At 45.1% G+C, this 144,179-nt stretch overlaps 1 protein-coding gene across 5 annotated transcripts; it reads left to right on the forward strand.

Moving 5' to 3' along the window:
- The first annotated feature begins 4,707 nt into the window (after positions 1 to 4,707).
- On the forward strand, positions 4,708 to 66,922 carry TSC22D3 (TSC22 domain family member 3). Of its 5 annotated transcripts, none has more exons than XM_036304516.1 (4): positions 4,708 to 4,839; positions 5,445 to 5,861; positions 64,207 to 64,258; positions 65,396 to 66,922. In XM_036304516.1, exons 2-4 carry the CDS (start codon positions 5,551 to 5,553, stop codon positions 65,624 to 65,626), a joined length of 594 nt encoding a protein of 197 aa, XP_036160409.1. In that variant the 5' UTR covers positions 4,708 to 4,839; positions 5,445 to 5,550; the 3' UTR covers positions 65,627 to 66,922. The 5 variants fall into 5 exon arrangements, with proteins under 5 accessions (XP_036160409.1, XP_036160407.1, XP_036160408.1 ...); XM_036304514.1 differs by lacking the exon at positions 4,708 to 4,839 and adding an exon at positions 4,951 to 5,092; XM_036304515.1 differs by lacking the exon at positions 4,708 to 4,839 and adding an exon at positions 4,952 to 5,092 and having other exon boundaries at positions 5,442 to 5,861.
- The last annotated feature ends 77,257 nt before the right edge of the window (positions 66,923 to 144,179 follow it).

Genomic DNA, 144,179 nt, shown 5'->3' on the forward strand with positions numbered 1-144,179 from the left:
CTACCATCAGCTCTTCTATTTTCTATATACTTTTGGAGACTACAACTTGAGCACACCACATGGTCAGTGACAGTGGTAGTGATGGTTGGGCCAATGGTTGTTATAAGGAAAAGCTCCAAACATAAGCATGCTTGGAGACATCATATCTGAAATAATGTAACAGGGCAAACTGCAGAGTCAGACAACCCAGAAAATCAGAGACAAAATATTCCATCTTAGTGCAGTAGAACCTAAAAATAATAAAACCACCACCAACACTATCAACTGCCCCATTTACTGCACACTTATTATGTGCCAGACACTAGCTTAAGTACTTTACATACATTATCACATTTATTCCTCATAGCACACACAAGATGTCATTCAAATTTGTTTGAAAGTGGCAGGTAATATCTATCATTTATTGAGTCCCTATTATCTGTTAGGCACTAAGTGTCTTATGCCCACTATCTCATTAGATTAATGCCTACTAGGCAGTAGAAAATAGGCTCAGCCTTCCCAATTCATTTTTCAAGGCTCAGTTTAAGCATCACCTCTTCCAGGAAGCCTTCCTAGACCCTTATAATCTGGGGTAGGTATGCCCACTCTGCATTCCTCCCATCACCACCCTGTGCTTCTTTCTACCACAACTTGTATCTCATAATACACATATACACATACTCTAATACCAGACTATGAGCTCCAGAAGAAAACATTATAGAAGTTAGGATGCAATAATATAGTACTTCTATGGAACAGTTATATAAAGAGAGGCTAAAATAAAAGTTTCTCTTGAATGGCAGAATTGTTTGTGAATTTTGAGACTTCTTTAATATCTATCTATAAAACAAGCTGTAAAATAAGGTCAACTCATAGGCTTACTATGAGGAATAAATGGTAAACAGTTGTAAAGCCTCTTAGCATAGTGTCTTGCATATAGTAAAGGTTCACTCATGTTAACTATTGTTATCAATATTATAAGTTGTTTGGTCTAGAATAAAGACTTAAAAATTCAGAGGATAATAATAACATCCTGCATTAGCAATTTTATAAAATAATCTTGTATTACTTTTATAATAAAAATATTTAGTTTATGCAAGCAAAACATACTAATTTTTGGCAAATAATAAAACTATAAAGTCCCACCCTGGCTGATGTGGCTCAGTTGGTTGGGCACCATCCTGTGCACTGAAAGGTTGCTAGTTAGATTCTTGGTCAGGGCACATGCTGGGTTGCAGGCTCAATCCTGGTGTAAGGCATGTAGGAGACAGTTGATAGATGTTTCACTATCATATCAATGTTTCTCTCTCACACTCTCTCTTTCCTTCTCCCATCCTCTCTCTCTAAAAATAAAAAATATATATATTTTTACAAAACCTAGAAAATATCCCCCTTCACTTCTTTCCTCCCACACCTAATCCCACCCCCTTCTTAGAAGTAACCATTGTCAACACTTTTAGTTGAGATCCTCCCACAGGGGAATGTATTTGAATTTAAGCAAGAGAAAAATGTGTCAATTTTGAATACAGTAAATCCAAGTTGTAATAGGAGGATGGGAACCCAAATGATAGTAAGATAAATCAGTTCTTAAAGATCTAAACATTAGAGATTCTTGAGTACCAGGGCCTTATTCTATTACCACTACTGTTTTTTTTTTTAATTATCAAATGGTAATCATTTATTAATCTTTATGGGGGAAAAGTAAAGTGGCCCTCACCTAAGATTAAGAAAATGGCACTGATAAAAGTGCCATTTCAGGCCTTAGCCGGCTTGGCTCAGTGGATAGAGCGTCAGCCTGCGGACTGAAGGGTCCCAGGTTCGATTTCGGCCAAGGGCACATGCCTGGGTTGCGGGGTTGATCCCCAGTGGGGGGGCGTGCAGGAGGCAGCCGATCAATGATTCTCTCTCATCATGGATGTCTCTCTCTCTCTCTCCCTTCCTCTCTGAAATCAATAAATATATAAATTTTTTAAAAAGTGCCATTTCACACACCTTTATATACAAATAACTGGATATAGTATGCAAAGTTGTACTGAATTATTAACAATATTATTTGAGAGCAAGGACTACAAGAGAAATGTCAAGGGGACAAAATCTTGAGTTTAATGGTGCCAAATACCAAGAAGAAAACCAGGGCCTCGTCCCAAGGTTATTCATTAAGATAAGATAGCTAAGGCAAATATAAAAACAAAAAGTCCCTCCAGTTCTTCAACACAACTTAAATAAACATTTATGGAGCTAATATATTTTGTTATAAGTTTAACATTAAATAATTATAAACAAGAGGGAAATTCATAAAAACTGTAATTAAAAAACAATTCAGTAGGCTATAAGCCTACACAATGCATATGAAATTTCATATTCAACTATGTCCTCTGGCTTTTACCCAAGAACATTAAAAAAAAGATAACAAAGAAGAAAAGGAAAAATTAATGTATAATTTAAAAAGAAAATACATTGAAAAAGGAGAAAGGGGAAAATTAACATACATAAAGGATTGGCTTTTGAGAGATCAAACCAAAGAATCCTCAGCAGTCTATGAGAACACAGGTACTATATTCTTAGCTCTGATGGTCTGGACAGTGAACTCCAAATGCCTCTTTCATCTCTGATCTTGAGATCCTGTCAAGAGCCAGAGGTAAAGCTTGTTTCTGATTTTCTGGTCACTACAGCAGAGAGAGAACTACCCTCCTTCCATTTCTGGAAACTGTGGGGATATATAACATCCATAGGACCTTATAGACCCCACATAAGACCAGTTGGAAACAGGAGTTATTGGCTGCCCTTTGATTTTGATCACAGGGCTGATGCTTGTGGCACATGGAGGGAATTTCAAATTATGGAAGTCCAATCTAAAGGGACTCAGGCAAGGGTATCTCCACTAGAAAGAAGATGGCTTTACCCGGATTGGTGTCCAGGTGTACCACTTGGCCATGGGCCCTCTTAATGTAAAGCAGTGGTTCCCAATGTGGGGCACATGCCCCACGGGGGGGGGGCAATTTGATTTTTAATGGGGGCAATTCTAGAATGAGTTATTAACAGTCATTATTTTGCATTTCTTATGGTTCTAGGGGCCTCATATACAGTATATAAATATATATTGTGACATATCTATTATATGTTCTGAAACTTTATTTGCTATTTTTTTCATATCACTTCATATTATTGTTATTGTTTAAACAATTTCATAGTGATTTCTTCCTCAGTACTTCAACTGTCCTTTTGTTCTTTTATTTTTCTCTTTCATGGATGCCATGTTCTTTGGAAACTTGTTTAGACCAAGTTAATAGACTTTTAGGTTTCCTCCGTGTGAATAGGAGTTCATTTTTTGAATAATAAGAATTATATGTCACAGAGAGGGCATCAGGATTTTAAATGTGCTTAGGTGGGGCATGGCCAAAAAAAGGTTGGGAACCACCGGTATAATGTATCTGTCTTCCCTTTTCTCCTATTCTCAGAACCGATGCAGTGTGGATTCCACTAGGAGGCACCTCTGGCTTCTCCCAAAGAGCTCTGTGTCCCAGGCAGAAAATGTTCAATGTTTAAACACAAGATGGCAGTATATACTGCTCTATTGCAAGGGCCGGGGACTTGTGAAGGGAGCTGAAGGGGGGTGGGGAGTGCTGACTGAAGCTGAAATCCATTTGAATTTTATGTGAAAACTGGACATCATAAATATTTTGAATTGTTTTAGGAACCAATAATTATTTAATGCTATATAGTCAAAGTATTCCAAGTCTCCAAGTCTTGGAAATCTACCACAGCACACATCCCTACATCTCACAAAGCTGGGGTGCCAATCTGCCTTGCTCTCCACAAATCTCCCCTTTCACCTTACGTCAGACGTTCTGGAGTAACCTTCTCTTCAGAGCCGAGGACCCCTCAGCTGGCAGTTTCAGGACACCCCTGTGCTCCGGAATAACCAATCACCACAGGTCTTAATAGGGTAAGGGTAAGGGCAGAGGTCAACTACCGTGGCAGATGAGGAAAAAGACGCGGGAGAGCAAGTTCGAAAGGTAGGGAAAGAAAAGTGAAGAAAAGAGAAAGGGACAAAATTGAGGTAAAAGAGGGGGTGCGCTGAAGTGAGGAAAGGAAAGGTAAAATAAAATGAGGGAAAAGAAGGGGAAGAAAGAAGTCCATGACAGAAAAAGAAAAACCGGGACGGAAAGGGGTAAATGAGGAAATACAGAAAAGGAGAAAAAGAAATGAGTAAAGAAAGGGGGCAAAAGAGAAAGTAAGAAAGCGGAAATGGATAAAGAAAGAGAAAAAAGAAAGAATTGGGAGAAAAAGCGCAGAAAGACCGAAGGGGCTGAGGGGAGAGGGGCAAACTGGGAAGAGAGAAAAAAAAAAAAGAGGGAGAAGAGCCTGCCGGGGAGCTTGCATTCCCGGAAGCCAGGACAGAGGTCTCCTCCGGCGGGGCTTAGGGAAGAGAGGAGACAGCTAGTGGGGGGGAGAGAAGGAAAGATAAGTGAAGTGAGAAGAAAGGGACAAAACCGAGGGAAGTTTGATCGTGCTTCTGTGAGTTTTGTTTAAGGCATTTATTGGGTAGTCCTGAAGTGTGTCCCGCACGCTCAGACTTTCTGTGGGAGCAAACGTTTCTCTTTGTACCACCCCCGCCCCCAAAGAGGTTTGTGGAGCGCCGCGGTGTACGGCTCTAACTAGTAGGGCTCTCGAGGGCCGCGTCTCTCCTGTAGGGGGACCCGTCCGCGGTGGGATCAGGAATATTCGCCCTCCCACTGAGCTGGAGAACAGGGTGCAGCGGCACCCCAGCCCGGCTACTCATAGATTTCTGGCGGAGGATGCGGCGTGAGGGGCGAGAGAGCCTGAGCTGAAGCGCTGGGCACAACTGAGCGGGCAAGGGTGCGAGCCGCCGTGTGGTGTGAGGGCGCGTGGGTGCGGCGGGGCGGGGCGGGGGTTTGGGGGCAGGACTGAGCGGGCTTAGGGCCGGCGCCCGCCCAGGGAAGCTGGAGCGGTCTCCGTCGGCCCCCGGGGGGTAATTTACTTGCTGCCACGGCCCGTGCAGACTCCTGGGCGTGCAGCTCGCTAGTTCACTCACTCGCGCTGGGCTCCTGCCACCATTCAGCCGGCACAGCCCAGGGGAGCCTGAGAGCGGGTGAGCCAGCGAGTCGAGGAGGGAGGGAGCAAAGAGGGGAAAACGAGGGCGCGCCCCGGCTCTCCTTCTGCCCTGCTGCCCGCCCTTCCTGCTGCCACAGGTCCACCCCGAGTCTGGCTCACACTTGGGAAACTTGGGACGGCGCTGGGGCAGCGTGTGGCACCTCGGGGGCGGCCCGGGCCTCCTAGCGGAGGGGGAGGAGGAGGAGGAAGAAAAGGAAGTGAGCCCCAAGGATCCGCTCCGAGCTGTTTGTCCAGCTGTTTCTATTCGAACCCAGAGCGGCACAGCCAGAAGGGGGCCAATTCGAGGGTGGTTAGCTGGAGGCACTAATTTCCAACTTTCCTCTTAGCAGCTTGCCTTTTCCAGACACCCTGGAGTCTCCTCAGGCCAACGCGGCGGACGCGCACCTGCCAGCCGCCCCAGACCTGGCAGGCCAGGCGGCCCCTGAGCCTGAGAAGATGGCCCAGCCCAAGACCGACTGCCGCTCACCTGTTGGTCTCGACTGCTGCAACTGCTGCCTGGACCTGGCCCACCGAAGTGGAGACAGCAGCGGGCAGAACAAGAGCCCAGGCAGCCCCACCGTGAGCAACTTTCGGCAGTTTCAGGAGAAGCTGATCTTTGAGAACCTCAACACCGACAAGCTCAACAACATAATGCGGCAGGATTCGCTAGAACCCGTGCTGCGAGACCCCTGCTACTTGCTCAACGAGGGTATCTGCAACCGCAACATCGACCAGACCATGCTCTCCATCCTGCTCTTCTTCCACAGGTGAGTGTCTGAGCAGACGGGTGGGCATGCGTCCTGGCTCGCACCAGCTGCTGCTGTACCCTCACCTCGGACAAAAGGGGCTCCCAGGAAGTTCATGAGGGGCACTAAGTAGGCTGGGCTCTCAGGCTGCTGTGACCAACCCAGAGGCTACCTGGAGTCCTGTGGGGTGGAGGGGACTTCTGGCAGGGGGGGACTCTATTTGGAAGTGTGCCTGCAGAGGTTTTCCTAAGAAGGTGTTGGAGCCTAGAAAGTGGCTAGATCCCTAGATGGTTTGGAAGTAGCTGGGGGCACCCCCTCCTCCAATGCATAATTTCCGCTGCCACTTTGGAAATTCTGCTGTGAGCTGCTCTTAAGACAGTGATGGCAAACCTTTTGAGCTCGGCGTGTCAGCATTTTGAAAAACCCTAACTTAACTCTGGTGCTGTGTCACATATAGAATTTTTTTGATATTTGCAACCATAGTAAAACAAAGACATATATTTTTGATATTTATTTTATATATTTAAATGCCATTTAACAAAGAAAAATCAACCAAAAAATGAGTTCGCGTGTCACCTCTGACACGCGTGTCATAGGTTCGCCATCACTGTCTTAGGATCTGAGTTCCACTCTTCACAAAAGCCCATTTCTAAATATGCAAACTCAGATTGAAACTTCGAGGGCTTTGAAATTACTGAATGGCACTGACTGACAGTGAGGCCAGGGAAAATGTCAAGACAAACTAAGAGGCTGCTGATGTGCAGCAGGTGGGGAATAAGAAAAATTATGGAGCCTTGAGAATTTCTTGAGACTCTGGGTGGGATACTTCCACCTCCTCCATGTCACATCCTTCAATTTCCAATGATGGCTAAACGCAGCCCCAGAGAAAGTCTTAGGACGGGAGGGTGGATGAATCCATGTCATTGCAGATGTTTGTTGGAGTGTGGAGAGTGAGGGTCAGACTTTCTAGAAATCCTGCTGAAGGGCAAAAGGAAGAGAATGGGAGGAGAGAAACACATTGGGAAGCCCCAAGGTGTCTATAGTCCTCTAGTCTGAGACAGTCTGGTCAGAGCCAGTCTTGGTACAACGGAGGCGATTTCGAGCCAGGGGAGGCAACTTCAGAAGACACAACTGCAGTGGGTTTGATGTTTTGGGAACCATCATAACAGGGCACAGGTGTGTGTGTGTGTGTGTGTGTGTGTGTGTGTGTGTGTATGTACGGTGTGCATTTTATTTTTTTTTTCTCAATGATGGAAGTTAAATGCATGAAAGACAACTACATGGTGGGAGACCTGGGTTATATGTAGTACAAGTTATAGCCCTGCCTCACTGTGTGAGCCTGAGCAAGTCACCTGACTTCTCTCATCTCTAATGTACCTTCTGGTTCTGGGAGCCCAGGTCATGGGCAGGTGGTGTGCTCAGACAAGGTAATAAGCAATTGTGAGCACCACAGAATATTTGAATAACTGGGTGGTTTTCCAGTGAGGCACAAAGAGGGAATTTTAAAAGCAATCAAAATAGGCAGGAACTACCCTCACTTAGTGTTCAGACCAGGTTTACCGCTGCAACCCCAGAAGTTCCAGGAGGGAACAAGCAGGGCTGCTGACTTCGCTAGCATTATCATAACAAGTTGTATTTCTCAGGCATTTTCCACCCCCATCAAAGCTCTTCCTCATCTATTATTTCACATTAGGTATAAATTTATTTCATTGTTTTAAAAAAACAACAACAAAACCAGGCCCTGTTCAGTGGGTTTTTAGGGAGTCTTCATTTCTTTTTTTTTTTTTTAACATATTTTATTGATTTTTTACAGAGAGGAAGGGAGAGAGATAGAGAGTTAGAAACATCGATGAGAGAGAAACATCGATCAGCTGCCTCCTGCACATCTCCTACTGGGGATGTGCCCGCAACCCAGGTACATGCCCTTGACCGGAATCGAACCCGGGACCTTTCAGTCCGCAGGCCGACGCTCTATCCACTGAGCCAAACCGGTTTCAGCAGGGAGTCTTCATTTCTGATGAAAGATTAGTATAAGTGTATTCAGACCACAGATGCTGCAACACGACCGAGCAAAAGCCCTAACAGGCTCCTAACAATCCAGCTCAACTTGGTAGGAGAGTGGCAGTGGGGGCGGGGTGACTGAGATACCTAGAAAGAGCTTCTGCCACATTTGCACTCTTTCAACTAGGAGAGAAACTGCCCCAGAATGGCCTTATTGATGTGTAAGAGGGGACACATCCTCAGTTGGGTTACTAGGCTTGGGACCTAGGAGGGCTGGATCTAGGTGAGTGAGGTGTGAGACTGAGAGCCTGAGATCAAAGTGTTCACTTGTGCCACACCTTGGGAGGCTTTCTGGTTGTCTGGGTTTCTCCAATGGAAAGACCTCCTTTGTCACCTAGTCCATTGACACCTGTCAATTGGGGTTTGGTTATTGGCAAAGCATAGAAATGATATCAGGTAGGGGTGTAGGGGCACTGAGGGCATTGGTGGAGGGAGCCGAGCGAATTGTTGGAACTGTGGATCTGAGCACCTTGCCTCCGGGGATCAAAGCAATTCAGTGTCCAAAACAGATAAGCCGTTCTTTCTGTAAGGCTGGGGAATGTGACAGGGTCCTGTGGTAACAGCCTTCTAGTTCTAGCAGGACAAAATGTTCTTACATTTTTCTTGATAACTGAGACATTTGAGGTTAGGAATTCTGAATTTGCTTTAGGTTTTACCTAGAATGACATGCTCATTAGTAGAAGTAGGAGACCATTATTGCTGGTCATGGGGCTTTTCCAATATCTGAGCTGGAAAGACTTCTTCTGAGTGAAAATTTTCTCTTTCTTACTTCATTTATTCCCTGGAATACATTTATACTTAAGTCATCAGTTTTACTTCTATTCCATTTAATGCTTTGATATTTCAAATTCCTGTTGGGGTGTATTTTCCCCTTTTAATTTGTTTACTTTCAAGGCTACCTCTCCTGGAGAAGAGACTCTCCCTGCCCCTCCTCCTGCAGCACATTTTCCTCCTGGAAGGGTTCCTCTATTCTTGGGAGGGGTGGGGCACATTCTTGATTTCTGTCTGGTTATTTGCCTTGACCCTTCCCTTGTTCCCAGCTTAGTTCCCGGTGTCCTTGGAACACAAGAAAATAAGCAGTTTGAGGGTATGCGGTGTGTTTTACACTCATTTGGTTTTCCCTGGGTTTCTTAGTTATATAGCCCGTGTGCAATAAAGGTTTTTTTGTTTAGATGACTGCTTAAGTGTTGGTGTAACAATTGTAAAAGGTAAAAAAGCAACTTTAGCCTAGTCTTGGAAAATCCTTATTAAGGTTTAAATGTGATTTTTGTGTTTGTTTTATGTTTGAACCACGTGTGTAACTCTAATAGTCTGGGAGAAGTCCTGATGGACAGTGCTGTATGTATACTCATAACTCAGTGGTAATGGGCATGTGGCTTGTTGGTATGTAAATGGTTACTCTAAACTATTGAGAAGTGTGTTTTAAACACCATCCCTTTAATCTTGTGTTAGGTAACTAATAACTATAATAGATTAATAGCTAACATTTATTAAGCATTTACAGTTTGCACTAAACATTATATCTGCCTAATCTCATTTAATATTTATACCAACCCATGAAATGGGTACTATCAACCTTCTTCATTTTATAACAAAGAAAATTGAGGCTTGGGAAAATTAAGTAACTTGTCCGATGCCTCACAATGAAAAGCAGAGGAAAACTCCACCTAAGATCAGACACTAAATAATTGTCTATTAAGAGAAAATTGTTAAGCAGAGGTAAATATTAGCTTAGAAACTAACCAAATGTTTAAAATATCCTTATTAGGTAGGGTGACCAACCATACCTTTCTGGGACATGGGACTTTCAATGTTTAAACTGGGACAGTCCCAGGGAAACTGGAATGGTTGGTCACCCTATTATGAGGGGACTCAACCTTATCATTTGAATATGCTTCTAAAACTAGAAAATTTAGGAGGCAGGTAGAATATGCTGGGAAAACAGCTAAAATTTCCAATTTAAATGTAGCCTATGAAAAAACTGGTAAAGTTGAAGTTTGAGGGGACTTAATTCTTTGATCAATAAGGGGTAGCAACCTGAAATAGAAACTTTTGCCATATTCTGTTGTTGTCATTGTTGTTGCTGTAATTCAGATTTACTTCTAAGACTTTATCCAAAACTTCTTAATCAGCTCTATTTTGCTGCCTTTGGCTCCTGAGCACACATACCTGCCCGGGGTAGTCTGACATATTCTGAATTGGAGTTCCCTTGTGGCTTTAAAAGCCTTAGGAGCCTGCCTTTAAGCTTCTGAGCTGGCACCAGCTGGTTTCCACACTTAGATGCTCAGAAAAATGACAATAGCGAAGATTTCTAATTGCTTTACATGTGCTAATTCATTCACCTTCCCCTACTGAGTTCATATATAGTAGTAAAGGGAGAGATCAGATTTCCAAGAAAAAAATGCAAAAAATTATTTGTGCTTCTCTGAGTCTCAGAGTTCATGATTTCATAAGTGTATATTCCCGGATCTGACTTCTAAGGATGTAGCTACTTACACCGTGTGATTTGAGGGGCCAAACTATTCTCCGGGCCTGCCTGCTGTAGTGCCTAAGATACAGTTTTCTGTCTAGGAACCATCTAAAACTCCTCTCCCATAGCACAGTGGTATGCTGATCACACCATGAGAAACTCTGAATTAGAGATCACAACCTTTGTCAACTAATTTGCCATTTGATTTCGAAGATGGAGTTTTTTGCTGTAGAGAGGTTTCTATGTGGTTAAACCTGCCATTCTTTGCCTTTGTGATTTTTGCTTTTGGTATCAAGCTTGGATAGTTCTTCCTTAGCCCAAAGTAATGTAAGCGCCTACTGGTCTGACAAAGAATAGGCACTCTGATTAAGGCATTTTCTATTAAAAACACAATGCATTTGCAACTTAACATTCATGGTTTGAATACTTCAAGAGAAAGTTGATAGGAGATAAACTGTCTTCTTGCTGAGGCACACATGCTAAGAGGCTTTTGCCTATGAGTGACCCTAGTGCTCTACCAGCATACCTAATATATATGTATGTGTGTATGTGTATGTGTATATACATATATGTATATATATGTAATATATATAATATATATGATATATATAATATATATAATATATATATATATATATATATATATATATATATATATATTCCCTACATATATATATACTAGTGGCCTGGTGCAAGGGGGAGGGGGCAGTTTCCCTCAGCCCAGCCTGCACCCTCTCTAATCGGGGACCCCTGTGGGATCAGACCTAAACTGGCAGTCGGACATCCCTCTCACAATCTGGGACTGCTGGCTCCTAACCACTCACCTGCCTGATTGCCCCTGACTGCCTCTGCCTGCCAGCCTGATTGCCCCTAACCCCCTGTCGGCCTGATCTCACACCAACTGCTCTCCTCTGTCAGCCTGATCGCCCCTAACTGCCTCTGCCTTGGCCCCCACCACCCTGGCTTTGTCCGGAAAGAAGATGGAAGATGAAAGATGGCAGTCGACCTGGTCTAATTAGCACATTACCCTTTTATTAGTATAGATAGATTATATAGGATAGGATTGCTTAAATGGGGGGGGGGCCTTTTTCAGCAGGAGAAGATGCTCTTGGCGGACAAAAGTACATAATCCTTATATCTGGACTGATAGCCAGCCATATGCACTATACTGCCAAACCGGTCATTAAAAAATTGAACCACTTTCTTACACCTTACACCAAACAGCTATTGCCCTTAAAACCCCTCCTCAGCCCCCACCTTAGGTTCTGCCTTCCTAGTTCACCCAGATTAGGCTCTGATTGGTTGGTTTCTATGCCATTCAGTGTCTTGGGCTTATCTCTGGGCCTGATCAGAGAGGCGGAGCTGATCAACAGCCCCTGCAGCTGCTGGCAAGGCCTGAAGAGAGAGAGAGGCAAGGGCTGATCAACAGCTGCGGATCAGACCCTGCTTCTCTCTCCAGGCCTCTCTCCGGGGTTGATCTGCAACCCCCTTGGCAGTCAGTGCTGGGTCGCCACGGCAACCCAGCACTGACTGCAGGACTGACTTCTGGTGTTTGGTTGTCCGTTTGGTCGTTTTGGATGTTATGGACCCTGGCTCTTTTTATATCTATATCTATATCTATATCTATATCTATATCTATATCTATATCTATATCTATATCTATATCTATCTAGATATATATCTATATCTATATCATGCTACATATATAGCAGTAAATTGTATATAACAAAATTTGCCACTTTAACCATTTTAAGTGTACAATTCAGTGGCATAAGGTACATTCATAATGCTGTGTACAGCCATCACCATTATCCATTTCCAGAACTTTGTCATCACCCCAGACAGAAACTCTGTACCTCTTAAAGAGTAACTCCCCATTCTCCTCCCCCGCCCCATCCCCTGGTAATCTCTATTCTACTTTCTGTCTCTGAATTTGCCTATTCTAGAGTTTTCATATAAATAGAATCATATAACATGTGGTCTTTTGTGTCTGACTTGTTTCACTTAGCATGATGTTTTCAGGGTTCATCCATGTCATAGCATATATCAGTATTTTATTTCTTTTTATGACTGAATTATATATATATATATATATATATATATATATATATATATATCACATTTTGTTTATCCATGGACACTTGGGTTATTTCCACCTTTTGGCTTTAGTGAAGACTGATGCTATGAACATTGATGTACCATTATCTTTTTGAGTTCCTTCTTTCAAACCTTTTGAGTCTCTACCTAGGAGTGCAGTTGCTCAGTCCCTCCTTTTCAACCCAATTTTGTGGTCCTCTAATCAGAGTTCATATAAATGAAGTAACTCTCATGAAATAAACAAATGTTTGTTTCTTTGGGGAGAATGCCCCCCTCCCTGATAAGCTCCTAGTGCTAGTGATTATAATGAAAAGAAAGCTAAGAAGTTTAACAAAGTGATGGAAATGCAAGTTTTATGGGGGAAATGATATTCTTTCTGGGCTCTCATGAATAAGGGACTAGCAAAAGTTTTATTGTCTCATGAATGGCCAGGGTCTACCCTGGTTTACTTCTCAGGGTTTACTTTTTAAAAGACTAACATGTGACATCTTTACTCGTCATTGACTACTTTGTGAGCGTTTGTTTATTAGAACTTTGTTCAGGATGACAGCTCACAGGGAATAGGGTTCTCTGGGAATAGATGTGGGAAAGCCAAGTTTAGAGAAGAAAGGTAGGAAGACAAGGCCTGCTACAGTATGGGGCTGTGAATAGCATGAGAGCTAAAGAGGACTGGATGGAAGATTCATGATCTTAAAGAAAGGTGGCAAGAACAGAGCATGAATTTACCTATTTCTCCAGGTTGCCAGGAGTGGATGCATTTGAGTCCACATCTCAGAAAATACCTCTTCTCAGGGTGACTTTATTTTCCTGCCTAAAGAGGAGGTTAACATTCCTTCTTATATTTGCACTTCCTCATGAACTAACAAGCTCTCAGTTCCAGGTAGAGTATCGGCTCCTTTCCAGAAAGTCCTGAAGGCCAGAGAGTCTGGGTAAACGGAGATGGATGTGTTTGGCCAGGGCTGCCAGGGATTCCGGGTCCCCTGAGCAATGGAGCCCGGCATAACACTTCTCCCCACCTTGTGGGCTGTTTGAAAGGAATGAGGTTGGTAGTATCTGCACCTGGTGGTGGCCGTTGCACTGTGTTTGCTCATCGCAATTCTGCTCCTACCTGAACTTTCTCCTCTTATGTAAGACATCCCTCAAGATAACTACAAAGCCATAATCTGCCAGGGCTGGCTGGGTTTACATAACAAAGTATTGGTGTCATGAAATATCGCTTTTTGAGCCCCAGAGAAGTCAACATGCTGAGTGGGATGAAGTTTGGGCCCATTTGGTGGGGCACTCTGTGTGCCTCAGTGCACTCAAGGGAGAGCTTTCCATGACCACAGGGGTCAAAAAGACAAAATTTCCCTTTTAGATGAAGAGAACAATAATAGCCCAGGAAGGACATGTTGTGCTGTCCCAAAGCTTGCAATAATGGGACAGTGTTAGGGCTTCCCTGAGGGGCCATTGCTTTGGTACAGCAAGCCCTCCTTAGAGGGCTTCTAATGGGAACCTCATGAAGGCCAGAAGGTTAGATCCCAGCTTCGAAGCAGGTTAGATAAGAAGTGGGGCAGGAAAAAAATGGCTTATAGAGGTCATAGTCAATCATGCCACAATCTAGTTTAGCTAAGGAGTCAGAGTGGGGATGAGATGGGGGTCTGTGAGAGTAGAAAGTAAGCTTTTCCAAATGTTAATCCATGCAGAAGAGAATCTTATCAGCTGGCAAAGCAGATTCACTTTTATCTTCTAGCTGTAAATCCCTGCCCCAAAGTAGCTATTGCTCTTTTGGTAACAGTGTAAGAGGTGTGAAATCACAGCCAGCACGGAGACTGAATGGGAGCTTCCCATTGTACAGACACCAGCCCAAGGGGAAACAAGAGCTGGAAGCCTGTTTGGTCAGTCATGCCCTAGGCAGGCTATCAGCCTTCCTCCCCTGGGAGCCACTTTCCTTAAATAGGCCCATCCTGAAATCAGGCCCTTGCCTGTGGACAGAGCCCTACAGGGACCTTCCCTATCCTTCCTCGAAAGAATTTACTCATGAAATAGCCTTGGGTATTCAACCCGCTTCCTCTTGTCTCCTCTTCAGGGGAGATGGAGAACAGCTGTCACAGTTTAAGGTTCTGGTTCGGATTCTTGCCAAGCTCTCTAGGCCAGTGATTGGCTACAGCTATCCCTGAGTAAGAAGGGTGTGAGAAGTGAGAGGAAGGGAAATGGTTCCAGCGGCTCCTACCTGGTTTACATCCCCCCCCACTCCACCCCCCCCACACACTTCCCATTTAGTCTCACTCACAGACTAGGTTGGGCCTAGGCCAGCCAGAGGGCCCTGGCTCATATCTTGCATGTTCTTGCCTAGTGCCTTATGTAACAGAGATAAGTTACTGAGGCATCAAGCTTCTGCTTGCTCAATGGCAGGCCTTCCTGGGGCCAGGCATTCAGAAGCCTGCTGGGGATCTAAGTCCAGCTCATCATACTCCCAAAGGAAAAGCCCTAGGTCAGGCCAGCAGTCTGCTCAGACTGGGCTAGTAACAGGCTGCAAAAGTGATCCCTCCAGAACTTCCACACTTAGCATCAGGCAGGTGAGTTCCTGTGAGCTTAATGAGGTTTCAGGTGTGGTGGTGGTGGTGGGGGCGGGGATAGGTTTCTGCTATCACCTGACAGTATACTGCTGAGGGTACATCTAGAGGGGCCCCAGAACAGATCTCAGAAGTTCCTCTTCTTTTTGTATCTGCTTGTTGGTTCAGGGATTGTTCTGGGGACTCCAGGCAGAAGGGTTTACTGGAGCTGGAGGAGCTATTTAAAGGATGGCCCTAAAAGAGCCCATTCCCAGTCCATTCTCCACAAAGTCTCAAAGTCTATAGGCTGGCCCGAATTCACAATGATTCTTAGTTCTCTTCTTAGCCCATTCAGTAAGTTATATTACTAGCATAGTGCAATTGAGGGCCCTATGAAATCAAACTGGCTAGATTATATGAAATGTTTTTCTAATAAGCTAACTTGACTATCTGCAACACAGAATAGCACCATCAATCTAATATTCCATTGGCTCAAAGTTTGTGACTAAACCAGTAGGTCCTCTTCTTCTCTTCCCTTGTCTTTACTAGCCTGTCCCATTGTGTTACCAGTGGGTAAATGGCTCACCAGCTGAGGGTAGTTTGGGACACTTCTCTCCAGTAAGAAAAAAATAATAATGTTTTTTATAAAAAAATAATGTTTTTTATAAAGGTGGTATGAGAATAACTAGCAAGCATGATTGCATCCAAAGTTCAGATACATAAATCCTCAGACAAATTCAAGACCACCCTCTCAGGTCCTAGAAGAGCTGAGCACCCCAAGTCCCCCACATCACAGCCAGAATCCAGTCAGTATTGGCTAGCCTGAGGTGGAGGTGCAGAATTTCCCGTTCTTGAGACCCCCCTCAGGCTTCCAGCTTCTTTCTGCTCCCAATCTGCCCTTTACTGAGCGCCTACCACAGATTTATCTACATGGGAGGTGGTAGAGGCTAGGACTGGGATTTAGGGAGCTGAGAGTTTAGCTAGGGGATTGAAGCAGTTCTATCCAAGACTGGTGTGGAACAAAGCAGTCCCACTGGATCTCCTGCTTCTTGAGAGAATGGCCTCAGCTTATGGTGCCCTAGGTCTGCAGGTCCAGAGCTTGGGAAGTGGCAAAACAAACTAGGAAGAGGGAGTTTCTTTATGGTGGCAGGTTCCAGGAGGGCCTTAAAGAATGTGTTGTTTATGGCATTGTGGGAAGAAGCAGCTATGGGCTTTCTGGTTGGGAAAGGGGAAGGGAACCTTGCCAGGCCAGCAGTGCTCATGGGTAGGAAGGTGCTGGCCTGGGTGGGGGTGGGGCAGTGGTGAGGAAAACTTTGGATTCTTCTTGGGACAGAATCTAGAATCACCAAGTTTCAGGAATGAGTAAAAGGCCCACAGTGGCCCACTTCTCATTGTCCCTCTCTGACTCAGGGCAAGCTGGCTCCTAGAATGCTCTCCTCAGGGACCTGGGTTAGCCCTTGATGAATTGAGGCCTTTGGGGCCTTGGAGCAAGAAGGGACTTCCTTTGATGCCTGGAGAAATCCCACTGGAACCAGGATGGTTGAGCTTGGTAGTGCAGTTGAGGGTGGGCACCAGAGGAGCCTGTGGAGTGTGGCTTCATATCTGCACACCTGTAGTCTTGGTGTCTACCAGAACCTTCTGAAGGTTCATCTCCTTCTAACAGAACCAAGGAGATGTCAAGGCGCTCTCATGAGAATATATATATTCTCATTCACCCAAGTCTCTCTGGGAAAAAAATTTTGGTGGACTCATAGGGTATCATTTTAGCCCTGTTTTCACATTGGTCAAACCCTTTTTCCCAGATATCCTATAAATGAAGGCCCTGGGGTAGGACTGAGCAAGGAGGGAAGCATCAGTAGATAGAAAAGGAGAGGAGGCTGGAATAGCAAAAGGAACCAGCCTCAGGTCACTTGGTGAAGGAGGGTGCTGCTTATGGTCAGCACTCCACCCTGGTTTTCTGGAGCCTTCTACCCCAGGTAGTGTCTTGAGCATCCATGCCCACACTCTTTCCCACCAATGCTCTGGATAATTCACACTTCTTAAGTTCATGAACAGATTTAATCAGCAACAAATATTTCTTGCACACCTTCCATGTGCCAGGCTGAGTGTTAGGCACTGGGAATAGAATAGGAAAGTCACAAAAGGCATGGTCACAGCCATCATGGAATAGCCAGTGGAGTGTGAGAGAGGGACATTAACCAAATAATCACACTAATGAATTTCAAACTAAGTGCCAAGAGAGAAAAAGAATAAGCTTTTGTCAGAGAGTATAACAAAGGATCAAACAAGACTTCCTGTGGAAGTGATACTTGAGCTAACGAAATGAATCTCTAATGCTGAAATTCTAATCATCCAGACCAAATGAGACATTTTTTAGGCATAGGATTCTCAAAGGAATCCCTGAAGTCATACCATGTAGGTAGCTGCTCACACCCCTGGAAATATTGTTATGCCAGCAGGTCCAAAAGGAGAGGACTGACAACATTCTGACACGAGGAAGAAATGAATTTGAAGTCCACAGGGCAACTAGTACTTAATGTCATCCTTTGCTAAAAATAGTCCATGACAGTATAGAAATGTATAAAGGCTGACCCTGGGGACTGGTGATAAAGTGGTTATTGCCTGTGAGGAGAATTTTTTTTGTAAATTATTTACTGTAAAGAAAAAAGAAATGGGAGGGTCTTCTAGGTTTTCTTTTCCCTTTGTAGGCCTCCTTCTAAGTTATGAATGCTTCTCATTGTACAGACGCAGTGGGGCACAGAGCTTCAGACTGCACTTATTGCTGCACTTATTTTCTGGGCTCCAAATGTCAGATAGTTGTTTGGAAAAAAACAGCCTGAATGCAGAAGGGTAGGGGGGCTACACCTCTAAGAATGGCAAAGAAATTGATGAAGGAGCTCCAAAGAGCTTTCATTTGAGAGGGATGGCCCTACCACAATGACAAGGCAGGTGACAGCTGAGAGCCCAGTATGATCCAAGGGAGTCTTACTGTAGAGGGTCCAGATAAGGCTGACAAGAATTCCTTAGACAACAGGAGGTAAACCTGAGACTTCAGGGGGCTATGAGGTTAGGCTATAGGAATTAAGTAATTGATCCAAGAGGTGGGGTGGAGGGTGGTAGAAAGAAAAAAGAGGTTAATCTTCATATACAAGAAAAGTCACAACTCAGAGATGGTGACTAGCTGTTTCCAAACCACAATAGGAACAGAACAAGAGGAAACAGGCCTCTACTGTAGCATGAAGAATTGAGATTAGATAGCAGAAAGCTCTTCCTGACTACAAGCATTGGAAGAAGTTAGATGAAATTACCATGGGATGTTATATTATTTTATAAATATGGGGATGGTGGTGACAGTAACGATAAAGAACTGGATAAAAGTGTGAGGGCTGGTTATAAGTACCATGGACAGAAGGGGACAGATGGGGAAAGCAAGGAAGCCAGAAGCAGGTGCTTCCAAGGAAAAAGAAAGTGAATGTGTGATAGATTAAATAAAAATGTTTATTTAAAAAATTCCATTAGATATCAGTTATTAAAAGAGCATATACTCTACTGGGATTGAAATGGTATGGGGGAATAGATTAAGGAGCTAGTAGAATCCACTCCCACATCCTCAGCCTTCTATTTCCTGGCTAAATTAGCCTCAGTAGGGGCACCCATCCTCCATAGTCTAACAATTTTGGGGAGCACCCATAAGGGCAATGGAGTAAGACTGTCCACCCCAGGTATTTGAGGAGGAGGAGGATTTCTTCTTCCACGTGCACAACAAAGATTAGACACAGGCTAGCTACAGTGACAACCAAAAATCTAGGCAGGATCCTGTGGCAGGAAACTTACAAACTAGTGGTAGAGACAAACATCAAATAATAATTACACAAATAACCATATCATTACAATTGAACATAACGAGGGGAAAGTGCAGGAAGCTGCAAGAACACAAGCTAACAGGGCTTCCTTCAGGGTTAGAAAATCCACAAAAAGAAAATTCACCTTGGAAAACCTTGGCACTTCATGTGCCCCTCTGTGAGGAATTCCTGCCCCAAATTAGTGTCCAGAAAAGGCAAAATAAACCCAGTCACTGCTAATGCCCAAAATGTGGATTTTGAAGCTCTTTTGGATCACCGAGGACCTCAGTTAGTAGCAGACCCCCAAGGAAATTTTCTCATTGCCAAGATCAAGCAGCCTTGAGTTAGGCAGAGTGATTCTCTAAGAGCCATAATGGCCTATCAGCTGAAAATCAGGACCAGGGAGACTTTGAAGAGCTCATCACTTGCCAGATGAACAGTTGAAAGTCAGTGAAGAGAATAAAGAACTAATGCTTGAAAATTATTCTTGAAACTGGACCCCAGAAATGGCCATGTCTCCAAAATGCCGAGTCTTCAGTCTCCTATTCAAATGTGGGAGGTTGCCTGGCTAGCATGACACGGTAGTTGAGCATTGACCTATGAACCACAAGGCCGTGGTTCGATTTCCAGTCAGGGCATATGCCTGGGTTGAGGGCTCGATCCCCCATGTGAGGTGTGCAGGGGGGCAGCCAATCAATCATTCTCTCTCCTCATTGATGTTTCTATCTCTCTCTCCCTCTCCCTTCCTTTCTGAAATCAATAAAAAAATATTTTTTTTATATGTGAGAGGCTTTGCTAGTATATTCTAATATTAGCTGCACGGTGTGCCTAGGGCTGTTGAGTCCCGGGGAGCCAGGATCCTATAGTAGAATGGGAGGTGCTGGTCCTTGTGGGAGAGCTAGGATGGACTCCTCTTCCCTTCAAAGGCCTTGGAGGGGCCACTGAGTAGCAGAAGACATTAGCCACTATGCACTCATGAAGGACAGGGCCTTCCCATTTGATAGACTGCCAATGACAGACTCTGATTTGGTTAGTCAACTTCTCTGGACCTCAGCTTCTTCATCTAGAAAATGGGGGAAGTGTGGTTGAGAAGGTTAAATGAGAGGATGCTCCCAGGAAGCACTCAGTCAAGCAAAGCTTTCTTATCATTAAGCAAGTCATATGTGGAACCAGAATAAAACCTTCCCTGACTTGCCTTGCCTCACTTTGTCACCAGTCCGCTCACTCACCCCTCCCATTGCTCTGTCAATCACATACCCTCTCCTGCTTAGAGCCAGCTAACACCTGCAACCCAGTCTAGCAAGCTCTATCCCTGTCAAGGCTTGCTCTCTGAACTTTCTTCATTCACAATCAGGTATAAATGACTGAGAAGGTTTTCCTCCAGCATGGGGAAGGGAAAGCTGCCAGGAGCTTTGAAATTTTTACCAGAGATCAAAACTTACAGAAGCATACGGTCACCCTACTGGCATAGCTAGCAAATGGAGGATTCCAGAACATAGTGGAGCTAGCAGGGAATGCTTCTTCAAGACCATGAGCTTCTCCTTTCCCAGGTTTGGCCGCAGGCACCTTCTGCATCCCCATGCATCTTAGGCAGAGACACAGATACTCAGAACTCATAGGGCTTTTGCAGAATTTGGTCTGACCCTCTCCAATTACAGATGAGGAAACTGAGGCCCAGAGTGAGGGATGTACCTGCCCCAAACCAAATAGCCAATAAGTGACCAGCTGAAAAGAGAAACCATATCTCCTGATTTTCTGATCCAATGGTCTTCCGACTTCTCGTCTCTACACGACTGTGCACATCCCATCCCAGTAGGTACACAAGCTCTCCATGTCAGGAGACCAGCTTTGGATACACCTGATGCCAAAAACTGTGTTTTTAAATTTGATTCTATTTAATGGAATTGACCAGTGGTTTGGGTGTTATGGAGCCCCAGCCTTGGAATCTTGCTTCTGCACAGGCTGGGGCTGCATGCCACAGCCACAGTCATGCAAGGGGGACAGAAAGGCCTGCTGTTCGGGTTGGAAAAGAAATCAGTTGCTGAAACATTGGTCTTTTTGAAAGTTCCAACCACAGGGGCTGGCTGGCAGAGCCGCTGTCTGGGCTCTCCCCTCCCCGCCCCCCCCCCCCCCCCCCCCCCCCCCGCTTCCCCAGGATCCGGCCCTCCCCTTCAGTCTGGGAGTTAGTTTAGGAAGCTGGCCCAGCCTTGACAGAAGATCTGTAGGGCAGCACTCACCCCAGGAGCTTCAGCCTTTCCTCAGACCCTGGGAGCCCCCAAGGCATTCAGATCAGGGAACTTCCTCCTGCCTCCACCAGCCAAGGCAGCCTAGGCTGGCCCTGAGGCTCCCTGAGCACTTTTTCTCCTGAGTCTGGGAGTGTTTTCAGTTGCTCCTGCACTAACCTGAAAGCTATAGAGAGGAGAGAGGAGAGAGGAGAGGAGAGGGAAGAATCAACCCCAGCCAGGCAATCAATGCTTCCCTAGGCAGTGGTGAGATGAAGGGGGAAAGGCTGGAGGAGCCCCAGCTTGTGGAGAAGCCCCAGCTTGGGGAGGACTCTGAACTTGAGGAGGCACAGTTCCTGGAGGAGCTACAGCTCGAGGTGGTGGAAAGTGGGTCAGATTTAGATCCAGAAGACCTGGGTTCGAGTCCTGACTTTGCCACCAACCTGATGCTTGAGCTTGAGTAAGTAACTCCCTGCCCTTCTGAGGGCTGCTTTCCCTACTTACAAAATGAGGGAGGGGAGAGACAAGATGGTCTCTAGGGTCTCTTCCAACTCAGATATTATGGAAGACCATGCCTCTAAAATCTTGATGTGTGGATGGGATGCATGGACGCTTGAAAAAGTCATTGAACTTCTGAATGTTAGAATTAGGGGGTGGTGGAGATGGGATTCACATGAATAAGGAAAGGGGAGGAGAACATGGTAAATGTGTTAAAAGTCATGACACTAAGAGGGAATCCAGGCTGAATAGAACATTAGAGACAATTTTCAAAACTCAAGGATGATGGACTTAAAATGTGTTAGTAATGAGAACCAGGGTGTTGGGGATGCGGTCAATGTGCAATTGCTTATGAGTCCCTCAACCAAATGTCTCCCATTGGCCCCTTCAGCTCCAAAACTCAAGTATTCAATCCAGAATGCATTTATTGAGTTCTTCATGTGTGTCTTTGCAAAAATTCTCAATTTAATTAGGGGTATTTTCAGGTCTTGCATGTTTATATCCAGATCTAAAACGGAGCCTAAGAACAGGGATAAGACTGGCACCTTGTCTTAGAAACCTATTTTCTTGGTTAAAGCCCCTCATCAGACCCACTGCAGCATGACTCAATTGGGGACCCTTTGAGAATTTGATGGCTGCTATATATAGCTACTCTACCCCCACTAATGCACGGAAGAGCTACTAAAAACCAACCTGTTTGGTGAGTGTTGGTGTTTAATATTGTTGGTGTTTCACTGTATTCTGAGTTATTCAAAGTTAGTTATCCCTCTCTGGTTTATATGCTAAGAGTCTATAAGCCATAGTAGGTGACACTTCACTAACCAGAAAGTTCCTTACTGGCCCAAGCATAAGAGCTCAGAGCTTCCTACATAGAAGATCATCTCAATGTCCTCTGCCAACCATGTACCCACCAGCATCTCCACTGTGGTGGAGACTGCAGTGAGGAGAATGAATAAATAGGAACCCCCCACCTATCTAGACACTTGCCCAGTGCCCTAGCACCCTTACTTTCACCACTACACACTCTGTTCCCTACCTGCTAGCCCTCCTTCATTCTTGGCTCAGTTTGTTCTATAATCATTTCTTACTCAGTTAATCAATCATAGGTTCCCAAGGTTGAAAGTGATCTTAGAATTCCCCCAGGGAATAAGGCTGTATTATATAGAATCCTTGTGGTCCTCTTTGGCTCTGTAGGGGCTGCCAGAGGGAAGAAGAAGGGAAAAAGGAGGGAGAGAGTTTAGAGAAGGACAGAGAAGTAGAGGAGATAGATTATGCCACTGCTCTCACTAAATAGAGGTTTACACCTCTAAACAAACAAGTTCACAAATAAGAATCTACATGTGTCCTTTAAAGTTTGCAGGGTTTGTGTCCGCACCTGGCATGTTTTTCCTCACCAGAAGGTTTTCAAGCTGGGCAACCTGAACTAGAAAGTGTCTCCCCATGGGTGGTGGAAATTAGGGGGCTCTGGGAGCCCTGGGAACTGGGTTGATAGAGATCCCAGCCTCATCCCCACTTCCCTCAGAGTAGTTCTGCTCCTCTAAGGACTTTGTATCCAGAAACCCTGAGAGTGTCCAGGTTAGATTGGGGAAGGAAAGATGGAGATGTTTAACAACAATAAAAAAAGTTGTAAGCCACTAATGACCTTAATTCTCCAGAGGAAACAGGAATCTCTTGGAAAGCATCCCCGGGCGGGGGGGGGGGGGGCATCCCCACTTGGCTTGAAGGCAGCTACACTGAAGCTGGCTCCCTTGTTGGTCAGCCCTGATAGTCTTTGTGTTTAGCATTTATCGAACATACATCTTTGAATTCAGCAGAATGCTTTGCCCCCACCCTCGTGTTCTAGCTGTGGGCCTCCTTTGTCTCCTGACCACCCAGGAAGCAGGCTCGGGGAGAGGTGGGGTCACTGGCTTCCCAGGGAAGACCGTGTCACAGCTAGGGGGACCCATATGCTCCCAGCTCCCCCAGCCATAAGTTGCTGGGACTTGTGTGAGCTCTGGGCTACTGATGTGGGCTTGGGGCACTCCACCCAAAGCAACCCCTGGGGCCAAAGTGGAGGAAGTCCATGCCACAGAGGGCACTCTCTGAGTTAAGTGAGGTCTAGTGTGGAATTTTCAGCAGGGGAAATAGCTCTAGGGAAGGAACACTTGACTTACAATAAAGGCCCTGTGTTCTGTTACAAACTCCAGCCTTGGCTCGAGCTGGCACCTGAAAGGAGGAAAATAATAAGGGCCAGGGCCCTAGCCCTCAGAGGAAGGCGAGGGAGGCAGGCTCAGGATGGTATCCTGGCCATTCGGGCAGTCTAAAGCCCTGCTGGCTTTACATTGGAGAAAGAAATAAAGCCGTGCTTGTTGGCTGTGGGGACCATCTGCGTGCACTATACAGAGACCACTGTTTCCCCAGTCCCGGTAAGCATTCACTGGTGGTGTGCAAGATGATTTTGTGTGGTAGGTGGACCAACTTTGTTTTTCTACTTTTATAGCTATTTATTTATTTAACATGTATTGAGGGGTAATGTATCTAATATATACGCCTTATGATTTAAAAATATTTATAAGATGGACGCATTTTTAAGAAGTGAATCTGCTTAAAGTTATTTTAGAGAAAATATGAAAGAAATAACAGCACATACTTAAATATGGCTAAAATCTTGACAGTGGTAGGCAAATCACTGGATTTGGGGTTGCGTACCACCCTGTCAGCAGAGGTGGGAAAGAGAAGCCAAAGGGTCATAAAAGCCATACAGTATGGTTTGAGATTGTCTTGTCCATGTACACCTAGCTTGAAGGCTCTCTCTGACAGCCCTATTTCAAGTGTAAGAACACCCTGCTATTTTTATATCCACTATGTCCTGCTCTGGCCCGTGACACTCAACACTCCAGATTAGCAGCAGGCCTTTTCTTTGCTCCAGACCACTGTCTCTATCACATACGGGCACACACAAGGAAGCAGCCACTGGAAGGTTGTTGGGGTTGTCCTCATCAGTTTCTACAGATTTCTTTTCAGCATTGTTCACGGGCATATTCAACTCAAATGTAAGGAGGTATTTCCAGGAAACAAGTCAAAGAGGTTGCAATCTTTTTTCTGAATGCACAAAGCCACAGTAAAAGGAAAGGAAATATGTCATTGCAGCAATTTTGCATGAACTTGGGCCAATTTCTAGACAGATTTGGAAAAGATTTGGTGGGAAATTTGTATAAAATCACACTGGACAAGAGGGTTCCCATTTCTAATGGGAGTTTGTGATGGGCTCTTTGGTCCACTTTCTTCTTCTATTGCCCTGAGATAGGAACATGATTATTAGTCCTGCTTCTTCCCAGGGCTCACCTTGCGGATTATAAGGGTGAGCCCTGAAAAGAATCGGAAGTGATTAAGGTCTGGTCTCCTGCTTTCCGGTTTGGTTGTGCCTCGGGAGCCTTGCGTGACTTTCCTATGTTATCTGGTCCCTGCAACTGTCTTTAGCAAAAGGATCCAGTGGAGCTTCAAACTCCTCTAAGAAGGGAAATACATCAACGTCCTTTGATTGTATAGTCCAGTGTTTAACAACTTTTGCTTTCTGAGACTATTCCTCATAAATTCTGTCTTCCAGCCTTCTTGTACACCACTTAATATGCTTAAATGATAGTTATTATGTCTCTTGTCAGCCCTCTCTCCCAAATTAGCTAAATCTATTTTTTTAAATAAAAAAGATTTTGAACTAGCTTGTATTTTTTCTCCATCCTTTACATAATTTTCAAATTCTCCACTAGAGATTTCATTCTGTCCTCTATAACAACTGAGAGTGTAGCAGGCACACCATTGCCTTTAGCCAACCACCCCAGTCTCTCCTCTGACCAGTAACACACATTTGCAAGATGGCAGGTTAAGAAAGGAGCAAAAGTAACTGAACCTTGGAGGACTCAATTGCCTACCCTAATCCCCTGAGCTAGTTGTCCCATAGGAGACTAGAGCAGTGTAGTGTTTCATTGGTGGCCAATGGCCATGAAATAGAGAAGGAAGATGACCTCATAGCTCCTGCATGCCTTTTTCCTATTTAGAGCACCCAGGATCATGCTTGTTCCTTAATGATACCAAATTGTGTGCTAAAGTTTTGTTGCAGCCTCTCTCTTTAGCCACCCTACCCACCCACATAGCCCATTCTTGTATCTAGGTAGAATCACATTTTGATTATTCCTATATTCATTACTCACTTTGTGGATTATTCATAGCAGTCACTAAATCCCAGGTTCCCCTTCTTTCTAGCTAGTCTCTGGGTACTCAAGCATGCAGGGTCACTTTGACAACAGTCCAAGTCAAGCATAAAGAAAGAAGTTTTTTGCAAAAATAAATTATTCACTCACACACAATTTCCAAATACAATGATAATTGAATTTCTCATGGCTGGGGTAACATCAGACATGTTGCATGGATAATCCAAAATAGAAGATAATATGAAAAAAATCATGTATAGCTCTTTGAAATTGCAACTATGGTTCCAATTTTTTCAAGTAGTTTTATCTTCTTAATTTTGGCTGATATAAAAATGGGCTTGCATTCCTCATGTATACAGAAACTAGAAGGGAAAACTGGATGCAAGGAGAAGCTAAGTTGAGGACAAGCATTGCCAGGAACATTTCACAAGTGGAAAAACCATCCAGAAATACCTGGGAGTTGGTTTTCAATTATACAGAAGCCTTTTCTGTATGTCTATGAAGTGTGTCATATGCTTGTTTACTAGGTATGCCATGGATTTGTCCAGGAAGGTATAAGGCAGTGATGGTGAACCTTTTGAGCTCGGCGTGTCAGCATTTTGAAAAGCCCTAACTTAACTCTGGTGCCGTGTCACATATAGAAATTTTTTGATATTTGGAACCATAGTAAAACAAAGATTTATATTTTTGATATTTATTTTATATATTTAAATGCCATTTAACAACGAAAAATCAACCAAAAAAATGAGTTCGTGTGTCACCTCTGACACGCGTGTCATAGGTTCGCCATCACTGGTCTAAGGGGCCTGTCCACCAGTACCTACTTTGACTTGCGAAGACACAGGGCCAGGGAGTTGACAGGAAATCATAGTTCCCTTCTCCTTCACCATCATAGCCTGATGGCTGTGTCACTGGGCCTGGTCTGGTCATCTGACCTATGCAAGTCTGAAGGAGGTGGTGCAATTCATTTAAGGAAAATCACGTCTGAGACAGGAAGGGGCATGGCAGCCTCTTCAGCCAAGGATTTATGTATCTGTCACAGGAGGGAAATGTGAGCTGAGAAATGACTCCCAGAAGTGCTAGAATTGGAAGAGGCAGCCCTGCCACCTTTCACAGTCAGTAGTGTATTCATTGGAATCTGTGCTACCTCAGGAGGCCGGCATGTCCCTTCCTCGAGTCCATTATCCCTCTTCACTCTCTTCCTCCCTCACTGGCTCCTTTCTGGCTCAGTGAACACTTAAGAAAACAGAGCAGAGCTGGCCAGATGCACCCTGCCGGGGACCAAGCTGTAGGTGAAGGAAGGAGGGCAGAGGCTTGCTTTTTGCTTGGCAGTTAGAGGCCAAGGGGACAGGTCCCAGACTCTTGAGTTAGCCACAGCAGCTTGCAGCTGATGCCATGTCTCCACTGTGGTACTGGGACAGCCTGGGTGGATGGGGTTCCTCCAGTGCCTATAGCCAACAAAGGCCAGGGAACTCACTCAGACTCTATCTAGACTTCAGTGTTTCTGTCTTTGTGAATTGATTTTTGCCTGCCGTGCATATTTTGGCTCTGAGCCCTCTGCTGAGCCTGGGACTGTATTTGTTCCATATCCCTTCCCCTGCTGTGAGGCTTCCAGACCCACTCCCTTGGCAACCTCATCAGGCTTTCGGGTGGTGGTGTCTCTGGGGACTCTAAGCTGGGCAGCAGTACTCCATATTCAGGGCTCTAGTTGTCCAGATGGCTTCAAACCTCCATCAGTGCAAAGGGACTCCAGCTGCAAAGTCTAACCTAGCTGTCTTTGGGAGCACCCACTCCACTCAGGTCTGTTCCTGGCATCAGTGGAGATACAGTCCTCACCTCCAGATGCAGCTCTTTGTACATTCCTTTCCCATTGTTTGTTCCCAGGCAGGGGCTTGGCCAAGGGAGCAAATTCCACCCCAACCCCCATGACAAAGAACTAAGAACTGTTTTCATGCTCTTCTTTTCAGGAAGCAAGGAGTGAGCCATGCTAGGCTTTGCAGCCCAGTAGGGAAGGTGAAAGGCACTCTCACTCCAGACCTCATCCCTCTTCAACCTGAACTAAAGGGACCATCTTGGTCCTTGCACTGAGTAGAAGAGAATGAATTATGAGGAAATGGCCTCAGTCTGTAGAGGAGATGGGATATCCTTTTTTGTAAATCTACTTGCCAAATCTAAAGCATTGTCAGTTGGAGTAGAGGAAGCAAGGTCATCTCTCAGAAACTGGTGAAATAGTGAGGATTTGTTTTTGACACTCTTTTCTCCCCTATTCTACCTTCTAGTACAAGCTCCCTCAAACTATCCCCAGCTGCTCAGGGCTCTCAACTACAAGGTGATAGGTCATGTTCCAGAACTTTCCTGATCTCCTGGAACCTTAACCATCTCCCGACGGGGGGGGGGGGGGTTGCTTTCTGCCACTACTAATGTGATAGAATTAATCCAGCTAAGGTGTAAACAGCTGGTAGTAACTGAATGTCCTGCCCCTCCCAAGTCACAATTCTACCGAAAGGGATAAGCAAGGTGAGAACTACAGGCTCAGCTGTGTTCTACTAGTGGAGTTGACCTTTTTGGGCAAGGTTCCCCTGACCTTTAGCCCCTCAAATCATACCAAGCAGGCAGCCACCCTCTCCACATATGTGTAAGCCCATCCTGAGGAATGTTGTTGACTTTAGCAAAGGGCATCTTAGATGCCCAGGCACAAGGGGGTGAGTGTCATGGTGAAGGTTCCAGCCTTAGCCTGCAGATCAGGTAGCTGAAGTCGGCCTAGGCCTCTGTGCCCCGCCCCCCCCCCGACCCCCCCACCAGTCAGGCAAGCACTTTGGAAGATGTAGGGAGAAACTGGAAATTCCCCTTCATGTGTACCTGACTCAGTTGACTTCTAAAAAAAAAAAAATCTGAGAAAGCAAGAATGAGGGAATTACTTGTAATAGCAAAACCATTCTCCCTTAAAAGGAGGAGCTCTTACCACTTACAAAACAAGGGTTACAGTCCTTCTGAAGGTTCTGTTGCAAAGCTATTTTTGGCTCATCTGCTCTTCTTTCCTCCTTGAATTCTGTTCCTCTCCAGGCCCCTCAGGAGCCCCCCTTCCACCTCCTTCCCAATGTCTGTGCTCACAGGCTTATGCAGAGGAAGTAACCCCTAGCCAAGTAATTCTCTCATCCAGCACATTTTCCGAGATGGTCCCACTGCTCCCTTCCAGAAGAGCAGGGACAAAGACTGTCTGAGCCCATGTAACGACCACTTCCCCTCCGCCCAAGCACACCGGAATTTCGAATGCTCTCGTTTCCTTCTAGCAGAAATGGCTTTTGCTGCTGATCCTCTGTTCTGGGTTACCCATTTCCTGCTCAGCCCTGGCACAGCAAACGTGTCTCTGTAGCAGCTCCCTCAGGGTAATTTGAGAAGGAGCTCTGGGCCACCACATGTGGAAAAGGAATCAGGGAAAGACACATGTGGAATAAGAATCTCCTAGAGAAATATGCTGGGCTTTTTGCAAAGGGCCTGAATAATATAGAATTACCAGGACTGGATGTTTCTAGGATGCCAGCATTATTTACTCCTAGGTGATTGTTGTTGTTGTTGTTGTTGTTGTTATTATTATTATTATTATTATTATTATTATTCTAGAGGCCCAGTGCACGAAATTCATGCACGGTGGGCGGGGGGCGGGGGGGGTCCCTTCAGCCCAGCCTGCACCCTCTCCAATCTGGGACCCCTCAGGGGATGTCCGACTGCCGGTTTAGGCCCAATCCCAGGGATCGGGCCTAAATCAGCAGTTGGACATCCTCTCACAATCCAGGACCACTAGCTTCTAACTGCTCACCTGCCTGCCTGCCAGATCGCCCCTAACTGCCCCCCTGCCAGCCTGATCACCACTAACTGCCCCCACTGCCAGCCTGGTTGCCCCCAACTGCCAACTCCTGCCAGTCTGGTCACCCCCAACTGCTCCCCACTGCCGGCCTGGTCATCCATAACTGCCCTCCACCAGCCTGGTTGCCCCTTACTGCCCCCCTGCCGGCCTGGTCGCCCCCAACTGCTCCCCCTGCCGGCCTGGTCACCCATAACTGCTCCCCACCAGCCTGGTTGCTGCCAACTTTCCCCCCTGCCAGCCTGGTTGCCCCTTACTGCCCCCCTGCCAGCCTGGTCACCCCCAACTGCTCCCTCATGCCAGCCTGGTTGCCCCCAACTGCCCCCCTCTGCTGGCCTGGTCGTCCCACACAGCCTGCTGTTCAGTCGTTTGGTCGTCCCTCACTAACCCCCCTGCCGGCCTGGTCACCCCACGCAGCCTGCTGTTTGGTCGTCTGTCCGGTTGTTTCGGTTGTGACAGCCCCTGGCTTTTTATATATTAGGATCCTTCCTATTGCAACAACTCTAACAAAATCTTAGACACTGTTCCATCTGCCTTAGGGAGTTAGCAACCACCAATGTCCTGCCTGTGAAAGTCTTGGACACACATAGCCCTATCCAACCTGGAACATTAAGCTTGTACCTGCAGTATCTGATCAGTTTCTGCCTAGTCAGTCAGCAGTACCCTGTGGCTGAGCCTGTTTGGGTGGGGAGGGGAGAGATGTTGTTGACTTTAGCAAGTGCTCCAGGAGAGAGCTGTTCTCTGTTTCTCCACCCCCAACTGCCTAGCTCTCTCTCTCCTTGTTTAAGTGTCTAGCTTCTAGGCACCAATCATGACCCCGATCTATACCCCCTATGTGGAATGCAGGGTTTGCTGTTGTGCGCAACTAGCACTTCCAGCTCTACTCCTCTGCTCAAACGCTGGGCTGGTGGTAGGTTTATACCTGCCTGACCACTGAGCTCAAGTAAAGCTCCCTGACCAATTCCTTTTGGTCTTTTCTCCATGGCCATATCAGGGATGCTCATTCATGGTGAGTCCACAAACTGGAAGGAGCTGCTTCAGCAGATTCACCCTGAGGAACAATTCCCTTCTCCTCAAAGCTGAGAAAGCAGGAGCACTGCTCACATTGATTTGGTCCAGACCTTTGTTTTATGCATGTCTAGATCCACATTTTTCATAGACCTTCCAGTACTGATTCACAAAGCTGAAACACCATCCTAGGGTAACCCGAAAATACAAGCCTGGGATCTTAGATAAAGCTGCTGAGTAGACAAAAGATGTTGCATCCAACCCTGTCTGTCTTTCTATAGCATTCTCTCATCTCCCCTTTCTCTGTGCCCTGTACCCCCATCCCTCCAATGCCCAGGCTGTGGCTGCCTCCTGGATGCATGGAGTACCAGGTGCCAAGCAAGAGCTCCTGCTCTACTGATTTTTTTTCAGCGTACTCCTTTGGAATCTTAGGGATTAACCAAACTAATCTCAAGGGCAAGTGGAGGGCCCAGCCAGTGGGGCTCTATGCCCCTTACCCCAACTTTAGAGTAGCTCTGCTTCATCTGTTTCATAAATTGGATTCACCATGTGAGACTGTTTGAAAGAAAGGGTCCACTTTTATTTTAATCACTATGCCTTTCTCTCTCCATACCCAAACTGACCTACTCCTTTCTTATCCTCTTTCCTCTGAACTCTGCTAGGGGACACTGCTAGTGGGTAACACTAATCAAATAACCATTTCAACTGATGTGTTAGCTGGCTAGAGGCTGGCTAGCAATGCCAGTGACTTCACTTGGGGAAGATTGGGAGGAGAGCAGGCAAGTTGGCACTCTACTCCTCACATCACATGGCTGCCTCCCCACCCATCATTAATAATAATCCCTTGAATTTGCATAGCACTTGACAATTCCCAAAGCACTTTCACAGACTTTATCTTATTTGATCCTTTGGAAAGCCCGTGAAGGCCGCCAGGGCTGGGACTGTTATTTACATTTTACAGACTCAGGAGACTCTTGAGACCATTTACTCACTGGCTTCTCTGTAGAGCCTGCTAAAAAGGAACTAGTCAGTTTGAGCTGAAGGGTGGTTAAAAAAAAACCAAGAGTTGGATGGAACGAGGGCTATAAAAGCAGTGACAGGTGAAGGAGATGAGGCAGAAGGGAATAACAGATCCACAGTGCCACCAGATCCACCAGCCTGGTTTGTGAAACTCTTCAGAAGTAGTATGAACTTTGGGAAGGGCTGACACAAGGAGGCAGAGAGATTTTCCATTGTCCATGATGGTCATTGCTTGGGCTCCTGAGCCAGTCACTGCCCCCACCTTGTCTCACCTCCATTTTATAAACCTGACCTGGTCACACAACTCTCTTGAGGCTCACGAAGCAGAATTTAAGTCCTAGAACTGGAAAGGCCGTAGAGAGCTGTGTAACCATTTTATAAAAGGAAACAGATGCCTAAAGACAGAAAAAGTCTTGCCCAAAGTTACACAAAGAAGCTGAGGCAGAGGTGGGTTGATGTGATACCCAGATCCCTCGACTTGAAGTACAGAGTGCTTTCTGTTATAACACTGCTCTCTCTCTCTCTCTCTCTCTCTCTCTCTCTCTCTCTCTCTCTCTCTCTCTCTTTCTCTCTCTCGGGGAGTGTGTATAGAGGTGTGAAGAAGGGCTGTGTGTAGTGTCCGAATGCCTGTCTAGTAAACTGCTGTGGCCTGGACTTTGTATCCATGTGCAATGGCTGAGGCTTAAAACCATTTATGGGGCCTGGGGTATGATAGGGTGTGAGAAAGACAGGGTTCAGGGTTTCTCTCCCAAGGGGATTCACCCACATAAACTGCTCCAGGTAATTAAGATCCCAGGAGAATTGGCAGCTGCTTGCTGAACAAATTAGACTCTGCCTTTATGGGCATGTTCTTTGCTGGAGATCAGAGGGCCCTCCCTGATGTTTGGTTCATTAGTCATTGTTCCCTGTCAGAGCAAGCACTCAGAAAATTGGATGTCTGGCAACAGCCTGTATTCAGAAATTCAATAGCAGTGGCAGCAACGGCAAGAGCCGAGTGTCTGGGACAGTGTTTTGTGCACAGTAGGTGCTTGGAAAAATGCTTGTTAGCTAACTAATGAACTAAGTAAAGAAAGCCTTTAGTTCTCCACACTATTCAGAATGAAACAGTGTCAATAACAGATCTGATTGCTTTTCACCAAGCCACATTTGAACTTTTTAATGTGCAGGCTGGCAGGATTTGGGTAAAAACTCAATGGACCCTGGATTTCCTATGCAGATGACACTGTAGAGATCACAGTGCCTGCCACTTGGATCTTAGATTTAATGGACTCACTGCTCCTTCTAAGCTTGCCCATGACTTCCTTCTAGTCAAATCCAAAAGCCTTTTCCCAATTTTAGTCTTCTTTGGCCAACACAGAGTCAGCCCAGCAGGAGGGGACAAGATGAGGTTCCAGGACATGTGTGGTAATGGGGGAAGGGAGCAGATGCCAAGAGAACATTTAGGTCTGGTGGACTTTAAAATTAACCTGTCCTTCTTCACCATGGCCACAGGCCAAGCCTGCCAGGTAAATTTGGGTAGACACATTAGTATTGTTCTTAAATGTCAGGGAAGGGATTTGTTTTTGTTTTGTTATTTTGTTTCTTATACTAAATGTTCTTAGTTCAAAATACCCAAGATTCCTTGCAAAGGTCAGCTAGCATAGCAGGACTAAGAGAGTCTTAGCAGCTTTTGGCAGTCACTAAAGGTTACCGCTGGTGTCTTGTCTATAGGCCAAGGGAGTGAACTCTGTGAGGGATTTCAAATGTCCTTCATGAACTTTTCCACTATGCTAAGAACCATTAAAAAAAGTACTTCTCTTATTCACCTAGTTATCCAGTCACTCCTTTAAATCCTGTCCACCAAGGAAGAAACACTAGAATTTAGGAGCAGATTCCTTTTGCCTTTGTTGGGAAGAAGTATGTACATGAGTATGTTTAGCTGTGTACATATGTCAGGACTTGAGTGTGTGGAGGGGCTTTGGGTTGTAATGTGGATGTACATAAACATGTTTAGATCATGTCTACAAATGTATGGCAAAATGTATGGTAAATATATTTATTTGTATGTGGGGGAGAGTGATACCTGTGTTTGTGAAGGGGTAACTGGAAAGATGGCATCTGGGAGCGTTGGTGGTCTTGTGTGTGAGAGACATATTGTGGAACTCCATCTAAGTCTATTCCTGTATTTTTTACTTGAGAGTCAGGGTGAAGGAAGGTATATATGAAGGAGGTATGTGGACACGTGTGCGAGCATGTCATTTGTGTGTGTGTGTGTGTGTGTTTTGAGGGTTTGTTTGGTGTATATGTATATACTATCTTCAAGTCTTGGGCTTGCCTGGCCACATTCCTTTTTCTCCACTCCCAGACCTCCTTAAATCCTCTGTCCCTGCTTCCTTCTCCTTAAGGAAATGTTTTCTAGCATGTATCCCCCCTTTCTCTATTTCATGATCTCTATCATCCCTCACCCCACTGTCCCTTCTCCCAGGCCACCTGCAGTCTCTAGCAACAAAGTGAGGGTGACTCCACTATTGAAAAGAACAATACTAAGTGATTGGGAAACAATCTCTGAGCCAGTGAAATGTCTGCCTAAAGATTATTCTTGGAGCAATGGGAATCCTGTGGGTCACCCTTGGACAGATTAACATCATTAAGAAATGTAATATAGATATTCAATCCTAGAATTTTGGTGAATTAATTAAAGCCTTGTTTTTAGTTCTATTGAAAAGGAAAAATCATTTATTATCTTTAGTCTGACCTTGTCTCTTCAAGAGAACTCTTATTCTGTGAAAATAAGGGCTGAGGTAGGCAATTCACACATGCTTGTGAAATCTAAGCAGATTATCTCACCAGTGGCTATAACTGTAATAAACGAAAGTGACCTCGTTTAAACAAACAGATGTTTGGGGCTGACAATTGAAGTGAAAACACAACCTTAATTAATGACTTAGTTAATAGTAAGTAGTTCACTTTTTAGAGCTATTAGCTAAATTCTCAGTCTTAGTAATAACATAGGTCTCCAGGTTACCTTTGTATTCTTCCTGTTAGTAATGAAAGATTTCTAACTACTGGGTCTGTAAGGCCACTTGTAAAACAGGAGAGGAGGACAAGCTAGAGACAGTTCTGATTGGAATGAGTATTTAAGAAAAGTGTTCCTAAATACTCAGGGTTCCCATCCATATATGTGTGTCCACCATCAAAACCAGTCCTCTTATATCTTCCACTAGGTAAACTCACAAACAAGGTATATTTAATACCCATTAATGAATAAACATGATCTCTAATTTCAAATAACATCCTATCAATAACTCACTCTGGATCTAATGTAGACACGCAGCTGAATTCAGGGAGATTGCCACTTCTCAAACGAACCTAGAAAGCAGCCAAACACCCTGTTGCCAAAGAGATCGGTGAAACAGAGTAGAGGATGCTGGGAAATAGAATGTTCAGCTCCCTGGTTTAACTGCCACTTGGTGTAAGGCACCCCACCCTTGTCCCAACTGCTTATTTGTTATTTCATCAAGATGTGACAGGGAGGGGGTGGTTAAGTCAACTGACATGCTGGCTTTGGGTGGCCCTCCCTTCAAGAATAGCTCTTTCTTTGCTGCAACAGATACATCCAGCTGCAGATTTCAGTCATCACTAGATACACTTGCAGATGAATTCAGAAATTATACTGGCTTGTCCAATTGTTGTCACTGGGTTGAACAGGCACTATTGAGACTATCTTTTTGGCCACACCACTGTCCTGAGTGCCACAGGAGAAGGGAAGAGGGGAGAAAAAACCACTAAAAGCCTGATTTCCACCCTTCAGGAGTTTGGGGTCAAGATAAGAATATAGAATACATACATAGAAATCGCTCAAGAATGATTATAAAGATTTATGTCCACAGATGCAAAATAACGCGTACCAAAATGTCCTATAAAATAATGGGCTCTGTAAAATGATATGTGAAATTAAATGACAATTGTGACTCTCTGGAATTTTGATATTCTTGATACCACAAGAACAAGGGGAATAGAAATGTTTGGAGCAGGCTTCAAAACATGTGTTTAAGTATTGAAAGTAGTGGGAATGATTGTCTTCCATGCTGAACTCTTTATTTTAATAGAGCTTCTCCCACATATCCAGGTTACCCTGTCTTAGAAAACTGCATGTGCTATTTCTACGCTGGCCATAGTGAAAGATTGGTGGCTTTTAGTAGTGTAGGGTTGGGCATATCAGAGATGGCAGAGTCAACTCAGCTTCATACCCAGCTCATGGCTTGATCACAGACCCAGTTGATTTAATTTTGGCTTGAGCATGCCAGGGTCAGCCTTGTGAACCTTCCCATCTGTCTACAGTCTGGCCCCAGAGCTTGCTCAAGGTTAAGAAAACTATCCATGGCTTATCACCTTTTCAAAGCTGGTAGGCACTCTCATCCACATTCATTTCCTCTTCCTGTTCACAACTGGAGTATTATATCTGGGCTAGAAAGGAGCAAGGTGGTATTTAAATCCAAAAGGAGTACAATGGTTACATACCTGGGTTTGCTCTCCACATTCCCCACCCCCTTACCAGTGGAGAAACTAGGGCTGAATTTATACCCCCTTTCAGAGCTTGAGCCCTCAGTAGGAAGAATACTCTAGAAAGGGTCAAGATAGGGAAGAGCAAAGGTCCCCAACCCAACTCAGGCTTGACATTGAGCCACAGGTGTGATGCCCAACTGGTACAGTAGTGTCAACAGGCATATCTATTGACAGGTGAAATGGGTTTAAAATGCTCACAGCCCACACACCCCTTGTAGCCATCCTTAGCTCAGCTTACCAGACTACACTGCCCACTTCAACTTAGAGCTGAGTCTATAGCTTCTGGGTCCCAACATCCCTGCTTGGGCCTCAGGTTGGTATATCTTCTTCCATCCTTGGCCAAGACCCAGAAATCTTTATCTGCCTCACTCTGGGCCTCAGTTTCCCCACATATAAGATGAAATGGTTGGACTAGATGATCCTTGAGGTGCTTTCTGGCTCTGTCATCCTGGAGACTAAGTGTCCTCCCTTTTTTCTTGAGTAAACGCTTTTAGGACAGGGGCGGGGGGGGGGGGGGGCGGGGACAAAAGGCTTTCAGTTTGGAAGCTGGTCCAAAGTTCCCAAGCTGTGTTTGTTTTGTTTCTTTCCAATTGCTTTTTCCCATCACTAAGGGCCAGTGGTCACTCTGGTTTGGGCTGTGAATATGGCAGGGTGGCAGGTCAGTGGTTCATGGCCATCCTGAGTTGTTCCAGACAGTACAGCCACCTCCCCCTCAGCTTCAGAGGAAGTTCGTCACTCCTGCTGGAGCCGCTGTCTCCTGCCTGACTGGGCAGGGACCCTCCCCTCAGTGGCAGCCTGATGAACCGACCCTGGGAGGGCTGATCTGAGTGCCCCATCTGCTATGTGCTTTGGGATTGGTTGGGGTGGGACTGGGCACTGTGCTTAGGGCTCCTGAGGGGGAACTTCTGGGAATGATGTGAAGAGCCTGTGACCGCCCCTGGGATGGATCAAGTTCCCCTCCGGAATCTGGGAAACTGGGACTGATGGAGGCTCTTGCGGGCTGGTCAAACTGTGTACCTAGGGGTGGTTTGCTATTAGGCTGTAAATGAGCCTGGGGCAAAGGAGGGGGGAGGGGACTCTGTGACACATCATGCTCTGATTCCTCCAAGGGACCTTGGAGGCTTTCAAGCCAGGCTCTTCATTTCATGAGGGTGGGAGGAAGCAGTCTTCCACAAGACCAGGAGTTGGAGGGAGGGCTTGTTGTTCTGTGTGATCATGTGATCCTGGGACTACCCCTATTTCCTAGTCCCTTCCAGGGAAACAGTAAGCTGGAAGAAACCTAGGCAGGGAGAAGAGTGATGACGTGCCACACAGAAGGCAGTGTCAGCCACAACAAGCACAGCCTCTCAGACAAACACATATCTCTCTCTTCTCTCTCTCTCTCTCTCTCTCTCTCTCTCTCTCTCTCTCTCACACACACACACACATACACAGACAGACAGACACACACACACACACACACACACACACACACACACACACACACACACATATGTGCCGAGGCCTCACTGCATACCCAGATCCTCAAGTGTGGCTTTGTGGCACTGAATTTCTGTGACAACACCCCAGTGGCCCAGCCCATATCACCTGTTGGTACAACTTTGCCCAAGTGTGGGGGAGGAACAAGGTTCCTTGGAAGGGGAGAGGCATTTTCTAAAGCTTAAAAAAAGGAAAGAAAGAAAGAAAACAAAGCAAGGCTGAAGTCCTCCCACAGGCAGGCTCGTGCTCCGGGTGTGCTTTCGTAGGCCAGAAACTACAGAACTGGGAGTACTGCCAAGTGCTTTATCAAAGGAAACAGCCCGCCCAACAGCTGGAGATGGGCTCCTGCCAGCTGTGTGTGCCTCTCGGTCTCTCCTTCTCCTTTTCTCTCCCCTCCCTTCTCCTATCTTCATCTATCCATCTCCTGCAGTTTTGCGCTTTGCATTGGGAGAACCCACAGACAGACTTCCTTGGAACAGAGAGAATACCCTTGACGCTGAGGAACCAAACAGATCACAGCCCCAGCTAGAGTAGGGGAGGCTGTCTTTGTGAAGGGATGTGCTGTCCAGACTCAGGTCTCCTGGCATTGGGAAACAGGCTGCTGGGTGGCAGCTTCTGCTGCAGCTGGAGCCTTGGGGAGGCAGTTGAGTAGTCCCTCTGTCGCCTTCTTTATTGCCCATGGTGGGAGGCGGTGCCTGGCTGGGCTATGTGTCTTGGCGGCAACAGGGTGTTTTCCAGCAACCTCAGCAACTTTGCCGTCCAAATTCATTAATTAGTTAATTACTTAGACTCATTTCTCTAAGCCTTGGGCTTCCCAGGAAAGAAAGAGTTGATGTACAGGTGGGAGAGAGCTCTGAAGAAGGGGGTTCTCCCTTTCCTGGGGGTGAGGGCCCATTGGCAGATGGTGAGGAGAGAAATTAAGGGTAAGATCCTATGGCTTCACCCCTTCTCCCAGCCCTCACCATTTCAGGCTCCTGATTTGCCGTCAAAATGGCCAACAAAGCCCTAAAAGGCAGCTTCGAGGTGCATTTGTAGAAGCAACCCAATGAAGACTGGTGGCGGCCGGGCTGCCTAGCTCTGTGAGTGGAACTAAAGGCAGCAGCCCTGTCCCTGTGGAGGCCCAGGGGCTTTCTCCTATTCCCCAACTGTGCACAGCCTGCACCCCTTGCCCCAGTGGACACCTGGGGATGGCTCAAGGCAAATCCAACATTTCCCCTTCCAGCCTGGCCACATCTCAAGGGCAGGATTCCTATTGGGTTTGTCTCTATACCCCCAACGCCTGCCACATGCTGGGACTTAACTAATGTCTGGTGACCTGACCTCTGAGGAAACCACTTTAAAGCTTGTGTCTTATCAAGTGGGAGGCAGCAACTTGGTCTATGTATATTCCCTAAGGATACCATGTTAGTCTTATTACTTCTTTACTAGTGAGCAGGCACAATGCTGAGGGCTATGGGGGTGCGGGGGGAGTGGTTACCAACAGGAATGAGGCCACAAACTTAAGTAATCTTGGCTTCTGGCACTGGTGGGCATTCTGCTGTTCATCCTTCCTCTTGCACAACCTCTCCCACCATTGTGGTTCTCACAAGGCCAAGCTTTTGAATCTTCTGTCGTACCCCCTCTTCCTTCTTTCCCTGAAGCTTTTTTTATAGATCAGGGGTCCTCAAACTACGGCCCGTGGGCCACATGCAAATACAAATATTGTATTTGTTCCCGTTTTGTTTTTTTACTTCAAAATAAGATATGTGCAGTGTGCATAGGAATTTGTTCATAGGTTTTTTTTGTTAAACTATAGTCCGGCCCTCCAACGGTCTGAGGGACAGTGAACTGGCCCCCTGTTTAAAAAGTTTGAGGACCCCTGGTATAGATGGTCACATTATATGCTTAGTCACATGAGCCCTGTAGGACAGTGAGCACGTTGGGGAAGGTCAATTGAGATAATATATATCTTATTCTTTGAACTATGCTTGGTGCAAAATAGGCACTCAATGAAAGTAAACTGCTGGTGTTCAATACTGCTGCAGTGTGTGTGTGTGTGTGTATGTGTGTGTGTGTGTGTGTGTGTGAAGATGGCTATTACATGCAGCTGGGCTGATAGGACTGACTTCATGCTAAATCATAGACAAATCAGAGGCCCTGACTAGGATACTCAGAAGACACTTCAGTTCTGACTGCCAGCCCTGGCAGCCACAGTCCTGGGTGGAACAAGGTATGGGAATCAAGAGCCTGAAGCAGAGTTCAATTCTTTATTTCTTTATTTCTAATTCAGTCCCTTCTAAGTAACTTAGGCCATACGGCTGACTAGACTAGCCCCTAGGCGTGGATGGGGACAAAAGTCTTCTGGGAAACTCTACCTTCCCTATAATTTCTCTGAACTCTGGCTTCCTGGCTTCCTTAATTTGGGATCATTTTGTCTCACCTGTCCACCCCACTCTAAGCTCTAACACATATGCCTTTCTCACATTTTTCCCAGAATGTTGTCAACCCTGAGTATATCTGAAAGGACCAGCCCAGGACTCGAAAGGACCATATTTATAATGGCCTGTTGATGACCATATTTCTGAGTTTGTGTCTGTGTGTGTCTTGAGCAGTGATGGCGAACCTATGACACGCGTGTCAGAGGTGACACGCGAACTCATTTTTTGGTTGATTTTCCTTTGTTAAATGGCATTTAAATATATAAAATAAATATAAAAAATATAAATCTTTGTTTTACTATGTTTGCAAATATCAAAAAATTTCTATATGTGACACGGCACCAGAGTTAAGTTAGGGTTTTTCAAAATGCTGACACACTGAGCTCAAAAGGTTCGCCATCACTGGTTTATAGCCTACAGCTTTGGGGTACCAATTTCTCTGCATGTTTAAGCCTTGTGACAGTAATATCTCTCACTCTTAGTCCAAATACCAACTGCTCGACCATCCTTCAGCAGCAGCCTCTGAGAGCTGGACAGTCAAAAGGATGCTGATGTGGACATGTACATAATTTGTGATCTAGGACCATGGTCGGCAACCGTGGCTTGCAAGCCGCATGCGGCTCTTTGGCCCCTTGAGTGTGGCTCTTCCACAAAAAACCACGTGCAGGCGCGCACGTACAGTGCGATTGAAACTTTGTGGCTCATGCGCAGAAGTCAGTATTTTGTGGAAGAGCCGGTATTTTGTGGAAGAGCCGCATGTGGCTCGCTAGCCGCAGTTTGCCAACCACTGATCTAGGACTTCACAAATGGAGGTTTGTGGGGCTTTTCCCTTCCAGTTTCCTCATGGGGGCACTTCCGATAGTTGGCACCAGCAGCATGTCAGCTGCAGGGAGCAAATGGTGTGAGAGAAGAGATTCCAGGTCTTCTTTGGCTACGGTTGATTCCTTATTTCCTCTCCTTTCCCATTTGTTGCTGTCTGGAGGGCCGGGCAGTGCCAAGACCACAATAAACAGCTTGTCCAGTACACACAAGCTCTTTGGACCCTGAAATGTCAGCTGGCCAACTGGCTCACAGCTAGACCCTGCTGTGTGCCTTTTGCATCCGGCCCTGACAATGCCACTCAACACTTGTAGAACCATATGTCATAGCAACAAGCCTGGGAGTAGGAGCCCCACAGTGACCTGGACTTAGCTCTGGGATGCCAAGCTTAGGGGCTTCACTTAGGGCCCCTGGCAAAAAAAAATGCCTTAGGGAACCAGTTCTGCAGGTCTCTGACCAACAAAGTGGCCTTCCCTCCCCCTTGCCCACCCAGGCCAGATAGCCAGATTCCCTATGCCCCATATAGCTGAACTACCGACTGGTGTTGGACAGAAACATCTTGCCCAGTGAAACCTAGTGGGGTGCAGGGCACATGCCTCCAGAGGGTACAGACAGAGCACAAAGGGCAAAGGAAGAGGGGGAGAAGCGGTGGGGTTTGGTGACAAGAGTGCCAGGCCAGGATCCAGGAAACCTGGGCTCCATTCCCAGGCCCTGCCACCAACTCCCTTGGCGTCCTTGAGCAAGATCACCCAGAGGGCAGGGTTGGGGGAGCAGGCATAGTGCCAAGACCTTGCCTAGGAAAAGAAGAGCTGCAAAATCTAGTTCATGCCTTCAGGAGGTGGGGATGTAGTGTTTAACCACAAACACTTTCTACTGAAGAGCAACCTTGTTGCTTTTAAATACCTGCTGTGAGGGCTGAGGGCAGAGGTCACAGTTGTACCTTAGCTGGGGAAGGCCCTGTGATTGTCTTCACTTCAGCCTCTTATGGCCACCCAGGACAACTTCTCTGGGGTGTGATGTTTGTCCCTATTCATAAAAGGTTGTATGGAGGAAGCATCTCTCAGCTCACCACCATAGGCAGCCATACCTCAGTATCCCTAATGTTCAGATACCCACACCAAAACCCTCATTTACTCTCAGGACCTGCCTTCATATCTCATCCCTGAGTGTCCTCTCTCTGGTAGCAACAAATCAGCTGTTTCTGCCCTACATGCTCGATGAGGACTCATGAGGTTCAACAGTCCTTAGTAGCACAAAACACAGTTGATAGAAGCTACCAGTGTCTGACACAGAGTAACTGCTCAATAGATATCTGTTCAAATAAATCCAGACTGGAATAAATTCACAATACTTGCATATAAAAGACTGCATTTAATGGTAGAAACATTAGCGCCTACAGTAGGACCAGTTCAGGGGCAGGAGGAAGGAGCCTCTTTGTGATCCTGCAAAAAACAGCATAGGAGCCACCACCTTCTGTATGCATGGAGGGAAGGTAGGATACACCCACTGAGGGTGGGGGAAGGATGTCTGGGAAAAGGGCCAACATACACTTCAGTCTGAAGGCCTCAGACACTTCCCAGCACAGGAAGGCCCCATGGTGGTGTCTAATTGGCTTTCTAGTTTTTCTATTAGGTAGTGAAGGCCCTGTGACAAAGCTAGGGTAGGGCTGAGCTTCCAGAATCTCTCCTGGAGTTTTTGGATGGCTTCTGGTTATTCCCAACCAGGTGCCAGTTGAGAGCGAGGACCTTGAATGTGATTAGCTTTGCCTGAGGGAGCCAAGAGGACCTTGGCCCGGGTCTTCCTAAATCACGCATATCTCAATGTGCCCTCTCTCCCCCTTTGGTTCAGGGTGTCTGGGAGCCGCGGTCTAGCCTTTGCAGCATCACTTGCCAGATTCCTGTGCTGTCTATGCCTTCACAGCAGGGTGGGTGAGAAAGAGTGGCCCAGGAGGACAAAACAAACAGAGGAAAGGTCTTTGGGTCTGTTGACGGTATAAGTGCTATTGATTTTACATGATTTTTCCATTGGGAGGACAGTGAGCTGACCTGGTTTTACAGCTGGCTCGGGCTTTGATGCTACTAGGCCATGAACTGAGAATCCAAGAGGCTATGGCTTTATCTCAACACATACTTGATAGTCACCACTCCCAGCAAGGCCAGGCAGGGGCCTCCCAGGGTAGAACATGGGAGGATGTGGGTGGTACAGGCCTCTGTTCTTTCCACATTTTCCTAGGGATACTATATGACCCCTGACCCAAGTACTCTCAGATCTTGCTGAACCTGGATGGTGCCGGGGGGAGTGGGGGTTGGGGGCTTTTCAAGCAAGAAGGCTCTAGACATCAAGCTCAGACAAGAAGAAGATGGTTGAAAGAGCACTGAACTATGAGTTGGTGACTTGGGCTTGTATCCCAGCTGGGCCACTAATTAGCTGTCTGATTTCAAGCAAATGACTTCCCTTCTTCTTGTCTCAGTTTTCTCATCTGTTAAGTGATCGGTAGAACTAAATAATCTCTGAGGTCCCTTCCAGCAGATTTGTAAAAAATGCGGAAGTTAGGAAGTTGGCGAAGGATATAAAGAATAGAGGAAGAAGCAAGAATGTAACATTCCAGTTCAGTGCAGAAGTGGGAAAATGGGAGAGAAAGAGGTGTGCTGCATCATGGTGGAGTGGAAGTGCCCGGAGGCCTAGATCATATTCCCAATTCTCCCATTAATGAGCTACCTGACCTTAGGCAGGTAATTTCCCCTTTTTGTACCTCATTCAAGTGGGAAGAATGAGTTAGCTTTTTGCCCCACCCCCACCTCCCGACTATTTTCTTGTTGGGAAACCTTGGTACATACACACATGGGAATAGATTTCAGTGCTCAGTGGTGTGACACCAACAATAGGTGCATTTGGAGAAGGGGCAGGTGATGGTGGCTGCTAGGTAAGACCTTACCTAAAGGTCAAGGGAGGATAGTAAAGAGGAGAAGCAGTCCCAGAATTAGACAGACCTGGATGGAATTATTAGCTCTGGCCCTGCCTGGTTATGTAACCCAGGGAAAGTCATTTGTTCTATCCAACTTATAGTTTCCTTACTCACAATTAAAAAGTAGAGAATTGAACTAGTTGATCCTCAAGGTTCCTACCATCTCCGTGATTATGTGGGAAACGAAATGCAACAAAAAAGAGGCCAGAAGATGCCAAGTAGGCTAAAGGGAAGAATTTCGCATTCAAGGAGGAAGCCAGCCAGTGTGGATCAGACAAGTTTGCCAGGAGAAAAGAAGGGTGGTGTTCCCAGAGTAACAGTGGGCTGAGGGTGGGTGGCGCAGTAGTAGTGAAGGAGAGGAAGGAGAAGGGGAAAGACAAGGCAAGGTCATTTCAGAGAATTGATTGAAAGGGACACAAAAGCATGTTTGATGTAAGAGATCTTGGTTGGAGGGCCTGCCGATAGGAGCCACTGCCTCTTCAGTGGGTCTCAGACAAGATGCTGAGGGTGGTAGTGAGTGCTACAGCAGCCTCACCAAAAGCTAAGCTGGGAGTGGAGGGTGGGGAGCTGGAACACTTTTCAATTGTCAGGCATTCCACAGAGGAGAGGGTGGTCAGGAGCCCATCCTTAAGTATTTGATACTCTTGGATTTTATACATCACTGATCCCTGCCCATACCCTAAGATTGAGTTTGGGAAGATGTGGAAACTGAGGCCCTGAGAGAGGGGATTCAACCTGCCTGGAGTCACATAACAATTTCATGGCAGGACCAGGAGTGAGAGTTGGTCTCTCTCCTGATTCAGAGCCCAGTTCTTTTGGTTACCACTTCCCCCTCCATTGTATGCTCTTAAGCAAATCCCTGGTTGGAATTGTTGGCCTCTTGAGGAAAAAAAATAGAGAGAAGAGAAATCAATTCCAGGTAACTGAGGATCTCAGGGTCTCGGGAGGCTGAACCATGCTAGAAGGTGCTGTGAGCCATTTGGCCACAGAGCCCATGTTTGGGGAGAGAGCAGTGAGGACTGGGTAGGGTGAAGAGTGTGGGTTCTGGAGTCAACTTATCCTCGAATCTCAGCTCCAGCTGTGTGACCCTGGGTTGGTCACCAACTCCCTGAGCTTCTATTTTCTCATCTGTCATCTTTAAAGAAAAAGTTACATAGAGTTGTGAGAAATAAATGAAATAATGCATGAAAAGTGCTTGGCCCAGTGCCTGGTGCATGATAAACTTTCAATAAGTAGTAGCTGTTATCATTACCATTACCTTTAATGGTTTAACAAATGTGAGAGTTTGTGATCTTTCTTACCAACCTCCCATCCCCACCAAAGACCTACATTCTGCACTGTGAACTTCCCTCTTCCCTTACTTGCCTCAGAATCCTGCCACCACTTCAGTTGCTGAGCCTTGGGTCTCTGAGACCACCTTTGTCACCTCCATTATGGGACCAACTTTCTCAGGTGGCTTCTCCAAAGAGTCCCACTTCCTCTCAACCTGCCTGCTGACATAGGGCCCCAGCAACGGGCAGAGGGAGGGAGACGGATGCCAGAGGCCAACAAAATGAGGCCATGCATTGCCGCCTTGTCACTAGTTCCCTGGCAGGGCCTAGCAAGGTCATCTTTTTCCTCTAATCTCCTTTAGGGAGAGGAGGATTGAAGCCTTGAGGGAGCTCAGATGAAAGCAAGGGCTTTGCCCCCACAAATTAGGAAAAAGCTTCCCTGCAGTATTTGCCAGGCCAAAAGACATTACAGCCAAGAGGACTGCCGTTCCCTAGTATAGGAACAGATCTGTTAGAACCATGCTTCCCCAAGGTAGGTGTCATTATTATCCCCTAGGTAAAGCTCAGGGGCCCCTAATTCTGGTGAGGAAATCCTCAGTGAAAATACTCCTGGTTATAGACCTTCGGAAGGAGCTGATTGCTTATGCTGGGAAATTCAGAGTGTCCCAAACTGATCTCAGCCTCATCTCTGGGGGTAAGGTGGGGTCATCAGAGAAATTTGGTGGCACTAGGCCAGAGAGGCCCAAAAAACCTTCTAGCATTCAGGTCATGGAGATGAAAGCCCATCCCATTCTCTGGGTTGAGAGGTGAATGACGAGATGGGTGGGAAGAACAGGCAGGTGGATTTGGTGAATCTAGAGGTGGAGCAGGCAACTGCCTATCTGGCAGGATTTCACAGGCTCCAAAGCAGACTCCATCCCCAAATTTCTCCCAGCACAAGTAACCAAACAATGATATGTTTCTTGAGCACATGCTGGTTATTCCACATTGTGTTCAGCTTCTGTAGCAAATCATTAAGTTCAGTCATTACCACCCTTCCACCCCAAGAGTCCTTCCTCTTAAAAGCTTCCATGGGGAGTGGCTAAGGTCAGAGCTGGGAAATCAGGGCCATTTGGCACACCAATGGCCCTGGAGAGTGTATGTGGCAAAAGGCCCTTGGATGGTGAAGGAAGGCCTGAGGGTGATAGGATGGGTGAGAGGGGTAGGGTGGGAGATGTTCTTTAAGCAGAGTGGAGGTACACAGGAGACCAAATCTGGCTAAGGGCCAAGCCTTGGAAAGACACAGAGGATCAGAAAAAGGAAGGAGGCAGGCCAAAGGCACATTGGCATTATTTTTGTAAAGAGGACTCTACCGTGTAACCTGAATGAGTCCTTCAAGCACAGCAGGGTGGGGAACATAATAATCCCTGATATTTGTCCCAGACCTTGCCATTTAGATCTCTCTCTCTCTCTCTCTCTCTCACACACACACACACACAGTCTTTTAATTTTCATAACAGCCCTGTCAAGGTAGATAGGGCATATGGTAATTACTCCCATTTGACAAATGAAAAAACTGAGACTCAGAGAGATTGACTTGCCTAATGTCACACAGACAGTTTTAATGGTAGAGATGGAACCAGAACTTTGGTCTCTCAACTCTCAGGGCAATGAGGCCAGAATTGGCCTCAAAATACCGACTCTTCCACAAAATACCAACTTCTGCGCATGGGCCACAAAGTTTCAATCGCACTGTACGTGCGCGCCCGCACATGGCATTTTGTGGAAGAGCCACACTCAAGGGGCCAAAGAGCCGCATGTGGCTCGTGAGCCGCGGTTTGATGACCACGGGCCTAGGGGAGCATCCAGAGTATGGAGATAACCAACTCCATAGTGTTTTCTCAGGAATTCTGGGAAGGACCCCTGCCCCAGATATATATCAATCTCTCCTCTCTGGTCACTAATACCTGAAATTGCACTCTTAGAGATTAATTCTTTTGGATAGAAACTGTGGCCACTGTTAAGATGTGGAGGAAAGAGTGGGGACACAGGGGAATATCTCACCACCTGGGAGTGTACCTAGGAGAGGGCCCTGGCTGGAGTAGGATGGAAGCAGTGCTGGCAAACTTTCCCCTTTTGCGTAAGAAGGGGAGGCATTGCGTCAGAGTGAATGCTGGTGACACTGAGAAGGGGGGGGGGGGTGGAAATCTGGCCTGAGGCAGGCCTAGGAGTGCTCTGATGGGTGACTGCACCAGGAGTCCTTGGAGGAAGGCTGAGGGAGGACTTCCAGGTAGTGTGGGGGAGGGCGGCTGCGGCTGGTAGACAAGGAAGCAGGTTGGCCTAAGAAGCTGGAATTGTGCAGGGGTGGGCGGGGGTGTGGGAGCTATTCAGGGAGCTGGCCTGGAGCCAGGGGCCAGTCCCAAGGGGGTGAGCTGAGGCTTGAGAGTTCTGGGCCCGATTCCAGCCCCTGACCTTGAGTTACCATGCAACTCGGCACTTTTTCTACCTCAGCCCAGACACCCATCAGGTCTCTTATCTCGACTTCCCCGTTTTATAAAAAACTGTGTAAAAAATTACTCTCTGGACTCCTCCTGATGGACCCTGCCCCCCTACAGCCCTTACCACCACCCATACAGCATCCTTCAAGCCTCTTGGGCCTGGTGGAAACTCTTGCCTGCTGCCTTTAATCCCAGGGGCTGTCCCTCCACAGTGCAGGCTGCCCCTGCATGTGATGGTCCTAAGGGTAAGGGCCTGAAGGCCTCACCGAGCTCAAAGGCACAGCTGTAAATAGGTGCATCTGAGAATATCAAGGCTGGGGTTGTTAGGACTAGCAGCAACCATAGAAGTCACTTTTGCCACTCATTCATTCAATTATTACATTTATTGATAGTCCAAGGTTGTTCAAAGTAGCCAGGGGCAAAATCAGGCTAGAACCCAGGTCTCCTGACTATTATTCTAATGCTCTTTCCACCATGTTCTGGAAAGCATACAGCATGAGTATAAGGGCATAGTATTTATCCTCTATGTAGAGCCAGACTTTCCTACAGTCAGAGTAGTACCTGGCCTAATTGGCAAGATTTGAAGATCGTTGATAAACAACCTCCCCCCTCAGCTTGTTCCCTTCCCACCACCCATACCTAAAATTATACCACTGACTGAAATCTTTGGATTAAAACCCCTGTGGTTTGACAGCAAAACCTGTTAAGCCATTACCTGCCATTTACACAAAAACATTTCTCTGATTTGTCCTTTAGGCCAGGTGTGGTTGACTTGGGGGAGGTACACTGTGAGTCACCTCAAAGGGGGCATGGCTGGGAAGGTCAGGGAGCCCTCCAGATAGTAGTGAGGGGCCCATGTTACTCCAGGCAGCAAGAGGGCAGAGGTTCCCTGAGGGGACAGGCAGGAGGAAGGTACCTGAAAAGGAAGCAGGAAGGTTCTGAAGACAGATTCCTACTTCACAGTGTAGTCTTCTGGCCAGCCCTGCACCTACACAGTGATGCTCAGTGACATTTTGTTTCAAAATAGGTGTTTACATTTGGTCTTTCCTTATGCTGGATTATACTGAGTCTTTTGTCTCTTCCACAGCCTGATGACTGAATAGTTTGTACTTAGATTTCTGAGGGCCTTCCCGGAGCCTGGTCAATAGTTGCCCTTAAATAGTCTGCCAGTCCCTGAATTGAAATGCAGTTCTGTCCCATCTTGGCATGCTAGAAGGCGCTCCCCCCTCTCTAGGAAATTGCAATGGAAATCCTTTAGTCAATGGAAAGAATAGCCCCCATTGCAGGGCTTCCCTGCCTGACCCTGATAAGGGCCTGTTTCCAATTCCCCTGCAGGTATGACGAAGGGAGTTCAGTGGGAAGAGACATTCGTGCCTAGAATGCAGTCCTACCTGGAAATCTCAAAACCAAGTGAAATGAAAAAAATAGATATATAAGTGCAATGCCCAGCTAGAAACTGCCAGGAACTTTGGAATCAGACACCAAGGGGTCACATCTGGCCTCTGCCTCTTACTAACGGGGTGACCCTAGATAACTCACTTAACTTCTCTGAGCCTCAGTTTCTCCATCTTAAAAATGGACCTAATGATAACATGATACCCAACTCCTACTCTCAGCTATGCAACTGTTGATGAGGTTCAAAATGCTAATGGATATAATGCTCTTGGCACAGTGCCTGCTCAGTAATCAGTACATGGGAGCTACTGATAGTATTATTATTATTGGGACCAGATGTGGCTTTGAGTTCTCTCAGTGATAGGTCAAGACCAAACAGCAGTCCATCCCAGCACTCTTGTTGCATCGAGGTTTTCATTATGTCAGGTTTGCTTAAAGCAAGGCCCACCTGCAGGGCATTCCCTGCGCTGGTGATTCATGGGAGGGGTGCATGCCACCCACCTATTTTAAGCTGTTCTACATTTTCTTCTCTCTGACATGGACGTGTTTACACAGTGGAGGGCAGTCCCAGTCAAAACAAGATGAAAATACACTGCTGGCTGGGAGCCCTAGGCTAACTGGTTTCAAGTCCTCTCCCAGCTGTCAGTGCCTTACAACAGGGCCATGGGGATGGTGGGGGACTGCCCAGCCCTACTCTCCAGGCTTTCTTCATTGGCCCAGCTCTGCCTTGTGGCAGGCAATTTGCCATCACTTGGTCAAGCTACAGTCAGGTTCCAGGGCACCAAAGTTTTACAAGAGTAAGAAGGAGGAGTGCTGAGAAGCAAGGGCTGTCCTGGCCAGCTCTTGTGTGACTATTGTGCCTGACACCAGGGCTGCCTGATGCACAGGCAGAGGAGAACTGCCATCAGAGAGTGACGGAAAATGGCCAAAGAAAGCTCCCCCAGCAACAACTCCCCTCTTCTGCCTGGCATTCCCCCTACTCAAACTCATTCCTGTGAGTTAATAGGAGGCTCTTGGTTAAAAAAACAAACAAAACAAACAAACAAACAAACAAACAAACAAAAAAAACCCTAACATCCACTTATCAGAATCGTCCTGGGGGTCAAATTCTCACCTATGCCAACTTATAAATGAGTAAGTAGAACTTGAGGAGGATCTGCCCATTTGATGAAGGAGCAAATTAGAAACCCTGGACACTCAGGCAGTTTGGTTTCTTGACAGAGAGTCCAGGAATATTTTGGAACATTTGCCTGTTCCCTAAAACATAAGACTGCTGGTTAGCTAAGATCCATTGTGAGGCCCCGCCCCAGACAGCACTCCACCAGTCTCTATTTAGTGAGCCTGGGTTACTTCTCCCAGAAGCCCCCCACTATTTAGGCCACACTGAACAGATCATCATGTTTCTTCCCTGAGGAAAAATGAAACAGTTCCCCTTTCAAGAAAGACTTTTCACTTTAACAGGGGTCCTCAAGACTTCAAACCCAAGGGTGGCATTAAAGGTGAAACTGTTCTTTATCTTGGTTAGCATCAGTATTTTTAGTCAGAACAGTTTTTTTGTCCCCACGTCCCCCTTCGTTCCAGTTATATGGCTGTCACTTGCTTAGAATCAGGCCTGCTGGCCTGAAATCCCTCTTTGATGTTGCTGCCAGCTGAGACTGGACTGCCCTGCCCCTGGGCTTCATCACCCTCCACTGCTCCTCGTGGGTGTCCTGTTCTCAAGTGACCCAGCCCCTCCAGCTAAAGATGGAAACTAAACCAAAGTCTTAATGTTAGTGGAGAACCAGGAGCATGCGTGCGTGTGGACACACACACACACACACACACACACACACACAGATGAATTATCTCTTTTATTGAAGAAGCTGTGCCTTGATTCCAAGTCATTGGTGGCCACTTATTCAATTAAATTGTGTTTGAGTCAGATTTCACAAGTGTGTTTGATTTTCACTGGTCTTTTGTGTTTTTAAATGCAGAGGTGCTCTTAGACAATAACCATCCCCAAATTAAAGTGTTAACACAAGGCCAAATCATGCATTTGCCTATAGTTCTTCCCCAAAATGACTATTAGCAAAGTTCTAACACATCAAAAATCTTTATTTATTTATTAAGCACGTATTTACCACATTGGGACTGTATGCCAAGCACTGGTCTAAACCCTAAAGGTAAAGTGGTGAAGAAGTTAAGCCCCTGCCCTCACAGAGCTTATATTCTAGTCTAGGAAGCCCATCGATGCTCACTTAAGAGCTTGTGTGCTGCCCCCTTTCAGTTGTGGTCTTATCTGGCTGTGCCTCTGGTACTACTTGAAAGATTAGAGGTCCTGCTGATTACTGACTGCTTGTGCTATTGAAAAGGCTCTCCACCCTGACCAGTTTGGCTCAGTGGATAGAGCGTCGGCCTGCGGACTGAAAGGTTCCAGGTTCCATTCCAGTCAAGGGCATGTACCTTGGTTGCGGGCACATCCCCAGTAGGGAGTGTTCAGGTGGCAGCTGATCGATGTTTCTCTCTCATCGATGTTTCTAACTCTCTATTCCTCTCCCTTCCTCTCTGTAAAAAAATCAATAAAATACATTTAAAAAAAAAAAAAAAACTCCTTAAAAAAGAAAAGAAAAGAAAAGAAAAGAAAAGAAAAGAAAAGAAAGAAAGGCTCTCCAGACCAAAACCTAATGTATGTCATGGGTCCTAAGTTCAGAGAAGGATTGCTAAGACCTTCAAAAAACTAAATTTAAATGATGATTCCATTTTAACATTAATCCTTCAGAGCATCCCTCCCCGTAAGCAGTATCAATAACTTGTGAAACCATGGAAATTACAAATGAAACTGGACAGAAAGTTAGCAATGCTAGACTTTGAAATAGCACTGATAGGGCTGATAATTTTTTGAACCATTTTGCAAGCAGTGTTTGGGGACCAAGGGACCCTTATTAATCATGAAGCATATAATGTTCATTCAGCCCTCTTGTTCTCCAAAAACTCAGCTATGCTGTCTACACGATGTCTACCAAGTGTGGAAACATAAGCAAATATATATATCATTGTCAAGGATGTTATCAGCCTGCAAAAATATAATATCTCTATTTCTAGACTTGTGAGTGTCCATAAACATATACACCTTGTATGATGCATATGTTGGGAAGGGAAGCATCATTCCCATTTCATAAATGAGGAGTTGGCAGCTTAGGAGGTTTACAAACCTAAGCATCCCCAAGTTGGTCAATGTGGAAAAAGAACATATTTTCTTTCCACTTGACCAAGTTCATTTATTTATTTGGGGGGGGGTTGTGTGTGTTTTAAAATAGATTTTATTGATTTCAGAGAGGAAGGAGAGAGAGAGAGAGAGAGAGAGAGAGAGAGAGAGAGAGAGAGAGAGAGAGAAACATTAATGGTGAGAGAGAATCATTGATTGGCTGCTTCCTGCACAACCCCCACTGGGGATCAAGCCTGCCACCTGAACATGTGCCCTTGACCAGAATCAAACCTGGGACTCTTCATTCCACAGGATGCTGCTCTGTCCACTGAGCCAAATCAGCTAGTGCTTGACCAAGTCCATCTAGAAAGGGTGCTAGAACTGAGTTTCTCAGTGAGTACATCACCCTGATATATGCACTAAGGGAGTCCCTCTCAATTCTTATCTTTACAGGTATACCTCAGAAATATTGTAATATTGTGGGTTCAGTGCCAGACCACCGCAATAAAGCGAATATCACAATAAAGCGAGTCACAAATTTTTTGGTTCTCAGTGCATACAAAAGTTATGTTTATACTATACTGTAGTCATTATGTGTAGAAGAGCATTATATCTAAAACAATAATGTATGTACCTTAGTTAAAAATACTTTATTTCTAAAAAATACTAATCATCATCTGAGCCTGTTGGTAAATGGTGCCAATAGACTTGCTCGATGCAGGGTTGCCATAATCCTCTGGTTTGTAAAAATGCAATATCTGTGAAGTGCAATAAAACCAGGTATACCTGTACTTTCTATCTAAAGGCTCAGGACCAGCCCCATGGGCCAAGCCCATTACTGCAGCAGTGTATTGTTGGAGAGAGATCACCTAGTGACATAGCAGATGCCTCTGAATTATCTCCCCAGTGTGCTCAGGCCCCAATACTCTAAGATGTCCAAGGATTATCTGTGAAACTCACTTCTTCTCAACTGTTGAGCTAGTAACTGCCTATACTTGGCCATTCCTTAGTTTCCATATTTACTTTAGCTCTTCTGCAATTCTGTCAATAAACTTCACGGTATAATTAGTTTTAGCAAATAACAGGATGTCAGAACTGTTGACCAGGGTTCATTACTTTGCTGTTAGAGCTCTATCCCAGGACATAGGGGCCAGTGTTCCTCTTATTTTTTAAGGTGTATGTCAGGAAGCCTTTCTCAGGCAGGCTCACCACGCTCTGTTCAGTCTATATACCTTTAAGGCTGCTGTGTCGCCACAGCTCTGCCCATGAAGACCTGGGACCTTCTGTCTTTGCTTGGTGGTACAAAGATTTTCGTAAGTATAATTTTTAAAAAATCAGTGCAAATACTTTGAATTTTCCATTTTTGTGTTTTACCCTTATAGTCCTGCTGTGGCCTTCAAAAGAAGTCTACTTGGTAAAGTGGCTTCAGGACTTAACATTCATTTTGTAAAGAGCGGGGGTGGGGCTATATTTTAGGTTGGGACTAAGAATTTTCATGCTTTTGACCCAAAATGTCTTCTCCTTCCAAACCCCACCCCCAACACGGCTTGTCTCAAGGAGCAAGAGAAGAGGTTAAAAGGGTCAATCTGTTCCTGACAAGCAATCAGGAAGTCCAGGCCTTGAGGGAACCTTAGACTTTGTTTATTTAGCCCAAACCTAGCAGACAGTATAAATTAAACATAAAAATAAAATAAAATAACAAAACATAGGCTGGATGCGTACCACAGAGCAGTGAATTTCTCTTCTGCTTTCCCCCCTGGGAGAGGGGAGTCTGTGAGCAGTGGGCTTCCTGGCCAGGGAGGCGCTCATGAGTCATAGGATGGGGTGAGGATGGTAAGGGAGAGGAACACAAGGCATGGATCCGGGTGGGGATGGGCATGTTGGCAAGTCTCTGTAGTCAGCTCCAACAGGCTTCTGAGGGGGAATGAATCACACCCCTCCAGTCAGTCTCTGAATGGACCAATATTTGGTGGGATGCTGACAGCCAAGGGCTACAGGAGAGCTGGCGTTTGTAGAAGGTAGACAAGGCTGGTTAATTGACCAAACTGTGCAGTTGGAGAAAAATCAAATCCATCCCTGTTCTCTCCCTGTACCCGGATTCTTCTTTCTACCCTCCCTGTGATGTCTGCCCCCATGTCCCCAACCTCTCAGGCCAAGAGTTCCAATCAACAGCTGTGAAACATCTTAGAAGCAATCTGGTCTTCATAACAGAGAGGCAAATATTGCCAAAGACTGATTTATAAATCAGAGCAGGTTTGGATTTTCCTACTAAAAGCAATTCTCATTCATGTTCTGATCAAGTTTCCAGGAGTGATAGGAAAAGAGATGGCTGAACAGATAGTAGGCCTGGGATATGCTGAACCCCATCATGGGGCGTTATCCAAAGTGGGTCTTGGTGATTTAGACCAGTGGTTCCCAAAAGCAGTTCCATGGACTGAGACCAGAAAAGCTGCATCTATATCATCTGAAAATACCCTTCCCTAGCCACAGACCTATTCCACCAAAATTTCTTGGGCTGGAGCCCAGGACATCTGTATTTTCCACCAGCTCCACTAGTAGGTTTTAATGTTAAGAAACTCATTTCTTTTCCTCCATAGTCCAGTATTTTTGTAATCCTGATCACTCTTGAAAGTAATATGATAATTTAGTTCATATTTAAGTGTTTGTAAATAATAGTGACAGAATGTGGCACTTTCCCAGGGCTTTTTGCATTGGAAAAAACTTTTCTAATTTTTCAAAGTGTAAAGAACTCCATTAGAATCTTGGATGGTGATGTTTGTAGGCACTGTCATAGTCAGGTCGGGCAAAGAGCTTGGACTAAGAAGAATTTATCACGGTGCCCTTCAAATAATACTTCTCAGGTAGCCAGTCACATGGCATCAATGGACTGACTCAAGTTAGTAGTCCTCACAAGGAGCCTGTGGGAATCATTTCTTAGGTGTTCACCTGATTCATTGTGCACAAATGGTACTTATTTTTACTTCTCTTTCATTTTAATGTGCAGGAGACATCTTTGAAAATTATGGACCTGGCAGCACCAGGACTTCCTGTTCCTGGTATATAGTTTAAGGCTACAAGTTGGTTCTCCTTATATCCACCTGACTGCCACTCCATGCTTTCCTTAAGACCCTGTCACCTATGACTCCTGCACAGCACACAGGCAGCTCTGGACCTCAGAGAGAGCAGAGGCTATGGCTTTTGATAATCATAGGCTTGTTTAGAGAGTCCTGCTTTGCAATCTTGCCATGCTTGTTGCTTTACTATCCCTTTTGGATCATGGGGAAGCTGGCAACAGGAGAGGGAGAGGCAGAGGCAGAGGCAGAGCGAGAGCAAGAGCAAGAGCGAGAGAGAGAGAGAGAGAGAGAGAGAAAGAATGAATTATGCCCTTCTGCCTGCCTATCTCTGTGAATTAGAATTTGCAAAAGGCTGAGAGGGTGTTTGCATAAATGTGTGTGTGTGCTTCCGTACTTCTCTTTCTTCCTGATAAGGTGTGTGTATTCCTTGTCAGCAATTCTGAAACTGGCTGAGAGGCCTCCCTTAACCCCTCCCAACACTTCTTTGAGTTCCCTGGCTCTGTTCCCATGGCTGGGGGGCCCTGCCCAGAGAGAAGTTTGCCTTGTTTCTCTCCTTTTTGTTCTGGGAGTAGTGTGTCCCCTGCCCTCTCCTGCCATTGCCACCATCTAGACTGCCTTCTCTTCTTCCAGGAAACCCCAGGTGGGGAGGGGTGTGTGTGGCTGAAGAATCAGGGGGCCTTTGCAATTGCAGAGCCTCTCTTCACAAGTCAGAGTCCCACAACAGAGGATCAAGGAGCTACCTTAAATGAGCCCATGGTGAATAGCTCTTCTGTGAGGTAAGTGAGGGCCTCAGGCATACAATGTGAGAGCCCAGTGAGGCTCATAATGCTTACCCATCATGGCCCAGGAGCTGAGTGCCTGAAAAAGCTAGCATTATTACTGTGGTTTTGTTCCCCAAGGAACCTGTATCACTTCAAAGGTCACTCATTCTATAGTGGGGCCCACAGTGGAGCCAGGTGTACCACCTCAGAGTCCCTGGCCTCTTCATAGGCCCCTAGTCTGCTGGCCTCACATCCCCAACAAGATCCTCCTGGTTCTTGTCTTCCAAGTATTGCCAGTGGCCCAGAGTCCTTCACATACCACTGAAAGTAACCTTGGCAACTGCCAGAAAAAAATGGTTTAGAATTTTGACTCTTGGGACTGCTCCAATGAGTAGAAGAGATGTAGAGAGGCTCAGATAAGCTAGTGGAAGGCTGGTGCAGACAAGCATGGTGTGGTCATGTTCTTGCTGCTTTCTTTCCCACCCGCTGGGGAAGATGCAGTGGGTCAGGATTCCCAGCGGGTAGACCATGATGAGGAGGACTATTTGCCTATTTGAAGTTGCTTGCCACTCTGGGAGTGTAAGATGCAACAAGGGTAAGACTGAGAGGAACTGGCAAAAGAAGGAAGGCTAAGAAGGTTGGCAGGTAGAGGTGACCCCCACACTAATCACAGACACCCCCTTCTCAGAAGGAAGGAGCTGGTAACTCAGAGAACAAAGACCTGTACCTTCTTCCCTTCGTTTACAAATTCTACGGGTTAAGAAATGGAATCAAAGTGGCATTGTTGGCCACAATGTCAGAGGAGCCTTAAGTCCCAGAGCAACTCCAAGCTTTGTGGCTGCTGTGTTATCCCCATCTAGGCCAAAAGGCAGGTGGAAAGTAAAAAAAAAAAAAAAAAACACACACACAAAAAAAACCCAAAAAACATAAAACAAAAAAAAAGCATGCCCAATTCTGAGAATGAAGTGATCCCAAGGATGGCAGTGGTGTTGGCCTTCTTATACCCCTTCTTATACTCTCAAGCTCTGGGCTTTGTCCTGAAGCAAACATTTCACCGAGACCTAACAGTAGGGAGACTTTTGAAGTTGCCACAGGCCCAGGGTACTCTGGAAGGAAACACAATTTTTTACTTGTACTACCAGTTTTTTAAAAATTTTGCTGACATGTGCTTGCACTTTAAATAGGCTTTCAAGCAACTTCGACTTGAATTAAATTGAACTGAATTGAATTGAATGGTAAAGGCAACTAGTGTGGGAAGCAGAGAGGAGAAAGATATTCCATTTACCAAGGTTAATTTTACAATCTCTTTTTCGGGAATATCTGTTTCATACTTGTAGATGGGTAATGGTGAGGGTAGAAAATGAGAAAGGAGAGGGCTTGGAAAAATTGTGGAGGTAAATTTTACCAGCTGCAAGACATAAGAGGAAGGGAGACAGGCATAAATATTGACACAAGGTTCATGAAATTTAAGATCCACTGAGCTAAACTGCATTCCTGGATAACACTGTCAATACCTCCAGTCTTGCTGAGACACCAGGACAAACCGTTCCACCCATAGTTAGTTAGCTACCAAAGTTGGGGTGATGAAGGTGATTTGACAAGAGTACTTTTGGATTTCTCTGACTGAGGGTAAGTGGAGTAGAACACCTTGTCAAAATGGACTTTGGTTCTGCTTGTCATCCCTAATGTCACTCAGAGATTGTGAAACTCACTGGGATCCTGTCCAGGAGGGAGCTGAAAGGCACAATTCATTGCTCCTGCCATCATTCAATGCCAGAGTTTGGCCCAAATTGGGTACTAGAGTTGCTTTTCCAAGAGCATGTGTCCATCTCCATGAGGACTCTGCTTGGGCTCCTACCATCGCCTTTAGCATCTGTGTCCGCAACCTCCTCCCCATTTTCTTGTCCCCAAAAGTCGGGATTCTGGGCCATGGCCATGCTGGGATGTTAACATGACCCACAGAGGACAAGGTAATTTCTCTGTCACTTTCTTTTCTTCTTGCTTCCCTCCTTCTGGAGTCTGGGAATTTTCCATGAAGCCAAAGTCACGATGTAAGTGGCAGCGGCTTTCCTGTCTATAGTTTTCCACACTGGAGTGGAAATAGAGGGGAAGAGAGAAGAAAAGAGAGAAGCAAGGACAAATTTAAGGGTGTCATTTCATCCTTCTTATTCCCCCAGCCTCTTCAAAAAAAAAAAAAGGGACAAGTAAGTAATTAGAAGTAGACAGACTTAAAACAGATCCAGAGACAGAGAAGCATCTATCAGACCATCAAACCTCAGAGGGAAGGTAGGGGAGAGTGGGGGGAGGGTGGGGGCAAGGGGGGAGAGATCAGCCAAAGGACTTTGTATGCATGCATGTAAGCCTAACCAATGGACACAGACACCGGGGGGGGGGGCGAGGTGAGGGCATGAGTGGGGGGGTGGGGGGGCAATGGGGGGATAAGGATACATATGTAATACCTTAATCAATAAAGAAAAAAAAAATTTTTTAAAAGAAGTAGACAGACCTTCCTCCGGAATGGGCCCCGGAAGGGAGCCTCTGTGGAAGAGTAAATGGGAGGGCTGTTTTGCAGCGGCCCATGTCCCATTAACTGTTCTAATGCTCCCGTGCTCAATATCTTTTTTTTATTTCATTTTCCAGTTCCTAACCCAGTATTTGCTTTGTGGCTTGTCCTGCACCTCTTGCATCGTGTCTTTTTTTTTTTTTTTTTTAATATATTTTCTTGATTTTTTACAGAGAGGAAGGGAGAGAGATAGAGAGTTAGAAACATCGATCAGCTGCCTCCTGCACATCTCCTACTGGGGATATGCCTGCAACCCAGGTACATGCCCTTGACCGGAATCGAATCTGGGACCTTTCCGTCCGCAGGCCGACGCTCTATCCACTGAGCCAAACCGGTTTCGGCAGCATCGTGTCTTTTTCCACTTCTCCTGACACTAGACCCTGTGTTTTGCTGGCAACATTGCTGAATCTTTGGGTGGAACATTCCCTGTAGAAAATAAGGAAGACTTGCCTATAAATAGTTTCCTTTAGGCTGCGTGGTACACAATGCTTCAAGTGTGACAAAAAGGGAAGTGAGATGTTCCCTCTCATTGCCACCCCCAACCCACCACCCCCACCCTGAGTCTGCTCCCCAACCCTTGGCAGCTTGCTGAGATCCTGCCCACGGGTTCTGCGGTCCAGACTGTCCAGTCTCCATCCCACTGTCCTCTGGGAACCAGAAGTAGGAAGGGCTCTTGTCCTAGAGAGTATGGCTTTTGAAGTGGAACAGATCAGTGGGAATACTGAGACACTTCTTCCAGCTCAAAGGGGACAAGTTGGCGTGCAGGGCCTCCTGAAATGGAGGAAGTTCTCTCCGTCCTCATTATGCCAACTTCCATCTAGAAGGCTGTCCCTGAGAGAGGGACGGTCAGCTATATCTGTTTAATTGCAGAATCTCATGGCTGTAGGGCTATAACTGAGAGCCAGCAGAGGACCTGGCTCATAAGCTGAGTGCTCTTGCTGTGCTGGTTCTGGATCCAGCCTACCTCGTAAATGTAGGGTGGGAGAAAGGGATTTTAGAAACTTTTTACATAAAGTTGTTGGGCTGTTGAATTCATAATCCACTATTTCCTGCCTGGGGCCTACCTCAAAGCCCACAGGACACAAGGACTGCTAAGAGCCTCATGGATCAGCACTTGACTCAGAAAAGTTAGATCAGATAATAGATATCTTTCTTATACAGGGCAAGCTTCCACTTACTGCAAAGTCTGACACAGCTATTCTGGGCAGAGGAATTTTCTGGTGTGCTGAGGGTTCAGCAGAAAACCTTTTGGGTTCTTCCTACTTCTCATCCATCCCCCCGCCTTCCCTTGTTTGAAAATCTTTCTACAGGGACACTTATGTCTGTCTTCCCTTAGCAAGCCCTGGGATCCTGGGATTCAGCCACTGTTTGATAAGGGAGGATTACAAGGAGCCATCTCACTTGGCTGGTGGCTGGCAAACCAAAGGTGTAGAGAGGATGTGAGATTGGCTGAGTGTGGGCTGAACCTGGGACATCCTTTCAAAGTTGATTTTTAAACTAAGTCCCTGACAATAGCTTGTTTTCTTGTCATTGGCTTCGTTCTCTTAAAAGCTGAGCACAGCAGGAATAGAAATAAAGGGACTTAATTAGGATGCCAGTTTATGGGGCCCTGGGAACTGGAAGTTAGACTGAATTGTGAAGATTACTCCAAGACACCACACCTTATTTGGGATATTGTATACCCCAGGACTGCAATATTCCATTCTGCCAGCCACCTGGTTGGATTAATGTTTTCAATTCCATAGACAGAGAGAGCTTTCTTTGATGGCTGTGTGGCTGCCTTTCAAAATTATATGGATAAGCACAGCCCTCGTATTTAAAAAAAAAAATTGGACACTTTTGATATTCTTCCTGTCCCCTGATACTGCTGTCTCCTGCCACGAGTGTCAGAAAAGCCGGCTGTGCTCACAGAGCTCAAAGTCAGCCTCTGGAACTCTCTCTAATACTGCTGCTGGAGTCCCAGGGGCACTTCTCCTGCCCCTCACCCTTTCTTACATCTCACCACTTTCCTTGCACCTCCAAACCAACCCCCAGCTACCTGGCATTACTCATTCAACAAACCTATCCCTGCCCCATAAGACAAGTAAGTGTAGTAGGAACAAAGTCTGTAGGTCAGGGCTCTGAAATTTACTAGCTGTGCCATCTTGGGCAAGGAAGATTCTCGGACCCTCATCGCCATAGTTTCTTTTAATTGTAAAATGGTGACAGTGCCTACTCTGCAGGGTTTGTGGCATATCCAGCATAGTGTCTGGCCCATAGACGATGATGCTCAGTTAATAGTAGCTGTTATTATCAGTGGGTCTCAAACTCAGCATATTTTTAATTGAAGTATAATTAATGTACATTTCAAATACAGCCTAGCTAGCAAACTTAATGTCTTTTCTTTTCTCTCCCCAAACTACCTGGATTTCTCTACCTCCATCTCCATGTAAGGAAGTCCCCACTAAAGGAGCCGTTATTTCTTCTGTCCTATGCCCTGTTCCTGGTGGTGGTTTTTTTTTTTTTCCTGCCAACATAGCTTATTTATCTCTCCCTTTTAATCATCTCCCTTGGAATCTTGGGGTGAGTAGCAACAGTTAGTTTAGGGAAGATTTACAAACTGATGAAAAGTCAACTCAGAGACTCTTTCTGGATTAAGAAAGCTCTATGTAGCACAGAAGACAGGCTAATATATCAGAAAATTAATTCCAATACCAATTAAGCTCCAGATTTAAGAGGGTTTTTTCCCTTAGCTAATGTTCTTAATGACATACAAATATAGCCTGGACTTTGTTCTGCCTACTACACAAGGTTCTTAGTGCAAACACCATGATCAGACAGCTTGTGACCTAAATGTAACATAATATCCTGAGATTGGGATTGTCTCCCACCTAAACTAAGGTGAAGAAAAACAGCACCCCTGGCTAGTGTAGTAGGTTTGCTTGAATAATTCTGTTTATAATCCTTTTGCAAACAGAATGGCCCTTGTACACATACTATACCACCAGTGGGGTCCAATGGGAGCCCCACGTCATAGTAAATTATATTGGCTGTTTAGTGACATAACTGCTCTGGCAGCCTGGAGAAAATAAAGGCCTTCAGACTGGGCTTCCCGGGGGGCCTTGACAAGGATGTCAGTGCCAGGCACCTGTTTAGGAGAAATATCCTGAAGCAAATAATAATTACCTTCTTTGCTGATAAGAGTCTCCCAGTATTTTTCCAACAGCAAGATTGCATTAAGGTATTTCCTTGGACCACAGCCTGAATCACAAACTGATACATGAATATTGGCCCTAACCTCAGTCAAACTATTGTATATGTGGTGGAACCCAATGTTCTCCTTATGGCCCTGAGTTGTTGTAAATAATACTTTCAGTTGCATCACCTGTTCTTGTTGTGGCTGGGTTACTCCTTCTGGCTGCAATTCTATGTGTACCCACAAGGTGGCCTCGCTTAGGAAAGAGCTGTAGAAAAGGACCTCAAGCCTCTGATGTCTTTTTTTTTAAGTTTGAGCCTGAAAAGGTGAAAATATAGTTTGATGGAAACATATATACCTCTTGATAGGCAACAAACCTCATTTAGCTTGTGACTTGGAATTTGTTTGTGCCTGAAGTACCCTCTAATCCTATGTATGGCTGGACCTATCACAGGTGTTTTCCTGGGATGGTTTATACATATAGTCTTGGTTTGTAGTTTTGCTGTCTTTTTCTGTTTATAGGAAAGTAACAGAATATTGTTTTGAGAAATATGAACATGAAATCATGGATAATGTTGAATGTTGAATGCAGAATAGGGTGTGGAAACCAAAGAGAAAACAGCTGGCATCTGTGGTCATTCCAGTGCCCACTCCCCTACCATTTCCTCTCACATCCTCTGTCACCCACCTGGCTGCCAGGTGCTCCCTGTACATGTTTCCCTACTCATCTGAGCTCCTGGACACTCTATCCTCCACACAGGCATATTGGCATGCACAGATTTGCTCAATGCGTGCACACATCCCATGCATGTCACAGATCTGTGCACGTGTTGGTACACAGACAGGCATATCCAGAGGAGGAGCTGAGTGGGTAGGTGCTAGCGTTGGCGCAAGTCAGCAAGCCACTGGTTGGGTGAGGGGACATGAGGGTGACAAACTGCAAGAGAGAGACTGAGAAGGCAGGCAGTGGGAAGAAGGCAAGGCTCCTCGTGGTTAGGTTGGGTGCCTAGGGAGTGTGGTGTGTGATAGCATTGCAAATCCATAGGGATATATTGGCTGACCCCTAAAGAAGGGTTTTTTAAACCAGCACCGCCCTCTACTGCACGCTATCTACTGTTATGGCATTTGTATTAATTTCTCTAAGAAATCAGTTCCAGTTTGGTTTTTACCGATCTCCAGAGCCCTCTTTGGAGACGCCAGTTGGCACAAGAAAGTGCTGAACTGTTTACAGTCCCAGCCTCAGGTTCAGGGAGCGGATGTGGTTTCACTGGGCCACAAAGCCCCGTACACAACTCATTTGCATGACTCCTGACGCCATGTGACGCAGCCGGCTCCTCCTATATAAAGAAGCAGGAGCCGAAATATCTCTGAGTCTGGGTTGGACTAGCGGCCGTGGAGTTTGTGACACACTAGGTGACACCCCTCGAGCCACTTCCCTTCAAGTCCAGAGCGCTTGCCTGGCTTTAGGTCCTCTCGGCAGCGTTTGCCCCCCTCCTAGCCCCAGGGTCGGACGCCCAGAGTCCAGCCCCGAGCAGCGCGCCAGCAGCCCCGGCTGACAGCCCAGCCCGCCCCAGCTCCCCGGCAGCCCAGCCATGAACACCGAAATGTTTCAGACCCCCATGGAGGTGGCTGTCTACCAGCTGCACAATTTCAACATCTCCTTCTTCTCTTCCCTGCTTGGAGGAGATGTGGTTTCCGTTAAGCTGGATAACAGGTAAACTACTGGCCAAAGCTCCCTAGCGGGCACAGGCGGAACCTATGCTGAGAGCGGGACCTCTGGGCTAGCGGCTCGCCGCTGGTCCTGGTTCCCGGCGGTGCAGCATCCTGGGAAGGGGCGGGGGTAGGGTACGCGGAGGGGGGTTGTCACTGCCGCGCCGGGATCCGCCTTTGGAGCGTCCCTGCGGCCCCTGCGCCGTGAGAACAGCTGCTGCAGCCGGAGGCTGAGGCAGCCAGAGGCAGAGGGGCAGCGGGCAGGGCTGGGCGGGGGGCTGGCTGTGCGCTGGGCGCTGCTGGGGAGCAGGCCGGAAGCTTCCAAGCCCAGAAGGAATTCCTAGCTAGCTTCGGAGCTCGGTAGGTTTACTTGGGACCTTCTGGGCCAGAGCCCAAAAGGGCCTGGGGCGGGGAACTCCCGGGGTCGCAAGCCCCATTGTTTGCCCGCTCCCAGGCTAGCGAACAGGCCATGCTGGTCCACGCGCCCCAGGACCGAGCGCCGCTGCACGCCAGCTCTGGGCGGTGGCGGCGGGGAGCCAGCCTGGGTGGGGAGGTGCAGCTTCCTGCAGTGGTCAAGACGGGACCTGGGGACAAAGTGCCTGGAAATTCGGGCCAGGGAGGCGGGACAGAAGAAGAGCTGGGGTAGATGGAGGACTTTGGCCACAGCTACCAGGTACTCAGAGTGGAAGTGAGGTGGTTAACACGGCTGCTCTGCTTTTTGTCTTGACAGTGCCTCTGGAGCCAGCGTGGTGGCCTTAGACAACAAGATTGAGCAGGCCATGGTGAGTGGCATCACTGTGTCATTCCCATCCCCAGACCTAGCTGCTGCTTATGTAACTGAGTATGACTGAGGGGGTGGATGCAAAAGCCATTAGCCAAGAAGCCAACCGCCTGCTTTCTATCCCCTTGCAGGTCTTAAGTAGAGTCCCATTACGAGGCACCTTTGAGGGCATTTCCAGTCTACCCTCCTTGATGGGCCCCCTCCTTTCTTCCTCTCTCACCCATCCTGGCTCTTGGCAGCAGCCTCTGGCTCCCTTCTAGGCCCATTGCAGGGCAATGAGCTGAGACACTTTGCATCTCGCATTTGGCAGCAACCAGAGCTCATTGGATGCTGCAGCCGCACTGCAGTGCCTCTGCAGAGCCTGGGCTGGGGTCAGGAGTCGGGAAGGAACAGGAAACAAAGCACCGGACTCCTAACCCCTCCCTTTACCAGGTAGAGGTCATGCTCCACCTCTCAGGGGGTTAAGGCAGTCAGCAGTTAGCAACCACTTAATTGTGCCCAGGAGCCTAATGACACAGTTCCAGGACCCCAGTACAGTAATCAAATTCAGAGAGGATACAGCAATCAGGTACTTTTCCCCAGGGCAAGTGTCTTGTCACACCAGACTTTTGGACAACTGCAATTCAGTGTGCTGGGTCATGTGGGGAGAGGAGACTCCAAAATTGCCACTTTTATTGTCTTGGAGAAGATGCATAAAGCAAAAAAACAAACAAACAATAACAGTGTGGGGTACATTGAAGGTCCTCCCTGAGATCTAGGCCAGTAGCAGGAACCTATGTGGAAATGGGGATATAGCCAACCACCAGCAACCAGCAGAATTCTCACCCAAAATGCTCCTAAGTGGCCAGCTTTAAAAGTCATTAGAAACTTGCAGGGGGGATCCTTTGTAGCTCAAAACTGGGCTCTCAACTCAGGTGTTGCCTTGACCATGCAGCTCTGCTAAGCAAGGATTTAGGCGCTTTGGAGAAGGGTGCAAGAAGAATAGGGCTGCGGAGCCAGCATGCGGAGGGGTTGCTGAAGGAAGGTTGGAGGTAGGTGGCATAAGAGACAGCATAGGCACCTTGATGGCAAGATGAAAGTGCTGTGGAGGAGCCATGATGGCTAACGAATGGCTTTGTTGTGATTTCCTCTGTGACAGGATCTGGTGAAGAATCATCTGATGTATGCTGTGAGAGAGGAGGTGGAGATCCTGAAGGAGCAGATCCGAGAGCTGGTGGAGAAAAACTCCCAGCTGGAGCGTGAGAACACCCTCTTGAAGACTCTGGCCAGCCCAGAGCAGCTGGAGAAGTTCCAGTCCCGTCTGAGCCCTGAGGAGCCAGCTCCTGAAACCTCACAATCGCCTGAGGCCCCTGATGGTTCTGCAGTGTAAGTGGCTCTGCCCTCAGGGTGGGCAGAGCCACTAAAATTGCTCTACCTAGTTCTTCCCAGTTTGTTTTCGGCTCCCCAAGCGTCATCTCACGTGGAGAACTTTACACCTAGCATAGCTGGTGCCAAGAGATGTCCCAAGGACATGGCCACCTGGGTCCACTCCAGTGACAGACCCCTGACAAAGAGCAGGTCTTTGGAGGCTGAGTTGCATGGGGCCTCATCACCCCAAGCCAGTGAGCCTCTAATGCCACCGTGCCCTTGGGGCTCCCAGGGCCCGGGCACTTTGCTGTGACTGGCAAAGGAGAAAGGTAGTTTGACATGTGATGCCAGTTTGCTCCTGAAAGTATAAGGGGGTCTGCTTTTCATTTCCATGGACATCTTTAACAGCTTCACCTGACAACGACTGTTCCTATGAAGAAGCCACTTTAGTTTGAAGCAGAGGCACCCTCTCTCTTATCCCCTGCCTCACCAAAGCAGGGCCACAGATGGGAGAGATTGAGCCAAGTCAGCCTTCTGTCGGTTAATATGGTATAATGCATGGCTTTGTGCACAGCCCAGTGTGGGATTACGGCTTTGGGATGACTGCCTACAAAGTTCTGTTTGGTTAGTAATGGCATAGTTTTTCTATATAGCCATACATGCGTATATATACCCATAGGGCTAGATCTATATCTTAGTGTAGTGATGTATACATATACACATACACCTACGTTTTGAAGGGCCTAAACAGCTTTGGGAGTATTGACCAGTTCCTTATCTCTTAAGGCTAATTCTTTGACTATGTTCATTTACCAAATTGATCCAGTTTGTCCTTTAGGTTAAGTAAGACTAAAAAGTAAAAGCAGGGAGTAGGCCAGTCTCTGAATGCGGCCACGGATGCCTTGCTGCTGCAATCTTTGCCGCGTCTGTCCTCTGAAGACGTGTGAGGTCCTCTTTTGAATGCCAAACCCACCATTCACTGGTGCTGACTACATAGAATGGGGTTGAGAAAAGATCAGCTGGGACTTCATATTGTTATTCAAAAACTTTTTTAAATGTTTGTGGAAAACTTTCAAGTGAAGAGAACAGTTGGCTTGCTGGTGCCCTTCATGGACAAGGGATGAACAAGGCAATGGCTTTGATGTGATGGTGCCTAGGTGATGTGCTCAGGGAGCTTGTCTCTAGGAGGTTCTGTGGCAGTGAATACTTTCCACTTTCTGACAACTTATCCTGATGTATGTCTCCAGGATTTGGATTTTGATTTCTCAGATGTAGCTTGAAATTTCAATAAACTTTGCTCTTTTTTTCTAAAAATAAACCTGGTGTCTGAGTATAAATGGAGTGGGTGGTAAAGGCCCCTCGTGGTTGGGAGCACTGTTTTCCTGATTCACTAACCATCATGAGTATCCCCTAAATGGCAGGCCTATGATCCTGTGTAACTAGCATGATACCCACATTGTATTGATGAGGAAGCTGAGACTCAGCCAGTTTAAGTGCCTTGCCCAAAGTCACACAGCTGTTATGGAAAATTGGGACTCAACCCCACATCCATCCCTCCCTGCCCCGCTCCTGCTTTCATATAACATGTTCAAAGTGAGTAGCAAGGTGACGACTAACACACAACCTCAGCTAGAGGGGTAACCTGGAGCGAGAATATCTTAAAAAGGCCTAAAAGAAAAGGGAAGGTTATACATGTGAGTAAGAAGAAAGGAACCAAATAAACATTAGTGAGCTTCTTCCCTCTTCTGAAAACATCAGGATCATTTAGTGCATTCACCTTAATACCAATCCACATGAGACCCTTGACATTGGCAGAAGAGCTAACAGGACCTTAGAAAAGGAAACAATGCATGTGGTAGCCAAAACCCCATCCTTTCCCCCAAGGAAAGGTGCTCTCAGTCCCTGCTGCTTCACTTGTCTCTGCTGCTTCACTTGTGACTGCTGAAAGTTTGCTCACAACTCGTGAGTTGCATGTGCAGGATGAAGTCTAAGGATCCTGACTTCAGCTTCCCTCCTCTGACTCTCTTTGAAGTTCATCCTCACCCATCTCCTTTTCCCCGGCCCCATGTCTCTGGCATTCAGAGTCCTGCCATTTATCTGATAGCCTTTCAGTGAGCATTTGGTGTCTACCACATCCTCACCAGGACCCTGCGCTGTGTTCTAGGCCCAACGTGTTTTCAGCAGAGGCTATCACCCCTATTTGATCGACCCATTCTATCTCTGTCCTATAGCATATATACCTATTTCTTTGTCACTTGAAATTGACCACACTCCTTGGTTTTCCTGTACCACAAACCTCAAATACCAAGAGGTCTTGGGCCCCTCCTTTTGTGCCAATCATAGCCTAAATATATTCAAAATGTCATGCTTCCTTTTCTCTAAAGCTCATACATGTTGGCCTGTTCTGTTCTAATCACCAGAACTCTTCTTCAGAACTTTACAAACCCCTGCTTGGTGGCCTCTCAAATCCCGATTTCACCACCTGCTCCTAATCTCTCTGTTCATGATGCTAACTTTGTTGTCTACAGTTCCGTCATGGTTTGCAGATTTCAGGGCTGCTAAAATGGATACAAACTTTGGACCAGTCAGTCACCCCAAACTTTGACTGGACTCTACCCAGCCCCCACTAACTCCCAAACCCGTCCTCCTTTCAAGATGAGCTGAGGGAGCTTTTGACTCTTTAGCTCCTCTGTAGACTTCCCAAATTCGATTCCTAATCACCAAAACTCTTCTTCAGAACTTTACAAACCCCTGCTTGGTGGCCTCTCAAAAACAAAAGCCAAAATAAAAGCCAAAAGATGAAAAAAAACCCAAAAACTCAGGAACTGGCCCAGCAAACACACAGCCATCTCTGGTGATCCTGCCCTTCCCTACAAGAAAGGGGAAAAACTTGCCCACAGTCACATAGTGGGAAAGAGAGAACAACTTTGTTTCCTAGGCAACCCCAACTAAACAGAGACAAACACTGCCACTTAGGAGGCCATAGCAGTTGTTAGACTAGATAAGAGGAACTTTGTGGCTGTTTGTTAGTCACATATAGAATCAGCTCTTTTTTTTTTTTGTCGTCCCACAGAAAAACAAGTAGGGGTGGGGAAAGGCAAAAGAACATAGTGCTCCTGGAAAGAGATTCACGGTTTCTGGGCTTAGCTGGTCCAGCTGGACCCAGAACAAGGAAAAGAACAAGAGCAACAGCAGCAGTAATGTTCCCCTGCCTGGGCATGCCCCCTCTCCCTGTCCCCTCCTATCTATTATCTCATCTGATCCTTACAGCAGCCCTTCTCGCATGTCAACAAGAATCACAAGAGCGCCGCTCCACACCCCTTCTTATGAACAGGAACATTTTGTTTCCTGCCCTTAGAAAAAGAGGCAGTTATGATTTACCTCCATTTGACAGACAAGAAAACTAAGAGCCAGAGAGTTTGGTGCTACTCCCACAGTACCCTTGTAGCCCACAGGACAGTGGTCCCCAGCCTGGGTGACCACAAGGACCCGTTTTAAATGTCCAGTATATCTTCAGATCTCCCCCAACCTGATAGTATTTGAACTTCGTATTCACTAAGAGAAAACACATAATGACAAACAGTAACTTTGAATCCAGTGGGGGCTTTTAAAAGGAATGTATTACATTTGTCACAAAAGCATAGAAGCTGATTTGAAAAGTAAAACAGAAATGTGGGCAATAGATGATTTACAGACAAGGACTGCTGGAGTACAGGGTGCAAGGCTCTCAGGCTTAAAACTACTGTGGAGGAAGGTGATCCCTTGGGGTCTGATAAGGAACCCAGGGAGTGAGCAAATGAGGAAGAAGGGCCACTAGAATCTGGGGTGTAAGGAGGACTCTAGAAAGACCACAGAAAAGAAGGCACACAACCCACTGTCCTTTAGGGTATTTTGAAGTTATCCCAATATCATCCTACTTATCTAGGGAAAATCTTGCTTTCAAATCTCTCCTCATCTCCTCCTAGTTGATAAGAAATTTATGGACATAATTAGAACATTGTAGATAGCCCAGTTCCTCAGGTTGTCTCATGTAGAGAGGCTTGTTGGAACCCAAATAATATGTAACTACCTCTCCTAGATCAGGCAAGGTTTGACAGAGAACTCAATCAGTTAGCTATTCCAAACAGAAGTGGTTTCCAGAGAAGAGCTGACTGGAAGAAGCCATAATAACAATAATTAATAATAATAGCTAACAGTTACATGGCACTTACTTTGTGTCAGGCACTGTTCTAAGCCCTTTTACATCTATTGCCTCTTTTAATGTTCTCCACAAACCTATGAGGATATGCCATTAAGATCCTCATTTTACAGAGGAGAAAATGAGAACACCAAGGCACAGAGAGGTGAAACAATTTGCCCAAAGTCATGCTGCTAGTTAATAGAAGAACTAGGATTTGTGGGAATGGAGAAAATGCATTGAGAAAAAGGGTGGAAAATCTCAATAGTTTTCATAATTCCTCTTGGATTAGGTAAGTGTTCGAGGGGTAGGAAGGAAAGGGTGGAAAAGGAAACCACCCCAAACTAGCAGAGAGGCTGACAAGATTTAAAATGGCCAATGAGCCTAGAGCAGTGGTTCTCAACCTTCCTAATGCCGCGACCCTTTAATACAGTTCCTCATGTTGTGGTGACCACCAATTTAATTGTTACAACTTGAATATAATTAAAGCATAGTGATTAATCACAAAAACAATATGTGATTATATATGTGTTTTCCGATGGTCTTAGGCGACCCCTGTGAAAGGGTCGTTCGACCCCCAAAGGGATCGCGACCCACAGGTTGAGAACCACTGGCCTAGAGGGATGGCAGTGAACAAGGAAGGAAGAAAGAGGGAGAATGGGGGGTGAACCGGGTTGGATCCCTGCCAAATGAATTGAGATAGGATTTAATAAGTCTGAGGGAGTCATGGTAGGCTTCTGAGCAGGAAAGTGATGTGATGCCAAAGAACCCAAAGGCCAGCTTGAGCTGGAGGGGCTGTAGCAGAGAAAGGCTAGCTCAAGGCAGGCCAGCTGTTGCTGTAATCCAGGTGTGAGGTGATGAGAGGCAGCCAGGACAGGGAGAGGGGTGGTGGAAAGGAGACAAAGGGACAAAGTCAAAAGATAGCAAAAGGGTATTTCTCCAAGTGTGGCTGGTCTGCATTAGGTTTCTATAAATGCAAATTCCAGGCCCAACTCCCAGACTAAAGAGTGGAGTGGTGCTCAGAAACTGATAACTCTAACAAGTTTCCCTGGTGATTCTAGAGGACGTGAAAGTTTGAGGAACCTCAACTAAGTAAAAAATCAGCATGACCTGGTAACAAGGTGAGCTGGGGAGGAGAGAGCATAGTAGCCATGGGTCAAAGATAACGTGAGTTTTTGTTTTGTGTTTTTTAAATTGTGGTAAAATATATATAACATACAATTTACCACTTTTACTTTTTAAAGTGGTCTGGTGGCATTAAGTACATTCACATTGTTATGCAACCATAATCATCACCCATCTGCCGAACTTTTTCATCTTCCCAAACTGAAACTCCATACCCATTAAACACCAATTCCCCATTCCTACCTCCCCCAACCCCAGCCTCTGGTGACATGAAAGTTTGACTCTGGAGGATGGGGAGACTACAGAAGTACTGAAGGAATCAGGTGTAGGGAAAAACTTCAGATTTTCAGAAAAGAAAAAAAAAAGATGAATCCCAATTTTGATTTCCGGCTGAGCTAAGCATGTCCACATAAGGAAATATCCCAGAACCAGTTATGGAAAGAAATGTGAAATCCAGGACTAGAGCACCAGATATAGATGTGTCTGTGTGCCACAGGAGCTAAAGTAATGTGAGAAGACACGTGCCCAAGGAAGTGGGTGCAGAGAGGGCTAAGCAGTAGGCCTAGCACTTTGCATGCCCTTTGGAGGCCACCCACAACAAGGCCATGCGAGGGAGGAGGAAAGGCCAGCTTGGGAGGTGTCAAAGACAGAGATAGGAAACACCCCAAGGGAACACTGAGATTTGTAATCTCCCCTCCGTTTTTATCTTTTTGTCTCTTCCTTTTTACTTTTTCTCTTCAGAGTCTTTACCAACCACCCCCGCCCCCCGCCCCCATCTTATAAAATTAAATTAGTCCCTAAAAGTCACTTTGGTGAAGACTGAAGCAGCTGAGATATTCTAGGAAGAAGAGTCAGGAGTCCTGCAATGCAGTCCTAGTCTTTGGCTAACAAGATATATGACCTTGGGCAACTCATTGAAGTCTCCAGAACTCAAATTTCTAAGCCAGTTGCTTAGTAAGTAACTGGGCCCAGAAGACCCCTCTAGCTGTGAAACTTGAATACGTTACCTCTTTGCTTGAGCCCTCACTTTCCCTTCCATCTCCCAGATTCTTTTCATCCTCATTGAGTTCTATCAAGTTTCTGAGGAAAGATCCACTTTTAAAGACCAATTCATGGCTGAGCACCACAATACCCCATGTCATTTTGTAGATGAAGGAATCACCTACAGTCTTATTTCCCAGCCTTGCTCATTTCATGAACCACTTTTGGTTGCCTATATTGTGACAACACAGTTACAAGCTCTGGGTCACCCAACTCAGATGGGAGGGAGGTGGGTGGGTTGCACACAGGCCACCTTGGGTAGGCAGAGGGAACAGGTTCACCTTTGAAAGACTTGTGACTGATGCAGATAAACGGAGAATGCAGGAAAGGAATGAAAAAAAGCTGACTTCAAGGGCGGGCAGAGATAAACAAGAACTAGAAGAGGTGGAATGTGAACAGAAAGGGTGCCCCAGCCCATTGGACTTTCTTCAACTGGCTCCTCTGCTGTTTTGCTGCTGTTTCACTGGTAAACTTCCTGCTGCCACCATCAAAGAGAAAACAGAACATATTGTTCACCACAGACTGGTTCTATGGGTCCTTAACTGTCCCAAACATCTCTTCTTTGCTGCCCATTGTAATACAGAACTTGGTCACTTAAAAAAACTAATCTAACCATAGTGCAGAAGCATCTTGAGACACAAGTGATGTTCCAGTGAGTGTAGTCACAACTGGGATCAGAGAATAGAGTAATATGTCATTAGGGTTGGATGGGGACTCTAGAGATTGATTGCCCCAACTTCCTTACTTTTGAGAGGAGGATATTGAAACCCAGAGAGGAAAACAGGCTTGTCCCAAACTCTCATGCAGTCAGCAGCAGGACCAGGACAAGCCCTCTAATGTTACAGTCCTTTTTCTCTAGGCCTCAGTGTCTTCATCTGTAAAATGAGGAATTGGACCAGAGCAATAGTTCTTTGCATTGGAATCACTTGGTGAGAGTTTAATGCAATATTAATGCCTGAATCCTGTCCCCAGAAATGTTAATAAAATTGGTCTGGAATTGTAACCTGGGCTTAGGCATTTTTAAGCTTCCCAGATGATTCCTGGATGATCTGTGAGGACTGTCCCCATCTTAACATCTGGAACCACTTGTTCAACAAACATTGGCACCTACTTTCTGCTAGGCACAGACCAGGTCAGATGTGGGCTCTGTGCTTCTGGGGCTCATTTCATGTTTCCATAAGTAGAGAGCAGATGAGACAGGCTGCTCATATTAGCAGGCCTTTTCAGAGGCAACTCTTTCTCCAAGCAGCTTTATGATTAATAAAGGTGATATACTTATCTCCTGCCTGACTCATGTGTGTGTCTCTCTCGATTGATTCTGATTTCAGACAGAAGACAAGAGATGCTATTAATCAACCTCCTCAAGTGCTAAAACATTATGTTGGGGATGACAGGCATTATACAAATAATCTTATTTTTCAGTTGCCTTTGCAGGCTTCTCCTCATCTATCTGCTGGATTGCCTCTGGGCTCAGCTCTACCCTCTCTATTCTTTCTCTCTGATTGCTTCCATCTGTTCTTAGGTCTTAAGTAACATCACCATGCTAATGACTCCCAAATTTATATTTCTAGTCCTAAGCATTCCCCTGAGCTCTAGACCCAAATATTCAACTGTCTTCTCCATAGCTCTATTTGTATGTTTCACAAGTACATCAATATCTGCATAGTCAAAATCAAACCCTTGACTTCCGCCTCTCCCTGTGCATCCCACCTCAGTGACCCTTGATTTCTCCCTCCCCTTCAGCTCCCACAACTTGACTCTCTACTTCTTTCCAGCCTCATTGCCACTACCTGGTCTAAGCCACCCTCCCCTCCCAGATGGAGACAAAGCCTCCTCACACCTTGGTCTCCCTGCTTGTACCCTGGACCTTGTCCAATTCCACACAACAGCCAGAGTGACTTTCTTAATGCAAAACCAGATCCTGGTGTTCCTGTACTTTAAGCTTATCAAAGGCATATCTCTGCACTTAGAAAAAAGTCCAAACTCCTTCCACAGTCTACAGATGCCTACATGATGTGACATGACCTCTGATAACCATTCCAGGCCATTTGCACGTCATTCCTCCACTATTACCCAGCTCTCCACACTGTACTTCTTTCATTCCTTAAACACACCTCAAAGCCTTTGTTCATGTGATTCCCTCAATCCAGAATGCTCCCACCAGCACTGCTACCCCACCAAGTGCATGGTTGTTTGTTCCTATCCTTCAGCTAAATCCCTTCCTCTGAGAGGCTTTTACTCATACCCCTGTCTAAATAAGTTTCTCCCATTATTGTTTCTCTCCTTGCATTTATCCCACATTGTAATGACTAGTTCACATATTTTTGTTTACTGTTTCTGCCTCACTGCACCAGAAGAGCCCTGAGGGCAGAACCCCTATCTGTTCTACTCTCCACTAGAGCTTCAGAGCTGAACAGAGTACCTGTCACAGGCTGATCAGTAAATGTATGCGAGTTTCAGATGTTGTGGCAGGTGACAGCAGGTTAACAGAGAAATTTCTGGATGGGGACAAGAGGGCAGCTTTCCCAAAGTCTATCAAATCACAAAAGTAAACTGGCATATTATGTCAGTTATGAAAGCAGCAAACTTTATTCTTTCAATAATTGTTATTTGAGACTGTCCTAAATGTTAAGCACTAGGCTAGGGACTGAGGATACTGTGGCAAAACTGAAAGATGTGACATGAATTCTCATGGGGTTTACTGTGAAGGGAAACTGCATACAGCTTAGTGGTATTCCCATGCCTCTTGCCTGGGGAAATTCCTACTGTTACCCCTTAAAATATTCTAAATGCTCACTTTTTTTCCATATCCATATTTTAATCCATAAAACTTTACCTCATTTTCTGGAGTTACGTGTCTAGCTATAGTCTCATTTTATGGAGGGGTTATAGTATTAATTAGGATTAGCTCTGGTTGCAATAGCAGAAAAAAATTATAACAGTTGCTTTAAAAAGATAAAAGTTTATTTATCTCTCCCATAAGAGAAGTATGAATGTACACAGTACAGAGTTGATAGGGTGACTCTATAAAGTCACCAGACATTCAAACTTCTTCCAAGTTGCCTAATTGTCCATGATGGCTATTTAAGCTCCAGCCACTGCACCCACAATCTAGACAGCAGAAGGAGGAACCGAAAGAAAAATCACTCCTTCTTTTTGAAGAAGCTTCCTGGAAAGACTATACAATACTTCTGCTTACATCCTAAGGGAGGCTTTCTTTAACTGGGTACATTACCATCCCTAAACAAGTTCAAGTTTCTGTTTATAAGGAAGAGAAGAATGGATGTTGGAGTAATCAACCAGCAGTTTCTTCTTTCGGTGTTTGGATATATTGAAGATGAGAAGGATGAAGAAGAAAAAAGGAAGAGAGCATAGAAAAGCCCACCATAAAATAGCCATGACCATTGACTACTCCAGTGGGCCAGAGATGGCTGGCAAGTGTGGTCATAAGCTCTGGAAACAGCAATCAGAGTAGACCCTTGTGGAGAGGGGGTGTCTCTGCTGCTGTAGAACTGTTTTCCCAGAATTGCCCAGCCAACGGGGCCTTGGGAGGTGATCCAAGAGTTCTCTCACCAATAATATTTCAGAAATGGGGAGCCCAAACTATCCTCTTAAATGTTTTTATGGAGGCAAAAGGGAAAGTGGTCCCTAAAATAGTCAGTTCCAGGTCAAAATCTAGGGCTCCAATACCCAAAGTTAAAATTCCATAGAAGACCTTCTTAGTTTTTGGTGGCTGTAAAAGGAACATCAGCACAGAATCTTTAAATCTTGGGGATGCAAGAGGCCTTGCAAATCATCCAGTCCAGTCTAATCCCACCAATCACCAGTGTCGTCCAACCTTCAACCTAACGCTCAAGAGAGACAGGCTGTGTTTCGAAGATATTCATTTGAGGGGATTATTTTCTATGGGAATGTACCTTTGTTGCAGAGTTAAGAGACTTTGGGGGGTAAAATTATCCAATAACACCCAGTTCCCTACCTTTGAAAGTTTATCACCTGACCTTGCCCATCCAGTGAGCAAGAATCCCTCAGGCTGAACAGAACTCCTGCCCCGCCCACGAATTCTGAACATTCTGTTTTTTGCCCTTAGGAAGAAACTGGTAAATAACTGCATTCTCTTCTGTCAGTTGCACACCCCCTTCTTGGAAAAATCAAGGGATTGGGTTACATGACCTAAGTCTATGTGGTTTTGAAGGGCTCAGTGTCAAGCTTTCAATTGTTGTCAGACACATTTGTTGGAACAAAGCCTGCGTTCTGGCTGACATGAAGGGAAACTGTTGAGTTCCAAAGTTCAGCAAGTTGTTTTTCCATACACTTCTGATCATCTTAACCCATGTGACCTATTTGCATTCCTCTCCTAGAGAGACATTAAGCTCTCTTAGGAGCACATATAACTAGCCCAGACAGACACCCCATCAGGGTATGGGAAAGACAAAGTTCCTACCATCACATTACCAAAGCCAAACCCCTCCTTTTGTAAGATTCAGTCATTCAGTCATCTGTTTGATTCAGTCATTTGTTCATTCAACAAATATTAATAGAGAAACTATTATGTGCCAGGCTGTCTGATTGATGAGGTTCCTTTTATCATGGAGCCTACATCCTAGTAAAAGGAGATATACAACAAATAAACAAACAAGAATCACATCAGATAGCGAGGAAGCTGAGACATAGAGAGAGTAAGGGACTTGCCCATTATAACACAATCCAGGTCATCAGACACCCAGTTCCCCCATTTTTTCATTAAATATATATTAAACTAGAAGCCCAGTGCACAAAAATTTGTGCACTCGGTGGGGGGGTGGGTCCCTCAGCCCAGCCTGTGCCCTCTCGCAGTCTGGGACCCCTCGGGGGATGACCACCTGCTGGCTTAGGCCTGCTCCCCGGGGTATTGGGCCTGAGTTGGCAATCAGACATCCCTCTGGCAGCCTGGCAGCCCTCGGGGGATGTCCACTTGCCAGTGGGGAGCAGACCTAAGCTGCAGTCGGACATCCTTAGCACTGCTGAGGAGGCAGGTGAGGCTCACACCACCACTGCTGTACTGGCAGCCATCAGCCTGGCTTGAGGCTGAGCAGAGCTCCCCCATGTGGGAGTGCACTGACCACCAGAGGGCAGCTTCTGCATTAAGCGTCTGCCCCCTGGTGGTCAGTGTGTGTCATAGTGACCAGTCATTCCCAGTCTTTCTGCTCTTAGGGTCAGTTTGCATATTACCCTTTTACTATATAGGATAGAGGCCTGGTGCATGGGTGGGGGCCAGCTGGTTTGCCCTGAAGGGTGTCCTGGATCAGGGTGGGGGTCCTGCTAGGGTGCCTGGCCAGCCTGGGTGAGGGGCTGATGGCTGTTTTCAGCTGGTCACACCCCCTTCAGGGTGGGGGTCCCCACTGGGGTGCCTGGCCAGCCTGGATGAGGGGCTGATGGCTGTTTTCAGGTTGGCCACACCCCCTTTAGGGTGGGGGTCCCCACTGGGGTGCCTGGCCAGTCTGGGTGAGGGACTCAGGGATGTTTTCAGGCTGGCGGGCGACTGAAGCTCCCAGCCTCTCCTTTTTTTCTTTTTTTTTTAATTCTGGGATTTATTTACCTTCTATAATTGAAACTTTGTTGCTGTCACTGGAGCTGAGAGCCGGGTTCCTGCTCGCTCCAGCTCTGTGGCCACGGCCTGCTAAAAGCAGGTATCTGGGGTTTGTTTAGCTTCTATAATTGAAACTTTGTTGCTTTCGGAGCTCAGAGCTGGGCCGCGGCAGGCAGGGAACCTTGGTTTCCTCCATCACTGGAGCAAGCAAGCCTCCTGCTCGCTTCAGCTGCGTGGCTGCCGGCCGCCATCTCGGTTGGGTTAATTTGCATATCTTGCTGATTAGCCAATGGGAGGCGTAGCGAAGGTATGGTCAATTATCATGTTTGTCTATAATTACATAGGACATTGAGCACATGAATGCATCAGGCACAGCATTTGGCAATGAGGATATCTACACTAATAAAAGACAAAGATGCTAATTGACCGTACCTTCACTACTGCCCACCAGCCAATCAGAAGAGTATGCAAATTAACCCAACAAAGATGGCCATTAACTTTTCATACTTCAGGTGGGGCGGGCAGCTCCAGATGTCATGGGATCTGGGCCGCAGATCGGGGACCAGGGAGGCGGGGTGGGTAGCGCTAGATGCCACCCGAGGAGGTGGAGTTGGCAATCACCCTGGCTAAAAGCCTGAGGCCTGGGCAGGGGCAGAGCCTGCAATTGGAGTGAGTTGGGGCTCCCCTACCCAGGCCTAATGCCCGGCCTAAGGCCTTAGGCTTGGGCAGGGGCTGAGCCAGGGATCAGTGTGAACTACAGAGGAAACACCTTTTCTGACCACTCATTGGCTAAGCTCCCTGTATGCCACTGGTAATATTCTTAGTAACTTGGGTAATAAGAATCCAAGAAGGTGATGTAGGGTTTTTCCACCTCACTCCTGGAGAAAAAACGAAGGTATGCTGCTGGAGGGGCTAAGAAATATCATATCCTGCCCTAGCTGGTTTGGCTCAGTAGATAATGCCTCGGCCTGTCTACCACAGGGTCTGGGTTAAATTCTGACCAAGGGCAGGTACCTAGGTTGCAGGCTCTTCCCTGGCTGGGGCCCAGGTCAGCGCTCATGCAGGAGGCAACCAATCAAAGTGTTCCTCTCACTTTGATGTTTCTCTGTGTCTTTCCCTTTCTCTTCCAGATTCTCTAAAAATCAATGGAAATATATCCTCGGGTGAGGATAAAAAAAAAAAAATAAAGAAATGTCATATCCTATGAAAGACACATCTTGAAAATTCCTAAAGAAAGTTGTCATTTTTTCATGGTGAAGGGACTGGAGTCCGTGTTGATGAAAACACCTTGGTGGCTGTGGTGACTGGCAGTGGCTGCAGCAGCGGGGTGATGGGGGCTGGTGCCTTCCCCTGATCAGCCAGGTCACCTCCCACAAAGGGAGGCCAGGCTGCGGCTTAGGCCTGCTCCCCAAAGGGAGCAGGGAGCGGGCCTAAGCTGTCAGTAGGACATCCCCTGAGGGCTCCCAGTATGTGAGAGGGGGCAGGCTGGGCTGAGGGATCACCCCCCACCCCAGTGCATGAATTTCATGCACCGGGCTCCTAGTAAGGTAAATAAGACAGACAAGATTCCTGTTCTCACAGAGCTAAAATGATAGTAAGGGAGACAAACTAAATAAACACAGAGAAAACCATAGAGATTTCTGGTTTCCAGTCTGGCTTGTGAGGAGCTTAGAAGTCACCACTCCATCAAACAATAATTTAAAAGCTTAGATCCAACTTGACTAGGGGTGGTAAGCACACAATACAATATACAGATGATGTATTATAGAATCATATATCTGAAACCTATATAATTTTTGTCAATATTATTTCCAGGAGGTCAACCAGGTCCTCTGATTGAATATTAGAAAGACTCCCTTGTGCTTCTGGCAAGGGGCGGTCCATTTCAATGGACTAGACCATTCTATTCTTTAAAAGACCTGCCCTTTGGAGAAACCAATTTACCAGCACCTAGAATCCTGGAGTTTTATCAGAGCCTAACTGACCTAGGGGAAGGAAATGTTTGACTCTAGCTGGCTCTAGCATCTATGTGAACAAAGGGAAATACCCAACTTCAGACCACTCTAGCCATCTTGTCCCATCTAACGGGAAAAACTCAGGAGGTGACCCAAGAGGCCTCTCATCAGTAAGATTCTAGAAATTGGGAGCCCAGACTATCCTCTTAAGTGTTTTTATGGAGGCAAAAGGGTAAGTGGTCCCTAAAATAGGCAGCTCCAGGTCAAAATCTGGGGCTCCAATATCCAAAGTTAAAATTCCAATGAAAAACCAAATTAATTTCAGCATCGCAAAAGACTGAGACCTAATCATAGGATTATAAAATGCTTTCCCTCCCCCCAGGCCTTACTACCACATTACCAAAGGCCTATTTACCACAGTTCCTTTTACCCAGTACATCATATTCACATTTCAACAAAAAAGTATAAAGCATACTAAAAGGAAAAAAACAACACAGTTTAAAGAGACTGAACACAGGAATGTTGGAATTATCACACCAGGATTTTTTTTTAGAAAAGCAAGCAAGAATTTATTGATCACAGCAAAAATAAACAAGGAAGGACATAGAAGAAGCAACAGGAGAGCCTAGGCTGGGCTGCCTTAGCTCACGGGGAAGTCAGAGAATAGGGAGCCTTGGAGACAGGTTCAGGAGGTTATCCCAGGATGAGCTGTCCCTGCCCATTGTTCCCCTGGTTTCAAATCTCACAGGGTCCCTTAGAGGTTAGGCGACATGTGCCTGTGGAGGAAGGAGAGGGGGAAGGGAATGGCACAGGAGTGCTCCCTGGAGGGGGAGCACCAGACCAGGAATTTCTTAAAACTATGATTAATACGCTAAGGGTTTTGATAAATAAAGTAGACAATATGCAAGAACAGATGGATAATGTAAACAGAGAGAAGGAAAGTCTAAGAAAGAATAAAAAGGAAATATTAGACATCAAACACACTAACAGAAATGAAGAATGCCTTTAATGGACTCATTCATAGACTGAAAATAGCTAAGGAAAGACTGAGTTTGAGGATATGGCAATAGAAACTTCCAAAACTGAAAAGCAAAAGCAAACAAAATCCAGAACAGAATATCCAAGAACTGTGGGGAAATTACAAAGGTGTAACATATTTGTAATGGAAATATCAGAAGGAAATGACAAGGAGAGAGAGAGAGAGAGAGAGAGAGAGAGAGAGAGAGAGAGAGAGAGAGAGACAGAAGAAATGTTTGAACTAATATGATTGAGAATTTCCTAAATTAATGTCAGACACCAGCCTACAGATCCAGGAAGCTCAGAAAACAGCAAGCAGGATAAATGCCAAAGAAACTACACATGGGCATGTTGTATTCAAACTTTAGGGGGAAAAAAGAAAAAAGAAAAGAAAAAAAAAAGAAAGAAAAATCTAGAAGAAGCCAGAGTTAAAAACACCTTACTTATAAATGAGCAAAAGTATTTAATCTGACTTTTCCTCAGAATCATGCATGCAAGAGGAGAATGGAATAAAATAGTTAAAGAGAAAAAAAGGCACCAACATAGAATGCTGTATCCTGCAAATTTTCAAAAAGGAAGGAGAATTAAAGACTTTCTCAGACAAACAAATATTGAGGAAATTTTCTACCAGCAGATCTACGTTAAAAGAAATGTTAAAAGAAGTTCTTCAGTAACAAGAAAAATGATATAGGTCAGAAACTCAAATCTACATGAAGAAAGAAAGAGCGTCAGAGAATAAATATATAAAGGTAAAATAAAAACTTATTTTTATTATTCTTAATTGATATAACATATAACACTTTGTTCGAAATAATAGCAATAGTACATTTGATTATGTGTGCTTATGTATAAGTAAATGAATGATACCAGTGATACAAGAGATAGGAGAGAGGATTAGAAATATTTTGTTGTTTTACTAGTAAGGTACTGCACTATGCATCAAGTGGTATAGGGAAAACAAATAGAAAACAATAACAAATATGGTAGACATTAATCCAACTATATCAATAAATACTTTAAACATCAATGGCCTAAATGCACTGCTTAAAAGACAGATTGTCAGAGTGAATAAAAAAATAAGACCCAACTATATGTTGTCTACACGAAATTCAGTTTAAATATAAAGACATATAGATTAAAAGTGAAAAACAAAGGTAAAGGGATAGATAGAAATATACCATGCTAACACAAATCAACAGAAAGTGGGAGTAGGTATAATAATTTCAGACAAGGCAAAAATCAGAGTAAGTAAAGTTATCAGAGATAAAGAAGGGGATCACATAGTGATAAAAGATTCAGTTGTCCTAGAAGGCATAATAATCCTTCATGCATATACACCCAACAATATAGTGGCAAAATGCATCACAAAAAAAAACTGAAAGAACTGTGAGGAAAAATAGATGAATCCGCTATTATAGTTGAAGTCTTTAATATCTCTCTCAGAAATGGACAGATTCAGCAAGTCAGAAAATCAGAAAGGACATAGTTGAACTCAACAACACCATCAATCAACTGGATGTAATTGACATCTATAGACTATTTCATCCAACAACAGCAGATTACACATTCTTTTCAAGATTACATGGATCAACTCAGGCCTGCATAGTTCAGTGGTTGAGTGTCGACCTATGAACTAGGAGATCATGGTTTGATTCCTAATCAGGGCTCGATCCCCAGTGTGAGGTGTGCAGGAAGACAGACCCCATTCTGGGCAATAATACACACTGCTGTCACACCCAGTCCTCACTTCTGCCCTGAGTTCTGCTGAACCCTCAGAGCTAGGGGTAGCCTCAAAGGTGAAAATAGGAAAGGAGCAGGAAAGAACAACGGGCAAACCCATTAATTAGGTACTATTCATTGTAAAATCTCATAATTTGTTTTAAAGACTTTTTACCTTGATTAATATCATAGGCTCCCATGCGTACATTAAACTGTGTTTCAGTCTATACAAAACATCTGAAGTGTGCACTGTTTCCAGTTGGCAGTAGGAAATACATTCTCACCAGCGCCTCTGTCAGAAATATCCTCTCCAGATGCCTATGACCCAGGACCAAGTATTTGAATTAACATATGATTATACCTGCACTCTCCAAGTTTGCAAAGAGCCCCAGTGCATGCATGGATAATTTGATCTTCGCTACTTCCTTCCCATTGAAAATAATTTCATGAGAAGTAACCTTTCAGAGAGAAGTCTGCCTTTTCTTATTCAACCCTACCCCTTCTCCCTGATCTCTCCATGCTATCTACGTCCCCACTCCCATCCCAACATGACTTCACTAACTAATACTTTTTGTTCTGGGTTTCAATCTTGCATGTCTACTGACTTTCTCTATGGCTAAAATGGGCCTGCTTGTCTCATCCTTATAATAATGACTCTCTAACCCTTCACCCTCCCTTCTCCCACCTGCCATCCCACTTCATTCCTTCCCTTCATAGTCAAAGGTCTTTGAAGGCGAGCCCCCTTCAGTGACTGCACTTCCTCACTTCTTGCAACTCAGCGGTACTTGTGGTTTGCCTTTATCTCTCCCCTCCCCCATCTGCTCAAAGATCAGAAGTGAAGCCAGACCCAATGGACATTTTGCAGCTCCTAATTTAGGGACCCCTCTGTAGCCCTGGGCACTGCTAAGCACACTCCCCTTGAAACTTTCTCTCCCATTGGGCCTTTGTGGTCCTCTTCTCTCTTAGTTCTCCTATTTCTATTACAATTGCTTTTTACCTACCTGACGTGGTCTTCATCTTCTGCCCCTCTTTTATGTTACTGTTCCCCTGGACTCTGTACCCTGACCTCTTCTCTTCTTATAACAATACACTCTCACATTCTGGCCTCATCTTTTCAACCTCAATCTGTATGGTCCCACATATATGGCTCCAGCCCAGACTTCTCCCCTGAGCCCCAGACCTATATATCCAACTGCTGATGTCACACTGTCACCTCACACTTGACACATCCAAAATGATTCATCACTTTTCCTCATAAATTTTTCTTTCTACTGTGTTCCCCATCTTGCTGAATGGCTTCATCAGACACCCAATCAATTAAGCCAGAAATATGAAAATTATCCCTGATTCCTTTCTCCTTCACCCTCCTCTACATCCAATCCAACAATTTGTTCCATGAGCTGTTCCTTTAAAATATATCGAGAACATGACTACTCCTTTTCACCTCTACTACCACTTTCCTAGTTCAAGCCACTATCCTCTCACCTAAATGGCTGTAGCAGCCTCCTTACTTGTCCCCCTGCTTCCACTCTGTTCCCTTCTGTGCACACCCCACATTACAGCCAGAGGGACTTATCTACACTAATAAAAGAGAAAAATGGTAATTGGTGTACGGCGCTACCCTTTTCATTGGCTAATCAGGGCTATATGCAAATTAACTGCCAACAAAGATGGCGGCTAATTTGCATATGTAAGCACAATGCAGGGAGGCGAAAGGGAAAGCAGGAAGAAGCCCCCTGCCACTGACAGTGATGGGAAACCCAGGGGGGAGCTAAGAGCTGGGGGGCAGGGCAAAGACAGCCCTGGGGTCGCCTTTGCCCTGCCCCCGAGCCATGATCGGAGAATCAGGCGCCTTTGCCGCCCTGGCCAGTGATAGCAGGAAGTAGGGGTGGAGCCAGCGATGGGAGCTGGGCACGGTCGAAGCTGGCAGTCCCGGGAGCTAGGGGTCCCTTGCCTGGGCCTAAAGCGGAGCCCAGGATCACGGGGCAGCTGCAGCTGCGGGTCCCCGCTGCCCGAGCCGGACGCCTCAGCCAGAGGCATCCTGCAGGGGCAGGGGCAGGGGCGGAGCTCATGCGATCGCAGTGCCCCCCGCTGCCATTGCGGGTCCCTGCTGCCACTGCGGGTCCCGCTGCCCGGGCCGGATGCCTCGGCCAGAGGCGTTAGGCCTGGGCAGGGGCGGAGCCTGCAACCACGGGGAGCTGGGGATCCCCTGCCCAGGCCTGACACCTCTGCCGGAGGCCTCAGGCCTGGTCAAGGGACCGATCCAGTGATTGGTGATCGGAGGGTGATGAGGGTCAACTCCTCTGGCCGAGGCATCAGGCCTGGGCGGGGGGCTGGGGGTCCCCTGCCCAGGCCTGATGCCTGGGCCAGAGGCTTCAGGCCTGGGTGGGGGGTGGAGCCGGGGATTGGAGGGATATGATGGTCCCCTTGCCCAGGCCTGAAGCCTGGGTCAGAGGAGTCAGGCTTGGGCGGGGGGTGGAGCAAGCGATCAGAGGGAGATGGGGGTCCCCTGCCCAGGCATGATTCCTGGGCCAGAGGCCTCAGGCCTGGGTGGGGGTCAGAGCCAGTGATCGGGGGGAGATGGGGGTCCCCTGTCCAAGCCTGACACCTCTGGCGGAGGCGTCAGGCCTGGGTAAGGGGCCGATCAGGCGATCGGAGGGTGATGGGGGTCTACGCCTCTGGCCGAGGCATCAGGCCTGGGCAAGGGGCAGAGCCAGCAATCGGAGGGGTCTGGGGGTTCCCTGCCCAGGCCTGACGCCTGGGCCAGAGGCATCAGGCCTGGGCTGGGGGCAGAACCAGTGATGGGGGGAAATGAGGGTCCCCTGCCCAGGCCTGACACCTCTGTCAGAGGCATCAGGCCTGGGCAAGGGGCCGATCCTGCGATTGGAGGGTGATGGGGGTCAACGCCTGAGGGCTCCCAGTATGTGAGAGGGGGCAGGCTGGGCTGAGGGACACTCCCCCCCACACACACCCAGTGCACGAATTTCATGCACTGGGCCCCTAGTATAGTATAAAATGCCTATATCATACCTATGCTCAAAATGGCTTCTCATCTCACTTAGAATAAAATAAATTCAAACTCCCTACTAATGCAGGAAAGGAAGTCCACATTCTGCCTGCCCTATCCAGCTTTCTCACACAATAGTACCCCACACACCCGCTTCTGGATCTTGACTGGTAACTGTGCCCTATGCTTGGGATAATCTCCACATTATGACCAACCAATCTGGTGACCACATAACTCATCTTTCAAGACAGCAATAGAAATTTCCGGATATTCCCAAGCTGAATGTATACGGTCATCTATAGCATCTGTAAGTCATTGACAGGAAATGCCTATTGAGCACTTATTGTGTACTGCTCCCACCCACTCTTAAAGGTAACCAATTCTATTAGTTTCTGGTTTATTCTTCTTGTGTTTCTTTTTGTACAAATGAACAGATGCATCTATATTTTCTTACTTCCTTTCCTTCTTACACAAAAGGTAGCATTATTTATTTGTTTGTTTTTGGAGAGAGAGAGGAAGGAAGAGAGAGAGGGAGAGAGGCACATCGACGTGACAGCAAAGTATCCACTGGGGATGGAGCCCACAACCCAGGCATGTGCCTTGACCAGGAATCAAACCAGAAACCTTTCGGTGCATGGGATGACACCCAACCAACTGAATCACACCTGCTAGGGCCACAAAAGGTAGCATATTAAAGACACTTTTTGTGCTTTGCTTTTTTTTTAACTTTTCAACATACCCTGAAAATCACTCCCTATCAATTCATAGGAAGTGCCTTCATTCTTTTTTACTGCAGCATAGTGCTCTATTCTGTGGCTGTACCACATTCTATTCAATCACTCCCCTTTTTATGGACATTTAGATAGTTTAAAATATTTTGCAATTATAAAAATAATGTTATATGAATAACCTTGTGCATATACATTTCCAAATTATTGGCAGTGCACCATGAAGGTAAAACCCTAGAAATGGGATTGGTGAATCAACAGGTAAACACATATATAATTTTGTGATATATTGCCAAATGCCCCTCCAAATGGGTTGTATCAATTTTCTTTTCCACCAGTAATATATGAGAATCACTTCAGGCATTTTTGGAAGACGTTTTTCTCAGGACATTAACTAGCAACATTTCCTAGCTGACCTGTCTTTGTGACTGATCCAGCCCATTGCATATTAAGGTCCCTCAGCCACTCAACACATAATCCTGTCCCTTGAGAAGTCCCATCACAGAAGGAGCATGGACAAACCCAAGTCCTACATTGCTGGCAATACCCCTGCATCTTGTGTCTTTCACATTTTTTTTTTTTTTGTCGAGGAGAAACAATAAGCAAATTATACTGGCTCCAATTGTGCAAGGCCACAGCTAGCTGAAGGTTCTTCATCAAGGGTCAGTTAGCTTGAGGAACACAGGAGAAGTACAAGGAAAGTTTAATACTTTTCCACGCTCACCAAGTACCAATTTGGTTTGTTCAAAGGCCCCTAATGAGGACAGGCATCCATCTTGTAAATAAATAAACCATCCTATTGAGAAAAATAACAATAAAAGTAATTTATGATGCTTCAAGGATCACAAAGTGCTTTCACACACATACTGTCTCATTTGATCCTTACAACAAAAGCATCCATGCTGGAACAACTGCTTCCCTGACCAATCTTTGATGTACATTAAGTGGTTCATGGACTTTAACTGTGATTTATCCACCCAGACTTCAAAGGGTTAATGAGAGCTGAACTCTGAACAACCTGAACTTATTAGAGGCACAGGGTTGGAAGAAGCCTGGGAGCAGGAAGTGGTCAGGAAGCTGAGTCTGCCCCAGGCTCAAATTTCCCTGACCGAGAGCCTCAGATGAATTATGGTGGAAAACCCCCAACTGCACTATATCCTCTCCCTTTAATTTAGGCATTTAATAAACAGATTGCCTCGTTCTCCAGAAATGAGGAAGGTTAATCATTTTCTTGGATGAAGAGTACCAAGCAGCCCTTGCGGCTTTGTGCAGACCTTCAAAAGAATTTCTGCAGACAGAGTCTGTGAAACTTTTTATACTTGTCTATTAAATTTTCACTAGGCTCCCCTGCCCTCATTAATATCATTATAGAACCTGAGAACCTATCCAGTATTTGTCAGACATCCCAGAATACAAGGAAGGGATCCGAGGTTATAAAGCAGGTAATGCTCTCATGAGTCACTCCTGTCAACTTTCACAGCTGCCATTACCCTCCTGTTTCTTCCTAGGTTCCCAGGACCCCCCACCATGGCACCATTATCACAAGCCAACTGAAAAAAGGCCTTTTCTTGACTCCTTAGCTTATAGCAGCATAGTGACCACCTGCTTCTATCTACCAATATGTCAGGCTGTCACTCCAAGTGTAAAATGGGGAGGCATGGTCATTTTCTCTTTTGGGCATTCCCAGAATGTCAGGGCTTCAAGACTAATTTGGATAGTGTAGAGCTATAAACTCACTGCTTAGGGAAGCAATTATGAGTGTGAGGTGTGGGATCAAACAGACCTGAATTCAGATTCTGGGCTCTGCCCTTTGCTGTGTGATCTGGGGTAAGTCACTTAACCTCTCTGAGCTTCATTTTCCTAATGAGGGAGGAGAAGAATAATAGTATCTACCTCACAGGAGTTATTGTGGGGATTAAATGAGGTGAGGAATGTAAAACGCTTACCTTGGCCTCTGTGCATAGCAGTTATGAGGCTGCTAGCATGTCACAACTAGAAGTGACCTTGGAGACATTTACTTGGACTCCTCACTTTTCTAGATGAGGAAATGTAGAGGGAGGTTTTCCAACTTGAAAACGAAATAGACAAGATTAGAAAAGTTTCCCTAACTCTTTTCAATCTGCTATGGTGCCACTCTTGCCCAAAGAACAGCACTCCCAAAGTAGATGGGTAAGTGGTGAAGCAAGGCATGACCTGCTGGAGCCCAGGGTGGGGAAATAGCAAATGCCACTTTGACTGGTGCAGTATAAATTGGCACCAATCCTGGCTAGCAAATAAAGCCTATGAGAATTTTCCTCTCTAGGATTATTTTCATGATTATCTATTTCAGCAAAGCCTTGGTTTATCATCCATTTGCTGTCACTTCTCCTTAATTTGTTGTCAACTGAGATATCCCCAAAAAGCAAATGTTTCACTTTGGGAAGCAGATCATTCATCCTCCTTGGGCTGTGAGCCAGGTGCTTCTCCCAAAGACTTTATGGGCTGGGTGTGGGGCTGGGAATGGAAGGAACTTCTCTCTCCAGCTCACTTTGTGGCGGGAAGTTCTGTGGCTTTCCTAAGGACAAGTGCAGAGAAGGGGGGAAAAGAGCAAGGATGCTGTGGCTCTAGTGATTGGCATTCCATAGAAGTGGTGTGTCCAAGAGCAGCCAATTCCATGCAAGCTCAGGAGTGAGGCCCCTCCCCCTGACCTCACGTGGCCCTGCATGAGATTGTTGCTTGCTTGCTCTCAGACCCAGGAGCACTGGGAGTTCTGCCCAGCTCAGCACTTGGTTATATTATGGAGGAAGGAAGGAACTGGCCAGTAAGTACTTAGGTCCTGGCTGAACAATGGCCAGACTAAACAGGGTTGGGATATGCAACTGAGGGCTACTGCTGGCTTCACTACACCCCCAGGCAGTGGAACTCCAGAGCACCCCAAATAATGGATACCAGAGTCACTTCATTTCCTTCCCACTCTGAGCATCTGCGTCAGCTTCGAAAACTCACTTTGCCTTCTCTGCTTGGTTCTCTATTAACCTCTCTCTTGTGGGAGAACAGGACTAAGAGACAGCGTGACCTTGACCAAGTTATTCCCCTTCTCTAGGCCTCAGTTTCCTAATCTGTAAAATGTGTGAGCTGAACTCCTTCACTGAGGTTTCCACAGTTGTCACTCTAGGCCAGGTAACCATAAAAAAAAACCTCCTGATTTGTCGCTCTGCTTTCACTCCTGTCCCCCTTCAATCCTCTACCAACATGGTAGCTAGGGGACTCTTTAAAATACAAATTAGATTGTACTACACCCCAGCTTTAAATAAAATGCAAACTCCTTGCTAAGATCCATGAGGCCTATGTAGCTGGCTAGTCTCATCTCCAGCCTCCCACCCCCTCATTCCCTCTGTTCCAGCGATACCAGTACTTTGGCATATTCCACAAACATGCCAAGCTTTTAACTGCCTCAGGTCTTCATGTACCCTCTGCCTGAGATGCCCTCCCTCAGGCTTTTGTTTTGTTTTTTTGCCTAGTGAATTCCTGGTTATGGTCTTGACTCAAGGTCACTTCCTTGGGTAAACCTACATGAACAGCATCTCCCACCCCATCTCCATTCCCGCCAGGCTCATTCAGGTTCTCCTGTGATATACACTTTCACTGGACTCTGTTCTTTTCCTTTACAGCACTCTCACAACTAGATTTCCTAATGTCTGTCTTCCCCACTAAACTCTAAGCTCACTAAAAATTGGTTGAATGAATGAAGTGCCTTGCCAGTCTGGCTAGCCCAAAGTGCCAGCCCCATAGCTCTTTAGCCTGCTACTGTGCTCCGCCCTCTCTGAGGCTCTAACACATTGACCTATTGACCTCACTTTCAGATAAGCCATGATGGCAGACCTGTTGTTGGAAGACTCTGAATGGGGTCACTCCTAAAGCCCAAAACAAAAGACTTTAGTTTATGTTATTAATGCCCTGGTTCCTTGCATTAGTGATTTGATCCCCCAAGTATCTATTAGGCACCTACTGTATACCTGGCCTTTCCTAGATGCTGCTAGTCTAAAGACTTGGTCTGGGTTCTTTGAAAGTTCATATGTAAACACCAATTCTCATTCACATCAGCCTATACCCGTGGTCAGCAAACTGCGGCTCGCGAGCCACATGCGGCTCTTTGGCCCCTTGAGTGTGGCTCTTCCTAAGCCTTAGGAGTACCCTAATTAAGTTAATAATAACGTACCTACCTATATAGTTTAAGTTTAAAAAATTTGGCTCTCAAAAGAAATTTCAATCGTTGTACTGTTGATATTTGTCTCTGTTGACTAATGAGTTTGCCGACCACTGGCCTATGCTAAGTGCCGGGAGGACAGAGCAGGAAAGAGAAATTGAGCATTGATTGTCCTGTGGACATTTAGTGGTGAAGGAGGAGGGGCAGATGATTGTGCAAGAGGGTAATCCAATTAGTTGAGGAACAGATGGTGCTTTACTGATGGAAAGATGAACATCAAAGAAGGAGGCCCAAAATTCCAAGGGACCAGAGTCTGGAGGCTGATGCTTCCCCCAGAGGCAGTGGAAGGATCTGCTGATGGAGGGACTGCAAAACTGGAGCTGCAGGAGGGAAGAGGTGCTGGCCCATTCCCCCCTTGGATAATCTTCTAGGGGCAACCTTGGTGTAAAAGAAGGATATCTGGCTGGGTGGCAGAAGATCTGCATTTTAATCTTAGCTCTGCCACTTCCTAGCTAGCTGACGTTGCTCAAGACACCCCAATCCTAAAATAAAGAAATGTTCTCTGTGATTATTATGCTAAGCGAAATAAGGCAGTCAGAGAAAGACAAGTATCACATGATCTCACTTATATGTGGAATATAATGAATAAAATAAACTGATGAACAAAATAGGACCAGAGACATGGATACATGAAACAGACTGACAGGAAGAAACCAAGATAGCGGCATAGGTAAACACCGGAAATTGCTGCCTTGCACAACCACTTCAAAAATACAACTAAAAGACAAAACAGACATCATCCAGAACCACAGGAAGGCTGACTGAGTGGAAATTCTACAACTAGAAGGAAAGAGAAAAGCACACTGAGACTCAGAGGAGGTGCGGAAGTAAAGTGCAGAGGTACAGAGGCACACGTGGAAACAGCTGGCAACTGAGGACACAGTTGTCTTTATCAATCGGGAGGGAGTCTCAAGCTCCTGACTGCTCTGAGCTCCGTTCTGGACGAGTCTCTGGTGACCCAGACTCATACAGGGAGAAACTGGACTGTCTGACATTGGTCAGAACTCGAGGGCTGCTTTCTCTCAGAGATGCTTGCAGCGATTACTGGGACACTGAGATGCAGGGCCTCTTAGGGCAGTGCTGAGGAGCATCCATAACTGCTTGCTCCACCCTGTTGATCCCCTGAGGCCCCGCCCCACCCAAGCTGTGTGCAGAGGCTTTTGCATATGAATGTCCTGGCCCCTTGCAATCTGAAAATTACCTAACAAACTGCAGCTATGTCAGAGAGACCCAGAACATCCAAAAGAAGGCCCAAGGCCCCACAGCAGCTTGCATTGCTTCACACTGGGCCTCATCTGGGCACCTCCAAACCCCAAACAAAGAAGAGGAATCTGCAGATCCCTCCATAGCTCCTGCTGGGTAGCCTCAGGCAGAGGCTAAATTAGCATCTCCTTAGAGATCCAAGAGCCAGTGTACCCAGTGGTCAGAGTGGGACCATCCAGATTACAACTCCTCAGATCCATAAGGGACACACTCAAGGGCAGACTCAGTGAGCACCAAAGCCCCACTGAAGCAAGTCTCGCCCCAGAAGGGTGTCTCCAGCACATAAGTTCTCCCACTGCAGGAACAGCTGATTCTCACAGCCAATTGGCCTGGAGGTCAATTCCTCCCAGTGATACCTACAACAATCAAGGCTTAACTACAACAAGACTGTGCACAAAGCCCACAAAGGGGTGCACCAGGAGTGTCCACCTCAGGTAATTGGGGAGGCTGAGCTACTGGGCCCTATAGGACACCTAGCACAGAAAGCCACTCATCAACACAGGGAAGCATAAAAAATGCGGAGACAAAGAAACAGTTCAAAAATGACAGAAATGGAGGAAAGCAAACTACTAGATATAGAGTTCAAAACCACACTTCTAAGGTTTTTCAGAAACCACTGATAAATTTAGTGAGACACTCAAGAAATCTAGTGAGACCCTCAAGGTTATGAAAAAGGACCAACTAGAAATTAAGCATACACTGACTGAAATAAAGAATATTATACAGACTCCCAACAGCAGACTAGAGGATTGCAAGAATCAAGTCAAAGATTTGAAATACGAAGAAGCAAAAAACACCCAACCGGAAAAAAGAAAAGAAAACAGAATCCAAAAATACGAAGATAGTGTAAGGAGCCTCTGGGACAGCTTCAAGCATACCAACATCCGAATTATGGGGGTGCCAGAAGAAGACAGAGAGCAAGATATTGAAAACCTATTTGAAGAAATAATGACAGAAAACTTCCCCCACCTGGTGAAAGAAATAGACTTACAAGTCCAGGAAGCGCAGAGAACCTCAAACAAAAGGAATCCAAAGAGGACCACACCAAGACACATCACAATTAAAATGCCAAGAACAGCCAAAACCGGTTTGGCTCAATGGATAGAACGTCGGCCTGCGGACTGAAGGGTCCCAGGTTCGATTCCGGTCAAGGGCATGTACCTGGGTTGCGGGCACGTCCCCAGTAGGGAGTGCAGGAGGCAGCTGATCGATGTTTCTCTCTCATCGATGTTTCTAACTCTCTTTCTCTCTCCCTTCCTCTCTGTAAAAAATCAATAAAATATATTTAAAAAAATAAAAATAAAAATAAAATGCCAAGAACAAAAGACAAAGAGAGAATCTTAAAAGCAGCAAGAGAAAAAAAGTCAGTTACCTACAAGGGAGTACCCATAGGACTGTCAGCTGATTTCTCAACAGAAACCATGCAGGCCAGAAGAAAGTGGCAAGAAATATTCAAAGTGATGAATAGCAAGAGGCTACAACCAAGATTACTTTACCCAGCAAAGCTATCATTCAGAATTGAAGGTCAGATAAAGAGCTTCACAGACAAGAAAAAGCTAAAGGAGTTCATCACCACCAAACCAGTATTATATGAAATGCTGAAAGGTATCCTTTAAGAAGAGGAAGAAAAAGAAAAAGGCAAAGATACAAATTATGAACAACAAATACACATCTATCAACAAGTGAATCTAAAAATCAAGTGAATAAATAATCTGATGAACAGAATAAACTAGTGAATATAGTAGAATCAGGGGCATAGAAAGGGAGTGGACTGACTATTCTTGGAGGGGAAAGGGGTGTGGGGGGTGCGGGAAGAGACTGGACAAAAATCGTACACCTATGGACGAGGACAGTGGGGGGGGGGGGTAAGGGCAGAGGGTGGGGTGAGAACCGGGTGGAGGGGAACTATAAGGGGAAAAGAGGGGAACAACTGTAATAATCTGAACAATAAAGATTTAATTTAAAATAAATAAATAAAAATTAAAAAAATAAAACGCCAACTAATTGAACTGGGGAAAAAAAGAAATAGACTGACAGAACTCAGAGGGGAGGGGTGTGGGGGGGCAGGAAGAGATTAACCAAAGAACATATATACATATATGCATAGGCCATGGACAGATAATAAAGTGGCAAAGGCCTGGCGGTGGAGGCTGGGTAGAGGGGGACAAATGGAGGGAAAACGGGGGACATCTGTAATAGTGTCAGCAATTTTAAAAAGAATGGTCTCCATGATCTATAAGTCTTACTAAACCTGTTTCCCACCCATCAAATGGGAGATAGCATAAACCTTGGAGTGGTGTTGAGAAGATTTAGATGAGATGATGACCTAATCTACTTAAGCATAGTGCCTGGCACTTTCTAAATGATCAGTAAATACCTATTATTGTTATTCTTTGGCATGATCCTAATGTACTTGTTCTAAAATTTCAAAGGAAAAAGAAGTCAGTTGCCACCTACAATGCACCAGAGTGAGAAATGGAGGAGGGAATGTGAGAAGGAAGGGTTTTCCTTGGGTCCAGGAAGAAAATAAATTTTAGAATTGAATTTAAAACTAAGTTTAGAAATAAATGTTCCCTGCATGGAGGGATGAATCTGATTTACTAATTCTTCCTTTGGATGCAAACAGCTTTTTGGTTCTTTCCTTTAAAAAATAAGTACCAGTCCTGAATGCACAAGTGGTTATTTAGTCTTCTAAATTTGTTTTGTTTGGAAATTATCTTGTTTTCAAATAATATTATTTAAAAAGTCTTTCCATTGACTCAGTGCCTTTTCAATACCAAAAGAGAATGTTACTGGAAGTAGATAATTGAGTGTCATGAAAATTATCAATTTATTTCCATTTCTTTCCTCCTCTCTGATCTATGCTTCCACACTTGCTACCTATCTGCCTAGAGAGCATGGACATCCATGAGAACAACTCAAAGTGATGTAAAGCTGGCTAGATCTTCAGATGTAACAATTTTCCAGTTCTGTTTTCCCCAGCTCTTTTCCTCTAACCCAACCCCACAGCTTACTCAAAGCTCAGAGAGACTAAATACCTGACTGAATTAGCCCATTTGTGGAGGGGCTTACCCACAAAAGTGTTTTCTTGCCCTTGAAATGTTTTGGTCGCTGTCTTCTAGTTAGTTCCAAGAGAACTTGAATCAAAATGCATGGATACAACCATCATATAGTTGAGTATATACGCTGGACATTGCATAGTAAGCATTAAATTGGATACTTGAAAAATATATAAGCACCTAAGTATATGTTCTGTTTAATAACTTGTGTCTATATAACCTTTACATTAATTTATGTGTTCATGTTTCTTTATGTGACCTAGTAGCACCATGTATCAAATAAAGCACACCTGTCTGTCTGAGAATTAAAAAAAAAAAAAGAAGAAGGGAAGAAGAAGAAGAAGGAGAAGGAGGAGGAGGAGGAGGAGGAGGAGGAGGAGGAGGAGGAGGAGGAGGAGGAGGAGGAGGAGGAGAAGAAGAAGAAGAAGAAGGAGGAGGAGGAGGAGGAGGAGGAGGAGGAGGAGGAGGAGGAGGAGGAGGAGGAGGCCCATGTTGGGGAAGGCTCTCTGTCCATTGAGTGGCCACTAGGCATTGTGTGCTGGGGTTGCAGGCCCATAAGCACCTCCAACCCACGCTCACACAATCAACCACAGCAACTCTCACATTACTGCGTCTCAGAACCACTCAGGGAACTTCTGAAACATGCAGAACCCACTCCTTCCTCTGATCCAGCCTGTAGATTCTGATTGAGTGTGTCAGGCATGGGATCCAGCCATCTGCATGTTCTGAGGCTGTTAGTTCTAAGAGAACACCCAGAGGAAAATTGTTCAGGTGGACTGGCAGGTGATAAATGTAAGTGGGAACTTAAGTGGAAGCCGAGGACTGCAGTGTATCTTGAGATCTTGGGGTATACCACTGATTGATGGAGGGGGGGGAGGCAGTTTGTGGGTTAGTGGCAGAGTCTGAGTGAGAGTGGCATTAATGGTATAAGAGTAGAGTCCTGAGCCCATGATAAGAGTCCTTGGGCCTGCCCTAGCCAGTTTTGCTCAGTGGATAGAGCGTCAGCCTGTGGACTAAAGAGTCCCAGGTTTGATTCTGGTCAAGGGCATATGCCCGGGTTATGGGATCAATCCCCAGTGTGGGGTGTGCAGGAGGCAGCCGAACAATGATTCTCTCTCATCATTGATGTTTCTATCTCTGTCTCCCTCTCACTGCCTCTCTGAGATCAATAAAGATATATTAAAAACAAGAGTCCTTGGACCCTTGGTGGCCATCCATTCCTGAGTGTTCTGCCTGCCACAGGCTAGGGATCTCTGGTGTGCCCAGGACATTTCTGGGCCAGAAGGGAAAAAATGAGGGTTTTTCTAGAGTTGAACCCAGGAACAGCATAATCTCCAAGTCACCCCATGCCTCCAAATGGGCAGTGGTGGAAACAAGTACACTAGTGATAGGGAGCAAAAGAGTAGGAAGAGAAGACATGAATGTACTTCATTCACTCTTTCAGTTATTTATACATTCTCCAAATGTGTGCTGAGGACCAGGCACTGTACTAAGTGCTGTGACATTTGGTGGTACCACCATCTGCCCACCTGTCAAAATCAGAAACCATAGTGTCATCCTAGATTCTTCTGCCTCTCTTACTTATTCCCTCCAGGCAATCTGTTTACCAAACTTCATTGATTCAATCTCCTAAATGTCTGTTGACTCCAACCTTCCTCCTTAGCCACTCTATCACTGCCTTAATTCCAGATCTCACTAACTCTTGCCTGGATCTTGCAGAGGTTTCTTTACTGATCTCATCACAGCCAGGTTTGTCTAACTCCAATCCATTTCCCACACTGCTACCAGACTGATGGTCTCTTATTTTCAAACAGCTTAGTCAAGGTATAGTTTACATACCATAAAATTCACCTATTTTAAGTGTATAGTCCAATGATTTTTGTGTATTCAGTGTTGAGTAACCACTACAATACAATTTTAGAACCTTTCATCACCCTGCAAAGATCCCTCATGCCCATTAGCAGTCACTTCCTGTTCCCACACCCAGCCTCAGACAACCACTAATCTACTTTCTGTCTCTATGGATTTGCATTTTCTGGGTATTTCATATAAATGGAATCATGCACCATGTGGTATTTTTTAACTTTAATTGCCTGTCTTAAAATAGAATTTTGCTTAATTAAAACCCTTGAACAAAATGTTAACTAGTAGGTGAATGTGTTAACTAATCTTATTGTGGTAATCATTTTGCAATACCAGTGAGCAAAAGTGGGTTTACAGTTGTGAGTATGCAAAACAAGGTTTATGTATTTGTATTACCTGTCTTATTATTATTGTTTCATATCCTTACTTATGATTTATCTTTTATGTAATTATGGCTGGTAATTTACCTACATATGCCCACCCCTGTATATACATATTTCAAATCATCAGGTTGTATACCTTAAACTTATACAATATTACGTCAATTATATATCAATAAAACTGGGGGAATAAAACCCTTGAACAACTCCCCATCATCCTCCATCTAAACATCTCTTGTTTCTTTTCAAGGTCCTTCATACCTGACCCTGCTCTTGAACATCTTATGGTTCCTTAACACACCATGCTGTTTCTTGGCTCTATATCTTTGTGTCCTTGGTTCCCCTGCCTAGAATGCCCTTACCTTCCCCATAAAGAGGCCTAACCTCTGCTATAATGTCTCTAACATCACATTTCTTTTTTATTGACTTTATTAAAAGATTCATGAATCTAGCAACTAGAAGGGGGCTCCCTCCAACATCCCATTTCTTAATTTCTGTTCATCGCTTCCACCTCTGTAAGCATTTTGCACCTTGCATATGCTTTATTCATTACATAACTCATGTTGCCTTATAAGTATCCATACACATTGTAATTCCCTAGTTTCTTGAGGGCACATCCGGAATAGATCCTGGCTCGGAATGAGCACTCAAAAAATGTTAAGCAAAACAGAACTGCATGAGACTCAGTCCAAAAACTTCCCTTGAGGATCTCACAGTCTTGTCAGAGAGTAAATAAGCCATTGATCAACCAACCTACATTTACTGAGGCCCCACTACACGATGGTGAGAGAAGGGAGATAATCAAAAGGACGAAGCATGATGCCTGCCATCTTTGAGCTTACAATCAAGTCGAGAAGATACACTCTCCACAAATGAGCAGGTTGCAATACAAAACATGACATGATCAAATGTTAGGTGGGACAGTGGGGTGCATCAAGAGCCCAGAAGAGAGGGAAGTAAAACTATTGTTGGAACTCTTAGAGCATCATGAGGAACTTGAGGATGGGGAAGGATTTGGACAGGAATGGAAGCATAAAGAACATTCTTCAATGGCAGTGATGGAATAGTCTGAGCAACATCTTGGGCAGAGGGGAGCATGGAATCAGTTTGGACACTGGTGACTTCATAAAAGACAGTGATGATAAGAGCCTGAAGTACAGCTATATCAGTAGGAATGGCTATGTGGCTAGAGTAGGATTTCCAGATTCAACAAATAAAAATAAAGGACACAATACAAGGGACATACTTAAACAAAAAATTATTTGTTGGGTATCTGAAATTCACATTTACTGAGCATCCCTATGGTGGTGGACAGCAAGATTGGGCCAAACCATAAAAGTATTGAATGCTATGCTGAAATGATTACCTTATGCCCTGATGGTAATGAGGAGCCGCTGAAGGATTTTAACTGTAGAAATGACATGGTCAGTTGTGCCTTTTAGAAAGATGGCTCAGGGAGTGGTGAGAAGAATGGATGGGGAGGGGGGTGGCTGAGGGCTGTGACAGCAATTCAGGTGACAGAGGATCAAGGATCAAGGCCTGAGTCATGACATAGGTTGTGGGCATAGTGAAGAGGTTGGAGTTTAGGAGCAACCCAGCTTAAATCAGACAGTGCCACATTAGTAATAAGTACACATTTGGGGAGTAAGATATGGGGGTTGAGATTCAAAGCCCAGGGCCCGCAGGGGAGTAGTTTCTAATTTGTGGCTGGGCTGAGAATCACGTGATTTCTCCCACAACCTCCTGCTACCCAAAGAAAGGAGATGAGGCAGGCTCTGGTGAAGCTTAGGTGGAGGAGCCTGAGCAGCTGCCATAGCAGAAACCTCTCCCTGTCTTTCCCCTGGCTGGTCAGTCCTGCACATTTCCCTTTCCCCTCTGGCTCTGGCACCAGTCCAGAGCACACAGTGTTCTTCCAAGCAGATGCACACATTCTGGGCTGGGTGATTCATAGTCTCTGGCCAGAAGGGCCTGCCTGCTGCAGCATGGACCAGGCAACCCCAAAGAACATTCTAAAGGGTCCCCAGTGCAAACCCTTACAGAAAGGTTCACATGGAAGAAAACAACAGGTGTCAAAAGAGTGTTGGCCTTTTATGGAGTGATTTTTAGCACAGCTGATGAAAAGATGTCCCATCTTGCCTTGCTGGCCAGCAACATCTAGAATACTTTCTTAGCTCAGGCCTTGCACTCCTTGGGGATGCAAGAGCCAAGAAGGCAGAGTCTGCTTGTGTGTTAATTTGTTCCGCCCTAATCCAGGCACTTGCGCCAACCTCAGATCCCGCCCCTATCCCATGATCCTCCTAGCTGCATGTGGATCTACACGTGGCTCTGGCAGGGACTAGAAGCTGTGACAGCAGGGAAGGGCTCTTCTCTACAGGCTGCAAAAGTGGGTACAGAGGGTGGAGTGAGAATTTTCCTATTAAAGCTGCTGTCTTGCCCTAGGATCTGTGGGATGCACTGGTCCTGCAGGGCCTGTGATGGAGCGGCCAGCACCTTCTTTGGTAACCTCTGAGGCTATTATGCCATCAGTGGGAGACTTCCTAGTTAAGGGCAGCGATTCTAACCTCAGATGGAGCTGAGTTCTAGGTCTCACTCTCCCCTTATGAGCTGTGAGCCTTGGACAAGTTACTCAACCTCTAAGCTTGAATTTCTACTACCAGTGTGAAAAACCATGGTAATTCAGGGTAGTTGAGAGAATTAAATGAGATTGCCCATGTACTAGTAAAGCATTTTGCCCTACGTCTGGAACTTAGTAAGCATTCAATAAATTCTAGATAGTGCAATAATCCTCGTTCATTGCCATTGCCTCTGTGTTCTACCTCACACCTCATCAGATTCTTTTTCCCAAGGTCACAGCTCAGAACTATCCACCATTGCCTGGCCATAGAGCCCTCCCCAAGGATACTTCTCTGAGGAACTCCTTCCTTGCTCCACAGATGGTGGGTCTCCTGTGGTCTCTCATCTTAATTAACAGCCACTTGCCCTCTATAACTTAGTCTTTTCCCTTTTATCTCTTGTACCATTGCTGGAGAAGGAGCCAGAGATGAGGACAAAAGGCAGGGGCAGAGAGCAGGCTGGCTATGCCAGGTGGGGCAGAGGAGATGCTGAGAGACTGCCCTGTCGGTGTTTTTTCAGTGTGGCTGCTGAGGGAACTGAGCTTTCTGGGAATGTGCCACCCTGCTTCTGACCCAGTCAGGCCTGCTCTGGGGCCTCTGCCCTCCAGCCAGCAGGATTTCTGATCTCTTGGAGGGAAAGAAGGAACAGGAAGCTCAAATAGCTCCAAAGCTTACCTCCCACATAGCCCTTCTGGCAGCCCCTCAGCCTAGCCTGGGGGCTGTCATCCTCCATTGCCCTTGCCGCAGGCACCCATGTGCCCTGATTCACAACACATGCTGAAAACCCATGGGACAAAGCAAGTCTTGAAAAGACAGGGGGTCCTGGAGAGCCAGGCAGTGACTTGCCACCAAAGGTCTTTGTTTGCTCTCCAAGCTGTATTCCTCGAAAATGCATTTATGTGCCCCTGCACTTCAAGGGACTTATCAAGACCAAGTGTGAAAATGTCCCCAGTGCTAAATTATTATCATCACTTTAGCAATCAAGCCTGTGATATAACACCAGCTTCCCCCCAGCTTTTACTGCACCTTCTAGGTAGAATCTCATTAAATCCTTTCCAATCTCTAGGAAAAGAGGAAAGTAAACACTTGACAAACAGAATACACAAATAGCTGCATTCAAGCTGACTGCACAGAAAAAATAAGTAGGCAGTGGGGGGGAAAAGAGATGTTATGCTTAAAACATCTGGGAAGTAGTATCATGCCTGTGAAAGCAAGGCTGGGGGAGCAGAGGGGGGCTTTCCATTGGCTTTGCCCAGCTGTCTTCCTCCCACTCAGATAGAACGAAATGTTCTGTCTTTTTGTGGTTATAACCTCTTTTAACTTGGAATGACTTGCCAGAGTCTGGACCTTGCTCAGGGCTGCCGCTCTAGGAAGCTCTCACGCAATACACTAAATTCAGCCTCAGTGCAAGGTCCCTTTCCCCCGCCCCGCCCCCTTTCTTCCCCTCCCTCTGTCCTCCTCCCACTTGAAGACTCATTGTGGTTGGTGCTTAGGCGGCTTTCAAGCCCAGGCAGACCCAGAACTCAAGCTCACCCGCCTCTCTGAGCACATGTTATCCCATGCTTCCTCCTCCGCCCCAGGGGTGGGGTGGGGGACGCCGGAGGACATGTGCACTGCCACGCAGCCTCCAGACCGCTAGTCGAGGGCGTGGCAGGGGGCAGGGCGGCAGCTCCTGGAGAGTCCGGGTTACTTACTAGAAGTACTGAGGAGATCGGACTTCTTGAGATTTTCCAAAAGCCCCTAACAAAGGTCCTTACCCAAACCCACCAATAAAACAAAACAAACTACACTAACAAAGGGCTTGAGGAAGGAGGAGGGGGAGGAAATATTTGGCTCAGAATCCCAGCACTAGGATGGGATGAAGGGCGTGGGCAGCTCCTGGGAAGCCAAGCTTTGAGCTCTGAGCAGATCAGGGGTCCAAGCCTGCAGGTCAGGGGATGGGGAAATTGGCCAGGGTGTAATGTAAGATCATGGTTCTCAAATTTGGCTGAAAATTAGAATCACCTGGGGGAACTTTCAAACTCTTGATGCAGGGGCCTCACTCCAGACCAAGGTTACCAGAATCCTAGGGAGGGGGAAGATAGGGGGCATGCTTGAGCAGTTTTTAAAAATCTCCAGGTGGTTCCAATGGGCAGCAGAGGTTGAAAGGCGGTGGTGTAAGAGCTCCTTAGAGCTGGTCCGGGACTACCAGCCTTGACACTTGGGAGCTTGTTTAAAAAGCAGAATCTCCACCTCTACCTCAGCCCCACTAAACAGCACCTGAATTTTTTTAAGTTACAGCTTTCATAAGATCTCATTCACATACCACAAAATGCAACCCTTTAAAGTATACAATTCAGTGTTGTGTTTTTTTAGTATACTCACAATTCTACGTAACCACCACCTCGATCTACCTGGTTCTATTTTCATCATCCCCCAAAGAAACCCCATGTCCATTAGCAATCTCACGCCCCATTCCCTCTTCCTTGCAGCCATGGGCAACCACTATTATACTTTCTGTCTCCATGTATTTGCCTATTCTGTATATTAACCGCATTCCCAGGTGACTCTCCTGCACATTACGGTTTGAGAAGCACCAATGTAAGAGACCTTCTAAAAGAAGCAGCCCTCGCTCCCTCCCACATCCTTGTCATGCAGACACATGGGTCCAGGGCTGCTAGATTTCCTGCTTTTTCAAGAGAAGCCAGAAATCTGGATTTTTATGTGAAATATTCCACTTTTTAAAAGGTTGGCAATTAATTCAAGTTTTTGGAAAACACTGGGCCAAACAAAACATGCCAGAGGGCTGGATTCAGCCTGTTAGCTACCAGTTTGCAACTCCTGATGGTCACCAGGTTCTCACCCATGCCCTCCGAAATCCTTCCTATTCCAACTGGAGTCCATTTCTCTTTGTTCCAGGTCCCATGGAGGTGGAGAAACAAGTACTTAGTAGCCACCTCATAAAATCCTCTCAAGTCTTATTCTTCCCTTTTCCAAACCAATAACTATACATTTACTGGGGACTTATGATGGTGCTTCGCAATTTTGGAATTACTTAAATCTTTACAACAATCTTTTTTAAAAAACATATTTTTATTGATTTCAGAGAGGAAGAGAGAGGGAGGGAAAGATAGAAACATCAATAATGAGAGAGAATCATAGATGGGCTGCCTCCTGCACACCCCCTACTGGGGACTGAGCCCGCAACCTGGGCATGGGCCCTTGACCGGAATCGAACCTGGGACTCTTCAGTCTGCAGGCCAACACTCTATCCACTGAGCCAAACTGGCTAGGGCACAACAATCTTTATGACAGATATTATTATCCTAGTTTTAAAGACAAGGAAACTGTAGCACAGAGAGGTTAAGTAACTTTCCTGATGTTGCACAGTGGCTATGTCCAACTCCTGGACATTGGTGCCTAAGCTCTTTCCACCCCATCACGGAGCCTCCACTTTACCAGTCTTTGTCCAGAGGCCCCATTTTCATCTTTTTTTTTTCTTCTGAATTTTCTTCATTTCCTCCAGATTATGGACATATCTCTCTGGTGAAGACTAAACTGCCACAGAGCATGGCCTCAGAGAGCCTAGGAACTAAGTTATCTGGGAAAGAGTTTCAGTTCCAGGCTTATCCTATACTAGAGGCCCAGTGCATGAAATTCGTGCATGGCGGGGGGGTCCCTCAGCCTGGCCTGCACCCTCTCCAATCCGGGACCCCTCAGGGGATGTACAGCTGCATCTCGTAATCTGGGACCGCTGGCTCCTAACTGCTCCCTTGCCTGCCTGCCTGATTGCCCCTAACCCCTCTGCCTGCCTGCCTGATCACCCCTAACTGCTCCCCTACTGGCCTGATCACCCCTAACTGCCCCCCTGCAGGCCTGATCACCCCTAACCACCTCTGCCTCACCCCACACCTGGGACCCAGGATTCCCTCCTCCAGCTGGTTGCAGGTACCCAGGACCTAGGCTTCCCTCCCTCTGGCCAGCCACAGGCACCCAGGACCTGGGTCAGCTTCACCTGGGCGGCAGCCGCAGGCGCCTGGGACCATGGGGTGGGCGGCTTGTCCCTCTCCTGGGCCACAGGCACAGCCACTGGTGCCTTGGGCCACGGGGACCATAGGGCATGCAGATTGTCCCTCTCCTGGGCTGCAGGCACAGACACAGCCACTGGTGCCCAGGACCACAGAGTGTGCGGCTTGTCCCTCTCCCAAGCCACAGCCTGGCTGGTCCCCATTCCTCTCTTGTGAGCTCACTTGTGCCTGGCTGGTCCCCATTCCTCTCTTGTGAGCTCATTTGTGCCTGGCTGGTCCCCATCCTCTCTCCCCAGTGTTGAGTGTCCAAGCTGTTATGGCGTGACAGCATGAGGACGTGATGATCATTTGCATATTAGCTCTTTATTATATAGGATTATATAGGACTAGAGGCCCAGTGCACGAAAATTTGTGCACTCAGGGGGATCCCTCAGCCTGGCCTGCGCCCTCTCACAGCCCGGAACCCCTCCGGGGATGTCCACCTGCCAGCTCTGGCCTGCTCCCTGCCACTGCCACCGTGCTCGCAGCTCATAACCATCAGCCCAGCCTGTGGCTGAGTAGAGCTCCCCCTGTGGGTGTGCACTGACCACCAGGGGTCAGCTCCTGCATTGAGTGTCTGCCCCCTGGTGGTCAGTGCACATCATCGCAACCGGTCGTTCCCAGTCGTTCTGCCATTAGGGTCAATTTGCATATTACCCTTTTATTATCTATACTAATAAAAGGGTAATATGCTAATTAGACCATATGTCTTGCAGACGACCTTCTGGACATCCTTCCTGGCAAAGCTGGGCCTGGGTGAAGCTACCTGTGGTCCCAGGTGCCTGCAGCTGCAGCTGGCCCAGGCAAAGCTGCTGCCGGTCCCAGGCACCTGTGGCTGAGGCTGGCTGGGTGAAGCCACCTCTGGTCCCAGATGCCTGCAGCTGTGGCCAGCCAGGTGAAGCTGACCCCAGTCCCGGGCGCCTGTGGCCAGCCTGGGAAAAGCCAGCCTGGGTCCCAGGTGCCTGCGGCTGGCCAGAGGAAGGAATCCTGGGTCCTAGGTGTGGGGGCCGAGGCAAAGGCGGTTAGGGTTGATCAGGCTGGCAGGGGAGCAGTTAGGGATGATCAGGCCTGCAGCAGAGCAGTTAGGGGCGATCAGGCAGCCAGGCAGAGGTGGTTAGGGGCAATCAAGCAGGCAGAGGTGGTTAGGGGTGATGAGGCATGCAGGCAGAAGAGTTAGGGACAATCAGGCAGGCAGGCAGGCAAGCAGTTAGGAGCCAGCGGTCCTGGTCTGTGAGAGGGTGCAGGCCGGGCGTAGGGACCCCCCTTCTTTGTGCACAAATTTTGTGCACCGGGCCTCTAGTATAGGATACTAAAACCCTAATATGCCAATCAAACGAACTGCAGAACAACCAGTTGCTATGATGCACACTGACCACTAGGGGACAGACACTCAACATAGGAGCTGCCGAGTGACAGCAACTTTGCAGAGTGCCCTCTCGCATTCCAGGACCCCTTGGGGGATGTTGGACTGCCGGTTTCGGCCCAATCCTCGCAGGCCAGGCTAAGGGACCCCACCTGCTGGAGGGACCCCGCTCACTCCACAGACACCCTTTGAGCCCAGGCGCTGCCCCAGGTGTGGCTGACAGAGGAGGAACCATGGGAGGTTGGCTCCAGGGCGTGTCCAGTCCATCTCACCCAGTCCCGCCCCACCAGCCATCTTCTAATTAATTTCCTTTCAATGTGCATGAATCCATACACCAGGCCTCTAGTTTCTCCATAATTACTACATCCATCCTTGTCAGATATGTCCTAACCTTTGGTATGGAAAATATGGCCAACATAAGTGAGCACTGCTCTATTTTGAGGCTGATTCATATTCAACTTGTGGTCAGTTTCCTCTTTCACTTGGTGTTGTGCTTGTTTCTTTGTGTTGAGCCAAAATATGTTGTTAGGTTTTGTCACTAACAGACCTCTTGTGCTTGTTCCCACTGAATTCATCCTGGTTTTGCAGCACCTTCTTCCTCCAAAACATCCAACTTGAAGTTCTTCCTCCATTTCCTGTGGGGTAGGCCACCTCCCAAACTTCTTTCATTTTTAAGACTTCAGACCTGGGGAAACTGTTTCCACATTCTGCAAGTGTCCCATCTGTCTCCCTCCTCTCACTGCCTTGGGAACCCTCAAGAAGCTCCTGGGGAATGGTGCAGACAGGAGGGAGGCCAAATCTGTACCCCTAAATTTTTTTGAGAGTGGAGCAGGGTCTGGCTGTGCGTGGGAGTGTCCCCTTATGGTGGCCTCAGGCTGGAAACTCTCCTAGGCCAGCTCCAGACCTAATTTGGCCCCAGTAGAGTGCCAGGGCTCTGTGGACTGCTCTTTAGCCCAGAGGGATCCTCGGTTCTAGGATACCCTTTGGCAGGAAGTTTTTAAACTTAGCCCTGGCCCCTTGAGACATCTTATTGTCTTAGTTCTATGGAATCCCAGGCCAGTTGCTAGGCACAGGGCTCTCAAACAATGTAGTGTGACAGTTCCCCAGCCCGCCCCAGGGGCCTCCCCAAGCCACAGGGTGTGGTTTGCTGTCTGGGTACATTCTGTACCCTTACTCTGGGGGCGGGTTTGTGGTTCCTGGTGCAGTACAGCAGAGCCCCGCCCATGTCTTTGCTCTCCAGCCACAAAAACAAGCTTAGACACCAAGAGGGGAGGAATCGAAAAAGACACTGTTACTGTACAGCTGGTCCCTGAAGACTCCAGATGGACCCACTCCTTTCCCCTTCCCTGAAGGCATCCCATGCAGGGAAGACCAAAAGTTTCTACTGCCGGTTCTTTTATTCCCTCCCCATGCATTCTTAAATAGCCACTATACAATCATGCGGCGGGGAGGGGGGGAGGGGGAGGGGAGGTGCAAGGTAAACTCTTTGGGTACTGGCTATCACTGTCTTCCCAGGAGACCAGAAATCATGGCTTTCCTTTCTCTAGCAGCATTAAGCATCTCCATATTCCTCCAGCCATGATTCTGATTGTCCAGGGTCCTGGATCTCTGTTATTAACATTATTATTATTATTATTATTATTATTATTAGCTACCACAACTTGAATGCCAGTATGGTTTGGGTGCTTTCAACCTTTCCTATTTAACCATCACAGACACTTTGTGAGGAAATGCTAGCTCATACTTATTTCACACTCACTATGTGTAGGTACTACTGTAAGCACTTGACATATTTCATTAATTCTCGCATCAGTTGTAAGATAAATGCTTGTACTATCATTAACCACATTTTATAGAAAAGGAAACTGAGACACAGAGAGGTTAAATACTGTGCCCAAGGTCCTATACTACCAAGTGGTAGGAATCAGGATTTAAACCCAAGACTGGTGCACTCCAGAATCCATGATCTTTCCACTGGACTCCCTCCTTTCCCCCCACGACAATCCTGAGGAGTGGACGTGCAGCACCTCTTAGCGACATTTTTGCTAGAGAATAAACTGGCTCAGGCCTCAGAGAAAAGGACAGCTGACTGGAGAAGCTGGGAGAAGCAGGCACACACTTTGCTCAGTATTATAGGGATTCCACAGGACTCCCTGGGAGTCAGACCACACCCAACTGCTGCTTCTGCTGGGCTGGCAGGCAGTGTCTGCTTTATAGTGGGGTAGTTGGGTGTGTGTGTATGTGTGTGTTTGTACAGACACTCACACATTGACCCAGAGGTGGGGTGGGGTGAGCAAAGGAGGTGCCTGAACAAACTCACCATCCGGGAGCTCTCTGGCACCCTCTTCAGGCAATGCACACTCACTGTCATGGGGTTTCTGCCATCTGAGGCTTTGTTCCTGGACCTCAAAACCCACCACCATTCCCTGTGGACTGTAAGCTCAGTGGAGAAGGCTGCTGCTGGGCTTGCTTTTATTTTCTTTTTTACCAGTTCAATCATTTTTAAGTGTACAAATTCAGTGGCATTAAGTATGTTCACATTATTGTGCAACTATTACCACTACCCATCTCCAGAACTTTTTCATCATCCTAAACTGAAACTCTATACCCATTAAACATTCCCCACTCCTCCCCAGTCCTAGTTATCACTATGCTACCTTCTGTCTGTATGAATTTGATTATTCCCACTGCCTCATATCAGTGGACTCATACAGTATTTATCCCTTTGTGTCTGGTTTCATTCACTTAGCCTAATGTCATCAAAGTTCATTCAAGTTGTAGCATGTGTCAGAATTTCATTCTTCTTTAAGGCTGAATAATATTCCACTGAGTCTATACTAGTATACCGTTATTTGTTTGTCCATTCATCTATTGATATACATTTGGGTTTTCACCTTTTGGCTATTGTAAATAGTGCTGCTGTGAGTATGGATGTACAGGTGTCTGTTTGAGTCTCTGCTTTCACTTTTTGGGTATATGTACCTTGGCGTGGAGTTTGGGGATGTTTGCCCATTCCTCGTGGCAGGCTAGTGGCCTGACCTTCTTCCAAGTAAACTTGCCTGTGCAGCCTTTTGCCCTCACTCTAGGGAAAGCTCCTTACTCACCCCACACTACTCCCACCCTGTTGCCAATAATCCCCAGCATGAACTCTGACTGGTTAGCCTCTCTGGACTTCATTTTCCTTTTCTGCCCTATGTATGTCTGGTCATAGTCTCTCCCTTGAAGATCATGTCAGTCTTTGGTTGCCCTCTTTTTCAGCTACCCAAAATGGCCTTTGTATAAGCAGTGAGAGACAGTGTGGTGCAGTAGTTAAGGGCTTTGGGACCAAACAGCTGATGTTTGAATCCTGGCTTACTCTTTGTGTAAACTTGAGCAAGCTAGTTGACCCCACCATGCCTTGGTTTCAGCATCTGTAAAATGAGGACAATAATAATACATATCTCAAGGGATTATGAGGAATTAAATGATATAACATACAGAAAGCCATAAGTGAAATGCCTGGTGCATAGTAAATGATAAATAAATGGGAGCTATTATTTGTAAGTTTCCTTTCTCCCCTTCATTGACTCTTTGGAAAAAACACACATCCTGGAAATAGTGGGAGCCACCTCAGTATGTCTTCTGGGGAGAGTTGGTGTTGAATTGATAGACTTCCCTCTTCACCATTCCCCACTGCTTCCCTGTGTTGATAGGCTTCTCAGTCTGGCACTCCTCCACTTGTGTGAAATGCTTTTGTTAAGTTAGTGTAAACAATATAGAGACTATAGAGATTGTTCTCTTCACTCCTGCAACCCAGCATATTGTAGCCATTGTGTGCATGATAACCTGGAGGTCCAGTTGGGCTCCTATTCAGGCCAAATATGGCTCAGGAAAGCTGTCAACAGCAGCTGGCTCTAAGAAACCTCTTTCCCCTCAGGAACATGTGACAGACTGGGTACGTACATTGTTTATGGAGTCCAGGCTAGAAGAGAAGAAACCAGGCTCAGTGTATTTTATGCTTATAAGATATCCCTATCTAGTTAGTCCTGTTGGTTAAACCAACATATCAACAAGGTCTATTAATAGGGGCAAGACCATCATTCCAGTCTACTTGGCCATTCTCCAATTCACCTATTAAAAACTGGGTGTCCTTGCCCTAGTTGGTTTGGCTCCATGGATGGAGCTTCAGCCTGTGGACTGAAGGGTTTCAGGTTTGATTCCGGTCAAGGGCGCATGCCTGGGTTGTGGGCTCGATCCCCGGTGGGGGGTGTGCAGGAGGCAGCCAATCAGTGATTCTCTCTCATCATTGATGTTTCTATCTCTTTCTCTCCCTTCCTCTCTCTGAAATCAATAAAAAATATATTTAAAAAAATAAAAACTAGGTGTCCATGGCATACAGAGGTAAATAGAGTAAGATCTCTTCCCTCAAGGCACCCAGGCGAAGAAAATGCAAGGCTTGAAGAAGGCCTCCCTAAATCTTCCTGAAGGAGTGAGGCAAGACATTGCAGAGGCAGCACTGATGTTTGTGTTGACATTTAAAAGAGAAGTTTGTCAGACTGAGGCATGGCAGGAAGGTCAGAGCATTCCCCAAGGGACAGGACCTTTGTGCACTAAGGGCTGAAAGTGCCGGTGGTGCTGAGGGCCATGCCATGGCTGTGGCCAAAACATAAGGAGCAAGGTAGGGTGGCAAGACAAGAAACTCAGGCAGGGGAGCATGACCCAGAGCATGAAAAAGTACTTTCTGTTGTTGGTGGTTTCTGTTTTGTAAGAGTTTGGACTTTATCCTGCAGGTTTTCCAACGGTATTTCCTGGAGTACTAAAGTTCCGCAAAGAGGCCTATTTGGAGCTATCCAAGTAGCTGCTGGAGGTGAGAGGAGAGGAAGGGGCAAGGAGGACCCTGAGCAGATGGGGCTGTAAGATCTCTGCCCCTCTCCAACCGGAATAGCTCCACTTTTACCTGTGTTAAAAAGTTTTGCTTGTTTTTACAAAACAAAGAGTTCCACTGTTTTAGACAAAACATCACTGACACATAAGTTTGAAAACTATTGTTGTGGACAATGGGTAAACATTAAAGGATCTAGAGCCTACAGTGGTTTTCAAATATTTAATAGTTTTAATATCTTCTTATGTGTGGAGAATGAGTTATAGGAGGGCAAGGTCAGAGATAGAGAAACCAATTAGAAGCCCAAGAAAGAGAATATGGTGGCTCAGGCTGGGGTGGAAGCTGTAGAAGTGGTGAGAGTTGGTGGGAATAGGTCTAAGTTTAGGAAGCAAAATATGCAGGTTTTGGTGATAGATAGGGTGTGGGAAGTTGCGGAGAAGATGTTAAGAATCACTTCTAGGTTTCTGCTTAAGTCTATGTCCTGAGGTGGAGAAGTCTTCTTTGAGCAACTACTTAAGCTCAGTTTCAACTACATTGGTTAGGGCTATCTATGAAACACCCAAGCAGAAATGCCTTGTAAATGGTTGGATGTATGAGTCTGGAGTACAGAGGAGAGGTGGGGCTGCAAATTCAGGGTTCATCAGCAAAGAGACTGAATGAGGATGAATGAATGCAGGTAGAGAAAAGAGCTCTGAGGACTAAGTCCTGGGAATGCCAGTGTTTAGAGATCACAACCATGAGAGGGGCCCTTCAAAGCAGACTAAGAAGTAACAAGTGAGATAGGAAAACCAGGGAAGTGTGGAGGAATCCCAAAAAACAAAATGAAGAGAGTTTCAAGGAGTGAGTGATTGAAGAGACAACTAGTACTGAGAGAACGAGTAAGTTGAGGACAGACAATTGGGCATTCATGTTGATAACTTGGAGAGAACCAGGGACCTTGACAAGAACAGTTTTCATGAAGTGGTGGGAATGGAAGCTAGATGGAAATGCGTTGAAAAGTGATTAAATTTAAAAAGACGAGTGAGTAGGAAGTACGACATTGAAACTGTGTGTAGACAATTCTTTCAAGAGTTATGCTTTGGCCCTGGTCAGATGGATCAGTTGGTTGAAGCATCATCCCATACACCAAAAGGCAGTGGGTTCAATTGCAGGTCAGGGCACATACCTACTTTGTGGATTCATTCCCAGGGTCTCTCTCTCTCTCTCTCTCTCTCTCTCTCTCTCTCTCTCTCTCTCTCTCTCCCCCTCCCTCTCTCTCCCCCCCTTTCTGCCAATAAACATATTTTTGGGTGAAGATTTTTTTTCTTAAAGTTGTGCTTTGTGTTACAGAGGAGGGTGGACATACTTTTATTTCAGGTAATTTGAATCTGAGGTGCCTTCAAGATATCCAAACAGAGTGTCCAGTTAGGCAGATGGATATATGGTCCTGGAGATCTGTATACAGATTTGTGGGGCATTCATAGAAATTCTGGGGATTGGAAAAAAAAGGGGTTATGGTGGTGAATAAAGATACAGACCATTTGGTGGGGTCAGTTTGGAAGTTAGATTGGTCCTATTGTCAAGGGCATAAACCTACTTCATGGAAGACCTCTTGAAACCCAAGGCTGTGAGGGAATTAGGAGTTCTATGGCAAAAGGGAGTCTAGATGGGCCCTAATTATTGACATTTTATGATCTGGAAACTTCGTGAACAAGGTTGTCCAGTATAACGAAGTACAAAATTAACCACTCAAGTTTCAAAAGGAAATGTGCATGATGTCACCAATTATTCAAATTTTTTATAAAAACACCAAGAAGTCAATACTACAGAATGTTTATAGATATACACTATGTGATAAAGTATAAAAACATAAATAGCTCCTCACCAACCACCAACTTTAGAATAATGGTTGCCAACTGGGTGAGTAGAAGAAGAATGGAATAGGGAGAATGTTAACTGCTTCTGGAATGTTTTCTTTCTTTTCTTTTTTTGTTTAAATAATCTAAGGTAAATATGGCAAAAAAGTAAACATTTGTTAAATTAAAGTTATGGCTACATAGGCGTTTATTGTAGTGGTACCAATTTAAATGGATTGTTGTGAAGAATGAGTTGATCCATAAAAATGAATTATTAGAATCAACTATTATTGTTTCTTTATTTTTCTGTATGTTAGGAGTTTCTGAATTTAAGAAATATACATTTCTACTCCGTGGAAACAGACAGCTATTAACTTCTGAGCAATTTTAGCTCTGATAAGAGTGATCACTGTTCTAATTAGTACCACAGTGAAATGACACTCACTATGATCCACATAATCTACCAACTGCAATGCTACAGTACAAAATGGAAAATACTGTAGATGCTTTGAAAGAAAATGGAACTAGCTAAGCAGTGAACCCATCAGATTTTCCAGCTTGGCTTCCCTTGAACGTCTTACTATATAAAACTAAAACTCAGACTACTTAGTCTATAGGAGCATTTCTGCCATGGTAGAAGATTGGTAATTTCAGGAACCTCTCTTCTATGGCCAAGGAGTAGAAGTATCTTATGAGCAAGCCCAGTGTAGGCCAACTGGTAGCAAACCAGAGGGAATGAGCATATTCTTCAAATGGGGGCAAACCAGCTGACCAGCTTAGATATGTAGACTGGCTAACAAAGGCTGGAAAATTCCCAGGGGAGGGAATCTACACTAATAAAAGAGAAACATGCAAATTAACCATCACTCCGTCACTCCGCTACACCCACAAGCCACTCCCACCAGCCAATCAGGAGTGAGTATGCAAATTAACCCAACTAGGATGGCGGCAGCCACTGAGCTGGAGTGAGCAGGAGGCTTGGGTTGCCCCTTGGTGATGGAGGAAGTCAAGCTTCCCGCCTTCCCTGGCTGGCCCTGGGTTCTGCTCAAGGCTACAAAGTTTCAATTATAGAAGATAAATAAATCCCAGATACCTGCTTCCAGCTCAAAAGGAGAGGCTGGGAACTTGGGTTACTGGGGGGCCCTTAGCCCCTCACCCAGGCTGGCCACACCCCCATGGGGTGAGGGTCCCCACTGGGGGGCTTGGTCAACCTGCAAACAGCCATCAGCCCCTCACCCAGGCTGGCCAGGCACTCCAGCAGGGACCCCCACCCTGAAGGGGCTGTGGCCAGCCTATAAACAGCCATCAGCCACTCATAGGCTGGCCAGGCACCCCAGTAGGACCCTCCTCCCTGAAGGGGGTGTGGCCATCCTGAAAACGACCCTCAGCCCCTCACCCAGACTGGCCAGGCACCCCACCAGGATGCCCACCCTGATCCAGGACACCCTTCAGGGCAAACCAGCCGGCCCCCACCCATGCACCAGGCCTCTATCCTATATAATAAAAGACTAATGTGCAAATTGACCCTAACAGCAGAACGACTGGGAATGACCGGTCACTATGACACATACTGACCACCAGGGGGCAGACATACAATGCAGGAGCTGCCCCTTGGTGGTCAGTGTGCTCCCACAGGGGGAGCTTTGCTCAGCCACAAGCCAGGCTGACTACTACTAGCACAATGGTGGTGGCGGGACCCTCTCCCGCCTTCTCAGCAGCACTAAGGATGTCCAGCTGCAGCTTAGGCCTGCTCCCTTCTGGCAAGTGGACATCCCCCGAGGGCTCCTGGGCTGCCAGAGGGATGTTTGACTGCCAGCTTACGCCCACTCCCCTGGGGAGCAGGCCTAATCCAGCAGTTGGACATCCCCCGAGGGGTCCCAGACTGCAAGAGGGCCAGGCTGAGGAACGCCTCTCCCCCCAAGTGCACAAATTTTTGTGCACCGGGCCTCTAGTAGAGACCATAAAAAGAATGGTAGGAAGCATATAACCATGAACTGACAAAGCTGGAAGGGCCCTTAGAAATCATCTAATCTTTTTATCTTTATGGGTTAGGAAACCAGGACCCAGGGAGGGGATAGGACTTATCCATCATTGCCTAACCACTTGGTGGCAGGTATGGAAAGAGAACTCATGGTTCCTAATTTTTCTGTAGGGTCTTTTTTTTAAAAAATCTTCACCCGAGGGTATTTTTTCAGAGGGAGTGGAAGAGATAGGGAAAGACAGAGAAATATTGATGTGAGAGAAACACATTGATTGGTTGCCTCCTGCACGAGCCTTGACCAGGGCCTGGGCCAGGGAGAAGCCTGTAACTGAGGTATGTGCCCTTGACTGGAATTAAACCCGGGACCCTTCAGTCCTCAGGTAAACGCTCTATCCACTGAGCCAAACTGGCTAGAGCCTGTAGGGTCTTTATGCTCTTTTCCAGGGACCACTCTGCCTTCCTGGCCCTTCAAACCCTTCACCTGGGAAACAAGGTTAGCTGCCCTGGTATGTAGTGCCCTTCAAAATCCATCTCTTCTCACCCTGGCTCAGTACCTCAGTTAGTTAGAGCATTGTCCTGATACCCCAAGGTTGTGGGTTTGGTCCTTGATCAGGACACATACAAGAATCAAGTAATAAATGTATAAATCAGTGGAACATCTGTGTGTGTGTGTGTGTGTGTGTGTGTGTGTGTGTGTGTATCTCCCCCACTTCCTGTCTCTCTGAAAATAACTTTTTAAAAAATTCATCTCTTGCCTGGCTGGCATGGCTTCATGGTTGAGTGTCGACCTATGAACCAGGAGGTCATAGTTCAATTTCTGGTCAGGGCACATGCCCGGGTTGTGGGCTCAATCCCTGGGGTGGGGGCGGGGCATGCAGGAGGCAGCTGATCAATGATTCTCTCTCATCATTGATGTTTCTATCTCTCCCTTTTCCTTCCTCTCTGACATCAATAAAAATATATTTTAAATTTTTCATCTCTTCTCTGGGGCCCTTCCTTGAAGCTTTGCCCAGAGTGGTCCAGAGAGGTAACATGAGCCTGTGAAAACTCTGTTCTTGAAAAAGACAGCACCCACTACTCACATTACCAAATGCAGGCTTGGCTGTCAGGGGTACAAGTTCAAACCTTAGGTAAATAGACAATGGTCTACTATGTGGCTAGGAACCAGAATCTTCAGTCCTATAATGATCAAATCAAGCATTGAAAGGCAGCCCACAATGCATATGAAGGTGAGGACTGTGGCAAGGGGTGAAGGTGAGGCAAAGACCAGCAAGAGAGCCCCCCTAAGGCCCCAAAGCAATAAACTGTGACTGAGATAAATTGTTGGCGGGAGAATAATTGCCAAGCAGGCCAGAGGGGTGTACCAGGATGCCACTGAAAGGATATGATGGGGGTGAACAGGGGTGGAGACTGGAGGCAGTGAGTGAGTAAAGCCAGGCAGTTATTTAATATTCTAACTTTACCTTTCTAAAGAAAAAAATCAGGTAGCTTACAAGGATACACAAGCTAAGTCAAGGTAGCATAAATTAAAGGTAGAAAAACAAGAATAAGGATAGAAATGCATATCATAAAAACCTATTCTGCCCAGCTGGTATTGCTCAGTGGTTGAGCATCGACCCATGCACCAGGAGGTTGCCAGTTTTATTCCTCGGGTCAGGGCACATGCCTCGTTTCCGGCTCAATCCCCAGCAGGGGGCATGCAGGAGGTAGCTGATCAATGTTGATGTTTCTCTCGCATAGATGTTTCTATCACTCTCTTCCTCTCCCTCTCCCTAAAAAAAAAATCAATAAAAATATTTTCAAAACAAAAACCTCTTGTTCCACTAAGCGTGGACCCAAAAGTTGACTCTAAGCTTTCTAGCAGCCAACAGGAAAGGGGAAACCTTGTTATTATGCAATTCACAATGTTCAGGAGATAAAAACAAACACATTGCTCAGAAAGGCAACTGTTCTTAGTAGTAAGATCAGACAGGAATTCCTCCCTGGGGGTCCTCAGAGAGGATGCTGTGGGACACAATGAACTACATCCTTGACAACATCCTTACATAGCGGTAGCAACAAGTTTCAAAGGACTGTTTTTCATAAGGACTCTCAGGATCAACTGCCTGTATCCCACTGCAGCCAGGCAATTAGGAGCTAAAAATAGTGTGTACAGTATGTTTGCATTGGTGGGAAAAATGAGAGTTATATATAGGCATCCATATGCATCTAACTCCTCTGGAAGAGTAAATTGGTAACAGCAGTTGCCTCCAGGGAGAGGAAGTGGAGGACTGTGGCCTGAGATAGGAGAGAGACTTCCTTTTCATCATACACCATTTCGTACTGCCTCAGTTTTTGTTAACCATATCTTATACTTTCAATAAAAGCATTAGTTACTAAAATGATAATGACATTCCAAGTTCAAGGGGGTGAGCTGGGTTTTATCTCTGAGCTACAGATAGGTTGTGGATGTTTGAACGTTCTCCTTGATGTTTAGGAAAAAAGGAGAGTAACAGTTATTGAGCAACTCCTGGGTACTAAGGGCTGTCATTTCTATTAGCTCATTTAATCTACACAATAATCCTGTGAGAGAAATCTACCTCATAGACAATCAACTCAGTTTCCTTGAAGAAGACACATGTATTAAATAACTGCTTATTTTTCTTCCTGCTACTGATTTTTAGGAGAAATAAGCAATTGGGAAGAAAAGAAGCAGTTATGGGGAATTTAAGATAGCACTTGTATGGGACGTACTTATATTAAAAAAATTCTCATCGTTTATCTGAAATTCGAATTTAGCTGGATGTCCAGTTTTTAACTTTTTAAAAATTGAGATATAATGAACATATGACATTATATTAGTTTCAAGTGTATAGTATAATCATTCAATGTATGTATATATTGTGAAATAATCACCTCAATAAGTCTAGTTAACATCCAGCCAGTATTTTTTCATGTTTTTTTATTTTTTATTTTTTTCCCCATATTATTTTATTTTATTTTTTTATTGCTTAAAGTATTACAAAAAGTATTACATATGTCTCCTTTCTCCCCCCCCCCCCCGCCCTTGACAATCCCCTGGCCTCCCCTACCCCCCAGTGTCTTATGTCCATTGGTTATGCTTATATGCATGCATACAAGTCCTTTGGTTGATCTCTTACCCACCCCCCTCCTGCCCTCCCACCCTCTCCGGCCTTCCTGCTGTAGTTTGACAGTCTGTTCGAGGAAGCTCTGCCTCTGTGTCTATTTTTGTTCATAAGTTAATAATGGTCTTTATTATCCAGAAATGAGTGAGATCATGTGGTATTTTTCCTTCATTGACTGGCTTATTTCACTTAGCATAATGCTCTCCAGTTCCATCCATGCTGTTGCAAATGGTAAGAGTTCCTTCTTTTTAATAGCAGCATAGTATTCCATCGTGTAGATGTACCACAGTTTTCTAATCCATTCATCTACAGATGGGCACTTAGGCTGTTTCCAGATTCTAGCTATGGTGAATTGTGCTGCTATGAACATAGGGGTGAATATATCCTTTCTGATTGGTGTGTCTGGTTTCCTGGGATATATTCCTAGAAGTGGGATCACAGGGTCAAATGGGAGTTCCATTTGTAGTTTTTTGAGGAAACTCCATACTGTCTTCCATAGTGGCTGCACCAGTCTGCATTCCCACCAGCAGTGCACAAGTGTTCCTTTTTCTCCACATCCTCTCCAGCACTTGTCGTTTGTTGATTTGTTGATGATAGCCAGTCTGACAGGTGTGAGATGGTACCTCGTTGTTTTGATTTGCATCTCTCGGATGATTAGTGACTTTGAGCATGTTTTCATATGTCTCTTTGCTTTCTGAATGTCCTCTTTTGAAAGGTGTCTATTTAGATCCTTTGCCCATTTTTTGATTGGATTGTTTATCTTCCTTTTGTTAAGTTGTATGAGTTCCCTATAAATTTTGGAGATTAGGCCCTTATCAGATATGACATTGGCAAATATGTTTTCCCACACAGTGGGTTTTCTCGTTGTTTTGTTGATGGTTTCTTTTGCTGTGCAGAGCTTTTTATTTTGATGTAGTCCCATTTGCTTATTTTCTCTTTAGTTTCCAATGCCCTAGGAGCTGTATCAGTGAAGAAATTGCTTCGGCATATGTCTGAGATTTTGTTGCCTTTGGATTCTTCTAGTATTTGTATGGTTTCCCGTCGTACATTTAATTCCTTTATCCATTTTGATTTTATTTTTGTGTATTGTGTAAGTTGGTGGTCTAGTTTCATTTTCTTGCATGTATCTGTCCAATTTTGCCAACACCATTTATTGAAGAGACTATCTTGACTCCATTGTATGTTCTTGCCTCCTTTGTCAAATATTAATTGAGCGTATTGGTTGGGGCTGATTTCTGGGCTCTCTATTCTATTCCATTGATCTATATGTCTGTTCTTGTGCCAGTACCAGGCAGTTTTGAGAACAGTGGCTTTGTAATACAGCTTGATATCTGGTATTGAGATCCCACCTACTTTGTTCTTCCTCAGGATCGCTGCAGCTATTTGGGGTCGTTTTTTATTCCAGATGAATTTTTGGAGAGTACGTTCTAGGTCTGTGAAATATGCCATTGGTATTTTAATGGGAAGTGCGTTGAATTTATAGATTGCTTTGGGCAGTATGGACATTTTAATGATGTTGATTCTACCAATCCAAGAACATGGTATGTTCTTCCATCTCTTTATGTCTTCCTCTATCTCTTTTTTCAATGTCCTGTAGTTTTCTGAGAAGAGGTCTTTTACCTCTTTAGTTAAGTTTATTCCTAGGTAGCTTAATTTTTTTGGTGCGATGGTAAATGGGATTGCTTTTTTAGTCTCTCTTTCTGCACATTCACTATTGGTGTATAGAAATGCCATAGATTTCTTGGTGTTAATTTTGTATCCTGCTACATTGCCGAATTCTTTTATTAAGTCTAATAGTTTATTGATGGAGTCTTTAGGGTTTTTTAAGTATAATATCACGTCATCTGCAAATAAGGACAGTTTTACTTCTTCTTTTCCAATTTGGATGCCTTTTATTTTTTCTTCTTGTCTAATTGCAATGGCTAATACTTCCAGTACTATGTTGAACAGGAGTGGTGAGAGTGGGCATCCCTGTCTTGTTCCTATTCTTAGGGGAAATGGTGTTAGTTTTTGTCCATTGAGTATGATGCTGGCTGTGGGTTTGTCATATATGGCTTTTATTATGTTGAGGTATGATCCTTCAATTCCCACCTTGCTGAGAGTTTTTATCAAAAATGGGTGTTGAATTTTGTCAAACGCTTTTTCTGCATCAATTGATATGACTATGTGGTTTTTTTCTTTCAATTTGTTTATGTTATGTATCACGTTTATTGATTTGCGGATATTGTACCATTAATCCACTATGCCAATCTATGACTTTTAATTGGTGTATTTATATCCTATTCATCAAATATAATTATTTAGTAGATATGCTTGTGATCAAGACCACCATTTCATTGCTTTTTTTCCTATTTGTTCTCGTTTTTGTTTCTTCTCTTTTTCCTAACTTCCTGTGGGTTACTTGTACTGTTTTTTATAATTTTACTAGTGGCCCAGTACACAAAATTCGTGCACATTAAAAGGGAATTAATTAGAGGAAATACTTTAATATTGCTATTTGCCCTTTCTCTGTAATAGAAGTGTCAGAGATGAAAGAAAATTAGTAAAATGTATATGAAAATATCCCTCCTGTCAGAGTCTGGGGCATGCCATGGGACCCAGAGTCAAGTCCCTGCCCACCCTCATGCACCTTGAAGTCTCATGAGACCCAGACCCGGCCGGCCCCACCCCCGTCAAACCCCACAGGGTTGGGGCCGTGGCCTCAGATCCCCCAGCCTGGCGCCAGGTGGGGCGCGCAGCCTCAGGTTCCCCAGCACAGCCTCAGGTCCCCCAGCCCTGGTGCAAGGGTGTGAGGGAGCGAGGGTGTGATGGCCATTTGCATATTAGCTCTTTATTAGATAGGATTTTAATTACCTATATTGCTTTGGGGTGTTTGCATAACTTTTTTAGTGGTTGCTCTAGACAATATGTAATCTATATATATAAAAGCCTAAGCAACTGTTTGACTGTTCAACCAGTAGCTATGACATGCACTGACCACCAGGGGCAGACACTCAACACAGACAAGCATGGAATCATGGAACAGACTGATGAAACTCAGAGGGAAGAGGGGAGAGGAGAGGGTGGGTAGAGATTAACGAAAGTTCTTATATGCATACTAGAGGCCCGGTGCATGGATTCATGCACTGGTGTGGTCCCTCAACCTGGCCTGCACCCTCTCGCAATCTGGGACCCCTCAAGGGATGTCGGACTGCTGGTTTCGGCCCGATCTGCTCAGACCAGGCCGAGGGACCCCACCAGTGCATGAATTCGTGCACCAGGCCTCTAGTATATACATAATTTATCACAGACTACTGGTGTTGACATTTTACCAGTTTGAGTAAAGTGTAGAAATCGTATCTCCCTTTAGGTTCCTTTACTCTCCTCAATTATAATATACTTTTTTTCTTATATTCTAATTTTTTTCCAACTTTATTTAGGTATAATTGACACATATATAATTGTATTAAATATTATTCCTACAAACATTGAGAACCACATCAGACAGGGCTATGAGTTTTGTTTCGACCATCAAACATAATTTAGAAAACCTATTGTATTTACCCATATTTTTCCTTACCATGTTCTTTCCTCTTTTCTGATATTCTGAGATGTGATTCCTTCTTTTAACAATTCTTTTCTATATAGAGAATTTCCTTTAGCTATTCTTTCAGAGTAGATATGCTGATGACAAATAGTTTTAAATTTTCCTTCATCTAAGAATGTCTTGATTATCCCCGCCCTCTTCATTCCTGAAGGCTATATTCACTAGATTCTAGATTGTCAGTACTTTTCTTTCAGCACTCCCTTCTGACCCCCAAGGTTCTAATGAGAAATCTGTTGTCATTTGAATTGCGTTTCCTCTATAGGTAAGGTATTGTTTCTCTCTCCCTGCTTTTAAGACTTTTTATCCTTGGTTTTTAGAAGTATGACTGTGGTGTGTTTTAGTGTGGATTATATTTGGTTTTATTCTATTTGGGGTTTACTCAGCTTCTTGAAACTGTTCATTTATGTCTTCTGCCAAATTTAGAAAGTTTTTAGCCATTATTTCTTCTGGTACATTTTTTAGCCTCATCCTCTTTCCCCTCTCCTCCCTTTGTTATAGGCATGCAAGTCCCCAAGGTTCTGTTCCTTTTTACACTTCCCATCTACTTTTAATGTTCAGAATGGGTCATATCGGTCATGTCTATTGTTTTATCTTCGAGTTCACTGACACTTTCCTCTGGACCCTCCACTCTGATGTTTAGCTCATCCATTGAGTTTTTGCATTTTTCAGTTCTAAAATTTCCAGTTGTCTCTTTATACCTTTATTCTTTGCTAAGACTTTTTATTTTTCCCATTTGTTTCATGTATGTTCATATTTGTTCACTGACACATTCTTATGATGATGGCTGCTTTAAAATCTTTGTCAGATAATTCTAACATCTGTTATCCTGGTGTTGGCATCTATTGATGATCTTTTTTCCAATCAATTTGAGATCTTCCTGGCTCTTGGGAAAAATATTAATTTTTTTTTTCAGCTTGGACATTTGGGGTATATGAGAATCTGGATCTTCTTTAAACCTTCTGTTTTAGCCAGCCTCCTCAGACACACTGCTGGTGGAAGAAAGGGGCATGGTCTCATAACAGCCATATGAAATGGAAGTCCAGAGTCCCCACTCAGTCTTGGTTGACACCCAGAGGTCGAGCAAGGGTGAGAGTTCGGGCTCCCCATCAGGCCCCTATTGAGAGGGATGGGATGTGCCTCCACTGACACTATGGGGTGAGAGGCCTCTTTACCACCTATTAGTAATGAAAGCCCCAGCCCTATGTTGGCTTTTTCTGAATCCACTCTAGTGGGGATTCTTGGAACCTCCTTACAGCCTGGTGAGAGTGGACATCTTGGCTTCCCACTAGGTCTTTGCTGGCATGGGGCAGGCAGGGCAGGCTTTCTTTATGGTGTTTGGTTGCCATAGAATGATTATTGTCTATATGTTTTCTGTCTTTTTAAGCTGTCTTTTTACTGCTCCCTTACCTAGAGAGAGGTGGATTTTGTTAGGGCCTTTTTGTCTGTGCCCATTGGCATTCCTGGGTGGCCTGTCTTTCTAGCACCCAGTCCAGGATTTACAAGGAAAAAAGAAAATCCAGGGAACTCACTACTATGCTGTTTCTCAGGTCCTTAGAACCGTAGCTGGTCTGCCTTCCTCACTCCATCTATCTTATTTTTAAAAAGATATAATGTGCAGTGTTGTTATTTGACACCATGTATCATTTTTTCATCACCATTTATTCTCCCTAAACCCTCCTCCACCTCCACCCTTTCTCCCACAATCACCACACTGTTGCTCGTGTCCATGAGTTCTTTATTTTCTTTTTTGCTAAATCCCCCCACTACCCTCACCAGAGCTATCAGTCTGCTCTCTATGAGTCTGTCTCTATTTTGCTTTTTAGTTCAGTTTGTTAATTAGATTTCACATATGAGTGAGCTAATGTGATACTTGTCTTTCTCTGACTCACTTATTTCACTTAGCATAATATTCTCCAGGTCCATCCATTCTATCACAAAGGGTAAAATTTTCTTCCTTTTTATGGCAGAGCAGTATTCTATTATGTGAATGTACTATAGCTGTTTTATCCACTCATCTACTGATGGACATTTGGGCTGCTTCAAAATCCTGGCTATTGTAAATAACACTGCAATGAACATAGAGGGGCATATATTCTTTCACATTAGTGTTTTGGGTTTCTTCAGATAAATTCCCAGAAGTGGAATCTCTGGGTCATAAGGCAGCTCAATTTTAAATTTTTTGAGGAAACTCTATATTGCTTTCCACAATGGCTACACCATTCTGCGTTCCCACCAACAGTGAGAGTTCCCCTTTCTCCACATTCTTTCCAAAAATTGCTATTTGTTGATTTATTGTATATAGATAGATAGATACATGTGTGTTGACAGTATTACAGATGTCCCCCATTTCTTCCCCTCTATCCCCCTCTGTCCAACCCCTATCCACCCAGGCCTTCACCACATTATTGTATGTGTCCATGGGCTATGCATATCTATCTATCTATCTATCTATCTATCTATCTATCTATCTATCTATCTAAAAGGCTAATATGCTAAGTGTCCCTTTGACCAGTCGCAATGATGTGCACTGACCACCAGGAGGCAGATGCTCAATGCAGGAGCTGCTGTGAAGCGCACTGGCCATTTGCGTCGCAGACCTGGTGCTGACAGATCCTCGGCTTCCCCCAAGTGAGACGCAGGCCCTGCCACCACCCCAGAGCAACAGCCCACCAAATCACAGCCAACGCTGCCAAGATTCCATGGTGCAAAATTTGGCCCACAGCCTAGCCAGCCAAGTAATGACATCACATAGCAATGCCCAGCTTCCTCTCCCTAGAGACTAGCCTCCTTGGTGTTTCTTCAGCCCAGGAACATGACTTGCTTTATAGCCAGGTATAAACATTTTACAATTTAACCAAATGTTTGTGAAGCATTTTTACATGCCTCATCTCATTTGATCCTCACAGAAGTCCTGGAGTAGGTAGATAGCAGGCTCAGTAGAATCCTATTTTCTTTTCATTAGCCAGAAAATGGAGATTTAGAAAGTTTAGAAACTTGACACAACTGAAAATAAGTAAGAAATGGTGGACCTTGACAGTGACTTCAGGTTTTTTCACAGTGCAAACACTGCTACAGTTAAATATTTACCCTTTGTTCTCCCTATGTGATCTACAATAATAATCTGCTTCGTGTTGATATTTCCTGCTGTGCTGCTGACAACTGCCTGAAAGAGAAGTTGGGGTGCTTCACTGGGCTGAAAAAATTTAGCTAAATTAGAAATCAGGTCTAATTAAGCAAGTTTGTTCTATATCTATAAAAGGCTGTTGACTCGCATATGTGCGATACATATAAAGCTCTCACTGGTGCCAATAGCACGCGTGTGTTTTGATCTGTCATTGTCGATTGTGAATTTGGTTGACACTTCTGTTATAGAGAAAGGACAAGTAGCGAAGTTAAAATATTTCTTCTAGTTTCCTTTCGATGTGCACGGATTCGTGCACCAGGGCACTAGTAAGTATATAAGTTCTTTGGTTTATCTCTTCTCGTCCCTCCAACCACCACCCTGAGATACATCAGTCTGTTCCATGCCTCCAAGCTTCAGAACTTATTTTGTTGGTCAATTCATCTTATTCATTAGATTACACAGATAAGTGAGATAATGTGATATTTGTCTTTCTCTGATTGGCTTATTTAACTTAAGATCATAATCTCCAAGTCCATCCACGCTGGCTCAAAGGGTAAGAGATCCTACTTTTTCACAGCTGTATAGTATTCCATTGTGTAAATGAACCACAGCTTTTTTTTTTTTTTATCTATTCATCTACAGATGGGCACTTTCACTGTTTCCAAATATTAGCTAGTATAAATAATGCTGCTATAAACATAGATGCGTATATATTCCAATTGGTGTTTGGGGGTTTTCAGGATATATTCTTAGAAGTGGGATCACTGGGTCAAACAGCAGTTCCATTTTTAACTTTTTGAGGAAATTCCATACTGTTTTCCATAGTGGCTACACCAGTCTGCATTCCCACCAACAGTGCACTAGGGTTCGCTTTTCTCCACATACTTGCCAGCACATCTTGTTTGTTGATTTATCAATGATAGCCATTCTGGCAGGTATGAGATGATATTTCATTATAGATTTTTTTCTCCTTTTTATTTTATTTATTTTTTATTTATTACGTTTTTATTGTTTAAGATATCACAAATAGTAGTACATATGTCTCCTTTTTTCCCCCTATTGACTTCTCTCTGGCCTCCCTTACCCCCCCCCCCCCCGCTCCCCGTATTGGCCCTCCCCCCCCCCCCCCCAGCAGTGTCTTGTGTCTGTTGGTTGTGTTTATATGCATGCATACAAGTCCTTCGGTTGATCTCTTAAACACCCCCCACCCTCCCCTACCTTCCTGCTGTAGTTTGACAGTCTGTTCGATGCTTCTTTGCCTCTATTTTTGTTCAACAGTTTACAATGTTCTTTATATTCCACAAATGAGTGAGATCATGTGATATTTATATTTCACTGAGTGGCTAATTTCACTTAGCATAATGCTCTCCAGTTCCATCCATGCTGTTGCAAATGGTAAGAATTCCTTTGTTTTTACAGCAGTGTAGTAATCCATTGTGTAAATGTACCACAGTCTTCTAATCCATTCATCTGCAGATGGGCACTTAGGCTGTTTCCAAATCTTAGCTATTGTAAATTGTGCTGCTATGAACATAGGGGGTGCATATATCCTTTCTGACTGGTGTTTCTGTTTTCCTGGGATATATTCCCAGAAGTGGTATTACTGGGTCAAATGGCAGTTCCATTTTTTAAATTTTTGAGGAAACGCCATACTGTTTTCCACAGTGGCTGCACCACTCTGCATTCCCACCAGCAGTGAAGCAGGGTTCCTTTTTCTCTGCATCCGCACCAGCACTTGTGGTTTGTTGATTTCTTGATGATACCCATTCTGACAGGTGTGAGGTGGTACCACATTGCTGTTTTGATTTGCATCTCTTGGATGATTAGTGATTTTGAGCATGTTTTCATATGTCTCTTGGCTTTCTGAATGTCCTCTTTCAAAAAGTGTCTATTTAGGTCCTTTTCCCACTTTAAAAAATATATATATTTTATTGATTTTTTTACAGAGAGTAAGGGAGAGGGATAGAAGCTAGAAATACCAATGAGAGAGAAACATCGATCAGCTGCCGCCCGCACACACACACCCCCCCCCCGGGGATGTGCCCGCAACCAAGGCACATGCCCTTGACCAGAATCGAACCTGGGACCCTTCAGTCCACAGACCGATGCTCTATCCACTGAGCCAAACAGGTTAGGGCTGCTCACTTTTTTTAAAAAATTAAATCTTTATTGTTCAGATTATTAGAGTTGTTCCTCTTTTTCCCCCCATAGCTCCCCTCCACCCGGTTCCCACCCCACCCTCCGCCCTAACCACCTCCCCACTGTCCTCATCCATAGGTGCACGATTTTTGTTCGGTCTCTTCCTACATCCCCCACACCCTTTTCCCCCCCAAGAATAGTCAGTCCACTCACTTTCTATGCCCCTGATTCTATTATAATCACCAGTTTATTCTGTTCATCAGATTATTTATTCACTTGATTTTTAGATTCACTTGTTGATAGATATGTATTTGTTGTTCATAATTTGTATCTTTACATTTTTCTTCTTCCTCCTCTTCTTAAAGGATACCTTTCAGCATTTCATATAATACTGGTTTGGTGGTGATGAACTCCTTTAGCTTTTCCTTATCTGTGAAGCTCTTTATCTGACCTTCAATTCTGAATGATAGCTTTGCTGGATAAAGTAATCTTGGTTGTAGGTTCTTGCTATTCATCACTTTGAATATTTCTTGCCACTCCCTTCTGGCCTGCAAAGTTTCTGTTGAGAAATCATCTGACAGTTGTATGGGTACTCCCTTGTAGGTAACTGACTTTTTTCTCTTGCTGCTTTTAAGATTCTCTCTTTGTCTTTTGCTCTTGGCATTTTAATTATGATGTGTCTTGGTGTGGTCCTCTTTGGATTCCTTTTGTTTGTGGTTCTCTGCACTTCCTGGACTTGTAAGTCTATTTCTTTCACCAGGTGGGGGAAGTTTTCTGTCATTATTTCTTCAAATAGGTTTTCAATATCTTGCTCTCTCTCTTCTTCTGGCATCCCCATAATTCGGATGTTGGTATGCTTGAAGCTGTCCCAGAGGCTCCTTACACTATCTTCATATTTTTGGATTCTTTTTTCTTTTTTTTTTTTTCCGGTTGGGTGTTTTTTGCTTCTTCTTATTTCAAATCTTTGACTTGATTCTTGCAATCCTCTAGTCTGCTGTTGGGGGTCTGTATAATATTCTTTATTTCAGTCAGTGTATGCTTAATTTCTAGTTGGTCCTTTACCACAACCTCGAGGGTCTCAATAGATTTCTTGAGGGTCTCATTAAGTTTATCGGCAGTTTCTAGAAAATTCTTTTTTTTTATTGGATTGTTTACCTTCCTTTTGTTAAGTTGTATGAGTTCCCTGTAAATGTTGGAGATTAAACCTTTCTTGGAGATAACATTGGCAAATATGTTCTCTCATGCAGTGGGCTTTCTTATTGTTTTGTTGATGGCTTCTTTTGCTATGAAGAAGCTTTTTAATTTGATGTAGTCCCATTTGTTTAAAAGTGTGGTTTTGAACTCTATATCCAGTAGTTTGCTTTCCTCCATGTCTGTCATTTGTGTACTGTTTCTTTGTCTCCGCATTTTTTATGCTTAGCTGTGTCGATAGAGTGGCCTTCTGTGCTAGGTGTCCTATAGGGCCCAGTGGCTCAGCCTCCCCAATTACCTGAGGTAGACACTCTTGGTGCACCCCCTTGTGGTCTTTGTGCACAGTCTTGTTGTAGTTAAGCCTTGATTATTGTAGGTAACTCTGGGAGGGATTGACCTCCAGGCCAATTGGCTGTGAGAATCAGCTGTGTCTGCAGTGGGAGAACTTCTGTGCTGGAGACACCCCTCCAGGGCAAGACTTGCTTCAATGGGGCTTTGGTGCTCACTTAGTCTGCCCCCTGAGTGTGTCCTTTATGAATCCAAGGAGCTACAATCTGGATGGTCCCACTCTGACCACCAGGCACACTGGCTCCTGGATCTCTAAGGAGGTGCTAATCTAGCCTCTGCCTGAGGCTATCCAGCAGGAGCCAGCTGTGAAGCAATGCAAGTTGCCCTGGGGCCTTGGGCCAGCTGCAGTTTATTAGGTAATTATAAGATTGCAAAGAGCCAGGCCTTTCATATGCAAAATCCTCATGGCTTGGGTGGGGCCGGGCGAGGTCGCAGGGGATCAACAGGGTGGAGGGAGCAGTTATAGCTGCTCTCATTACTGCCCTCAGATGCCCTGCTTCTCAGTGCCCTGGCAATCATTGCAAGCACCCCAGAGAGAAAGTTGCCCTTGAGTTCCGACCGATGCCAGACAGCCCAGTTTCTCCTGTATGAGTCTGGGTCCCCAGAGACTTGCCCGGAACTGGAGCTTCAACCGGAACTCCCTCCCAATTGAAAAAGACAACCTTGTCCTCCGCCGCCAACCCTCTCCACATGCGCCTCTGTGCCTTTGTATTTTACTTCTGCACCGCACCTCCTCTGAGTCTCAGTATGCTTTTCTCTTCCTTTCTAGTTGTAGAATTTCCACTCAGCCAGCCTTCCTGTGGTTCTGGATGATGTCCGTTCCGTCTTTTAGTTGTATTCTCGAAGTGGTTGTGCGAGGCAGCAATCTCCGGTGTTTACCTATTCTGCCATCTTGGTTTTCCTCTGCCCACCGTTTTTTAATTGGATTGTTTACCTTCCTTTTGTTAAGTTGTATGAGTTCCCTGTAAATGTTGGAGATTAAACCCTTCTTGGAGATAACATTGGCAAATATGTTCTCTCATGCAGTGGGCTTTCTTATTGTTTTGTTGATGGCTTCTTTTGCTATGAAGAAGCTTTTTAATTTGATGTAGTCCCATTTGTTTATTTTCTCTTTAGTTTCCATTGCCCTAGATGCTGTATCGGTAAAGATATTGCTATGACAAATGTCTGCTATTTTGCTGCCTATGGCTTTTTCTAAGATTTTTATGGTTTCCCATCTTATGTTTAAGTCCTTTATCCATTTTGAGTTTATTTTTGTGTATGGTGTAAGTTGGTAGTTTCATTTTTTTGCAAGTATCTGTCCAGTTTTCCCAACACCATTTATTGAAGAGACTGTCTTGTCTCCATTGTATGCTCTTGCCTCCCTTGTCAAATATTAATTCAGCATACTGGCTTGTGTTGATTTCTAGGTTCTCTGATCTGTTCCATTGGTCTATATGTCTGCTCTTCTGCCAGTACCAAGCAGTTTTGAGAACAGTGGCTTTGTAGAATAGCTTGATATCTGGTATTATGATCCTTCCAACATTTTTCTTCTTTCTTAACATTGCTGCAGCTATCTAGGATCTTTTTTTTTATTCCAGATGAATTTTTGGAGAATTTGTTCTAGTCATTTGAAGTATGCCATTGGTATTTTAATGGGAATTGCATTGAATTTATAGATTGCTTTGGGTAGTATGAACATTTTAATGATGTTAATTCTACCAATCCATGAACAAGGTATAGTCTTCCATTTGTTCCATGTCTTCCTCTATCTCTTTTTTTAGCTTCTTGACATTTTCTGAGTACAGGTCCTTGGTCTCCTTGGTTAAGTTTATTCCTAGGTATCTTAATTTTTTTGGTGCAGTGGTAAATGGGATTGTTTTTTAAATTTCTGTTTCTGTGAGTTCATTATTGGTGTATAGGAAAGCCATAGACTTCTGGGTGTTAATTTTGTATCCTGCTACATTGCCAAATTCATTTATTAAGTCTAGTAGTTTTTTGATGGAGTCTTTGGGGTTTTCTATGTACAATATCATGTCATTTGTGAATAAGGACAGTTTTACTTCTTTTCCAATTTAGATGCCTTTTATTTCTCTTTCTTGTCTGATTGTAATGACTAGTACTTCTAGTACTATGTCAAACAGGAGTGGTGAGAGTGGGCATCCCTGTCTTGTTCCTGTTCTTAGGGGAAATGGTTTTAGTTTTTGCCCATTGAGTATGATGTTGGCTGTAGGTTTGTCATATATGGCTTTTATTATGTTGAGGTATGATCCTTCTATTTCCACCTTGCTGAGAGTTTTTGTCAAGAAAGGGTATTGGATTTTGTCAAATGGTTTTTCTGCATCAATGGATATGATTATATGGTTTTTATCTCTCAGTTTCTTTATGTGGTGTATCACATTTATTGATTTGCAGATATTGTACCATCATTGCATCCCCGGAATAAATCCCACTTGGTCATGGTGTATGATCTTTCTAATGTAGTTCTGGATTCAATTTACTAGAATTTTGTTGAGGATTTTGGCGTCTACCTTCATGAGGGACATTGGCCTGTAATTCTCTTTCTTTGTATTGTCTTTATCTTGTTTTGGGATTAGGGTAATGCTGGCTTCACAGAAAGAGCTTGGGAATGCTCATTCCTCTTGAATTTTTTGGAATAGTCTGAGGAAGATAGGTTTTATTTCTTTGAATGTTTGCTAAAACTCCTCTGTGAAGACGTCTGGTCCAGGGCTTTTGTTGGTTGGAAGTTTTTTGATGACTGCTTCAATTTCCTCCATAGTTACTGGCCTATTCAGATTTTTTTATTCCTCTTGGTTGAGTTTTGGAAGGCCATATTTTTCTAGGAATATGTCAATTTCTTCTAGATTGACCAGTTTGTTGGAATAGAGTTGCTCATAGTATTTTTTTTTTAACAATTCTTCATATTTCTGTGGGGTCTGTTGTTATTTCATCTCTTTCTGATTTTGTTTATTTGGGTCCTCTCTCTTCGCTTCTTGGTGAGCCTGGCTAGAGGTTCATAAATCTTGTTTATCCTTTCAAAGAATAAGCTCTTGGTTTTGTTGATCTTTTGTATTGTTTTTTTGGTCTCTATGTCATTTTTCTACTCTGATTTTTATTATTTCCTTCCTTCTGCTCACACAGGGCTTTTCTTGTTGCTCTCTTTCTAATTTTTCAAGTTGCATAGTTAGATGGTTTGTTGCCAGCTTTTCTTGTTTTTTGAGGTAGGCCTGTGATGCTATGAACTTCCCTCTCAGGATTGCTTTCACTGTGTCCCAAAGATTTCGGATTGTTGTGTTTTCATTGTCATTTTTTCCAGGATGTTTTTTTTATTTCTTCTTTGATCTCTTCAGTAACCCACTCATTGTTTAATAGTATGTTATTCAGCCTCCAAGTGTTTGAATTTTTGTGATTGTTTTTACTGTAGTTGATTTCTAATTTTATGCCAATGTGATCTGAGAAGATGCTTGATTTGATTTCAATCCTCTTGAATTTGGATAGATTTTGCCTGTGTCCCAATATGTCGTCTATCTTTGAAAATGTCCCATGTGCGCTTGAGAAGAATGTATAGTCTGTAGTTTGGGGGTGGAATGTTCTAAAGATGTCAATTAAGTCCATCTGTCTAGTGAGTCCTTTAGGATTGATTTTTTGTTGTTGTTGTTGATAATTTTTTGTCTAGAGGATTTATCCAGTTTTTTTAATGGGGTATTAAAGTCTCCTACTATGGTTGTGTTGCTGTCAATCTCTCCCCTGATATCTTACAGAAGTTTTTATGCCGAAACCGGTTTGGCTCAGTGGATAGAGTGTCGGTCTGCGGACTGAGAGGTCCCGGGTTCGATTCCGGTCAAGGGCGTGTACCTGGGTTGCGGGCATATCCCCAGTGGGGGATGTGCAGGAGGCAGCTGATCGATGATTCTCTCTCATCGATGTTTCTAACTCTCTATCTCTCTCCCTTCCTCTCTGTAAAAAATCAATAAAATATATTAAAAAAAAAAAAAGAAGTTTTTATGTATATTTGGGTACTCCCACATTGAGTGCATAAATGTTTACCAGAGTTATATCCTCTTGTTGTATAGATCCCTTTAGAATTATGAAGTGGCCTTTCTTGTCTCTTGTCATGGTCTTTACTTTGAGGTCTATTTTGTCAAATATAAGTATTGCTACCCCAGCGGTTTTTTTTTTTTTTTTTTTTCCCTTTGCCTGGTAGATATTTTTCCATCCCTTCACTTTCAGTCTATGTGAGTCTCTTGTTCTGAGGTGGGTCTCTTGTAGTTAGCATATATATGGGTCATGTTTTTCTTATCCATTCAGTCATGCGATGTCTTTTGATTGGAGCATTTAATCCATTTACGTTTAATGTTATTATTGATAGGTACTTGTTTGTAGCCATTTCTGTACTTTATGCCTGTGTTCCTTCCTTCCTTTCTATTTCTTCTTTTTACAGCATTCCCTTTAGCATTTATTGCATTGCTGGCTTGGTAGTGATAAACTCCCTTAACTTTTTTTTGTCTGCAAAGCTCCTTATTTCCCCTTCAATTTTGATTAATAGTCTTGCTGGATAGAGTATTCTTGGAATCAGTTCTTTGCTTTGCATCATTTTGTATACTTCCTTCTATTCTCTTCTAACTTTATGTGTTTCTGTTGAGAAATAATTTGATAATCTGATGGGGGATCCTTTGTAGGTATCTCTCTCTCAGCCTTTAAGATTCTCTCTTTCTTGCTAACATTTGTCATTGTAATTTTGACCTGTTTTGGTGTGGTTCTCTTGGGATTCATCTTGCTTGGGACTCTCTGTAGTTGTGTAACTTTTATCTTCTCCATATCAGGGATCTTTTCTGTCATTATTTCTTCAAATATATTTTCTAGTCCTTGCTGCTCTTCTTGTCCTTCTGGCAGCCCTATTATACATATGTTACCTCATTTTCCATTGTCCCAAAGCTCCCTTAGGTTCTCCTCCTTTTAATTTTTTTCTCTAGTTGATGTTCAGATTGGGTTTGTTTCTCTACCTTACCTTCTAACTCACTAATTCGGTCCTCTGCTTCTTCTAGTCTACTGCTGAAACCTTCCATGGCGTTTTTGATTATAGCTATATCACTTTTGATTTCTTCCTGATTTTTGCATAGGTTGTTGATTTTCTCGTCCATCTGGTTTATGAACTGTACAACCATTACTCTGAATTCTTTTTCTGCCATGTTGCATGCCTCTGTTATACTTATTTCCTTTCTTGGTGATTCCTATTTTTCTTTCCTCTGGGGATTGTTTCATTGTTTCCCCATTCTAACTATCACCAGAAGGTTCAAACGCCGAGTTGCAGGGGTCTGGGCTGTGTACAGTGGGAGCTTCGCGCCACCCAAATGTCACTAAAGAGCTCCAACACCATGCCCTAACTGGTTTGGCTCAGTGGATAGAGCGTCGGCCTGCAGACTGAAGGGTCCCAGGTTCGATTCCGGTCAATGGCATGTACCTTGGTTGCGGGCACATCTCCAATAGGGAGTGTGCAGGAGGCAGCTGATCAATGTTTCTCTTTCATCTATGTTTCTAACTCTCTATTCCTCTCCCTTCCTCTCTGAAAATAATCAAATATATATATATATATATATATATATATATATATATATATATATACTTCAACACCAAGACATGTGGCTGCCATGGGTTGGTGGGAGCCACGCTCACCCAGGATCAGAGTCACCAGTGCTCCATGCAGCCTCGTGCGTGCACTAGAATCTGGGACCCTGCCTGTGCCATGCTGAAAATGAGACCCCCACTGGTGTGTGCCAAAAATCAGAATCCCCTAGCACATGCCAGGAGTCAGAGTCCCCCTGTGCCTGTGCTGAGAATCGAATATCAGAGTCTCTGTTGCTTGGTGTGGCCTCATGCTGAGAATCAGGATCTCTGTGTGCTCATGCCCGAAGAATTGGAGTCACTGGCTTTTAGTGTGCGTGCACTGGGAGTCAGAGATCCCAGGCAGGTGCGATGAGAAACAAAGTCTAGTCACAGGTGCTCAGTGCTGCCTCTCGTGTGAAGAATCAGGGTCTCCAGTCTGCTTGGGGGACCAGGTTGCACAGCCACCCTGTGTCGGCAGGAGGTCCACTCCTGTGCTATGGAAAACAGACTTCCGTGTGCGCTTGCCCAGAATCAAAGTCAGGTGGCATGGCCACCCTGTGTGGGAGTGGGGTCTGGTTGTGTGAGTGCGTGCTGCGGGAAACAGCCTCCCAGTATTCGGACACCCAGACTTAAATTCAGGAAGCAGAGCCACCCTGTGTGGGTGTGGGGTCTGGTCATGCTATTGCGCGCTGTGGGAAACAGATTCCCAGTGTCCACATGCCCAGGCTCAAATTCAGGAAGCGGAGCCGCCCTGTGTGGGCCTGGGGTCTGGTCGCGGGAGTGCCCGCTGCAAGAAGTAGCCTTCCAATGTCCGCACACCCATGCTCAAATTCCGGTATTGGAGCTGCCCTTTGAGGGCAGGAGGCCTGCTGGCACAGGGTGGGTCTAGCAGTTCTTATGGCACTGCAGCGAGCCTGCGGGGAGGGGGATGGGCTCTGTTACTAACAGAAATCTGCGGCCAGGGTGTCTGTATTCTTGGTGTCTGTGGGTCTGTAGCTGTGGTCGCAGGTCTTTGTCCCTAGTGGCTGTAGGGTTCTGGTTTGTGTCTGAGACCAGATTGGATGGTGGTGAGGCTAGGATCCTAGTCTCAAGCAGTTCTGTTTTTCAGGATGGTGTGGTCTCTGTGCCCGCGCTGTCGGCTCCCAGAGTATCCACGGTGGCAGTGGAGTTTCGCCATCTATGGCTGCCAGGTTTGGCAGCCCCTTGGAAGACGTGCAGGATCTAACTGTCCCTAGCTCTCTCTCTCACACACACATACACACACACACACACACACACACACACACACACCCTACACGTCCACACACTCCTCTATCGCTCCCTTACTCTCTCACACACTCTCCCTCCCTACCTTTTTGCCAGTCGCCATCTTTGCCCAATCATTATAGCTTTAATTTGCATTTCTTTGATGACTAGTGACATTGAGCCTCTTTCATATGTCTATTAGCCATCTGTATGTCTTCTTTGGAGAAGTGTCTACTCAGGTCTTTTGCCCATATTTTAATTGGATTTGTGTGTGTGTGTGTTTAGTTTTATAAGTTTTTATAAATTTTGGATATTAACCCCTTATCAGATGTGTTATTGACAAATATGTTCTTCCATTCAGTGGGTTGTCTTTCCATTTTGTTGATGGTTTCCTTTGCTGTGCAAAAACATCCTAGTTTGATGTAGTCCCATTTATTTATTGTTTCTTTTGTTTCCTCTTGCTTGAGGAAATATATCAGAAAAAAATATTGCTATGAGAAATGTCCAAGATTTTACTGCCTATGTTTTCTTTTGGGATTTTTATGGTTTTGAGTGATACCCTGTGTTTTTCTTTCCTAAATTTGGTAACCCTACTCAGGATTCCTATTACGAGTTCAGGCAGTGAAGATGACTTGGGAATTTTGGATGAATGTTCAACCACAAGGAGTGGAGCACTTAGAAGGTTCTGTGTAACCTCTATTAACTCAGAAAAACTTTAAGGTAATTAAGCTGAATAGCCAATTTGCTTACACATTTCTGTTAATCAAAATTTTATTGAGCTTCTAGAACCTTGGCAAACTTCCCTTCCCATGTATTTGCCAGTGACTTTGAGTTTGTTCTAATGAGGCCCTCTGCTGTCTGCAGAGAGAAGGGCAACACCTTAAATCTAGAGGTTATAGCAAATTTCTCAGCAGCACAAGGTGGTTGGGAGTTCATAAATTACATTCTAACATGAGAGTAGCTAGCCAACCCCCAAACTTTGGGGAGCTATGATGCCTTAATTATTTTTATCTTTACGATACTATTTCCGCTCTCCTCACAATAATGTGTGGTAACATAGTTTAAAAATGAAGGTGATATCAAATCACATTTTGGATATTTAGTGACAAACTCTCTCCTTAATCCCTAAATTAGGGTACTGGGAGCCACCTTTGGGTTTCACTGAGGCAGGCCTGTGCAAAGGCAGATGATACCATTTGCCAGAGAGAGGAAAGGATTCATAGAGGCCAAGCTAGGACATGAAGTTATATTAGCCTAGGACTCCCCAGGAATTTTACTTCACCAAACTAAGAGGAAAGTAGAATAGTGTTAGAGCTACTGGCCATGAAGAGAAGCTGGCTTTCCTATCAGCATTGCTTTCTGCTCTATGTAGTCCTTCACTAATAAAAGTCCTCAGTAGGGGCATAAATGAAGACAATGGGAGCTGACCTTGTTCCTGAGCAAGGGAAGGGAATCTCTCAAAAGGAAGCACATTGCATATTCCCAGAAGGCCCTGAGAAGGACACTAAAGCACAGCTACTCTCCCCACTGAAGCTTTTCTAGACGTCCCTCCAATCCATAGGCTAAAGTTACAATTGGTAAAACCCCTTGTTCCCCTGCAGGTAGGAAAGAAGAGAACAAAGACTGAGTGCCAGGACAATTTACAATAGCTAAGATCTGGAAACCCCATGTGCCCATGAGTAGATGAATGGATAAAGAAGCTTTGGAACATTTACACAATGCAATACTATGCAGTGGTAAAAAAGAAGAATTTCTTACCCTTTGAGACAGCATGGAGGGACCTAGAGAGTATCATGCTAAGTGAAATAAGTCAAAGAAAAACAAGTATCACATGATCGTGCTCATATGTGGAATCTAAGTAACAAAATAAACTAATGAACGAAGTGGATCCAGAGACATGGAAGCATGGAAGAGAGTGGGGAATCTCAGAGGGAAGGTGGGGGAGGATGGCTAGGTGGGAGGTAATTGACCAAAAACCTTGTATGCATATATGCTTAACCCATGGACACAGACAATAGAGTGCTGAAGGCTTGGGGTGTGGGGAAGGTGGAGAGGGCAGGGGCAGGCTGGAGGGAGTCAATGGGGGAAAAGGGGGACATATGTAATACTTTCAACAATAAAGAATTATTTTTTAAAAAAGATTGAGTGCCAGGAGCTATATCAGGTACTTTACATAATTTATATCACTTAATATTCACAAGAGTCCTAATACTAGTAACAGCAATTCCTACCATTGATTGAGGGTTGGCTTGTGTACTCAGCACCATTTAAACAACTCACATGAGTCCGGATGGTGTAGCTCAACGGTTGAGCATTGACCCAGGAACCAAAAGGCTCCCGGTTCAATTTCTGGTCAGGGCACATGCTGGGTTGTGGGCTTGATCCCCTGTTGGGGGCTTGTAGGAGGAAGCAGATTGTCTCTAGCTCTCTATCCTTATCCCTTCCTCTCTAAAAAATCAGTTAAAAAACATACTTATTAAAAAAGAGAGAATCACCTGAATTTAAAGGAAGATTTAATAAAAATAGCAAATCAAACAAAAAAAGTTCATGAGTTGTTAATGTAACCTTCATGACAACACCACAAGGTTGGTACTGTTGTCACCTTTTCCTAGGCTACATAGCGAAAAATGATAGAACTGGAATTTTAACTAGGTTTGACTCCAAAGCCCATGCTCTCAGTCACTACACTGTACTTTTGGTAAACAATGGAACCCAAATTTGAACTCGGATGTCCAGAACTTTCAAGCCTAAGGTGCCTAGGCAAGGAAATCAAATTGATAGTTTTTTGCCAACAATCACAGGCCTATGCTCAAGGGTGTATGTGCACACAAGCTTGATTGCATGTGCACGCACAGACGCGCAGACACACACACACACACACACACACACACACACACACACACACTGGAGAAAGTTTTAGGCCAGTCGGAATAGGTTGCAAGCTTTCAATGCCCTTCTTCTAAGAGGGAGAAACTACTCTAGTGTGGAGAGTTGTGGCTGAAAGGAGTAAAAAAGGACTTCTGGGGTGCTGATAATATTGTTTTTGGATCTGAGTCTAGGCATGTTCAGTTTGTGAAAATGTATTGAGCTATATAATTATCAAATATGCACTTTCTTGTGTGTTTTATGTCAATAAAAAGTTTTGTGTTTTTTTCAAAAGCATATTGAGTCTGGGAAGATGGAGTAAGTCATACTTTTGCCTTTTCCTTCTGCTAAGTACCACAGAAAACTCTGGACAGTATATATGAAAAAACCATAGAAGGCTCTAAAAAGTAGAGAGAAAGCAGACTGACTAGGGGTTGCAGACTCAAGGAATAATATGATGGTGAGTTCCCTGGGTTTCCTTCTTGCCTCATATATTCCAGACTTGGTTGAAGAAGCTGACAATCTGGAAATGCCAATGAATGCAGACAGAAAATAGCTCCAGCAAAAGTCATCTCTCTCTCTCTAGAAAAGGGGCAGCCTAGGAAGTCAGAAAACTGTAGATACTAATTTCTCTACTGTAACTTAAACACCACAGGAAAAACTATGGTCCCACCCCTGCCAGCAAAGTTGCTATTGGGGAGCAGATACTTCATTTTCAGGCTGAAAGGACACCCTGCCCCCAAGCTCCCTACCTGTGTCCTCTACCAGGGAATGTTAGAGCAGGCCTAGTAGGGAGCTGGGACTTTCATCCCTGCTGAGTGGTCTCAAGGCCTCCCACAGGGGTGTCATTGGAGACCGCATGGCAAGCTCGGACTTCCACCCCCACTAGGCAGTTACAAGGTGACTTTTCCCTTCCTGGCTGGGTGGTGTCAGATCTAGTGGGGAGCTATGACTTTCATCATCACCCAGCAGTAATGGGGCCATACCCTCCTCACCCTGTGGTGTCAGGGGAGGCCATGTGGAGAGCAGTAATGAGGAACTTCTACCCCTCCCAGACAGGAAGTATCAGTTGAGGCTTAGTGGAGTCTGGGACTCCCATCCTCTCCTAGAAGAAACAGGGAGGTTCCTAACTTAGTTGTCAATGGGGGCTTAGTGGGGGCCTTTAATTTTGGACCCCCAGCTGGTAGTCACAATTTAGCATATCAGGTGGTGCCCCACCCCTCCTTCCCTTGCTGGAGTGGTGTCAGAGGGAACCAGCTAAAACAAAAGGCTTAAATAAGATCCAAAAACATTTGACAGACATTTCATCCAAGAGGGTAGAAAGGATGGCAAATAAACACATGAAAAAAATGTTCATCATCAGCTATTAAGGAAATACAAATAAACTATAATGAGATTGCAATATACCTATCAGAATGGCACAACAAAAACTAAAACAAAACAAAACAGCAACACCACCAAAGGCTAGTGAAGATGGGGAGAAACTGGACCATTAATTCACTGCTGGTAGTAATGTAAAATAGTACAGCCACTGTGAAAATCAGTTTGGCAGTTTCTTAAAATAACTAAGCATGCATCTACCATATGACTCAACTGCATTTTTTGGTGATTGTCTTAGAGAAGTCAAAACTTATGTTCACACAAAAATCTGTATATCAGTGTTCATAGGAGTTTTATTCTTTTTAAATTGATTTGAGAGAGAGCAAGGAGAGAGATTTATTGTTCTATTTACTTATGCATTCCTTAGTTGATTCTTGTATGTGCCCTGACCAGGGATTGAATCCACAATTTGGCATATCAGGATGACACTCTAACAAATTGAGCTACCTGGCCAGGGCCAGTTTTATTCTTAATAGTCCAAAACTGAAAACATGTATGACCTTCAGTGACTGAATGGTTAAACAAACTGTGGTACATATATACAATGGAATTCTACTCACACTAGAAAGGAGCAAACTATTAATATATGCAACTTGGATAAAACTACAGGGAATTAACCCAGCCGGCATGGCTCAGTGGTTGAGTGTCGACCTATTAACCAGAAAGTCACAGTTTGATTCCTAGTCAGAGCACATGTCTGGGTTTTGGGCTTGATCCCCAGTGTGGGACGTGCAGGAGGCAGCCAATCAATGGTTCTCTCTCATCATTGATGTTTCTCTCTCTCTCTCTCTCTCTCTCTCTCTCTCTCTCTCTCTCTCTCTCTCTCTCCTCATCTCTTGAAAGAAAGAAAGAAGAAAGAAAGAAAGAAAGAAAGAAAGAAAGAAAGAAAGAAAGAAAGAAAGAAAGAAAGGAAGGAAGGAAGGAAGAAAGAAGAAATTAAAAACTACAGGGAATTATATTGAGAAAAAAAAAAGGTAAATCCCCAAAAGCTACAAGCTCTGTGATTCTTGAAATGACAAAATTGTGGAAATAAAGAACAGATTAGTAGTTGTCAGGGGTTAAAGAGGGAAGAGGGTAGGAGGAAAGTGCTGTGGCTGTACAAGGGTCACTGGGGGCTCCTTGTGGTGATGGCACTGTTTGTCTCTTCCATATTGATTCTCCAAGATGTTACAATTGGGAGAAGCCAGGTAAAGGGCACATGAGACAACTGTATGTGAATCTGTGCATTTCTCAAAGTCAGCATTTTAATTTAAACAAAGGCATAGGGATTCTCTGTTCTGTTTTCTGAAGCCCTTGCCCCCCTTTTCATTGAGGCCCTGATTGCCATTCCCTATCTGGGTTGCTGATGTAGCCTTCCAAGTCTAGCCTTGGACCCTGTTAAACTGTTACCGTAGATTTTCTTTGCTTAACCTGATGCTACCACTCTTGCTTCCCTCATGCATACTTTCCAAATACATCAAAATAATCATCATTGTAATGAAGCAGCAGATTATGGGTTAAGGCTTTTTACACACGTTTCCCAAATTGTCTGTAATGCTGTTGTAGACTGTCCATAGTTTAAAAAAAGACTCACATCTCTTTTAGAGCCTTCTTTGTTGACTTCTATTTATCTTTATCCTTTAAGTAACCTATAACCTAGATTTTCATCTTATGCATTTAAAATCTTTTACCTTTCTTTATTGTTCCCTAGTTTTACTCCTGTTCCATAACCTCTCCCACTTTCACTTGCCCTTTGCATTAAACACCCAGGATACATAAAGCAAGCCTAGTGTACAGCCCCACCACTTCTTGACTATCTGGAAAAGATGTTTGCAAAAATGTATTGGTGACCTCAATCTATCTGCTGACTTCAATGGCTGCTGGTTGAGTCCTACTGGTGAGGTCCCCTAGACAACTTAAACTTAGCATCATCCCTCATATTCCACAGTACCAGCATCCACCAGGAACTCAGGCCAGGAAAATGGAAATTGTCCTGGACTACTCCTCCCTCAATTCCTACATCAACCCATCACCAAGTTCTGTTGCTACATTTTCCTCCAAAATATATTGTATATTGGTCTCTTCACCAGCACTTCTCTTACCTTTGTCACCCTTATCTCTCACTTGGACGACTGCATGGCTTCCTAACTGGTTTGCCATTCTTCACTCTTGCCCCCACCCAATCCATTTTTCACATTATTGCCAGTCAATTTTAACTTTGTCTCTCCTTCCCGTTCACTCCACCCTGTCAGTGCCCTGCTTAAAACCCTCTCTGGCTCCCCATTGCTCCCATGATAAAATTGAAACTCCTTAGTCTTACAAGTAGGGTTACCATATGATAAGGTTACCATATCATCCAAACCAGGACACTTGAGAATGAAAGTGGGTGCTATTAATAAGTATGCTAGGACAATACCTGTATGGTCACTCTATTTATAAGATCCTTCATGATCTGGTCTCATCAGCCCCATCCCTCATCATAGCTCAGCCTACCCTCACACACACCCACATGCTAGTCATATTCTTTTGGGTGTCCAGGTAAGCACACACTACCATATTCTGTTTGCCTGACACACCCTTCTCCCCACTCCATCTTTAGCTAACTTCTAATCAACTGCTTCGAGTCAAAATAATTTTCTTAAGGAAGCTTTCCATGACTCCCAACACTGGCTTAGGTGCCCCTTCCTGTGCTCCCATCAGACCTCACTCTTCCCTCATCATAGTCCTTATCAGACCAAGTTGTAATGTCCTGTTCCCCGTCTTGACAAGAGCACCTCGGATTATACTTTCACTTTGTGGACTTTCCTTCTCCTGAATGAGTAAGAATTGGCCATCCTGTTGTCACCTGGGCTGCTGGGGATGTAAAGGAGAAGAGGAGACCTGAACTGAGGCTGCCCCTCATGCCACTTCTCAAGTCCCAAGCCATTTTTCCCAGGTGTCTCTACCCTTCACCCTAGTAGCAGCTAGGCAGTAGTGACAGGTCCCAGGGACCAGGAGGTTGATGCAGGAAAGGAACTGGAGGAGAGTGTCCTCAGCCAGGATTCAACTGCTGGGCAGCCCTCCCCTGGATGCTCCTCCCTTGCTTTGCTGCAGCCCTTCCACACCTCAAAGTTCCCATCCACTACATCATTAGAGGCTCTACCAGGAACTTTGACAGTGATGACTAAAGTTGGGCAGTATGCTTCTAGGCTGATTTATATACTGGAGGTCAAAAAACTCTGGTCAGTGTATTGTCCAAGCAAAATCAATTGGTCAAGCCTGGCTGCCCTGTTTTGTTTTATATTCAATCCGTGAATCAAAACCACAAGATGTGCATTAGCTCATGGAACTATATGGGTGAAGCAACAACACCCGGCTGCAGCAGTGAGTGAACAGCTGAGTTTGGTTATGGAAACTTGAAGAATATATGATTTGAACCAGTTGAAAAAAAAACAAAAGACAAAGTGATGGGGAGGGGAATGGGAGTAAGGCCTATTGTGACACTGCACAGTTTCAGATATTTTTGCTTCAAAATGAGTTTCCCCTCCTTCCATGTTTAATTCTATAGTTTCCAATTAGGCTATTGGAGAAAATATGTTGGGGACAAGAGCTCTAGAAAGGGAAAAGATGGAAGAGCCTGACTCAGGTGGCCAGTGGCAATCTTCTGGTTTCCCTTAGGGCATGGGGCAGGGACAGCAGGCTGTCACTGAGGGGCAAACAACAGGCCAACAGTAAAGAGGATCACACCCACATGGACTCAGGAAGAACAAGGAGCTAGCCAGGTTTCTGAGGCTCTGGGGCTGGTAAGGTTACCAAGGGTTGGGATGGAAAAATCTACTCTGCCCCTTTGTCTCTTCTTCCCTTTCATTCCACAAGCAAAAAAACAAGGGAACATCCTCTATAACAGAGGGCCTAAGAAGCTTTTTGGCAAGATCCACTTAAGAACATCAAAAGCAGGAATCTGGAAGATGGCTGCCGACGGGAAGACAGACTGCAAGATAGTGTGAGAGGGAGAGAATGAAAGGAGAACGTATGGATGTATGGAGCATGTATATTTGTGGGTGAGGGACAGCTATACTTCAAGGGACTGTTGGGGACTGCCGGACCCGGCTCCCCTGACCGGGCAGCTGCCACTACTGCTGAAATCTCTCCTGGAGCGACCAGCTCTGCCGCGAAAACCACACCATCTTGAAGGGGAGAGTGGCTGTTATTGGAGGCCTATACATCCTGGGACTATACAATCACAACACCCAGCAACCAGCTGCGAACCCAGGAACACCGGATCTCTAGCAGTGCAAATACGCAGACTCCGAGGAGCTCTGCACCTTCTCACGGAAAGGTCAGATTTTGCCTAGGGAAAGGAGAGAGAGAGAGCTACAAAACCAGACACCCAGAGAAGAGAGATCATGGGGAGTCAAAGAAACAGCCCACATATGAAAGAAAAGGAGGCATCACCAGAAAAGGAAGTAAACAAAATGGAGGCAAACAATATGTCGGAGAAAGAATTCAGAGAAATGGTAATAAGGTTGCTGAAAAGAATGGAAGACAAATTCAACAATATGTGTAAAAACCAAGAGGAAATGAGGAAGAACCAAGAAAAAATGAAAAATAACAGTGTTGCTATAAGGAACTCAATAGAAAGCATCAATAGTAGACTAGAAGAAGCAGAGGACTGCATCAGTGAGCTAGAAGACAAGGTAGGAAAAAATACCCAAGCAGAGCAGCATCTAGAAAAAAAACTTAAAAAACAGGAGGAGAGCCTACGGGAACTTTGGGACAACACAAAAAGAAACAACATCTGCATAATAGGGGTGTCTAAGGAGAGGAAACTGAACAAGGAATAGAGAACCTGTTTGAAGAAATAATGACAGAAACCTTTCCTGATATAGGGAAGAAAAAACTCACACAAATCCAAGAAGCTCACAGAGTCCCAAACAAAATGAACCCCCAAAGACCAACGCCAAGGCACATTATAATTAAATTGGCAAACACCAATGACAAAGTAAGAATATTAAAAGTGGCCAGAGACAGAAAGTTACCTACAGAGGATCCCCCCATCAGACTGGCAACTGATTTCTCAACAGAAACACATCAGGCCAGAAGGGAATGGAATGAAATATACAAAGTCATGCAAAGGAAGGGTCTGAATCCAAGAATACTGTACCCAGCAAGGCTATCAATCAAAACTGAGGGTGAAATCAGGAGCTTCACAGACAAAAAAGAAATAAAGGAGTTTACTATCACCAAACCAGAAATGTAAGAAATGCTAAAGGGTCTGGTATAAAAGAAGAAATAGGAAGTGAAGAAGAAACACGGGCATAAAGAATAAAAATGGTGACAAACAAGTACCTACCAATAAAAACTTTAAATGTAAATGGATTAAATTCCCCAATCAAAAGACTTAGGGTAGCTGCACAGATAAGAAAACATGACCCACATATCTGCTGTATACAGGAAACCCACCTCAGAAAAAAGGACTCACTCACACAGACTGATGTGAAGGGATGGAAAAAGGTTTTTCAGGCTAATGGAAATGAAAAAAAAAGCTGGTGTAGCAATACTTATATCTGACAAATTAGATCTCAAAGTGAAGGACATAACAAGAGATAAGGAAGGCCACTTCATGATAATAAAGGGAGCAATCCAACAAGAAGAAATAACTCTGGTAAACATATATGCATCCAATACAGGAACACCCAAATACATAAAAAAAACTCCTGGAGGATATCAAGGGAGAGATTGACAGCAATACAGTCAATCATAGGGGACTTTAATACCCCACTATCAACATTGGACAATTCCTCTAAACAAAAACTCAGCAAAGAAACATCAATCCTAAATGACTCACTAGATCAGATGGAATTAATTGACATCTTCAGAACATTTCACCCCAAAGCCACAGAATATACATTCTTCTCAAGTGCACATGGGTCATTTTGAAAGATAGACCATATATTTGGTCACAAGCAAAGTCTCTTCAAATTCAAGAAGATAGAAATCATATCAAGCATCTTCTCAGATCACAATGGCATAAAACTAGAAATCAACTACAATAAAAACAATAAAAAAATCAAACACCTGGAGGCTAAATAGCATGCTATTAAACAATGACTGAGTTACCAGAGAGATCAAAGAAGAAATAAAAAGCATCAAGGCAACAAACGACAATGAAAACACAACAATC

The sequence above is a fragment of the Myotis myotis genome, unplaced genomic scaffold (genome assembly GCF_014108235.1).
Source record: "Myotis myotis isolate mMyoMyo1 unplaced genomic scaffold, mMyoMyo1.p scaffold_m19_p_4, whole genome shotgun sequence".
Lineage (NCBI taxonomy): Eukaryota > Metazoa > Chordata > Mammalia > Chiroptera > Vespertilionidae > Myotis > Myotis myotis.

What these genes read in the sequence shown, in the direction of transcription:
- TSC22D3 (XM_036304516.1), top strand. Translation starts at nt 5,551, where the DNA reads ATGGCCCAGCCCAAGACCGACTGCCGCTCACCTGTTGGTCTCGACTGC. An exon ending in ATCCTGCTCTTCTTCCACAG is followed by an intron (nt 5,862 to 64,206) that starts GTGAGTGTCTGA and finishes TTGTCTTGACAG; the next exon opens with TGCCTCTGGAGCCAGCGTGG. An exon ending in ACAAGATTGAGCAGGCCATG is followed by an intron (nt 64,259 to 65,395) that starts GTGAGTGGCATC and finishes CCTCTGTGACAG; the next exon opens with GATCTGGTGAAGAATCATCT.